At 38.8% G+C, this 144,179-nt stretch overlaps 1 protein-coding gene across 1 annotated transcript; it reads left to right on the forward strand.

Annotated features, from left to right (window-relative positions):
- The first annotated feature begins 33,229 nt into the window (after positions 1–33,229).
- LOC131479806 (PRELI domain containing protein 3B-like) lies at positions 33,230–121,256 on the forward strand. Its single transcript, XM_058661253.1, has 2 exons — positions 33,230–33,944; positions 121,242–121,256. Exon 1 carries the CDS (start codon positions 33,277–33,279, stop codon positions 33,715–33,717), a length of 441 nt encoding a protein of 146 aa, XP_058517236.1. The 5' UTR covers positions 33,230–33,276; the 3' UTR covers positions 33,718–33,944; positions 121,242–121,256.
- Positions 121,257–144,179: the final 22,923 nt, after the last annotated feature.

The raw sequence follows: 144,179 nt of genomic DNA on the forward strand, positions 1-144,179 counted from the left end.
GTATTAAAAAAGTTTTATGGACAGGTGTAGTGGATTGTGATGCCAGCATCCCATATCAGAGTGCCAAGTTCAAGTCCTGCCTCCTCTATTTCTAATCCAGTTTCTTAATAATAAGCCTGGAAAGCCAGTAGTACACTGCTGGATGGGAAGTAGTTCATCCGGGACACAAACCAGAGCCCATATTGGATGCCAGGGCTGCAAGACAAGGAATTAGCCTGTTGAGCCACTGTGCTTTCCCCAGGAGGAAAACTTAATTTCAATACAGTCTATATTTGTAGGCTTATATTTCACTGCTAATCATAATCTTCAGTTATCAGGGAGGAGGAGGATCCCAGTTCCACTGGATTTAACACAGAATGAAAGTGACAATCACATTCCAAAGTAAACTTCATTCCTGTATACTATTTGTTATTCTGCATTAGCCGCTGTGTGTCAGAGACATGAAATTTGTGTTTTTGAGACTTGTCTATTAAGCAATCTGATTTCCACTTGTATTTATTTGTTGTAAAAGACAGATCCCATTCCTTCTTTATATCCAGATAGTATTGCACATGTATTGCATTTTCTTCATCCAGTCATCAGTTGAAGAACCTCTGGGTGGACTTAACATCTTAGTGTAAAATGCGCATCAGTAGACTCAGATGTACAACTAATTCTCCAATACGCTGATTTCATTCTGTTTGGGTAAATTCCCAAGAGTGGGATGGCTGGATTATGCAATAGATCTATTTTCAGTTCTTGAGGAACAACTCATGTTACTGAGCACACCTACTCCATAATATTTCTCGATTTTATCTTTCAGGATCCTTGTTTTTCTTATTCTTCTTTTTCTTATTCTTAATTTTTTCATGATAAAGTTACATAGGCTCAGAAATTTCCCCTTCCACACTCGCCCATCTTTTCCCCTTCCTCAGACTTTTTCTCCTACATTGCAGCGATAACTTAGTCCATCAACAGCAATCGCAAGTCCATCATTCTCCTACTGCAGCGTATTCTGACATTGTAAATATAGATAACAGAATGAAGTCCAGTATTCTAGTCTTGAGATGTATTTAATAGTTTCACTGAGAGTCCATTTTTTTTTGCAGAAGTATGAATGTTTACTGAAATGGATGTCCACTTCATGGTATACTTGCCTTCTTTATACAGTATATATATATATATATAAAATTTCACATAAAGATTGCTTAAATCAGAGAGAACATATAATGTGTGTCCTCTTGAGATTGGCTTATTTTACTGAGCATAATGGTGTCTACTTGAGATCATTTTGTTGTAAATGGTAATATTTTTCCCTTTTTAATGGCTAAGTGGTATTCCATAGAGTAGATGTGCCAAGGTTTCTTTATCCACTCTTCTTTGGATGGATATCTAGATTGTTTTCATATTTTCGCTACTTTAGACTGTGCTGTTATATAGTATTACATATCACTGCTTAATCATAATCAGATGTCATTTCCTAGGATGTGTTACCAGAAGTGGGATATCTGGATCATACTATATATAATGCTACAGAAATCAGTATGGACAGTGTTAGGAGAACTGAAAATTGTTTTGTTATAAGGCTCCTTATTCTTCAGAAGCTCCTGAATCTCTTTTCCTTACTGAAAATAAGGCACTACCAGCGGTACCAGCATCCCTTCTAGGTGCTTATTCAAGCCCTGGCTGCTATACTTCTGCTCCAGCTCCCTTCTAATGGTCTGGGAAAGCAGCAGAGCATGTCCTAATACCTTGAGCCCTTGTACTCATGCTGGATACCTGGTTTTGGAAGCCTGTGCCAATGTAGCTATTTGGGCATGAACAAGTAGATGGAAAATTTCTCAAGTACGTGGAAGATTCTGTGTGTGTGTGTGTGTGTGTGTGTGTGTGTGTGTCTGAATGTCCCACTGTTCACTGGTTCTGTAGCTCTGCCTTATCTATAAAAATAAACACTTGTTCTTAAAGAGAATAACCTTCCATCTTCCCACAAGAAAAATCGCCAACACATTTTAAAATCCAGGTCAGATAAAGCTCAGCCTTAGCAATATCCCCAGACAAGATTTGAGTAACTAGGTATTTTTCTCTGCTGTTTCTCTATTTCATCAACCCCTGTTCCTTCAATCTTGTTTAGTAATATACTATTTAGTTATTTTGTCTTTGGCAAATCATGCTGCCTGAGGAAGGCATCTAAATCTTACTTATCGTTGTATCATTTTAGTCCTTCTTAGCTCTCTCTATATGACTATCACTCTAACTAATGCATTGAAGCAAATGAATAAACGTGTGAACAACTTCTGACATTTTTTGCTTTTATAGAACCTTGAACCATAAAGCAATCCATGTAGTCTCTATTTTTTTCCCTTAGAACATGGACATACGTAATTGTCTGCTATGGTAGATAAAATAAAGTCAGCGAACCATAAAGCATGTTCTCTATTTCAAATGTTGCTCTATGCTAGCTTCTTACTAACTAGGAGATTAGATTTTCCCACCTTTGTCATGTCCTCTTCTTTCCTCTCAACCTTGCTCTGCTTCTTTGTTGGATTCCTTCTCAGTTGAGTCTGTTTACAAAGGCTAATGGAACAAAAATCATACACTGGGTGGGTGACACAAATTTATTTCCCTTCAGTTTGGAAATCTAGTAGGCAAATGGAGATGTGAGGGTGTGTGTGTTGTGTTACATGTGTGTTATGTTATGTCATGGTGGTTAGAGCTGCTACCTGTGACACCAGCATCCCAAATGGTTGTGGTTTTCAATCCCAGATGTTCAACTTAAGATCCCTGCTAATGGCCTCAGAAAAACAGCAAAGGGTGAACCAAGCGTGTGAGACACTTCCATCCAGATGAAGATCCAGAGGCTGTTCCTCTTTTCTATCTGCTGGGCTTGGAGTTACCAAGCAGTGGCTGTGATTCCATCTAGGGAGTAAACCAATGGATGGAAGATTCTGTGTGTGTGTGTCTTACTGTTTTCCAGTGTCTCTTTCAAATAAATACAATGAATAAATTGTGTTTGTTTTTTTGTTTGTTAATAATATATGCAGGGTTGATTTCTCTGAGGCCTCTTTCCTTGAATTCAAGGTGGCCATCTTCTTTCTGTGTCTTCCTCCAGCCTTTGTTTTGTATTGATAGTGATTGTGGTGTCTTTGTGCATCAAACTAATTCTCCTAAGAAACATCCATACCAAACTAAAGCCCACTTCACCAGCCACATATAAAATTTATTGTAGGTTTTTCAGTCAAAAAAATGTATCTTAGGTTGACTTTTGATAAATTTCATCTTTCTTAAAGATCTATTTTTATTTTATTGTAAAGGCAGATTTACAGGGAGAAGGCGAAACAGAAAGATCTTCCACTTGTTGGTTCACTTCCCAAGTGACCACATGGACGGAGCTGAGCCAATATGAGTCCAGGAGCCTAGAAATTCTTCTGAGTCTCTGACAACGGTGCAAGTTCCCAAGGCTTTTGGCAATCGTCTACTGCCTTCCAAGGTGCCCAGGCAAGGAGCTGGATGTGAAGTGGAACAAGCAGGATACAAACTGTCATCCACAGGGAAACCTGGCACATGTAAAGTATGGATTTAGCCAGTAGGCCATAGTGCCAGGCTCAGATACTTGATAAACATTTAAAGCGTCATTTGTGATACCTGCACTCTGAATTGTGGTGTGTCTGACTGCAAGCCTGGTTCCTCTCTCAGTTCCAGGATACTGTTGATGCATACTCCAAGATTCAGGGGTGATGATTAATTGGTTGATTCTCTACCACACACATGGGCTTAGCTTGGCTTAGCCCTCACTGCCATGGGTATTGGAAGAGTGAACCAGAAGATGAAACATATTTCTCAGTTTCTATCCGTGTCTTTGTTCTTCAAATACAGAAATAAAATACATAAAATAAATTTATTTCTTTCCCTAAGGCCCTTTTTCCAAATATAGTAACATTCCGAAGTACTTAGAGTTAGTATGTCAGCATGTTGATTTCAGGGAGAAATAATTCCATCCACAACACCAGCCAGTATTGACTACAAAGGTTCTTTTTAAGTCTTTCGATGGCATTGTATTGTCAGCAGAATAATATACTCTATCCTTTCCGACAATAACCCTGGCTATTTTACAATGTCAAACACGACTTTCTTTGAGACTTTTTTCTATCTCAAAATCCATGTCCCCACTGCCTCATGATGTTCTTTCAAGTCATTAGCCCTTATTACCAACTTTTCTCATGTTAGTAATTTTCTTCTTCCTTTCCATTTACACTGAAGTTTATCCCCCTCACTTCCTATGTAAGTTCTGTTTGCAAAAATTTTAATTCACATTACATGTATATGTTAATTAATCTCAATGTGCTTTTTTCTTCTCTCATCTCTTTGTTCAGCACTTGATTTATAGATCCTAATGACCCACAACTGCCTGCTATTACATGGAATATTTAAAATAAAATCTGTTATTTACCATTGAACTAGCTATTTTGCTTTCTCATTTGCATGCATGAGACATCCACTACATATGTCATTTAAAAATTTATTTATTTGATAGTCACAGTTATACAGATAAAAAAAGACAGAAATCCTCCATCCATAGATTCCTTCTTCAAATCACAACAGCTCAGGATATGCCAGGCTGAAGGCAGGAGCCAGCAACTTCTTCAGCGTCTTCCACATGAGCACAAGCCCAGAAACTTGGGCCATCTTCTGCTATTTTCAGAGGCGCATTAACAGGGCACTGGGTTGGATGCCATATAGTTGATACTGCAGATTGTGGCTAAACCTGCTATGCCGCAGCACTGGCCACCGCTAATGGAACAGCTTAGAGATGAATGGACAATGAATCTGGAATATCTGGATGACCTAAAGAGAGAAGGAAGCTTGTTGTAATGGCCCGCAAAGCAAACTGTAATGGCTACACTGTTAAAGTCCTATTGATGAATGTCAATGACACGTGAGACAGCAAAGGAATGCTGTTCAAAGATAAAGCAACCATACAGGATTACATGCTAATACAAAAACAGAGAAGACACACTTCACTCTGCAAATAAATATAAGCAAGAATCAGAAAGAAATGAGAGAAACAAAAGATTACTGTTACCACGCCCCAGTTACAACCAAGATTCACACAAGTCTGCTGACATTACTTAGAAAACACTTTGGTGAAAACAAACACCTACAAAGACTCAACTCACTTGTATCTACTTCGCCCAAATATTTACTAGGCACAAACAGAAATAATGATTTTATTTGCAGAAAACAGAAACGTCAAAATTTTGCAAAGTAATTGAGGTTGACTTCACCAGTAGTATCTATCACGTATTCACTGGCAAGAGTCAGAGAATGGCATATCATCGCTATAGTACCAACAACATGTAACTCCAGTGTAATTATATGTGTCAGGGAAGAGGAGATCAAGATATAATGCAAGTTGTTTTCCATTATTATTTGAGAAGCAAAGCAAAGAGGCAGATGGAGAGTCAGAGAAAGCCACAGATATTCCTTCTTCTGATTCACTCCCCAAATGGACCCAACAGTCTTGGATGGAGAGACCAGCAGCTATGAGCGCCATCTAGGCGTCCACATGGGTTACAGGGATCCAAATACTTGCACTGTTGTCTGCTGTTTTCCAAGGAATTGTAACAGAAGTGGAGCCACCCGGTCTCAAATCAGCACTGTATTATGGGATTCTGGCATCACATGCTCATTACACGAAAGTGTTAACCCCTATAAACTACAACATCGTTTTCTTTAGTGCCTCATTCTCAATTTTGTAAGGTTTTAATGTAAGGGAAAGTTGGGAGAAATTAAAGAGAGATTTCTTTGCACTTCTTTATAATCCTTCCTCAAGTATATAGTCATCGCAAAAATTAAAAGTTAAGATGTTTAAGCCCAGGTTAATGGTATTTTAACTCTCAATGTAAAACAGGATGTTGCAAAGAGTATATAATGAGGTGAGAATCCATTGATTATTTGTTAATTGTACTAAGCATGAAGTAAATTTCCAAACAATCTCAAAAGTCATTTTTGAGGAGCAGTCATTGTGGCAAAATGTGTTAACCAGAAGTTGTGATCAGTATGTCTTATCAGAAAACTTGTTTGCACTGCATCCGTTCTACTTCCATCCCAGTGTTCTGCTAATGTGCTCGTAACGGCAGCAGAATACAGCTCCAGTGCTGAGGTCACTACCGTCTTTGTGGGAGTTTCGGGCTCCTAGCTCAGTCTAGCCTAACACTGGCTGTTGCAGCCATTTGGGCAGTAAACCAGCAGATTAAAAAATCTCTATGACTTAATTCTCCAAACACTCCCGCTTCTCAGTCTGTCACTTTTTCTAATTAAAATAAATAAATAACTAAAATCTTTTTCTAGTCTGGGATAAAAACAGCAAAAATAGTGGCTAAATGATAACACAAAAAAGGCTATTTTTAAAACACCTTGTTTTAGTAATATGATCAACCAATCACAGAAAAGATATTGCAAATTCTTGTTTTTCAATGGATTCAGTACCTATAATACAGGGCACCTTTTAAATTATTCACATTACAATGAAGGACATGGGGTCCAGCGTGGTGGCCTAGTGGTTAAAGCCCTCATCTCACATGCGCCAGGATCCTGTATGGGTGCTGCTTCATGTCCTGGCAGCCCCACCTCCCATCCAGCTCTCTGCTTGGGGCCTGGGAAGGCAGTCAGTGATGGCCCAAAGCTTTGGAACCCTAAACCCACTTGGGAGACCCAGAGAAAGTTCCTGTCTCCTGGCTTCAAATCGGCTCAGCTCTGACCATTGCGGCCACTTGGGGAGTGAATCATCAGAGGGAAGATTTTCCTCTCTGTATATCCAACTTTCCAATAAAAATAAAATAAATCTTTTTTTTTAATGAATGACATAGACGTGGAGAGTAACTCATTTTTAAGAGTCTAATTAAAATGTGCTGTGAACTACAACTGGATTTGTACTGTGACCGGAGGCATTTGAGTTCGCTGTAATGGTTAGAATGGGAATTTTCTCATACCTGTGTCCTATCTATAAAAGAGAAAATAGTTGTAGAAACAAGTGGCATACTGTTGTAGACATATTAACATAGCTCCGCGGAAGTGTATTTTATGTGGGTGTCGCCCTATTAAAATGGTGTTTTAGGATTTACCAAGATTACTATTAAATTACATCATGGGATAAAATAATTAGGAATGAAACTCTGAAACTTTTAACTATTCAGAATATTCGCCTAGAGCAAAGCAATTGCTTCAGTTGGGTTAATGGAAGAGTATGATGAGAGAAAACAGCCAGCACCTGAACAGAATGGGAAGTAACCCTTGTTCTTGGCTTTTGCATGTTTCAAAACTAGTTCATGTTTTTCCAGACTGCTCCACTACACAGAATCCATCAGAATTTTGCCGACATTTTCCTGAACATACTAAGTGCTACCCATGAAGTTATGCCATAGAATCTCATATAAAGGGAGCTAATATGGATCTAAAGTATTGGAAGGTTGGAAGGACAGTTTGCAGAAATGCAGACTTGGTATCCGTGAATGGAGAAAAGATAACTCTGGTCTCACATTTGAAGCTGTAGCATTGTAATCCATTATCCCAGTTCTCTTGAAAGTTAATTACGCTGGTTGGACTAACCAGATGGGTCCTTTATCTTCTCAACCATTCTCCTCTCCAAATTGGTGCTGGATCACCAGAACTGGCCATCTATGAAAAGGTAGAATGGCTTTTTGGGCAAGATTTATGTGTTGTTTTGCTCTTCCAGTGAGATCTCCATTTAAACCCTTGGGATTCTTGCTGTATTTCTAAAACAAACATGAATGTTTTCACTTCAGGTTTAAGAACAGCATAGAGGGCATTTTTGGTTTTAGCTTCAAGTTTAAGCACAGGATCAAGGGAATTTTGGGGCTTCTCACCAGCCTCTAGGTTATCATTATATGTATCATTTCGAGGGGAACATTTTTCTCACATCTTACTTCCAGAACAGAACACGACTCTAGAGCAAAAGTCTGTATTATGACTTGCTGATACTTAATTTTGTCATAGTAGGCATGCCGGCTGATTTTTGCGTGCACAAAAAGATAATTTTAAGACATAAGTATGTGCTCACTAGCAAAATGAGCCTTAAATTTAAGAATTTTATCATCATGATATTCTACTTGTTATTTGGCAGTACAACATACATGGCTGCGGTAAGTCACAGTTGGATAATATTTTAATATCCAAAATCTAGTAGACAATCAGCATAATATGCCTTTGAGATCCTTTTTTTTTTTTTTAATTTACGTTGGGGATGTAACAGAACATAGAGCTTTGCATAGTACCCCAAAGAAGACAACTGATAAATATTTCCCATGGAGGCTATGGAAAATGCAGCATCTATACATATTGAATTAATGATGCCAGAAAAATAAAAATTATTATTACTGTTATCATTATACTTAAAGGCCATAATTGAGACTCCTATGCCCAGGAGTCCTAGGCATGGCCTTGGTTATGATGTTACCAAAATTCTCTGATGGGGTGCTCGATGGGCATTAGGTCTGTGTGTGAGGAGACCAGGGCCCCTTCCTGGGAGAACTGAGGTGATGGTACCCCCAGTCAAGCAGACCATGGGACCTGCACCTCCCACTGTTTCTGACCCTGCCCTCTTGCATGGCAGCAGCCTGGAGCAGAATGATGCACTTACCAGTGTTCAGGAAGAACTATACTATTATAATGGTATAGGGGATATCAGTAGGGGAGTGGAAATTTGGGGGGAAAGGGAGGAAGGGAAATTCCACAGTCTATGTAACTGTATCATAAAATAATAAAATAAAAAATGAAGGATTATTATATACTATGTACCTTAATATCAGATCCTCAAAATATATCCCAATTTCACTTGTCTAAATTTCTTTTTTTTATTTATTATTTTTAATTCATTAATTACATTGTATTATGTGACACAGTTTCATAGGTACTTGGGTTCTCCCCACCCCTCCCCAAACCCTCCCACCATGGTGGATTCCTCCACCTTGTTGCATAACCACAGCTCAAGTTCAGTTGAGATTCCCCCATTGCAAGCATATACCAAACATAGAGTCCAGCATCTTATTGTCCAGTCAAGTTCAACGACTTCTTAGGTATACCCTCTCTGGTCTGAAGACAGAGCCAGCAGAGTATCATCCGGATCAATTGAAAGCTCCAACATACCATCAGCAAAAATTTACATCATTATGGAATTAATTGACATAGTAATGAGTAACCAATATGTTAAAAGTAAATGCGAGTTCCTAGCCACCTTCTGTGACCACCTCACTTACATTTCAATTTTAGTTTATACACAGCATATAACATTCATAACATAACATGTTATACATAACATCATATCATCTTAAATTAAGGCAAACATGTGGTATTTAACCTTTTGGGATTGGCTCATTTCCCTTAGCATTATGGTTTCCAGTTTGGCCCGTTTGGCCACAAAGAACTGCATTTTGTTTTTTTTTTAATAGCTGAGTAGTATTCCATGGAGTAGATGAACCATAGCTTTCTTATCCAATCCTCTGTTGATGGGCATTTTGGTTGCTTCCATGTTTTTGCAATTACTGATTGTGCTGCTATGAACATAGGAGTGCATGTTGGTTTCTCATAAAATAATTGTTCTGGATATATTCCTAGGAGTGCTATTGCTGGATCATATAGTATGTTGATTTTGAGTTGTTTGAATATTCTCCATACTGATTTCCATAGAGGCTGTACCAGCCTGCAGCCCCACCAGCAGTGGAGTAGGGTTCCCTTTTCCCCGCAACCTCGCCAACAAGTGTTGTTGGTGCTTTTATTCATGTGGGCCAGTCTTACTGGCGTTAGGTGGTACCTCATTGATGTTTTAATTTGGATTTCCCTTATTGCCAGGGAACTTGAGCATTTTTTCATATGTTTATTTGCCATTTGGGTTTGTTCCTTTGTGAAGTGTTTGCCCATTTCCCGTGCCCATTTCTTGAGTGGCTTGTTTGTTTTGACATTTTGGTTGTTTTGTAGCTCTTTGTATATTCTGGAGATTAGCCCTCTATCACCTAAGTCATGCGCAAAGATCTTCTCCCATTCTGTGGGTTGCCTTTTTACTTTGTTGATTGTTTCTCTAGCTGTACAGAAGCTTCTTAGTTTGATGAGGTCCCAATTGTTTATTTTGGTCTTGATTTCTACTGCTTTTGGAGTGTTTTTTAGGAAGTGAGGGCCTACCCCTAAGTGTTGCAGTGTGTTTCCAACATTTTCTTCCCAAAGTTTGAAGGTTTCTGGATGTAGGTTTAGATCTGTTATCCATTTAGATCTGATCTTAGTGTATGGTGAGAGATGTGGATCTATCTTTTTGTTTCTGCAGGCTATTAACCAGTTGTCCCAACAGCATTTATTGAACAGACCTTCCCATTTGCCTGGATTGTCGTTTGTCTTTTTGTCAAAGATTATTTGGCTGTATTTGTGTGGGTTCCCTTCTGGTGTTTCTATTCTGCTCCACTGATCTTCCTCTCTATCTTTGTGCCAGTACCAGGCTGTTTTGATAACCACTGCCCTATAGTATGTCCAGAGGTCCGGAACTGTGATTCCCCCTGCTAACTTCCTGTTCTTCAGGATGGTTCTAGCTATCCGTGGTTTTTTGTGTTTCCAGATGAACCTTTGGATCATTGTTTCCAGTTCCATGAAGAATGTTTTGGGCAATTTGATTGGGATTGCGTTGAATGTATATATTGCTTTTGGCAGTATAGACATTTTAATGATATTGATTTTACCTATCCAGGAGCATGGGATGTTACTCCATCTTTTGAGGTCTTGTTCAATTTTTTTTTTTTAAGTAGTTTGTAGTTTTCTTCAAATAAGTCTCACTTGTCTAAATTTCTTTATGCATTTGTTCATCCTTATAGTCTGCAGATGAATACTTTATTCAACCTTGAAAACTGACCAAAATCCTGGTTGAGAGATATTTACATTTAAGTGAAATAAGTAATAATCCTCAAGAATGATCCCCTGTTGTCATTTCAGTTTTGGAAAGGATTCAGTTTACCATCAGATTTGGAAAACAACAACATACATAGCTGACATTCTATAGCTAAAATTATAATAAATAAAGGGAAATAGGATTATCTTTTAATTGCATATTTTTAAATAGGAAAATCACAGTGTTTCATTTTTAAATCATTAGAGGTCTTATTATGAAGAGTTTGAGGAGTTTGAAAATTTAATTCTGATTGAAAATAAAACATCTTTATCTACTTTTTACAAACATCTCTTTTATTTGCTGTCTCGGTGACCTAACAAAATGACTCTAAAGGGTAGACTGCTGTATCTCTAATCATGAGTTCTGAAAGTCACTAGTCAAAGATGGATTGCATGTCTACTCTTTTGAAGTGCTGCGGCATTTTAGACACAGAGGAAGCATGCTACTATATTTGAGGTACACACTTTCAGGTAAAATGTTAAATGATATTTTGTATGAGTAGTTTGACTTTCAAGAGGTCATTATAGCGATATGCAAAGTAAATAGCCAATGTTAGAAAGATCGAACAGATTTTCAAGTCTACATTTCAAAACTTGGACAACACTGAAACATAAAAGTAATGTAAGATGTAAGTAGAATGCCCTTTAATAAGCAAAGGTCACCCGAACGATTAAATCTGAGTCAGACAGGAGATGACTGACATCATTATTCCTGACTCTCGTGTACAACTCCTAAGTAGGAAGATGACACATTGATTGAGGAAATTGTTATTCAGGGAGATAATACATTATTCATTCTGACTGCAGATTTATCATTCCCAACAGTTAGAAATTAAGTCACTGACTTTTTAAGTAGTAGTTCTATCAAAGTGGAACAGAATGTGCAATTAAATAAACGAAGTAAAATATAATCTACATTTAATTACAAAGACCTCTCAAAGATTCAATATTTATCTGAATAATATGGTTAATTATATGATATGGTTAATTAGAGAAATGCATTCGTTTTTCCTTGTATATTATGTCTAAGCATTAGTAAATACTAAATGATATATTTTCCCTCTTTGGAACATCATATGTGAAGGGTAGAAAGTATAAAGTAACAACATGTTGTTTTTCCCAGCACAAAAGCATCATGGAGAGGTTATAAACACTGTGACAAAATTGCCCTTTATTGAAACTAGAAAGGAAAACAAATGATCAGTCAAAGCCACAGTGAAGTGATAGTTTATAAACCAGTGCCAGATGTCCTGATGGAGGTGGCTTCATCTGCATTCATTTGAAAGTGAGAACACTGGAAATACCCTAGGATAAAAACCAGCCAGGGCACAGTTATTATCAACCTGTAAACATTTCAGCTAATAAATCTGAACAGTCACTGCAAATGAGTGACACTAAGTCATTACACAGTCGGAATCTAAACATCATATACTTTGTTTTTAGCATTTGTCTAACAGTCATTTCTTCCACTTACAGAAAGGTCATCTAGCTTTCATCATAGTATCACCCACTCTCTTCAGAGCTCACTATTAGGAAAGAAGGATGGTAACAGTCAAAAAAGTTCAGAAAATGTCCCAAATAACTGTTAGCCATGAAAGCAGTTCCCTTTATTTTATACACACATTTGACCAGATGCACATAGTTCAGAAAAAAAAAGTTTCAGAAATTCAAAATCTGGTATGCAAGTGGATGTGTTCTTGATTGAAATAGCTCTCTTGCTGTCCCCGATGCGTGGGGACACCCTCACCTCCCATCAATTTCCTCTGGTTCTTTTGCCCTCTTCTTTACTTGAAGTATGACAGACATTGAGTTAAACCTTTGAATTTTGACATTATTAACTCGCTTCTTTCAACACAGCAATCCCAAAACGCACATTTCCAATACAATGTGCATTTTCAATTCTCACTGGGGAGTACTTGTGCTCACTGACAGAAAGTAAACTTATTTAATGCAGCTCTGTCCATCCAACACAGGTCTGTAAGATGGAATTCAAAGGAGTATCGACACCTGCTGTGTGATCACTGCTGGCAGCACACGGCCCACACGACATGCATCAGCTTTATTGCTGGCTTCACTCACCAAGTCAAGACTCAGCTACAGAATCGGGACTTCTTGCAAACAGAGGTGTTCAGGTAAAAAATGAGACAGAATATATGACATGGCAAACATATTTAGAAGGCTAGATAAATGAAGCCCCAGCGGTAGCAAGCTTTATTATCCATGTGTCATCTTGTTTATAAATGCAGATTCCAACTTGCATTATTTATGAGTCAAATTGGATATCATTCATTCTTCATAGGTGGATATGTTAGAATGGTAAAAAAAAAATTAGAGTTCTTTACACATTTTCCACGCTTCAAGTTTTTGAATTCTGCTGGAGGCAAACAGAGCTCACTTTTTTTCCCACTCCTGGTGAGCTCCTGTTAATCCTCTGCTCTGCTCTGGGACAGGGAAATATTTTCTTTCACTTTTGTGTCGATTCCAGTTACAAACCACAGTATATTTCTTACATTGACCATTACTCTTCAGGATTTTAAATGTCCAGTCTAACACAAAAGTTGAAATGTCATTCATTCTTCAGTTGATAGTTAACCCGTAGCAAGGAACCCTGAACAGAAGAAAACTTAAGACCTGAGGCTTTGGTGAAAGTTTTGTTGTCTATTTCTCTTCATCATTTGATATTCAGGATCATCCATAAATGAAAGATTAAGTATTAAGAGAAAGGATAATTCTTTACATCTAGAAGGTGTTTTTTAAAGACCTGTTTTAGGGCCCCGCATGGTAGCCTAGTAGCTAAAGTCCTTAGCTTGCACATGCCAGGGTCCCATATGGGAGATGATTTGTGTCCCAGCTGCTCCACTTCCCACCCAGCTCCCTGTTTGTGGCCTGGGGAAGCAACTGGGGATGGCCCAAAGCCTTGGATTCTGCACCCACATGGGAGACCCGGAGGAAGCACCTGACTTCTAGTTTCAGATTAACTCAGCACCAGCCAGTTGTGGCCATATGGGAAATCAGCCAACAGATGCAAGATCTTTCTCTCTGTCTCTCCTTCTATCTGTAAAATCTGACTTTCCAATAAATATGAGTAAATCTTAAAAACAAAAATAAAGAACTTGTTTCATTGTGAAAGTCTTTGTAGAAAACTTGAAAATCCTCTCTTTTTCAGGGATTGTGGTAAGGGAGTTTCAAAATACCTCCTGTAAATATGAATGCAATTATTTCCTTGTATTGATTCCCTTGTAGCCTCTTAATACATGCCTTAGTTTTGTCCTTTTGGGAACACTTCCTCCCTCCAGATGAAACCAGCAGATAGTTGGTGGAAAAACATTAAGAAAGGTCGGGGCAGTTATGTTGTATGACACCTGCTTTAATCTGAAAAGACATATAAACTCAAGCCACTGTGTGTGTGTGTGTGTGTGTGCGTGTGTGTGTGTAATTGCCTTTGTGCCAAAATACCTGATAGACACTGGAGGTGAATGCAACTTTCTGTTACTTCAAGAAACTCCAAAGAATCTCCCACTTTTACTCAAAGGAGAACTAAGAATAATAGGACCTGGCACAGTAGCCTAATGGCTGTAGTCCTAACCTTGAATATGCAGAATCCCTATGGACAGCTGTTCATGTCCCAGCTGCTCGAGTTCCATTCCATCTCCCTGCCTGCGGTCTGGGAAAGCTGTTGGTAACGGCCCAAACCCTTGGGACCCTGTACCTGCATGGGAGACCCAGAAGAAGCTCCTGGCTCCTTGCTTCAGACCAACTTAGCTCCAACCATTGTCGCACTTGGGGAGTGAACCAGAGGATACAAGATCTTTTTTTCTCCTACTCTGTAAATCTGATTCTCCAATAAAAGTTAAAAATATATCTTAAAAAATCAGTTATGCTCATGCAAAATTTAGACTATATCTTCTGCGTGATAAAGAAAGGTAGTGGGTGGTTTATCAACAGATTTGAAAATGACTAGCTTACCAAATCCCTCCATTTGGGTATCTAGCTATACCTCTCTTTAGATTACTGGTGTGGTTCTTCAGTATTCCCCCTGTTCGGACTTGACACAAAACTAAGCTAAATCCCACATCCAGCATAAATTACCTTCTGTAAGTCAGGGTTATTGCTTTGGCATGGTCCTGTTAACTGGATCTGTTGTTTTGCTTAAATTCACTTCAAATATTTAAACCCCATCCTGGTGCAGTAGCCTAGTGGCTAAAGTCCTTGTCCTGGATCCCAAATGGGCACCAGTTCTAATCCCGGTGGCCCTGCTTTCCATTCAGCTTTCTGCTTGAGGCCTGGGAAAGGAGTTGAGCAAAGCCCAAAGCTTTAGGACCCTGCACCCACGTAGGAGACACGAAGAGGCTCCTGGCTTCAAATCAACTCAGCTTTGGCCGTTGCAGCCACTTGGGGAGTGAATCAGTGGACGGAAGATCTTCTCTGTCTCTCCTCCTCTCTGTATACCTGACTTTCCAATTAAAAATAAATCTTAAAAACATGTAAACCAATAATTCAAATGTCCCTTAATTAATTTTTTTCGCTCTAGGCTTCCATCTAATACTCTTTATCAAACTTATAAATTTTCTTGGATGTGTACATTGCATTTAAAAAATGTTAAAATGTTTTTTTGATAAAACATTTTGTCCCCCTATATCTATTGTAAGGACTACCTAGATTTCATTTACTCATGTGGCTAATCACAGATATTCATAATGAACATGCAATCCGTTAAGAATGCTGTCAGTGGTGAAGAAAGAGAAAATATCAGTGAAGGTGACTTGTGTCCTCTTTTTCCTGTGCTTGAAAGCGAGTTGACAGATGACAGCATGGGAAGCTGATTCATTTCTTAAATATGAAATCAGCTATCCAGATAGTTTTCATTTCACAATCCCCTCCCCAGCTCATTGGATTCTGCCCTCAGAACTTGACCAAAGTTGCCCAAAGAGGCTTGTAGAGCTTTGACCATAATGTCATTATTCAGAAACGAATAAATGGCTCCAGGTCTTAGGCTTCTTTTCATTGAGAAAGAAAAAAAAATTATAATCTGTCCAATGCTCAATTAGCGTTACTGTATGCCACATTCAATGGTGTAACTGCAAAAGAATTTGTCAAACCAAAGTTTAAACACGTAGCTACTTATTCAATATAGAGCTGTATTAGCAAACAGGAAGGGAGGGAGAACACTTAGGTAGGTTTATATTTGTTAATACCATTCATGAATTTCTACAATAAGTTTAAATTCATTTTGATGGATTTTATGTCAATGTTATCAATTTTATAAGTGCTTTTTAAATAATACTAACCTGCACTTGTCTTTTATTACATAGTCCTATCCTGATTTGAATATAAAGATAGACGTCTACTAAGCAATTTTGGGAAGTGCCTCTGCCTTTGTAAACTTTGAAGGGCTTTACACAGTCATAAAATGACTCATTTTAATGTTTTCTTGAGTTTAATATGTGTTACATGCAAAGCAGGAACACAATGCTTTCATATCTTAAGGAGCTTGCTTCTTTAAAAGCTTTTGTGGGGATAAGGCTGTCTAGTTCAATCACTCCCTGCAGTGCTGACAAGCCATATGCAAGCTAAGTTGAGCCCCAGCTGCTCCAAGCACAATCGGCCTCACTGATAATGTACCTGAGAAAGCAACAAAGCCACTTTCATAAGAAAACCTTCCTGACATAGCAGACCCCTGGCTTTGGCCTGGCTGGCCCAGTGTCAGCTGTCACAGCCATTTGTGGGAGGAATCAGCAGACAGAAGATCTCAGAAATGGATCTCTCTCCCTTCTCTTTTCTCTCTCTCTTTCTCTCCATCAAACAGGTAAATAAAAGTTTTTTAAAAATTTTGTGTGTGGTGCCCTAAAGGCAATGATAAACACACTTAGCCTGCTTTCTTAATATACCTGCTATGAGTTTATGGTCCCTCAAAATTCATATGGTGAATATTTAATACAAGAAACCTCATACATTAATAGTATTTTGAGCTGAGGAATTTGATAATTAGTAAGAAATCGATTTAGTCATGAAGATGGACTCCCATATAGAATTATTAGCTTTTTTAAAAAAGTGGAATAGAGGCCTGAAATTCCTGCTCCAATTTGCTTACCCTGTGATGATTGCTGCCACGGGCAACAGCATTAAAATGTTCATCAGAGACCTGATGCAGTAGCCTAGTTGCTAAAGTCCTTATCTTGCATGCTCCCGGATCCCATATATTCACTGATTCATGTCCTGGAGGCCTTGCTTCCCATCCAGCTCCCTGCTTGTGGCTTGGGAAACAGTAGAGGATGGCCTAAAGCCTTGGAAACCTGTATTTGCATGGGAGACCTGGAAGAAGCTCTGGGCTGCAGACTTCAGATTGGCTCAACTCCAAATGTTGTAGCCACTTGGGAAGTGACTCAATGGATGGAAGATCCTCCTTTCTGTCTCTCTTCCTTTATGTATATTTGACCTTTCAATATAGAGAAATAAATGAATAAACAAACAAATTTGAAAATTCTCACCAATGGCAACACCTTCATCTTGGAACTTTTGAAACTCCAACATTTCAAAATAAACTTTTAAAAAATACATTTTATTTATAAATTATCCGATCTGTGCTATTTTATTGTGACAATATGAAACACACTAAGATAATACTACAAAATATGCATTGGTGTTTCAGAAAACTTGTTTTCTATCATAATTAGAAGGATAAATTATGACACAAGAATTTTAATTTCATATTATGAAAAAGAGAAATATTTCACACTTCTCTGGTTTACAATGCTCACCAAACGCTATATAAAAAAAAAATCATCCACAGGAAATTAAATGATGAGCTGTGTATGAACTTGTCAAGTGCAGGTGATTCTTGCCTTGTGCTTGCTTGACTTCGCCATTTTTAGCTACATGATGATACTAGGTAATATATATTCATAGGATCCATAAATTAAATTTTAATTTTTTGTTTATTCCCATGTTAGTGATATTCATTATAATCTTCTGTTTATGGGAGGCAGTGACAGTAGCCACAACTCTTACTCAACTTTGTTAATCTTTGATTTCTGTAGGTTACATGCAAAATAAACATGCTACTGGATAGCAAGCGGAGCAGCCAGGACTCAAATTAATGTCCATTTGGAATGCTTGTGCTGCAGGCAGAGCCTTAACCTACATGCAACCATGCTAGCTTCATTCATAACTATTTGTAAAAATAATGAGAATGCGGGTCTGGCGTGGTGACCTAGCAACTAATGTCCTCACCTTGAATGCGCCAGGATCCCATATGGTCACCGGTTCTAATCCCTGCAGCTCCACTTCCCATCCAGCTCCCTGCTTGTGGACTGGGAAAGCAGTTGAAGATGGCCCAAGGCCTTAGGACCCTGCACTCATGTTGGAGACCTGGAAGAAGCTCCAGGATCCTGGCTTCGGATCAGTTCACCTCCGACCTTTGTGGCACTTGGGGAGTGAATCATTGGGTGGAAGATGTTCCTCTCTGTCTGTCCTCCTCTCTGTATATCTGACTTTGCAATAAAAATATATAAATCTTAAAAAAGGAATGAGAACGCAATAACATAAATATTACACATTATAGACATTTTCATATAAAATCATGTGTATATACATATATGCATGTATTTATATATATGATTCATTCATTTTAAATGAATTGATTCACATGATTGTGTGATTGGTCAAGTCAATATTGTATAGAATGACCTGGAAATATGAAAATTTAGGTGAATAATGCATTCTAGTTTCTGAACTGCAGTTAAAAGCGGATATGCAGGGATATGCAGGGGCTTTTCATCAGAGTTCAGGAAGAACTATGTCTTCCAGAATTATAGTATTGTTCTGAATGTTTTGATCTGATTTCAGTAATCCACCTGAATCTTGTATAGTAAGGTTACTTACTCAAACTCTACAGCTTCAAATAGTGATCATGCATTTAAAAATATCCCCAAAGCAACATCCGCACTGGTATTTTATCATAGAGCATTCCAATCAAGTTGACACAGAGAATTAATCATCACAATATGTGAAAAACTGTCTTAGGGAAAATGTTCTCACTTGCTAAGTTAAGATACAGATTTGCAAAATGTTAACTGTTGATATATACCATTTTAAAACATTACAAAAGTACTACAGTTCACGTAATTTTCATCTGGCTTTACAAAATAAAAACTATAATTTCCAATAGTATAATGATAGAAAACTAATATTAATGCTGTAACAGTAAATAAAAATAGCATATTCTGTATTGCCTCTTGGCTATTCAAGCTTTAATTAATTGTCTCTGAAGAACAAAATAAAAATGCTGATCCCATTAACGTAATAGGAAAATTGTTGATAATTGTGTTGTATTTATTATCATGCATTTGCTGTGACCCTGTGAATCTATTGTATTAACAAAGTCCTAGGCAAAGAAAGCTAATATTTTTAAAAGGATAGTGTGTGAATCCATGTATCACTTTTGGAGGAAATCAATATTTCTAAATCAATATCATCTGGAAAATAAGCGGAAACACACCAAATGTTATAGCAAAAATGTTAAATTGGGAGACATATTGAAAAGTAAACGGGGAAAAGAAGGCAAAGCTGCAGGAAGGAAGTGCAAAATGTGGAGGACAGTGTCTACCTACGGTGCGGTTTGCCCTTTACACATCCCTGCTACAACACACCATAGTCTGCATCTGTTCCTTCTTCTGAGGCTGATTGATGGTGATAGCAGTTCAATTTGTCCTCCTACAATCGCGGAAAAGCCATCACAGTACTCCATATTTAGCTTCAATCAAGTTGATTTGATATGGCAAATTATTAATTTTCTTACTTCTTGTGTGTGTGTGTGTGTGTGCGTGCCTGGAGTATTCTTGGTGTCCCTGACTGGATATTCTACATCCATTTGTTTCCAGCTTTCTGGGAAAGCATACTAACTCACAACCAGGAAAATATAAACTCATGTTTTATTTGCTTTAGTCAAGCCAGCATATTTATTTACTTTTCTCCTCCAGTACAATTGCTTGGCCCCCAAGTTTATAACATAAGAGATTTGGGCAGAGGATTTGCACAGTGACATCATCGTCGATGAGCCATATGTTATCTCTTCCCAAGTAAAAACATTATCGTGCAAGATACAGATGGAGTATGTTGTGCCTTCCAAGTATGGTTTTATATTTGTCTGTCAAGTTCATCTGGTGGTTAGATTCTGAAGGAAGAGCTTCTGGTATTCTTATGTGGTGCTGTGCAGCCATTGCAGATTTACAGTGTGTCGAAATGGGTGCAACTGACTTCTTTGTTTTGGTTCCACAATAATAACAGTGTAAGTAAAGCAAGCCTTTCCAAATGTTAATACAGTGATAACATGCCATGTGAAGTTATTCCCGTCATGTTCTTGTATCTTTATATTTTCTAGAGGATTGAAATTACATTGCAAAGTCTTCAGAGATGTGATTTTCTTAATTTAAAAGTAGCCACTATCTGAGATTTCAGAATGAGTACTAAGAATTACATGACAAACAACTGAAAGTAAGTCTTACTCTGACTGAAAGAATGCTTGGAAGAACATTTAGAATTTCCTCAAAATTTTAAAAGCTGTAATGAAATTTTATCTCACTGCAATTAGAATGCTATCATCTAAATATTAAAAAGAATAAATGGTGGTGAATATGTGGGGAAAACCATACCCTAATACACTTTCAGTGGAAATGTAAGTTAGTATAACCATTATTAAGAAAAATATGGAGATGTCTCAGAGATCAGAAAATAGATCTCACTTATTACCCAGCATCCCACCCTTGGGATTTTATCCACATGAAATGTAATTAGCATGCAAAAAGTTATTTATGCACCCATGTTTATTGCACATCAATTCACAATAAGTAAGGTATGGAATCAAGCCAGATGCCCATCAATGGATGACTGAGCAAAGACAATGCAGTATATTTTTTGAAAAATGACATATATGCAATATCACTCAGCAATAAAAAAGAACGAGATCACATCTTTTGTAAAAAAAATGAATGAAAATGGAAACCATTATGCTTAGCCAAGTAAGCCATTCTCAAATACCATAAATAATTTCTATTGTCTGGTATGTGGCGACTAGTATAGAGCACACAAAAACGTGTAGGAATGAAACAGTAAAATTGGGGTAAGATTGCAGTGTTTAGCCCACATTTTTACCCAAGTGGAAATGTGATCTTGTGGTCTTTTCACATTTTACTTGTTGAATTTTAGGATTAGCGACAGATTAAACCTGTAATATGCAATGATTTGTAATTAAGTCTGTGCAAATACTATTGAAGAGAAGGAGGGGAAGGAGGGATTTTGTGGGGAAGAAGAACAAGAAAAGTGAGATTATCTTCTTGAAACAGTCTACGGAATGCATAAATATGCACAAAATACGTTTCTTTAAATTATTAAAAACAAGAGCAACAATTTTAGTGTAGACATCATTTTGCTGCAATAACACAAATTACTGTGATAAATAAAAAAGATACAGAAAATAAAATGCATCACATTGTGTTAAGGTTACATAGAAGAAGTACAATGTTAACAAAACTACAAACAGTAAACACAGTTACTGTAAATTTCTGATTCTGAAATAGGTGTTTGTTAAATTGTTTCTCATGCTGCTTTGGTTACTTTGAATTGTTATGACATTTGGATGATACAAGACATTTCACAAGAACATGCACCTTTTCTATTAAAATGTCAAATTTATCCCCCAAAACAACATTGTTTGCAACTTCTAAATTTAGATAATAAAGCACATAACATTAAAACATTTATAAGAGATTTATGGAATTCCCCTAAGGTTCTTTTCATTTATTAACTTAATAATCTCATATTCACTGCCAATTTCTCTGTTAAACCAGAGCTAACATTTTTAATGATCTAGAGTTATTTTCATAACCAGCAGTTTATTTACACATAGTATTAGAATGTGTGGGCTGCTATGATTTGAACATGTCCCACAAAGCTCATGAATTGTATACAAGGCTGGAGTAAACTGGTTCTGAAAGTGAATTCGGCTTTCTCTTGGTCTTTTTCTCTTGGATTCTCTCCTGCCTTTCCACCTTCTGTGTTAGGATAACTCAGCCTGAGGTCTTCCATCAGATAGAACTTAAAACTTCTCAGCCTTCATATATAGTTTTTCATTTTAATTTGTTCATTTATAACATTCAATCACACACAGCAATAATGGATTGATCCAATTCATGCACATTAATCAAATATATACAAACAAAAGGTAGACTTGGCTGTTTATTTATTTATTTTTAAAGATTTGCTTATTTTTATTGGAAAGGCATATCCACAGAGAGAAAGAGAAATAGATCTTCGTTCTCTGGTTCACTGCCCAAAAGGCCTGAGCTGAGGATATCTGAAGCCAGGAACCTCTTTTGGGTCTCCCCTGTGGGTGCAGGGTCACAGGGCTTTAGGGCATCCTTTGCTGCTTTCAAGACATAAGCAAAGAGCTGGGTGGGAAGTGGAGCAACTGGGGTATGAACCGTCCCCATATGGAATCCTAGAGTGTGCAAAATGAGGATTTAGCCCCTGTGCTATTGTGCCAGGCCAAAATTTCGCTTCTTAAAAATTGTAGTCACTGTTTTGTTCTAAATACACAAATACTGATTAATATTTTTTTCACTTTAATAAGAATAACTATGGTGGAGTGAGAAGTAGACAAACATACTTTATAGATCCATTTACACTCATGCAGTGCATGGCTACATTCTAGATGGTAGTGTCTCCTACAATGCATTCTTGAAATCTTTCCCACTGTCCCTTCCATGCTGCTGGAGTGTCCACTGCAGAGAAAAAAATCTGATGTCACTGTTCTTAGCAAACCCTTTCATGATCCTTGACGTTCAGAGCAAAAGCTGAAGTTCCTATTATCATACACATATGTTCAGATTTCTGCTGAAATACATAGCTTTAATTATCAAAGAGTTTGCTTTCATCTTTGAACTTTGGAACGCTTGTCATTTACTGACCACTCATCCAGTAATATGCTGACACTCATGCCTGTAATATACTTTAGAATGCTAATGGAAAATAAAATCAAAAATTTATTTCTGGTGTAGCAGGTTTTTTAAATGATTTGTAATGTTTTCATACTTTGCGGTTTTGATGACATTTCTGAAGATCTCTCAAATTAACCTGTTAACAAAGGTTCACATGCCCCTTTCTCAAGAAAGCTTTCTCTGACTACCAGATTAGTTTTGTCTTCTGAATTAAGAGCCATGGATTTTTATCTCCAGTCATGTATTATAGTTGTAACTTTATTTAATCTTTATATTGTTGTGTGAATTGTATGTGCTAGGATGTATCTCTCATGCACCAACCATAATGATTCTCACATCTGACAATCATAATAAAAATGAACAGCATCAGCTTGCAGAGTGAACATGAGGCTTCAAGATTCAGGGCTACCTATTTGGTATGAAATCAGGAATTACTTCCAAGACTGCTTGATTAACCTCTAAGCTAGGTAATATGTGATGCCCCACCCCCTCCGAACACTAATTGGTTGTGATGTCTTTAAATGCTTGTCAGGGATAAAGTCATTTTTGCCTATACTGGTCAGTTTAAACTCAAATGGAAGTGCAAATAAAGATTTCAAATCTAAATGTGCTCACTCTGTATGGTATTAGAAGGTCCATATAAAGTTTCAATTATTACATCTTCTTTAAATATTTACAGTTTACTGAATGCCAGATAGCAAGCAATAAGATAACCCTTGTTGTTAGTTAAAAAGTCTTTAAATTGTACATTTTGAATAATAGTTTTAAAAAGCTTGTTCTGTTATATACACAGGGTCTCAAACTTGAGTAAAGCATGCTGTTGCAACTTACATTTATTTCCTACGAGGTTTTGTACTTAAGCCATTGATGTAGGAGGCTCTCTTGATGACTGATGCAGAGAAAGTGTGTAATACACTGTAGCCTCCCAAGGACCTTTGATGTGTGTGTTGTTTGAGCTACCGCTGAAGTAGAAGTGTATTTTGCAGAGCTTGCAAATTGGATATTCCAGGATAATTGGTGTGCTTATCCCTTCTGGAGCAGAATATGATCTTTTTAAAAGTCGTATTGTTACCATTTCTCCCATATCATTACAGTAGTATAGTCCTTTAGTAACACTTACAAGTTGAATGCATTGCTCTTTAAGCACATCATGGCCTACAGCTATAAGCACCGAGAGAAAGTCTAGTTATCTTGTAGTCAAGATATATCACTGTTTGGGCACCTTCCTTTCACTTTGGAGCAGAGAAGCACATGTGATATCCCTTAGAATACTGTAACAAGATTGCTGGCTCAATATTCTCTATTACAAAATGGATTCAATTTAATTGGTAAATAACTGAATGTTTTTGTGTTGTACAACATGGTACATTGACTCGTGTGCTTACATTATGTGTAATTTCAATTCTCAATCCCTAGATAGTACTATTTTCAGAAATGATGTCATAAAGGAAAAATGGCATGTAAGAAAAACACATTTTGATGTTAGTTTCAATCACAATGTATCTGTAATCAATACTAGTAATACGTCTAATTGCATTAAATTTTTCTGCTATGTGGGCCCAGCATGGTAGCCTAGCAGCAAAACCTTCACCTTGGATGTGCCAGTATCCCTTATAAGTACCGGTTCTAATCCTGACAGTCCCACTTCCCATACATCTCCCTGCTTGTGGCCTGGGACCAAACCCTTGGGATCCTGCACCTGCGTGGGAGACCCAGAAGCAGCTCCTGGCTCCTGGCTTCAGATTGGCTCAGCTCTGCCATTTGCAGCCGCTTGGGGAGTGAACCAGCTGATGGAAGATCTTCCTCTCTATTTCTCCTGCTCTGTATGTATCTACCTTTCCAATTAAAAATAAATAAATCTTTAAAATAAATAAATAGATTTTTTGAGATGTGCACAGCACTATACAGTATTTGAGTTAAAAATAAAAGACAAGCATATGTTTGGTGTCTAAGCATTTTACACATGCAAATACCTTTAGTAGAAAAAAATATGAGTATTTCTAAACAAAAATTTGTGTATTTGTATCTTTTTTTTTTAATGCAGAGAAGAAGAGAGACAGAGAGGAGTATCTTCTATTCATTGATCTATTCCCCATGTGGCCTCAACAGACAGAGCTGAGCCAATCCAAAGTCAGGATCCAGGAGCCTCTTCCAGGTCTCCCATGCAGGTGCAGGGTCCCAAGGCTTTGGACCATCCTCAACTACTTTCGCAGACCACAAGCAGGGAGCTGGATGGGGAGCTGGGCCTTGGGAATTAGAACCAGCACCCATGTGGGATCCTGGCATGTGCAAGGTGAGGACTTTAGGCACTAAGCTACTGCATTAGGCCCATGTAGTTGTATTCTTAAGGTGAGAAACCTATATTCAAATATGACTTGAATTACTTTTAGGAGAATAACAAGCTGAATTGATATTTCAGTATCTTATCAAAACTGCAGTTTTTCAGAAACTGATGAATTGGCTGACCTGTTGACCTTATTGTGACGTAAATTAGCCCAGAATTAAATGGGATTAAGGGCAATGATTTTAAAATGCTTACATAATGTGTGGGTTGGTGAGTCAAAGAATGCCACTTAAATATGGATATCTGCTTCATAATGCGTCCTAGAAAGAAACATTCAATGGCTAATGATTTCTCATTCACTTACCAATTTCCTGAAAATACTCCAATCTAGGCTCAGATGGCACTCTTGACCACAGGATATGTAGGATATGCCCATAAAAATCCACAAATGCTTAATGACCTTTAACTCCCAAGCAGCAGAGTGACATAATGCCACTTCTTCCATATAATATTGGCTCAAACTGTGACAAAGCCTTCCCAAACTGAAAGGAGGACCTAAATCCATTCCGAGATGAGAGTCCTCTAAAATTTATGCCTTAAACATATGTAATTTATGACTTTTATTTTAAAAAGGCTCTGATTAATAATTTCTGAAAGTGCCACTTATATTACAATTAGTCTTCTAGGATAATTATTTTCAAATTATGGTTCGAAAATACTTTTGAGTCTCAACTTCTCTGATTCTGATGTAACTCTTCGATAATGCACCTGGGCAAGAGAAGATTCTATGCTTTTGTGTCTTTGCCCATCTTCTGGGAGAAATGGATGATGTATTCTGCAATAAGGTCTGCTGCAGCCCAGACACAGTTTTCGCATCCACTTGAGCAATAAAGCAGAAGAACAATCTGTATATTTCCCTTTCTCTCTGTCTTACTCCATGATGTGTGTGTGTGTGTGTGTGTGTGTGCGTGTGTGTCTTTTTTCTGTTACTTGCTATGCCTTTGAAATACGCATTTGGGATATATGCTGGTGTTAAATTTTGGAGTCTTTTAATTTCAATATCCTCAGTATCGGTTCTACACAGTTTGGAGAATTTATTTAGACTACTTTGCTCTTTGGTTTCTTTACATTAGAGACTGACTAAATGCAAACACTCAAGTTTGAAACAAATAATTGTGACGGTGTAACTAAGAGCATCTAGCATAGTGTTGTGTGTTGAGGCATGACCACTAGGCTGCAGTGGTACCACTAACTTCACAAAATGAATTCCATTAATTACCACAGGTAATTGCCCAAATTGAAATAACAGATACCTAATCCGTAATCAAAGTTATATTTAGATGAAGATGACTGTGATATCCAATATCAACCAACTCTAGACATTGTGTCTTCAGAAAAGATGCCACGCAAAGAGCCGTGTGAAAAAAGTCAGGTTTCTCACCATTAGTGTCAGACTTGCAGTTAAATGAGCTATTGACTGACATTTATTCTATTTGCATCAATGACAAAGTATTTTCCTGTAATATTTACATTATTACAAAATCTTCATTCTACATAAATGATTGATATTCACATGGTGAGCACAACCAGTGTTCATCAGCTAGCCTGAGCACTATGCAAACCAGGTGGGTGCCACTGGGGAACTTACACAAACGGATTAATGTGTTATCCTGCGTTGCTGTAGGGAGATGACTAAGGACCTAAATTTCTGAAATAGTGACTCATACCTACAGTAGTGAAATGCATTACACTATTTTTGGCATCTCTAGAGTCTTTAACATCATTTGGAAAGGAAAAGAATAAAAAGCTTCCTACTAGGTGACTTATAAAACTCTTCAAATATTTAGTGATCATATGCAATGCTTAAACTATTTAAGGCACTTTTCAAGGAGCCATATGAAGCACTTTAAATTCTTACCTCTTCTAATTTTTCAAGTACTTGCAAGATTTCCTTTTTAACAAGCAAGGCTGTTTTTGATTTATGGAGTGCCAAAAAGATACCTTAAAAAATCTACCTGAAACCTGAATCATAAAGGTCTGAAAGACAGTTTTGTAAAAAAAAAAAATCAAATGAAAGTTGAAAACACAAATTCTCATGGGATAATATTTTATATGCCATGTTGTGCCTAGAGCTCATTTTTTACAGCTGTTTTATGAGTCTTTAAAATAGGGATTTATAATGGAAAGAGTGACACAATCTTAATTACAACATGATGTATCATGTATTATAATGAGCAAATATATTTTCTCAAACTTATGTGGATTTTAATCTTTGCTGAAAGCTTGATTGTGCTTTCATTATAATTATAATTATCAATCATACATAGATTCCAATGTACAATGCTGCATTTCTCAATAACTCTAACTACCCCTTTCACTTTCCTTTTCCCAGTTTTGAAAGTGAAGGAACAGCAAAGATTTGGAAAAATTAGTGTTCAGCTACAAATTAGTAATAATGTGTTAACATAACAAAATTCAACAATAATAACATAACAACCAATGTTATAATGAGCCTAGCAAGTAAAATAGAATGATACCACTTTTACAATTGCTCCATTTGGATTATTGGACTACTCTCTTCAGAAGTATCAGAAAGAATTTTGGTTGATTAACTTAACATGTGATTTTTTTTTTTTTTTTTTTTTTTTTTTTTTTTTTTTTTTTTACTTTTGAGAGTTTACCCTTTGAAAGCTGGCTGGGCAAATGTTCTGCAGAGTATTTGTTTTCAGTTTTATTATGCTCCTGAATACTATAGGAGAACCACTACTACATCATTTTTTATATCAATTTTATCATTTTAGACACATCACACTATATGGCATTCAGCTTATTAAACAATAAGAACTGCCACTTGTCATCTAGCAGAGTTTGCTTCGGTGAGAACACGAGATCCAATGTCCCATTGTTTCCAAGTCCTGATGAATACTATCCTGACATTCCAAGTCCTGACCTCAAGTGTGTGCAGCTGAGGATCTCTGGCCTTTAAAACAGCAGAGAAGCCTCCCCTCTCAGTTACAATTACAGGTTCAAAAAAATTGTATCAAAGATCTCAATCCACAATTTCAAGCATTTTAATTTCTAGGGGGAAAGTGTATAAGACACTTGTGTTGGCAAAAAACTTCTCAGAAATGATTCCAGAAATGCAAGCAATAAAGGTAAAAAAAAAAAAAAAAATCAAAGGAGATTATATCAAGCTAAGAAACTTCTGCACCATAAACGAAACACTCAGCAACGTGATGAGACAGCTAACAGAGTAGAAAGAGATATTTACAAACTACACAGTGGTTGAAGAAACCATACCCAGAAACTAGGCAGTTCAAGAAACTCAAGGCCTCTCCAGTGGCTTTCTAACCTAATCATCTATCTGCAGCTTCAATGTCTCAGGCAGGTGTCAGTGCCTGTCCTGGTGGCTCCATTCCTGATCCAGTTCTCTGCTTACAGCATGGGAAAATAGTGAAGGATGGCTCAGGTTCTTTGGATCCTGCACCAGTGTGAGAAATACGGAAGGTTGACTCAGCTCCTGCCATTGAGGCCATTTAGGGAGTAAACCAGTGCATGGATAATCTCTCTGCCTCACCTTTCCCTGAGTAACTCTGGCTTTCAAACAGACAAAAATAAATATTAAACAAATTAAAATAAACTCAATAATAAAGCAATTCAATTAAACAATAAGCATAGATTATGAATAATCAATTTTCAAAGTTTAAAATACAAAGGACACTAGACACATGAAAAACTGCTCAGGATACAAGATATCAAGGAATGCAAGAAAACCCCACAATGAAATTTCAAATCACTCCAGTTAGAATGATCATTATTCTAAAAAAACAAAACAAAGCAAAATAAAACAAACAAACAAACAAAATGCTGGTATAGATGTGGAGTAAAGGTACCCTAATCCATTGTTATTGAAAATGTAACTGTGGAAGTCAGTGTCAAAATTTCTCAGGAATCTCAAAATAGGTAACACATATGACCCAGCCTTTCATTCCTGGCATTTACCACCCCCTCCCAAAAAATGAAATCAGTGTATTAGAAAGCCATCTGTGAAACCATGTTTATGGCTGTTCAGTTCATGGCAGGTAAGATGTGAATTCAACAATACAAATGTCTATAAACTGACAACCAGCTAAAGAAAATGTGATATTTATGAACAAAATGGATGCAACTAGGACATATCAACAAATCAAATTATTGGTTTGACCTAATTCAGAGTTGTTTAATTATTAAAAGAAAAATCACAAATATACTATAAACTTAGATTCAATAGCTGTGATTTGGATTTTTTTCATGGTGTTGTAGTTTTGCCACCTCCATCATTCATATATTGTGATGAACAACAACCTTTTAAAATATATTATCTTAACTGCCTACTCTGTGTCACTGTGAGAGATTATAGGAATAAAAAGGAATAAAAAATTAGGCAAATTCTCTTACATTAAGTGCTCAGGGAGCTTATAAGGTGGTATGGCAGCTAAACCTGTGAGCCCAGCATCCTCTGTGCAGCATCTAGCTGCTGGCTAGTGCACCTGTAACAGCAACAGGGAATGGCTCAAGTGTTTGCATCCATGGTTTCCAACCCTGCTCATTGCAGCCATTTTGGGAGTGAACTAACGGATATAGAATCTCTCTCTCTATATATATATATATATTTCTCTGTAACTCTTTCAAATGAATACCAAAAATTTGTTATATTTTAAATTTTGATTTTAATATGTTTCTACAAGATTCTGTGTGTTTTATACATACAATTCTGAGAATATAATCATATTTCTTTCCTCCCACCCTCTCAGATAGCTATGGGAGGTGATAAATGTTTAATAATTAATTTCATTATAGTAATACTTTTGCAGCACATACCTACAGCTATGCTAAAATAGATAAATGGTAAATCTTATTTTATATGTGAGGGTCTTCAAAAGGTTTTAGAGAATGTATATTATTTTCATTTTTTATTTTTGTAGCAAAGAAAATTTCTAATAGCTTAATGTAACATTTCTGCACAGGTTGTAGTTTGAAGTACAAATAAAGACAAACATTTGAAAATAGCTATTCACCCCTACTGTCAAAGAAACACATATTTAGCCAAAATGAAACCAAGAATAAATATATGCATGATGAAGCTAAGGTAGGCAAATGCTGAAATCATTCACTTTACAAGACTGTTAAAAGGATAATGCCTAAAAGAAACCAGCAATTTAGAAATGAATGCTTAGTTTTAAGAAGGAGTTAGACAGTGTTGAAGAAATTTGCAGCAGCACCCTAGTTGTATTGATTTACACAATGAGAAAGCCAGCCTTGTGTGTTTCCTGGTTGAAGAGGACCACTGATCAAGAGCTGCAGCAACATCTAATCCCACACCTCCCCATTGAGTCATTTTTACACATTTATTGATGAAAAACTAAAGTGCATAAACTTTCTACTGCATGTATGTTAAGATTCATGCAGTAGATTAACCATAGACAAGTACAAAATTTCCCATGGAAATTGTAAAGATGGGTGTCAGTATGCTAAAGAATTCTAGTAAGGAGATGACACATGGTTTTATTAGTATGATCCTGATGATAATGGGCAATCAAAACTGGTTACTGAGATGGAAGAGCCCAATTACAGTGGACTGACCAGGAGAGAAGGGTTTGATGCATTTCAAGATATTTTGCTTCTTGATTTTCTGTAAAGACAGAAAATAATAGCACTCATTATAGTGTGTTTTTAAAATTTCAGAAGTTTTTTTTTTTCTTCAGCAAAACAATGCTCCAGTTTGCTCATCTTATCAGATCAGGGTGTTTTCAGATGTGAAAGTACAAAATAATTAAGCATCCACTTCATTCCATTGTCATTATTTGTCTCCTGAGGTTTTCTTTCTTTTCTGTTTGTTATTCTGTTTTTGTTTTTAGATGATGTTTATATAGTCAATCAAGGTAGGAAGGATCTAGGGTTAGGAAGAAGTGAGTGTGTGATCATTGTTTCCAAGCTTTCTGTATCTTCTTCCCATTCCAGGGGAGGAAGGGAGCGATAAGGGGATAGGCCATACCCAACCTCACCACCATCCCAGTACCCAAGGATGGGGAAAGGCCAGCCGATTTTAACCCAGGGTCATAATAACACATGTTCCAAAGGTTCTGCCCAGGTGGAAGTGATAGTTTGGAAATGCTGTCGATCTCGCTGATTTATGGATGAAGAATTCTCTCCAATGCCCATTGGCTGGCACCATATACTTTATAGTCCCCAGTCATTCAGGTAATTGTTCTCATCATTTGGCAGGGGTAGTTGTCCATATGTTCTGTTCTCCATTCTCTGCTATGATACCTGATGTCCTCTACATGCCTCAATGAGCTACCATGTCCTCCATGTGCACCGTGGTCTGCTGTCCAGTACTCCATCCTCTATACTGAGGAAAATCAGTTTCCCTAGGTGGGCTCCTGGTCCTGATTCAGGCCACCAGGACCACGCCAGACCCCTGACCCCAAGAGTTCACAGATCCAGCAACCACCTTGCAGGTGGGTCCATGACCCAGGGCCTTGCAAACCAGGACCTTCCAGGCCTCCAACCCTCAGGGCTCATGGACCAGGCCCCCACCAGGTAGGTGGGCTTGGTGACCTTGATAAGTGGACCCAAACCCCTCTGGTGACCCCACCCCTGGGGCTCACAGATCCAGCACCCTCTGCACAGGTGGGTCTAAAGACCTGGGCCAGGAGACTCAGGCCCCCACTGCACCCCTTCACCCCTGGTGGTCAAGGACCAGCTAAGTGGCCCCCAGGACCTGGGCCAAATTCATTAAGATAGTAATTTTCCATAATTTTCAAATGTTCTTAGAGATGGAATAAATGGCTAATCTTATAAGTCACAAAACAGTTCTGAGGTTAATTATTTTGAAAGATAATTTATATATGCATATCTTTTTACATTTTCATTGATGTTTTTAAAATCATATATATATATACTCACATACATACATGCATATACACACATACACATATATATGAGCTGAAAATGCACTGATATTAAAACTTGCTGTAATAATATCTTATGTTATCATATAATATTAAGTAAAGAGCATTTATGATTTTCCATTAACTCCTATGTACTGAATTGTATATAGAATTATATTAGATGACAGAGAGAAATTGGCTGGCACAGACACTTGACTGACAGTTGGCGTAGAATTTATTTGAGAGTTTAAGGGAACTATCAACCAAATTGTTCTTATGTAATTTTTCCATATAATTGAAATGTCTTAGAGTATGGTAGTTGGTTTTCAAAAGCTAGCATTGGAAAAGATAGAGCTTATTGGAACAATTTTTCTATTAATGCTTGGACCAGGATATTAGCATAGTATTACTTCAATATTCTATGAAGATAATTTTCCAAGTTCAAGGAGAAAGAACACAGCACTCTTCCATTCAATGGTTTTTGATTTTTCAGTAGCATGAACTATACATTCTTTGTTGCCAGTGCTCCCAGAATACTTTCTGCTGTAGTCACTAGTGTTATTAATGTTTACACAGCCTCCAATCGATTCTGCACTAACACATCTGATATCATCTCACTGTGCAACTTTCACTTCCCATCCTGGACCATCTTGGAACTACTATGTCAAAGGTTGATGAAAGGAAGAAAAGGAAGGGCCACTCAACATAGTGAAGCAGAGTTAGCACGTAGCTGCATGACTCTTACTGATACCAAATGGGAGTCAATGGATGAATGCAGTTCTCCTTGACCCTGGCCATCATGCAGATGTCTATGTCATGTGTATGTATCATAAGTCTCATAGAATGCCAAAGAAGACTTCTAAAACCTCAAAGCGTCAGGAATAGTGATCACAATGGGCATCTGAAATCAAGAAAGAATGTGAAGACGATGTATCTAGATAAGAGATGCAATGCCATTGACTGCATTGTGTCCCCTCAAAATCCATACATCTATGCACGAACTCCTAATATGACTGCATTTGATACAAAGCAACAAGATTAAAACCAGCTACTCATTATAAAATATGTGAAGACGTATAAGAATTAAAGAAATAGGCCTCCCGGTCCCGGAGCGGAGCCCGGACATCGCGCGCAGGCCGCCGGCACCATGAAGATCTGGACCTCGGAACACGTCTTCAACCATCCATGGGAAACCGTTACGACGGCTGCAATGCAGAAATACCCAAATCCAATGAACCCAAGCGTGGTGGGCGTGGACGTGCTGGACAGACACGTGGACCCCGCCGGGACGCTGCACAGCCACAGAATGCTCAGCACCGAGTGGGGCCTGCCTTCCATTGTGAAATCTATTTCATTTACAAATATGGTTTCAGTTGATGAAAGACTTCTATACAAACCGCACCCTCAGGACCCGGGCAGAACTGTTCTTACTCAAGAAGCCATCATCACGGTGAAGGGCGTCAGCCTTAGCAGTTACCTGGAAGGACTGATGGCCACTACCATATCTTCCAATGCCAGTAAGGGCCGAGAAGCCATGGAGTGGGTAATCCGTAAATTAAATGCTGAGCTCGAAGAACTGGCAGCGTAGGCGAGAGGGAGCTTACGGGCCCCATGGCAGCGGCCGCCTTTGCAGAGAAATGACACCGAGGCCACGTGCTCCTGCAGGCCCCAGCTCTCCAGGCCCATGTATTTATTTGTTATTTAAATAGTACAACTATATTTTAGGTAGAATTTTTTAATGAGCTGGAGTCCGACTATGTGACTTTTGATCAAATTAACAGATGCAGGGCTTCTAAGCCAGGGGATCACATGAGTGTGGAGGTTCTGAGCAGACGGAGCTCCCGCGTCGGCGCTGCCTGGCTTCGGACCAAGCCCGAAGGAGCAGAACGCCTCTCAGCGCACACGCGGGCGCTGTCCCAGGGGAGGCGTGCAGGTCGGAGGATGTTAGCTTGTATAACCAGTGTTTGATTTGGTACTTTAATGGTATTTTTGGAGTGACATTGAGCACTGCAAGGATATATGACTCCAATAAGACAATTTTGTTACCTTAAAGAGTACTGCGTTGATTTGCCAAAGTTTTGTAACTTAGTAAAGGTGCACCCCTCAAAAAAAAAAAAAAAAGAATTAAAGAAATAATTGTTCACAAAGGAAGCAAAACTTTGAAATTTGGAAAATCCTCAGCCTATTTGTTTTGCACACACACACACAGACACACACACACACACCACAGAAAGAGAAAGAGAATTTCCTTGTGCTAGTTCACTTCCCAGAGAGCTGCAACAGCCAGTGCAAGGCCAGGCAGAAACCATGAGCATCTTCCAATTCTTCCACATAGGTGGCAAGAGACCAAGTGCTTGGGACCTCTGTTGATTTCCTCAGGAGCGTAGCAATGAGCTGTATAGGAAGCGGAGCAACTGGGGCTGAAACCAACAGCCACATGGCATGCTGATAACAAAGGCAATAACTTTATGCATTAATCCACAACTATTGGCCCCTTGATGCAATTTTATCAATAGGGGCATTGCCAGTTTCAATTAAAAGGGATGAAGAAAGCAGAAGGAAATTAAACAATGATGTTGAATATCTCGGGCTTCATACATTTGATTTTGAATGTGAATATTAACTCTTATTCAAGTAAAGGAAGAACAGATGCTTATTCAGGCCAAAACCAACAGTGAATGCCACTCCTGTCTCAGACACAGGGAGCAAGAATGTTGTCATCCTTGTTTTCATGAGCTGAAGTGCAGGGTTATACTACAGAACTCGAAGAAGGGTATTGCCAGCCCAGTGGGCATAGAAGGTGTATTATTAACTGTAAAGATTATGATTCTAGTGCTCTAAAGATTTAAGGTACGTGTCCATACAGTGTAGGATGGTTGAGATTGTTGGAGTTAATAAAATGTCTTCTGTATGTAACAGGTACGGGAATTTGGATAGCAGGCGAAATGCTAAGGACTGAAAAATACCCCTCAAGTCATTTATAAGTTGGAGCTGTCACCTCAGAGTGACTGCGTTTGGAGTACAGAGATTGTTAAGAATAAAATACAAGTTATAAGAGTAGTGTTCTGGCATGAAAGTATTGTTATCTTTATAAGAAAATACAGTAGAGAGTTTCTCTCTTTCTCTAGCTTGTGAACAGTCAACTACAAGGCAGAATATCCATACCAGTAAGCTATTGGTCTTCATCTGTACAGCCACTAAATTGAGAGAATATAAATTACTGATCTTTATTTTCTCTTTCTCCAGACTTTAGTCTCTCTCTCTTGTCTCTCTCTCTCCTTCTGTCTCTTTCTCCTTCCCTCTCTCCTTCTCTCTGTTTCTCTCTCTCTCCTTCCCTCCTTCTCACTTTTGTTTTGTTTTCTTCTCTGTAACTCGACTTTAAGATAAATAAATCTTGAAATGATGTGCGTGTATATGTACATGTGTGATACATTGCAACAGATTTAGATCTCCACGGGTTTCTCCTGTTGCCTTTCCCTTCTTCTTTCTTTCTTTTTTTTTTTTCACTTTGATTTGTCCTTTCAACTGCATTGTGTTAGGAAGGAAAGAGCATAGATTTGTCTAAGACTGTCTTTTTACATCGTAATAAAACCCAAGTTTCTAGATATTTATAACCTTTTCTTAAGATGAAATAAATGTGAAATCAGGTAGAAACATCACTTAAGTTAAAATACATATAGTCTGTTACTAATATCTTGTTTTAAATAATTGAAGTTTACTTGCAATCTTGTAAACTTGATATGGAAATCAAGAATTTTGTTTGCACTAATTCTGAAAGATCAATTGATTATTGGGCAATTCAGCAATAAGATCAGTATGAGACATTTTTAACTCACTATGATGCTAGTTTCTTTTATCAGCATGTTCTGATATAATGCCAAACACAAAATTTCTTAAACATCAACAATATATTTACTGGAAATCATGAGGTGAATTATTTTCATAATCAATCAGTATTTGCTGCTTTTGTTTACTAAATATTTGATGTCGATATTAACATGCTTGATATATGACACTAAGCAGTTTTACTAAGTATGATTGCTATTTGTGTGTATATAAACACCAAAATAATTACTTGAATTTATGAGTTTGGACTCCTTTTGTGAAAATGTTTATTTGTGCTTCCAATTTTAGCACTATTGCTTTAATTTCATGCCAAATCTTGAAACCCAATGTTGCAACTTGCAGTCAGTACTTTGTTTATTGGAGAGTACAGCTTTCAATTCCCAGTGCTATCTTTTCTGCATTCTCTTTCATTTTAATTCTCACAACTGTTTATGATTCCAGCCAATCTCTAATCGACTCTCTTTTTCCAGTTGATGTTCATTTTACAATATCACAAATTTTCTTGAGATTCAGACACACTTTGCCAAGTGGAAAAAAGTTGAAAGAGCTTCAGAAGTAAATAGAGCCCTTGTTCTCTCAGTACTTGTCAGGGCTAATAGTTACCTGATTAGCATATTTAGATTTTCACATCTTAAAATATGTGAAATCTAAACAAATTATATGTTGGAATGGGAATGGGTTAATTACTCCAAAAGCAGTACAATGACAGGGATTCAAACCTTACTTTCACAATAATCCTCTGAAGAAGGAAAGCAGAAGCTGAAGTAAGTTGCTATAACCACCTTGGGTTGAAAGGTCAATTTAGAATGATAGTAAACTGTGTTCTCTGAATGTGTGCAGTCTTACTTTGGAAATGATTAAATATCAGCATTTCTTCTTCATATCACATCTATGTGCTTATTTTGGGGGCAAACATCTGAGTTTCATGCCAGATTCCCTTTGGGACATTATTGGATCAGGATGATACACTCTTTTAAAGAAGAAACGTACAGTTAGTGTACTTGGGACCTGGCATATATCCAGATTCCACACGCATTTGCTCAGAGTGTGGGCAAAGGATGGCTTTTTGGATGGCTAGGAGCACAGCGTTCAGCACACCAGGCTGCTAATGACTGTGTTGGTGGTTCTGAATGGAGCTGGTATTCACTGGCATGAAAGGATTCCAGAATTTAAGTAGGTTTGATTCATGGACAGCAGACGAAAAGAACACAATTTTCTGTACTTCTTGGAGGATGATCTTCAACTATATACTTGAAGAGTCTGGAAGTGATAGTAAATGACAAAATTATGTTGTGAGAGATAGACTGGTCCTCACACATACGTCGTATTACTCTAGTTGATTTTATGTGGTATTGCTGCACGGCTTGGAAATTAAACCCTTAGGGTTTGTTGACGGAATATCAATGACCACTTTATATTTTTTGCTTAACCTATCTCTCTTTACCTTCTCCTAAAGCCAAAATATGTTCTCGTAGGGATTCTGCTTCTTAACTAGAAACAAAAGTGGCACTGATAGTGAATCAAACACAAAATGATTGCCTCTATGTCAACTTTTGAATGAAAAGCCCACAGTGTCCTCTTAATTGATTGTTCAGCTATAGTCTCTTTAATATTCTTTATACTAATGATTTGTGTTGCTTTATATATTTTGTGCTATTTTATATTTTGGAGAACTCAATATCAGGTCATGATGGGACAAATACTTAACCTCTAAGAACTCATTGAATTACTTAGCACAAAGCATTATAATACTTCAATTTCTACAATCTTAAGCTCCTATTGTCTGTGACAATGAGACTCTGGTATCAATGTCATGGTATTTGTCTGGACTCTCTTCTAAGGCCTTCTCATTTATGGTACCAGATTTTCTTTATGCTAGCAATCAATTATTGTTTTCTATTGGTCTTTATAAATCACTATCCTATTTTAATTATTTAAGGTATTTCAAGTCAGCTGTTGTTTGCTTTCTCAATGCTTATCTCTTTCTTTCTGAGACATTTATACATTAAAATGATAATTTATTCTCAAATTGATTTTGTATATTTCTAATTTCTAACTGTATTTATTACAGAGACACCAAGAGAGAAAAAAAGTGAGAAACATATATGTGGTTTACTTCCTGAATTTCCTAAACAGGTAGGATAGTTCAGGGCCAAACCAAAACCAAGAACCAAAAACTTCATTCAGGTCTCCCTTGTATGGAACAGAAACTTATTTTGTGACACAACCTCATGTTTCCCAGACTCCACCTTTGTAGTAAGCTGGAATCCAAAGCTGGAGTGATGGGGGGGGGGCATTCCAAGCTAGTCTAAGAGAGGATAGTTATCAAACCCACGTCTTAACTGTTTGGCTGAATGTTCACTCCAAATCCAGATCTTTTAACCACCATATGTACAAGAAGTTGTTGCAGCCCGTGAAAAATTGGTATTGGCAAATTTTACTTAATTCATAATGTCATAATGCCTGGTATGTTCTACCTACCCCATATATTCTATAAACAGAGTATACACAAAAGGGAAACATGTATAATTAACAGAGTATTTTGAGATTAGATCTTCAACTATACATTTTACAATCTCATAAGGTAATTCCGAATCAGAGTATTATTTGAGATTTTCCAGTGTAAAGAATATAAGCAGTAAAGTTACATAAATGCAGTTAAAAATGGCTTGCACAAAATGGAAACATAAAATATTTTCCATTGTTATTCACTTCTAAGTAAAGTTAGTAGCATTCCTTCTACTTCTGAATTCATTAAAGACTGAGTATTTCAGATCAGAATAAACTTTGTTTATAGTTTGCAACACTTTTAATCTCTAAAAGTTTCTGAAAGTAATTAAAACCTCACAGGATAAAATATTTTCCACAGGAGAAGTATTGAGAAAGTTAATACTTCCAACAATATTAAGAAATATGTTCAAAAGTGCATTATGGACAGCCACACAGAACACTGTAACACAGTTAACTAATTAATATAAACAACAAAATATTCTTGAAATTATCCTCATTAAGTTTTTATATTACATACTAATGAAAGAATTAAATACTAGCAAAATTCAACTTAGTACCACATGAAATAAAGCAAGGCAGAGAGGCAGAGTTGGAACTGAAATCTGTGAAACAAAATTTAATTTGCAATGAGTCATGAGCTTCAGACACAGGAAAATAGACCAATAAATTAATTTAATTCTTTTACTATGAAATGTGGATAATATATGAAAAAAACTTTTATAATATAAAAACATAAATATTTCTTTCAAGCTTTAACTACTTACAGTTGCAAAGCAGAAAAACACATTAGCACACTGCATATGAATTTTCAGCAGTGGACCATTTATATTTGTATTATAGGAAAATAAATTGACCTAAATGAAAGGAAATTACACTCCTCAGCAATACACAAATAGGGACAGCAGGAAGCCAAATGAACTATGGTCAGCTTCAGGGTCACTTTTTCCAAAACAATGCAATGAGTCTTAATCAAGGACAAACATGGGAGGTATAAAAACTACATCACACACTATTCATGAAAGCAAGCAACCCTGTTACTTCCCAGGACCTTGGAACCACCTGGGTGGGGCCAAAGGAAACAAGGCAACAGGTTTCAGGAGAATCTGTCTAAACTATGTCTCCTGGTTTACTTTTCGCAGGATTCTACATTTCTTGGAAGAGTTTGAAGGCTGTCAAATGCAAACAACGGATATGTTTTGAAATCTAGGGATGTTGAAAATTACCAAGGGATATAAAGATCAGATAGGATGGTGTAGTAAAAAAAGTGAAATCCAACTTAATGAATTACGCAAAAATGATTTGCATGATTCTAAGGAGAGTACTTCCTTTTCCCACGTTTTATCATTCATTGCTTCATCAAGTGGGGTGGGGGAGGCTTCCTCTAACCATCACGTCAAATCTCCTTGATGTCATACTTAAGCTCCACTCCCTTCTTTTTGATAAGATTAGGTTCTGCATAACTGCCAACCCACCTTCTTTTTTTCTCATTATCAAATGTCATTCTTTTTTCCACCACACATTCAATTCTTAGCCTAGTTCTCTGTGTAAATTAAGTCTATTTAGTTTTTCTTCAGAGTAAGATTTTTCAAAAATGTTCTCTTTAGTGTCAAGTGAAAATATATTAACATCTAGACCAACAGGCCACTACATTATAAACATCTAAGAGAAATACATTTTTATCGTAAAATTACATTAAATTAGTGTTAATCAGCTCTAATCATTAAAAACCAAAAAACCTGTAGTAAGTATATATTATTTCTATATGCAAAATTTCTTTCAAAAATCTTCGAAATTAAGAATAAAATGAATAGTTACACTATTATGTTAAAACATATATATTCAATTGATTTACTTTCTCTTACCATTCAATTTTAACCATCAGAATAAAATGGCAAGCAATGAACATGTTACTTGCGATACTTTTTCTTTTGGATTTCTAAATTAGCTATTTAAGAAATTAACTTTAAAAAATTACATTTTGTATCATTTTGGTGGTAATTTTCCCTACCAAAAAAAATGTACTATATATTTACATGCATGCAATAGCAAGAAAGTTTCAGCTAAACCTGTTAAATATGAAGCCCTGAAGTCACCTTACATTTAAGAAAATATTTTTATTTTTATTTTAAAGGTAGAGTTACAGAAAGGAGAGACACAAAGAGAGGTATCTTCCATCTACCGTTTCATTCCCCAAATGGTTGCCCTACCCAGAGCTGAGTTGATCAAAATCAGAGACCAACAGCTTCTTCTGGATCTCCCATGTGTATGTAGTGTCTCAAGCACTTGGACCATTCTCTGGTATTTTCCATGTCACAAGCAGGGAGTTGGATCAAAAGTGAAGCAGCAGGGATTTAAGTTGGTGCCTAATTGGATGCTGGCTGACAGACATACTTGGCCTGTTACGCCATGGAGTGGGCTCCTAGTTACCTATTATTTTAATTATGCACATTTAAGTTACATAATGATATCAAATCTTGTTATCTTTATCCTTTTTACATAAAACTGTGTTATTGTCATTATATATCAAGCATTAACAGTTTAATATTCACTTTATTGTTTATGCTCAAAATAAAAGTCAAAGTTGATAAGCGAACAAAAATCAAAATATATGACATTGGTGGATAGGTGGCTGACACATGATAGTGCTGACTGGGCACCTGCATGTCATGTCAGTGTGCTTCATTTCAAACCCAAACTCTGCTCTCCAGTTCAGTTCTGTACTACTACGAAGCTTATGTGATGTCCACAATGGCTCAACTAACTCGCTGCTGCCACCGACGTGGGGGACTTGGTTCCTGCTTTTGACCTGACCCAGACCTGCTGCTGCTGTTGGAGGCATTTCCTGACCATGACCGCTCGCTCTCTACCTCTATGCTGTCTGTATCTGTGTTTCTCGCTGCCATTTAAATGAAATGTTTTAAATATTGTTTAAAAAAAAAATGACAAAACAAAGTGGCAGCAATAGGCAATATGATCTGTGTATCATTTTTATTGTTTAGAGGAACATTGAGCCTGTGACTATCAAATAATTCAAATATAAGCTATCCCCAAAATGTAAAAGAAAAAGAAAGAGAAGAGAAAGGAAGGAAGAAAACGGAGAAGGAAGTATAATTGTTTTCCTGGAACAGTATTTATGAAATTTATAAAATTTGTTTTCTAGAGACTCGCAAGATGGCCGACATAGGAGGAAGACTGTGAGAGAGCTCACAGACAGAGAGGGCTAGAACGCGACAAAAGAGAAAGTGGAGCAGCATAGAACTACAGGGAGAAGAACGTGAAGTTCCCTGGACAGTGTGGAACCAAAAAAATCCACACAACTCGGAAGAGCAACCAGGGAAAAAAAAACAAAAGAAAGAGCAGGGGAGACGACTTTCCGCTCCTGACCTGCTGAGTCACCTCTGAGTGCAGACACTGAAAGCCGCCGACAGATCCGGAGACCGACCCGCAGACGCAGTGGCCGTGAGGACCAGCGGTGATTGGGACCCGCTGGCATCTGCTCACCCTGGTCACCAGGACCCTGAATCACCTGGACCCGCCGGCATCCGCCCACCCTGGTCGCCAAGCCCCGCCGGGACCTGCCCCAGCCGCAGCCTCCAGGTTCCAGCCGCCTGCACCCGCCGAGACCAGCAACAGACACAGCAGTCGCTGGGAGACGCACCTGCGGCGAGAATTCCGACCAGAGGAAGAGGCAGACTGCAAGAACCTGAGGTTTGAGAGAGTTGGGTGGGGACAATAGTGGGTTGGAGGCTTCGGGAGTTGGCCCCCCAGGGGCATGCACAGAGCCTGAACACAATTGGTGCTCGTCTCCCCGCCCCTCCCCCACCCCCAGACTCCTGCGTCTAGAGACACAGGGCGAATGCCTTGAAATTGCCAAAACTGTGTCTGGGAGAAAGGCAAAAGGCACATTGGATATTCCCCTGTGCCTTTGCGGTCTGGCACTCAGCTGGGCGGTGCTATACCACAGGAACCCAAGCACGCCATCTGGGCTGGGCAGTCCCGTGCTAGCGCTGGGGCGGTCGGTCCCCTGCAAGCGCTGGGGTGGGCGGGCCTGCACAGGAGGCGCTTCCAGAGAACACCTGGAACACCCCACGCCCTATAGTCCAGTGCTCCGAGCCCTGTGATCCCGCGCACAGGGGGTGCGCACAGAGAGTGCCTTCACTCCCCCATGCCCTGTGGTAGCATACCTGTAGGGGACGAGCTGAGAGTGCGCTTTGAATCCGCTGGGCCCTGGAAGTGTCGCCCTGAGGTCCAGTGTTCTGGAGACGCACCAAAAGTGCCTTGAAAATTCCCACACCCTGCTACTCCACGTCTGCAGACTCCGATCTCTAGAGGAGAGTGCTTGGAGACCCCTCAGCACACTGGTGCCTAGGTCTCTCAAAAAAGAAACACTAACACAATGGGAAGAAATACCAGAAAAGGTAATGATCCAGATGAGAGTGCCAACACCCTACCAATAAAGGATCGAAAGCCAATGTCTATTTCGGAGATGCGAGATGAAGACATAGAAGATCTACCAGACAAGGAATTCAAAATAATAATGTTAAAATATGTCAGAGACAATGAGAAGAATTGGGAGGACTTCAAGGAATTCAAGAACCACATAGCCTCAGAAATACAACAAATGAAAAGTAAAATCCTTGACTTAGAGCACAAAATTGAGAGCCTAACCAACAGAACAAATACAGCAGAAGAGAGGATCTCTGAAACAGAAGACACACAAAACGAACATACCCAGTTCATGAAACAGCTGGAGACAAGTCTGAACAAAGCCAATAAGACCATACAAGAAATGAAAGACAACCTCAGAAAATCAAATATTAGGATTATTGGCCTTCCTGAAGGAGCGGAAAAAGAGTCAGGAATGCAAATGGTGCTCTACGAAATTATACAGGAAAACTTTCAAAACACTTGGAACATGAACCCAGCCCAAATCCAGGACGGTCAGAGGACTCCCAGCAGATATGACCCAAAGCGATCTTCACCCAGACATATGGTGCTCAAGTTCCACTCCAACAAAGACAAAGAAAGAATCCTAAGACAAGTACGAAGCAGAGAAAAGATCACATACCGGGGAAAACCAATCAGGATCACTGCTGACTTCTCTGAAGAGACTTTACAAGCAAGAAGAGAATGGACAAAGATCTTCCAAATCCTGAATCAGAACAACTGTCAACCAAGAATATTGTACCCAGCAAAGATCTCATTCGTATTTGAGAACGAAATCAAATACTTCCACAGCAAAGAGAAATTAGAAGAATATGCCAGCACAAAACCAGCTCTACAAAATCTCCTTAGAAATGCACTAAATCCAGAAAAAAAGGAGGTGAATCATAAGCAAAGATGGCAAACAGGAAGATCTCCCCACTAAAGTCCACACAAGGAAGGGCAATTACACAGATATCAACACCCACAAAAACAAGTATGGCAGGGCAAAATCACAACCTCTCAATTTTAACTCTTAACACAAATGGCCTGAACTCACCAATCAAAAGGCATAGATTAACAGAATGGATTATCAAACAGCACCCAACTATCTGTTGCCTACAAGAGACACATCTAACCAGAAGAGATTCGAAGAAGCTGAAAGTGAAAGGTTGGAAACAAATATTTCATGCCAATGGACGAGAAAAAAAGGCTGGCATAGCTGTCTTAATTTCAGATGATGTGGACTTCAATCTGACACACATCAAAAAGGACAGGGAAGGACATTATATATTGGTGAAGGGACTGATCCATCAGGAAGTAATTACCATTGTGAACATATATGCACCAAATTCAAACGCACCTAGCTATGTGAAGCAATTACTCACGGACTTAAGGGGAGACATAGATATGCACACAATAATAGTGGGTGATCTTAACACCCCACTAACAACTATAGACAGATCAACAAAACAAAAACTCAACAAAGAAACAACAGAGCTCATACAAACAATAGAACAACTGGACTTGGTTGACATCTATAGAATTTTTTACCCAAAGGCCACAGATTATACATTTTTTTCAGCAGTGCATGGCACCTTCTCCAGGATCGACCACATGATAGGACACAAAGCAAACCTAAATAACTTCAAAAAGATAGGAATCATACCATGTACCCTCTCAGACCACCACGGAATGAAGCTGGAAATCAGCAATTCAAAATGTCCCAGGAAATACAGAAACTCTTGGAGGCTGAACAATATGCTATTAAACGAACAATGGATCAGAGAAGAAATTAAAGGTGAGATCAAAAAATTTATGGAAACCAATGAAAACTCTGACACAACATTCCAAAATTTGTGGGACACTGCCAAAGCAGTGCTACGGGGTAAACTCATCGCAATTGGAGCTCATGTCAAGGCCCAAGAGAGGCGCCAAATACAGGAACTAAACACACACCTCCAGGAATTGGAAAAACAACAGCAGAAGAGCCCCACACACAATAGGAAACAAGAAATCATCAAAACAAGGGAGGAAATCAACCAGATAGAAATAAAAAAAACCATACACAAAATCAATGAATCAAAAAGCTGGTTTTTTGAGAAGATAAACAAGATAGACACCCCACTGGCCCGACTGACAAGGAAAAAACAAGAGAAGGCAAGAATTACCAGCATCAAAGATGAAAAAGGCAACATAACAACAGACACCGCATCCATTAAGGCCATAATTAGAAATTACTACAAAGCACTGTACTCCAACAAATCAGAAGATCACCAAGAAATGGAAAAGTTCTTAGATTTCTACCACCTGCCAAAACTTAGCCCAGAGGCAACAAACGACCTGAACAAACCCATAACTGAAGTAGAGATTGAATCAGTGATTAAAGACCTCCCAACAAAGAAAAGCCCAGGCCCAGACGGCTTCACTCCAGAATTCTACAAAACATTCCGAACAGAACTGACCCCAATCCTCTACAAACTCTTCAAAACAATAGAAGAAGAGGCAACCCTTCCAAACTCATTCTATGAAGCCAACATTACCTTAATCCCAAAACCAGACAGAGAACTAACAGAGAAGGAAAACTACAGACCTATCTCTTTGATGAACATTGATGCTAAGATTCTCAACAAAACCCTAGCCAACAGAATTCAAAAACACATCAGACAGATCGTTCATCCAGATCAAGTAGGATTCATCCCTGGAATGCAGGGATGGTTCAACATTCGCAAATCCATAAATGTGATACACCACATCCAAAAACTGAAAAACAAGAATCACATGATAGTATCAATAGATGCAGAAAAAGCTTTCGACAAAATCCAACACCACTTCCTACTAAAAACCCTAACCAAGGTAGGCATAGATGGAAAAATCCACAACATAATTAAAGCCATATATGAAAAACCCAACGCCAGCATCATACTGAATGGAGAAAAACTGGAACCCTTCCCACTGAGATCTGGAACAAGACAGGGATGTCCACTTTCTCCACTACTATTCAACATAGTCCTAGAGGTACTCGCTGAGGCCATAAGACAAGAAAAAGAAATCAGAGGAATCCAAATGGGAAACGAAGAAGTTAAACTCTCACTATATGCAGATGATATGATTCTTTATGTAGAAGAGCCAAGAGACTCAATACAGAGACTGCTAGAACTTGTACGAGAGTTTGGTAGAGTGGCAGGGTACAAAATTAATGAACAAAAATCAACAGCCATAGTGTATGCGAATAGCCCCAAGATGGAAAAAGACTTAAGCAGCCAGATACCATTCAAAATAACAGAGAAAAGTATGAAATATCTGGGAATAAATCTAACCAAAAATGTAGGAGACTTATTTGAAGAAAACTACAAACTACTTAAAAAAGAAATTGAACAAGACCTCAAAAGATGGAGTAACATCCCATGCTCCTGGATAGGTAAAATCAATATCATTAAAATGTCTATACTGCCAAAAGCAATATATACATTCAACGCAATCCCAATCAAATTGCCCAAAACATTCTTCATGGAACTGGAAACAATGATCCAAAGGTTCATCTGGAAGCACAAAAAACCACGGATAGCTAGAACCATCCTGAAGAACAGAAAGTTAGCAGGGGGAATCACAGTTCCGGACCTCTGGACATACTATAGGGCAGTGGTTATCAAAACAGCGTGGTACTGGCACAAAGATGGAGAGGAAGATCAATGGAGCAAAATAGAAACACCAGAAGGAAACCCACACAGATACAGCCAAATAATCTTTGACAAAGAGACAAACGACAACCCAGGCAAATGGGAAGGTCTGTTCAATAAATGCTGTTGGGACAACTGGTTGATAGCCTGCAGAAACAAAAAAATAGATCCACATCTCTCACCATACACTAAGATCAGATCTAAATGGATAACAGATCTAAACCTACATCCAGAAACCTTCAAACTTTGGGAAGAAAATGTTGGAAACACACTGGAACACTTAGGGGTAGGCCCTCACTTCCTAAAAAAGACTCCAAATGCAGTAGAAATCGAGACCAAAATAAACAATTGGGACCTCATCAAACTAAGAAGCTTCTGTACAGCTAGAGAAACAATCAACAAAGTAAAAAGGCAACCCACAGAATGGGAGAAGATCTTCGCACACGACATAGGTGATAGAGGGCTGATCTCCAGAATATACAAAGAGCTACAAAACAACCAAAATGTCAAAACAAACAAGCCACTCAAGAAATGGGCACGGGAAATGGGCAAACACTTCACAAAGGAACAAACCCAAATGGCAAATAAACATATGAAAAAATGCTCAAGTTCCCTGGCAATAAGGGAAATCCAAATTAAAACATCAATGAGGTACCACCTAACACCAGTAAGACTGGCCCACATGAATAAAAGCACCAACAACACTTGTTGGCGAGGTTGCGGGGAAAAGGGAACCCTACTCCATTGCTGGTGGGGCTGCAGGCTGGTACAGCCTCTATGGAAATCAGTATGGAGAATATTCAAACAACTCAAATTCAACATACCGTATGATCCAGCAATAGCACTCCTAGGAATATATCCAGAACACTTGTTTTATGAGAAACCAACATGCACTCCTATGCTCATAGCAGCACAATCAGTAATTGCAAAAACATGGAAGCAACCAAAATACCCATCAACAGAGGATTGGATAAGAAAGCTATGGTTCATCTACTCCATGGAATACTACTCAGCTATTAAAAAAAACAAAATGCAGTTCTTTGTGGCCAAATGGGCCAAACTGGAAACCATAATGCTAAGGGAAATGAGCCAATCCCAAAAGGTTAAATACCACATGTTTGCCTTAATTTAAGATGATATGATGTTATGTATAACATGTTATGTTTTGAATGTTATATGTTGTGTATAAACTAAAATTGAACTGTAGGTGAGGTGGTCACAGAAGGTGACTGGGAACTCGCATTTACTTTTAACATGTTGGTTACTCATTACTATGTCAATTAATTCCATAATGATGTAAATTTTTGCTGATGGTATGTTGGAGCTTTTAATTGACTGGGATGATGCTCTGCTGGCTCTGTCTTCAGACCAGAGAGGGTATACCTAAGAAGCCGTTGGACTTGACTGGACAATAAGATGCTGGACTCTATGTTTGGTATATGCTTGCAATGGGGGAATCTCAACTGAACTTGAGCTGTGGTTATGCAACAAGGTGGAGGAATCCACCATGGTGGGAGGGTTTGGGGAGGGGTGGGGAGAACCCAAGTATCTATGTAATTGTGTCACATAATACAATGTAATTACTGAAGTTAAATAATAAATATAAAAAAAAAATCGATCCCTGTGATATCTTGAGCAGAGAGCTCAGGCATGCCATGTTATACTTCTTACCTACAGGGCATGTTACACTATAGTTAATAAAGGAGTATTGTTTTAAGCTCTCAAAAAAAAAATTTGTTTTCTATATATTAACAAATAAAAATTAATTAGAAAAAAATTTAATTAAATTTCAATAAATAAAAAATAAATAAGAAGAAAATAACTCACGCTAGCATATATTTTAGGTTGTATTAAAATCAATCAACTTTCAAGAACTTTCAAGATCAGTAAGATTTTGTGATGCTCAACATTAATGCAATATGCACATGAACTGTCCAAAGCAACAGTATGACGTATTTTGAAAATGATTTTCTTACATTATCATAATGAATATAGAGTTATTAGAGTCAGTACTGGTAGGAACATGTGTTAATAATTCTGCATAGCTATTTGTTGAAAGATAGCAAGTGTCAAGGTGAGCTTCCTGCTGCAGCACATTAAGTGAATTCAAGAAGCCTGATTTTATTAGAATGCCTATTTGAGTATCAGCCCCTTCAGTTTTGATACAGGTTTCTATTAATGCAGGCCGGACACAATATAAATTGGATCAAGTACTAGGTTTCTGCTACTCATGTGGGAGACTTGGGCTATGTTCCAGGTGCCTGGTTTAGTTCTGGACTATACATGGCTATTGCAACCATTTGGTGAGTGAATTAGTAGTCAGAGCATCTCAGTGTCTATTTCTCTCTCTCCCTTTTAAGTAAATAAAAATGAATAAACAGTTAAAAAGCAATATGCTTTTATCAAAGACAAACAATGAGATTTCTGGTTTTAAAATACATATTTATACTCATTAATGTGCCATTATCTTGTGTCTAAATGCCTGCTTTGAAATTAATGCTATCATTTTATTATGTGGCCTTCATGAACTGACTAGATACTATATCCCAGATCTAAAACAAGATAATTCCAACAAAAAGGTTTTTTTTAATTTAATTAGGCATAACTGGAAGTATCTGAAAAGTATAGCTCCTTTTCTGGATGTGACAGCCTGTCCAAACATCATCTATGGGGCAGAGATTTGTGAAAGTCACCTGTATATGACTCCTTGAAACTCCTGCAGGACATATAGCTGTTACAGTACAATTTATTCTTTAAAGGATCCAATTTGAAACCCTAATAATAAAATGTAAGCAGACAGTAGATGTTCAGAAATCTCAAGGCCTGAGAAATGAAGCACTTGTAAATAAACTGGAAAAGAATTTGAGGGCATCCAGTAGAACGTATGAACACATGTGGCAAAGAGCATCAACCCTGGTTTTCTGCCAATCTTACCAAAGACTGGTGTTATCGACAGTTATAAAGAACTACTGTACAAAGCGCAGAATCACCGTTTATGTATTCTAAGGTTTTGATGTTAGTAGGACATTACCATGGTAATTCAGGAAACATTACTCCCTTTTATTAAAAAAATATTTTTGATGATGTTTACATAGTTGGTCAGGGTAGAAAGGATTGAGGGCTAGAGGAAAGTGGGAGACCATTGTGTGCAAATTTTCTTCTTTTTCCTGTATCTGGGGGAAGGAGGCAGTTAAGAGGAGAATGCACAACCAGCCTTCTAATTGCCCCAGTACCAGGGATGGTGGATAACCACCTGATATCAACACGGAATCCTTGATGTGGAGCATGCTCCGAGGATTCTACTTCAGAGGTTTCAACAGTTCTGAAATGCTGTCTATCTCGCTGATCCAAGGATGAGGAAATCCTTCCAATGTCCATTGGCTGACATAGTTGACTTTAGAATCTCCATTTGCCCAGATTTTTGCTATCATTGCTTGGTTGTGGTAGTTTTCCAATTTGCTCTGTCCTCTTTCCTCTACTATGGGACCAGATGTCCTCTGCAGGCCATATCCTCCATTTGCACCTTGGAATGTCCTCCACTGCTCCGTCTTTTCCACTGAGGAGGTGCAGGTCTCACACATGCACGCTACGGTCAGATCACTAATCCTAGAAGTGGGCCTTGATGTCTTTATATGCCCCAACCTGTGTCATCCCAAACAGCCCTTGCCACCTTACACACCAACCATCCGTAAGTGTACTGCAGGCAGCCAGTGGACTTCACCGAGCACCACTGGCCCCCCAGGCCTCCTGATCCAGGCCTTGCCAGGCTGCTTATCTCAAGGGCTCACAGACCCAACACCCACTGCACAGGTGGGCCTAAGGACCCAGGCTCAGCAACCTGGGCCCCACTCAGCCCTCTGCCCCTGAGGCTCACAATCCGATATCCACTGCACAGACAGAGCTAAGAACCCAGGCCCCATCAGACATCCTGCCTGCCCCTGGAGACATTGACCCAGCACCACCTCATATAGCTTTAGGAAAAAGAAAATAAAAAAACTCTAGGTAAATATATTGACACACTGGTATTGTTCAGATTTGCGCATTTCCAGGCCCAGGATGCCCACCAGCTCTTACCTGCTTTTCTCCAGCAGTATAACATGTGTCTAGGCACAATGCAACCCAGGTTGTTACCTACAACTGGGGAGGAAACATTCCTCTTAACCAAGCTGGTTATGCACTGTACAACTGCAAAATACATGGTTCAAATAATAGCTTATATTAGTTGTTTTCTTGTAAATGTGTAAAGAACAGTTTACATAGATGTATGTGGCAGCTCTCACTATTTTGATTAATGAATTAATTAATTTGTGATACAGTTTCAAAGGCTCTGGTATTTCTCCTTCCTCCCCACCACTGATTTCCCTAATTTTATTACAATAATAAATTCCTTCAGAAAATGGTCATAAACCCATTGTTCTCATGTCCAGCATCCTATCATTAAGACATACTCAACAGTTGCATTGGAAGTCCATTTTCGATTTGGAACTAGAGATTCACACTGCATTGTATTTTCACATCTCAGTATGAATATCTGTTATATGGTTCCTCTAGGTGACTATATGTACATGAATGTTTATCTATGTGTCTACTGATGTCGTACTTTGCATTAAGGTTTCCTTATATCAGAGAGAATATATGATATTTGTCCTTTTGGGACTGAATTATTTCACTGAGCATGATGGTTCCCCAGTTGGGACCATTTGGTTACAAATGGGAAAAATGTATTCTTTTTACTGGCTGAGTATCAGTCTAGGAAGTAGATGTACCACAGTATATTTATCCACTCCTGTTTTGACAGGCATCTGGTTTGTTCCATACCTCTGTGATTGTAGATTGTGCTACTGTAAATATAGGATTACAGATCCCTTTCTCATGTGCAAATTTCATCCCCTTTGAATATGTTCCCAGAAATGAGATAGCTGGCTGATAGAGCAGGCAGACTTTTATTTCTCTTAAACTCTTAATACTGACTTTCATAGTGACTGTACTAGTCTGCATGCCCACCAGCAGTGAAGAGGAGTACCTTTCTTCCCACATACATGCCAGTAGACATTGTTAGTAAAGTTCTGAATGTCGATCAATTTCACTGGAGTTTGGTGGAACCTCAGTGTTGTTTTCATTGGTATTTCCCTGATGGCTAGGGAGCCTAAGCATTTTTACAAATATCAATTAGCCATTTGAATCTGTTCTGTTGGAAAATGTCTTCATTTCCTTTCCCCATTTCTTTACAGGGTTGTTTGCTGTGCTCTTTTTGAGTTTCTGAAGCTCTTTATAAATCCTGGATATCAGTACTCCATTTGTTGTGTAGTTTGCCAAGATTTCCTCTCATTACACTGGTTGCTTCTTTACTTTGATTTTTATTCATGATAACTTCAGCTATTTGTGATCTCTTATGTTTCCAGATGAATTTTGTATCATGTTTTCAGAGAATATTGTGGGGATTTTGATTGGGGTGGCATTGAATCTGTGTATTATTTTTGGGAATATGGGCTTTTTGTTGCTGTTGATCCTGCCAATCCAGGAAGAACCTCAGTATCAAAATCCCAACCATTTGTTCACGGCTCTTTGCTACTAAGAAACTGTGTGAACTTGCAGTCCAAATGGCCTAAGTGACCTTTAGCACCAATGGACCCCAATTCTTATGAATCAAGGCCCACCTCTCTGGTTATCTCACAGGTGGCTCAAGTAATTAAATGGGTACTTACTTTAGTTGCTAGAAGCATTGGCTGTCCAGCTGAGATAGGTAGGGAATGTGTGGTATTTCCCCTCACCTTGCAAGCTATTTTGAATTGCCCCTTTTCAAGCTATTGTGGACTGCCCCTATAAAAACCCTATGCATGTGCTATTCAGGGCCACACTCTGGTAAGGGCTGTTGGTCCCAGCCAGCTGGCTGGCCCCTTGGTCAGCCAGCTGCGTGCTGTCAACCAAAAACCCAGGCTTGGAGATGCCAAGCTTGAATAAACCATCCTTGTACAGTTGGATCAACTTCAGATTCCTAGTGATTTCTGGGGATCAAAAAATCTGGGCACAACAGTGGTAAATTTCTCCATCTTTTAATGACTTATTTTTTTAATATTTTATAATTCTTATCATAGAGGACTTTAGCTTTTTTAAAGAGGTCTCACTAATTACTCCTGAAACAGCGGATCTATCTCTAAAAAACTTTTTTTCTATTCAAGAATTTTGGAGTTGTGATGCTACTCTCTTTATTTTAACTGTCCATTAATTAATAATTTCTAAATAAGGCTTGCTGGATTTAATAATCTAAGTGGAGCTGGCACTGTGCTGTAGTAGGCTAAGCTTCAGCCTGTGGCACCAGCATCCCCTGTGGACACTAAGGTAAGCCTTGTCTGTTCCATGTTTTATGCAGAACCCTGCTAATGGCCTAGAAAAGAAACAGAAGTTGCCTCAGTGCTTGATTCCCTGCTGCCATGTGAGAGACACACATGGCTCTGGCCTCAGAGCAGCCTGTGTGGCCATTTGGGGAGATAACCATTGGATGAAAGATCTCTCTCTGTCAGTAACTTTATCTTCAAATAAAAGCTTAAAAAATTTTAAAAGTACAATGTAATTAATAACAAGGATTGTGATATGATTTCCATTGTTAGGTGCTCCTGAAGCTGTGATTCAGAATGACGCTATGCAGTTGACATACACCACCCCAATTACTGGAATTTGTTGTTGCGTATTTATTGTACGTTTTGACAAACATTTGATCATATGAGTGTTCCAGTTTTCCTTTTGCAATGTATGTATGTATGTATGTATGCATTTTTCAGAATGCAATATATTCTGGCCATCATCTCAAAACATTAGAGAATATTGGATTGCTTTACTGCTATTTTTTATACAAAATTACTGCCATCTACTACAGATTGCGAGGAGGTAGTAGAATGAACAATTAGGAACCAAGTAGTGGCAGCAAGAGTTTATATGACCATGTGGGGCTGTTATTCAGCAATGTTCAAGGCACATGCAATTGTTTAGCATTCTGAATCTGGATGGATTCCATGGGGAAATAGCTGCAGATCCATACCAGGAAATAAAGAAATTAAGACTTAATGTATCAGATAATAAGCTATAGTAATGAAAATGAATTAACTGTATACACATATGTGTGTCGAAATTGATTATAAGAGGAAAATAATGTCAATCAAGGGAGTAAATTGCATGACTAACTTTACAAAGTTTTCAATATATAAACAAGAAACGATGAAGTGCTATTCCTTTTTCATGAATATGCATGCACACACGCATGCACACTCACACATACATTCACAGCATAAATGTTCTTTAAAATGGCATTTTAAATATCTAAGCGATTCCAAAACTAGAATTGAGAAATGAAATTTATACAACATACCCAAAGAAATGTATGGTATTTTGATGCATATTCAATATAGCCTATGAATATATGTATATCTAATGAACACTTCAATTTATATTATGGAGTCATTGGTTTCAGACAAGGAAGGTAGATTTTCTTGGCTTCTTATCAAAAAGACAGACAGTACTTTTCCTTTAGGAAAGAAAGAAAAAAAAACTTACGTTTTCCTTTTACTGTGAAAACAACATTTAAAGAAAGGTAAATGGGGTAGAGTTGTATACTAATTTAAAAATGACATCCATCATTAACATCAAAATCCAGCCTCACATACCAGCTTAAGTTATTTCCTCTATTCAAATAATTAAATAACAGCACGTATTCTTTTGCAAAATATTGCAATGCAAGAGGATGCCAAAAATGTTTTTTATTCAAACAGATAATGAAACATACCTGACTCACCTTTAAAATTCATTGAAAAGGTTTTCATATATATTCATTTACAAAGGTTTTTAAGTTTGCATGTTAAATATGAAAGTATGAATAATTTGAATGTATGCAAAATTGGTTTAAATAATATAATTTAGTTGTTCCCTTTGTAGTCTCACTTACTTTCTTTGATTGGAAAGAATCGAAACATTTGTCTTCTTCCAATATGTGTACTACACTCAGCCATTGTGTAGTAATCATGGCAGTTAAACACAGTCACCTTCTCTCTCCCAGCAAGTTATGTGTGAACTCACCAGAATAATTAAAGCAGAGTGACTTCCAAGAAAATGGGGATAGGCATTTAGGTTGAACATTTTTTAAAAATGTCATGAATATGACTACCAGTGTATCTTCACAGAGATGAGCTTGAAGTAGGAATTTACAAGCATGCTCCTGAGGCAGGCAGGAAATTTGAAACATTTCAATGTTATAAACTAGAATGCCTGCAAAGTAACTGTACATTTTTCTGTTGAGTCTCATATAAACCAAATTAAATTTGTCTGGTAATTTTTTTAAAGGAATGTCATCCAATTCTAAGCTGGCACTCATGTGACTACTAAATATGTCATTATAGAATGTATAGATGGTTTTTCAATAAATTCCAGGAAACTGGGCCTGGAGTGATAGCAGTTAAGGTCCTTGCCTTGAACGCACTGGGATCCCATATGGGCGCTGGTTCTAATCCCGGTGGCCCAGCTTCCCATCAGCTCCCTGCTTGTGACCTGGGAAAGCAGACGGCCCAGAGCACTGGGACTCTGCAACTGCTTGGGAGACCCAGAAAGAAGCTCCTAGCTCCTGGCTTCAGATTGGTGCAGCACCAGCCATTGCGCTGACTTGGGGAGTGAATCATCGGACGGAGATCATCCTTTCTGTCTCTCCTCCTCTCTGTACATCTGCCTTTCCAATAAAAATAAATAACAAAAAAATAAATTCCAGGAAATGCAATACCATACATATCTGCTCAAAAAGTGTGCTTCACTCAAAAAGTCTGTCTTCCAAAATATTTGTAAACTCTACTTCAATGACAAAGTCTATCAGAGTTAAATGTGAATGAACTTGTGAATGTGATTCTTCATTGGCAGGTTGAGCCCAGCTGTGGGTGAATAAGAACCAGGTGGTTCGGAAAACAGCTGATTCAAAAAAGGTACATGAGCATAATAACTGATTGGAATTCACATGTGGGGACCAGCTAAGGCTTTTGCACCAACTTTATGTCCTTGTACTCTCTGCTCTTTCTAAATCACAGTTCATCATTCAACTGAGATTTCCACTTCAGTTTCATAAATAATAAAACTTCTTTTAAGAGTGCAAAGTTTTAAAGTGTATTTTCAATCTGGGTATATCATATGAACGGAAACTTTATTTTGACTAATGCCAATGAAGTTAACATGTAAACATTTGGATGATACTTCTTTGCTAACTAGGTTCTCTTAAAAATGTTATTTATCTGGGGCAACACTGTGATGAAAAAGGTTAAGCCACCAACTGTGATGACACCATCCCAGATTCTGGCTTAAATGTCAGTGCTCCATTTCCAATGAATCTTCTTGTTAAAATGCCTAGGAAAGCAGCAAAAGTTATCTCAAGCTCTTGAATCACTGTACATATGATCGGGATGGAATACCTGGATCTTGGCTTCAGCCTGGTCAGCTCTGGAGGTTGAGGCCATTTGGGGAGAAAACCAGCAGTGAAATGTTTCTTTCCCTCTTTCTGTAACTCTTCCAAGTAAATCTTTCAAAGTGAAAGAGAGAGAGAGAGAGAAAATCTTTCATCCATTGTTGGACACCCTAAATATCTACAGCAGCTGGAATTAGGGTCTCCTCTGAAAAGACCCAAGCACCTGAGCCATACCTGTTGCTTCCCTAGTATGTATCTGCAGGAAACTGGATTGAAAATGAAATAGCTGGATATGACCAGGCACTCCTATGCAATAACTGAGGATCTCAAAAGGTGACTTAACTTCTGAGCCACGTGTCCACACTTCTGTTGAAACTAAGTCCACCTGATTTCTCACCCATGTAATGAACTGTAGGTGCTGTATCCCTTTTCCACAAGTCACTAAATCACTTACTGTTGCTTAATTTCAATTTAACAGAGAGAAAGAAGATGTATTATGATTTCAGGAAACATCTGGTTGCCATGTGAGGTTGCATTTGAGGAGCCAACATCAGAAGGAGAACACATTATAAAGACACAAGAACTCCCAGCAACAGCAGCTCTTCAGTTAATCACCTGCTGAATCATCAAGAAGTTTCCAAGACTTGCCCTTTTCTCTGCCATTTGCCTGTAAATGCTCTTAGAAAACTTGAATTGCCAAGTTCCTACTAAATCAGAAAATCTTAGGATAAGATAAATACACAACATAACTTCAAAAACTTCATAACAGATTCACTTTATTTTATAATTTGATTTCCCATAAATACTCGGGAATGAAGTCATGCATTTAGCAGGGTCTTTTCACAATTATAACGTTTGCTCAAGTTTGAAAAGCTACTGTTGTGAGAAATTCATGCTTGCTAAAGCACTCAGAAGTACTTGGAGTACCTTTTGAATCCCGTCTTAGGCTATATAGCACTCTGTGTCAGGGAATATCCAAACTATTTCAGATACTTCCCTGTCCTCTCTGTGTTACGCTGCATCTACTGTAGAATATATTCAGAAAAAAAGTTAGCCTATTTATGATTAATTCTATAATGAAATGCCTTGTAAATCCTTGTATAGTCCATCCTTGGCATGTATTTCATTTCCAATCCCAAGCCTCCTGAACTCTGATCTCCTTAGAAATTAATAGTGAAGCCAATACTTGGATATTTTATACTCTCAATGTCACATTAATATGTCAACCTAATACCGCTCCAGTTTCTACATTCTGTTTTCCCACCTTTCTCTCTTCACATAAAGGGTCATGACAAACAAGCATACTCACTCCATTGTATCAACAGGGAAAAACCACATTTCTCATTTTCTGTAGATCAATAGGCAAGAACCTGCCAGTCTCTGCATTACAATTACTCCAGAACTTGCTGGTAATTCAGATTTACATTCTTTTTTTTTTTTTAAGATTTATTCATTTTTTTTATTATAGCCAGATATACATAGAGGAGGACAGACAGAGAGGAAGATCTTCTGTCCAATGATTCACTCCCCAAGTGAGCCGCAACGGGCCGATGCGCGCCGATCCACAGCCGGGAACCTGGAACCTCTTCCGGGTCTCCCACACGGGTGCAGTGTCCCAATGCATTGGGCCATCCTCAACTGCTTTCCCAGGCCACAAGCAGGGAGCTGGATGGGAAGTGGAGTTGCCGGGATTAGAACCGGCGCCCATATGGGTTCCCGGGGCGTTCAAGGCAAGGACTTTAGCCGCTAGGCCATGCCGCCAGGCCCCGGAATTTACATTCTTTAAGAAAAGAGTGCCTGATGTATTTTTAATGATGTTGTAAGTAACAGATGATCTTAATTGTCTCTTTGTCTATCCTAAATTTATCTATTCTCACCATGTTGCTTTAATGGAGCGTGATTGACAGATAAGAATAATACGTATTGAAGTTGTACAAAATGATATTTTGAAATACATACATGGTGAAATAATTATCTCACTAAACTGACGTATCTGTCACTGCCCATATCACCATTTGCATGTGTGTGTGTGTTCAGTTAATATATACTATTGAGTCACAGGTGACCAAGACATAGTTCTGGAGGAACCAGCTGAGGTGCAGAGTCTCACATTGGAATGCATGTGCTTGAAGCTTGGTTTTGACTCCTGACTCCAGGTTCTTGTTAAAAGGTGTTTGGAGGCAGTGCTAATCCAAAAAACTCAATAAAGAGATTATTGGAATCCATAGGAGAGTTTGGCAGGGTAACAGAATACAGAATTAATGAATATAAATCGATGGCTCTAGTATACATTGCGTATATGCATTGGTTGGACTTTGTCAGTTGTCTGCTAAAAGGCATAACCTAAGTTGAGATGTGGGGAAATGATGGAAGGACTGTCCTCCGTCAAACTTTATGCTGAGGTATGAATTTCAGTGACCAATAAGAATCAGCATGGTTATCTGAAAAAGGCAAACTCCATAAAATGCAGCCACATGATGGTATCCAAAAAACTTAGAAGCGCACTTGAGTTAATAGTGGATTAAAATACTCAAAAAGAACAGGTGGCTTTGGAAGGAAACATGCAACATGATATTTTTGATTATGTAAAAAGATAGTACTATTTTAACTGACAAATGTGATTTTAGGTGATTAGATATAATTTCTGTTTATTAATTATTTATGAGCATAAACATGAATATATTTATGGATTATGCTTGTGTATCTATACAATGCACCTGGTGTGGAGACCTATATACTTTATACACCACATGTATATGTATAAGTATGAATAGTTATGTAGATAGAGGGAGTATATACATTGTATAAAATATATACATATACATATGCATATATATATGACTAAATAGATACACTAACCCTTAATGCAATAGTGTTTGGAGGTAGGGATTTTGGTGAATCTTTTATATCATGAAGCATCCACCATCACAAAGACTTTAATATTGTTTCTTTTTTTTAAATTTTGTTTTATGACATAGTTTCATAGGCTCGGGGATTCCCTCAAGCCCTGCAAAAAGTCCTCCCCCCATATTGAATTTCTCCATAGCGTTAACAGTAGTATAGTTTATATCCAGTCATGATTCCTTCATTGTGGGCATGGACCATGCTGAGAGTGCAGCATCTTATTGTGCAGACAAATTCAACAGTTTCATTGGGAGACCATTCCTGGTCAGAAAGCAGAGCTGGCAGAATATCATTCCCTCCAATGAAAAGCCACTACACAACTTCAACAACCATTTACCATTAAGCTAAGGAAAATAAGCCAATCCCATAAGGTTAGATACCACATGTTTGCCTTAATTTAAAATGAAACAATGTCAATCTGAAAAATAGTAAGTGATTTGATTTCAAAAAGATATTATGTTACTGATGTAGAGGTATGTGATTTAGGACTATTAAAATGATTTATTTCCTCAATAAGTGGAAAATTGAAAGAACTGTTTCCTCAATAAGTGGAAAGTTGAAATAATTTGTTCCTTACAACTTGAGGCATTTGTGAATATCTATTTGTCCTCATTCTTAATAATGATGGTTTCTTTGTTTTCATCATTGATCACCCTATGACTGAAAATGAAATACATATTCTACAGAATGCTGGAATTATTGCAACACTGATTATTTGTACATTTTCATATGATTTTCTGCTACTCCCACTGCTATTTAATGCTTTGTGCTTTCTTCAAATCTACAGCAGCATTTGCATGTAATGATTCCAAGAGTTGTTTATACAGAAAATACATTAATTTTTTACTTGTAGACAGTGCAAAATCAATTTTTGATTTCTGTGCTCTTCTTTGATTTGGCATGTCGTAACAGACAGAAGACTTGCTGTACACTGGAATCGGTTGCATTTATAATCCCTTTCTCAGTTCAGTGTTTGGTATTGAATTAAGCAAAATCTACATCACATATGGTTTCAGTTTATATGTTAAAAACTTTATGCGAATTGGAATTGGAATTGTCTTCTCCTCTCATCACCCTATTTGTTAAACAGTCTGCTTTTTTTCATTTTTGAAATACCATTTTGGCAATCTCTGAATTCCCAAAGATGCAGCTGTCCTTTTCTAAGTCTTACTTTAATTATTTCATGTTACATGGTTTGTGCCTAAATGACACACGTTGTTAGTCATTGTGATTGATTCTGATAAGATAATGGCTTCCTTAACAAATACAATTTTAAGAAATATTTAAAGAACAAGTCTGTACAAAGTACCAAATCAGAGATTTACTCACATTTGCCTGCCGAACATCGATTATTGTGTAGGAAAAAAAAAAAGGGAGAGAGAGAAGTAACAGCAGTTTTTAAATTGAACCTCTGTTCATTTCAAACGTCTGCATTTTTAAATGCTTTTTTCCCATTAAAAAATGTTTGTCATTCTTTTTCCTTATTAAAAATCTACTAACCCCTGGGAAATATCAGCTTTTCTTATGTAGGCAACAGAAGCAGCCACTAGAGGAAGTGAGAGCTTGTCTTACCTGGCAGCAACACAGGAATGAGCTTGTAAGAGGAAATCACTGCCAAGGTTTATTTCTACCTACGATAGTGTCTGAACTTTCGAGGAAATAGACTCCGAGGTCAAGATTTATTTTGATTGTTAAAGAATTACTTATTTTTATTGGAAAGACAGATTTATAGACCGAAGGAGACAGAAAGATCGTCCATCCACTGGTCCATTCCCCAAATGGTCACAATGGCTAAAACTAAGCTGATTCAGACTCAGGAGATGATTCTTAGTCTCCCATGGGGCTGCCGGATCCTGAGGTTTTGGGCTGATTTCCTAGGTCACAAGCAAGGAATAGCATCAGAAGTGAAGCAGCAGGGACATGAACCAGTGTCCGTAGGGGATACTGCACTTGTGGGTAGAAGATTAGCCAACTGAGCCATCATGCTGGGCTCTGAATTAATAGTTTAGTGACTACATCTGAGAATATAAACGTATGCTTTAAGATAAATACTTTTGATTGAAGGCAGTTAGAAAGTCACTGGGTGGGCTTTTCCCTTTGTTTCTCCCGTGACTCCAGATACAGGGAAAAAAATGATGATACTAGTGTGGAAACAATGGTATTACTCACTTTCCTGTAACCCTTGACCCTTTGTACCCTAAGCAACTAAGATTTTTTTAATATTTTATTATTATTATTATTATTATTATTATCATTTTATGATACAGTTCTATAGGCTCCTGGCATTTCCCTAATCAACTTCCCAATTCCCTCCCCCCACCTAGTTCCTCTATATCATTACTAAAATATAGTTCTTCATACACAGTCATATGTCCGTCATTGCAGGCATGGACAATGGCAGAGAGTCCAGAATCCTACTGTAAAGATAGAGTAACCAGTTTCATTGTAAGTCCATCTTTGTCTGACAGCAGAAATGCATGCTACATTGTATCCTCACATCTGGATATGTTAGTCTCCATTTCACAGCTACTGTACATCCCCTTAAATGAAAAGTCATAATGCAAAATCAACAATAAAAAGAAAAATAGAAATTTACAACACTATGAAGTTAAATGACATGTCACTAGATATGACAGTCTCCATTACACAGCTGCTAGACATCCCCTTAAATGAAGAGCCACAAAACAAAATCAGCATCAGGGAGAAAAAAGAAATTAACACCATGAAGTCAAATAACATGCTACAAAATGCCTAACGTGTAGCTGATGAGATGAAAATCAAGAACCTTCTTGAAGAAAATGATGCTTCTGTATGATCTACAAGTCCTTCAATGATTTAATCAGAAGGAAGTGTTTTGAAGAGATGAAACTAACAGAAAACAACAAAATCCATGCAATATAGTTTCCGCTAACTTTTGTTGGTGAAGTGTGTCTCTTCTAAACAATAAATATTGTTTTGTTTTTTAATCCAGTCTACTACTAATCTATGACATTTGGTTGAGCTTAAGCCATTTACATTCAGACTTTAACATGTATGGATGGTACTTTGGTCCTGTCATTTTAGGAATGGGTTGTTCATTGGTTTAGTCTCTGTTGTCATTTTAGTGGGATGATCTTTCCATTTGCCTTTGGTTTTGTTGGGTGCTATTCCTCTTCTATGTCAAGAGAACATCTTGAAGCATCATTTGTAGGGCAGGTTTGGAAGAGGCAAATTCTTTTAACTTTTCTTTACTGTGGGAGAGAAAGCTTTGCTGGATATGTTATCCTAGGCCAACAATTTTTTTTTTTTCTTTTAGAATCTGGACTATGTCAATCCATTCTCTTCTTGCCTGTAGAGTTTCCTGTGAGAGATCTCCTGTGAGTTTAATAGGCTTTCTTTTATATGTCAATTGATTTTTTTCGCATGCACATTTAAGAATCTTTTCCTTATGTTCAATTGAAGATAGCTTAATGACCATGTGTCTTGGTAAAAATCGCTTTTGATCAAGACTGTTGGGAGTTCTGTGTCCCTCCTGGATCTTGTTTCCCAATTCTTTCTCTAGATTAGGGAAATTTTCCTTTATTTCATTAAATACATTTGCAAACTCAGCTTCACTTTCTGCACCTTCTGGGACTCCCATAACTCTTATATTAGGTCTCTTAATAGTGTCTTTCAATTCTTGAATAGATTTTTTGGCCTGATCCAGCTCTGCTTCCAGCTTTTTGTTTGCTTCCCCCTGGTGACAGGAAATATCTTCCAATTCTGAGATTCTTTCTTCTGCTTGCTTCATTTATTTTGGAGACTCTCCTTTGTACTTTTAATTTGCTCTACTGTGTTCTTAATTTCTGATATACCAGCCTTGATTTGCTTTGCTGCTTCCTTGCATTCTTTGGACTCTTGTATGAGCTTCTCATTTTTGATCAGAAGCTTTAAATGAGTTTTATGAATTCTGTATGCCCCATTTTCTCGATGTCTTCCACAGTTAACTCTGAGGTTGGCATAGGGTTTTGCTCCTTTGCAGGGGAGTTTTTGGTAATATTCATTGTGTCTTTGTCTCTTCTTTTGCTCTTGGTCATTGCACTTCTGGTTAGCAGAGTTTTCTCCTTGGGGCAGGTTTCTAAGCTGTGTCACCCACATGTCTACAGTTTGATTTTACTTATTGCAGTTGTTACACAACTTTTTGCTTGCAGCCACTTGTGCCACAACCTCCAGTGAGTTACAGGTCTGGTTCTTATGTCAGATTTCCACCGTGGTCTCCACAGCCCCAGCTCCTGGCTACCACTCTCCACCTCCTGTGATACCGTGCTGAGGCTGCACCGTTTTCTCTGCAATCTTTCTCCCACTTCCGTTTGGTCCCAGGATTAGAGAGACACCAGGTGTCCTATATAATTAGGTTGTTGGTGGCATTGATCTTGTTGGAACCTGTTGGACATCATGTCTGGGTGCCATACGGACCTATTTTGTCCCATGCAATGCCACAGTCAGTATTATTTTCCTGTGGGACCAGTGCAATCTACAGAACTCAGTGAGTTCTTGAGAGATCAGCACATGAGCAGTTCACTGTTGTCCCCTGCAGTCCTAAAGCTATTGCCACAGTGCACAAAATGGAGCCTGATGTACCACTACTTCAGTTATTTTTCTGCTGGCCATCAGCTTTGAGGTCTACCCAGACCTTTCTTGGGTGGAACCAGTAGAATGCCACATTGCTGCAGTTCACTGAGTCAGAAATGAGTTCACACCCAGCTCAGCGTATGCTCAGTCTTTTCCCTTGCCTTTGCCTCCTTACGCAAAATGGCGCCCGATTCGACTCTAGGGGGTTGACTGGGCTGTGAAATCCACGCTGTTCTTGCACTGCCTATCTGTGATCTGCTGCTCTGTCTCGGCTCCTGGCCAAATCAAACGCACCAGCAGGACAGACAGTTCTTTGTCTGGCTTTACCTCCCAAGCTCGCAGTGAAAGTCCCTTCCCACCTGGTTGCTGGTGGAGTTCCAGTTGCTGGTGGAGTTCAGATTGCTGTTCGCTGAATGCCGCTGGAGAATCAGTCACTGCAACACCACACCATTGTGTTTTCTGCTTTCCCGTGTCTGTCAGTCTCTAGGTACCCCTCTGCTGTTGTTCTGCCCTCTCCTATTTCCTTGAATATGTCCTCTCTGCTTCCTCCTAATTAAATGTTTTCCATCCATTTAAACCTGTCCTTATCCTATTCTGCCATCTTAATTCTCCTCCTCAACTAAGTAAGATTAATAAAAAAAAAAAGTCACTGCAATATCTAAAAGGAACAAAAATCCTAGTAGCTCAAAGTATCATTGACTTTGAATTATTTTCTTAGTAATAAGTGACTCCAAGAGCAAGGAGGGCATGCACCTGCATGAAAGACCCAAAAGAAGCTCCTGGCTCTTGGTTTCAGGCTGGCTCAGCTCTAGCCATTGTAGTCACTTGCAGAGTAAACAAGCAGCTGGAAGATCTTTCTTTCTGTCTCTCCTCTCTCTAAATTTGTTTTCCAATAAAAGTCAATAAGTCTTCAAATAAATTTTTCAGTCCTAAAAGCATTGAAATGTATCAGGACATACAGATTTCAATATGCAATAAACTAACATAAACTGAAGAAATATTGGGTTTTGCGATTCATTTTCACTTTTGCCATGATGGGGATCAAATTCATTTTAAAATGGAGTGACTAGGAATAACAGTGCTATTCATCAATAAACAATTAACTGTTGCCCCTTCCATATGTTAGTTAATACGTTCGATATCTACAGCATCACAGAATAATGTGTAAAATATGCATTAATTTGTTAAACACTCATAATAACTGTGTGTTGTGCTGGGCACTTTGATCCACTGTGTGTACATAATCTGTGTTCTATATAAGCACTAAGTATATCGAACATGCCGTTTCAATCGCCTGACACATCTCACGATCAAGTACCTTATCTTCTCTAACTCTTTATCTTTTCAGAGACAATGTCAATGCATCTTTCCATAAGATGATGAGGTCAAATGCCCTGTTACAAAGCAGCACTCTCACTCTGAAGCATTGCAGCTACTATTGTGATTGCCTGCATGGCTTCTACAGCATTCACTAGCTTCTAAGTCCCAAATGAGTTTCACCATTCAAACTATTTATTAAGCACTTTGGGGGAATTAGGAACCTAAAAACTGAAGAAATAATATAGGATAAAATGGCAAAACAAGCATTTTTATCTCTAACAGAATGTAAATTGATAACATTGTTCTTTGCAACATGGGGTTTATATGGATACCTATCTCTTAGAATCATTAACAATAAGTACATTCTTGGGCCATGATCCAAAATCTAGGTCAAAAATCGGCATTTTTTTTGGAATGCCTCATGTGGTCAGCGTTACTCAATAATGGAAAGATTGTTTGATTTAGGGCTGTCTGCGAGTGCTTGGCACAAAGTGAGTTGTGAGTTACGAGCTGAGTGATTGAATGAGTGGCTGACAGCCCCAAGTTGTTTACATAACCCCAACTCCCCAGAGAAGCAGAGCAGATTCTACAGAAGCACATACAGCAACATGATTGACTCTTGAGCAAGAGTAAAAAGCATTCACAGAGGTCTGTGATGTATTCAATAGATGATAGGAATGTTGGGAAGCAAAAACCAAAAAAGCTAAGAGAACATTCCCAAGATCAGAAAATCATAGATAAGATCATAGGAGAAAGAGCACAAAATACAAACTACTGAGTGCTGTGTGTTGCTAAATATCATGTGTACACAGGGTTAGCTATGGTGCCAACATGAAATTAAAAATGCAATAATTCAAAGTTATGCATGAATCTTCAAATAATATTATAGCTTTAACACAGTTCCTACATACTACTAAGGACTTAATAAGTTATATTGTGCAGTATTTTGAGAATAGAAGAAGCAGATTTTTTCTGTTTAGTTAAAAAAAATACTGTATTCTTATATTATTTTACAGTTCAGATCTTGCTGATTAGCCAAAATCAATCTTTTCCTAACATTAACTTTTTAATTAGCATAGCTAGAATAAAGACTTAAATGCCCATATCTACTGCTCAAATTATTGGCTTTGAAATCAGTCAATAATTTGAGAAGTATATATAGGCATTCAAAGAAGTTTTGCCTTTCAACATCTCTTTCTCTGAAATATTTTTTAGAGTTTATTTATTTTTGTGGAAAGGCAGATTTACAGAGAGAAGGAAACTAGCTTGACAATTACATTATTCTTTAATCGAAAAAGTAGGATGAAATGCATGTTTCCAATGCCAATGTAAAGAGAAACAACTTCAGGCATTTAAGACATTGAATTCAGTATAAATAATCTGAAAGAGTAAAAACATATATATAAGAAAATGTATTTTAGGTTGAGAGTGTTTTCCTGGGCCCAGTGTGATAGCCTAGTGGCTAAAGTCCTCACCTTGCATGCACGAGGATCTCATATGGGCACCAGTTCATGTCCTGGCAGCCCCATTTCTCATTCAGCAACCTGCTTGTGCCATGGCAAAACAGTCAAGGATGGTCCAATGCCTTGGGACCCTGAACCCATATGGGAGACCCAGAGGAAGCTCCTGGCTCCTGGCTTTAGGTTAGCTCAGCCCCGGCCATTGGGCCCACTTGGGGAGTGAATCAGCAGATGGAAGAACTTCCTCTCTGTCTCTCTCCTCTCTGTATATCTGATTTTCTGACAATAAATAAATATGTTGTTTTCCTTTCAAATAGCATGAGCTAAAATGAAACCGTGCTTCCTTCTAGCTGTTTCTTTATGGAAACATTTTTTTCCACTTTCCATTGCTTTCTCATGACACTGTCAATGAATACCCAGGATCACAAATTTGGTATTTAAAGGTGATGATCTGTATTAGCATTTTTGGACTCACTAGTCAGCAAAGTGACTGCAAGTAAGTTCATTGAAATCTCCATGCTTTACTTCCTTCTTCTTTCTAAAGGAAAAAGATTCATATTTGCATTAAGATACCTAATATCTCTAAAGCACTTCTTATATAATTCATCTGATTCTCCAAGTTCACCTCACTCCAGGAACCTTGGCCACAGAGTCCATGCCCCCACACTTGACAGCTCAGAATCTTGCACCTTTCCACTCAACCCTCCTGTGTCATAGTTCCCTACGTGTAGTCTAAGGCTTGTTCTATAAGAACCTCTCTCATCTTCTATCCCAGAGCCTCGATGGTGTGACTGAGGCTTCAGGGAGCACAGAATCAGGTTAGCTTCTGCACAGAAACAATCCAGAAGTGCTGCAATGCATTGTGGGGGATTCCCTGCATTACCTTGGAAGTGGTTTCTTCTTTTCCCTAAGTGGTAACTCCAGGATTGCACGTTGTTACTAAATCCAGAATATGTTACTGAAAAGTGGATGACCCTCACGTGGTTGACTGAAAGAGCAGATAAATCAAAAACAAGGTTATTTATCCCTGTGCCTGCAACTCAATTCAGTTGCACTCTCCCTCAACCCCCTTCCTTGCAAGGACCGTTCTGGTGAAGTATTAGAGCATGTGTATTTTTGGAACATCTACTTTCTACAGATCCCATGTAGATCTACATGAATTAGCTCAAGCACAGCCTTATTACAACAGCTCAACAATCACATTATAGAAGGGTTACTCCCTCTTTCTAAGACATTCCCAATATTTAATACATTTTATAATTTAATATGATTGCACATACACACAACACATTCTTAGACTATTTTCTTTGGTAAGATCCCTCCAAAAATATAGTATTTTTGAGAGCCTGGCACTCAAAGATCACTTCCATAAGTTCTATTGGGAGCATTCCATTTGAAGTTACAATAGTCCAGTCAAACTTTGTAATCAACTTCCTTTGGCATTTCTATCTTTCTGCAATGGATATCATCTTTTACGTTAAAATATAATGTTTGTTTTTTATTTTATTGTAGTCATTTATCACAATTATAGAAACTTGGTAAAGTCAAGCTTAAGGTGTGTTGTTCTTTTTCACTTTTTTTTTCTTATGCATGCTTGCAATTAAAACATTACATGGCAAGCACTGGGCCTTCTATTGAGTGAATGAAAACTACTCAATTTCAGATTATGAACTATAAGTGTTGCTTAAGGTTTCTGCTTAATCAGAGAAACTGTGAGTAGGGTTAGTGTAAATTCCTTGGGAAGAGTCAAATTCTCAAATACAGAGAAAGTTTGGTGGGGGAGAGAATCCAAACCTATACAAAATTGCACCACATAATTCAAAATTCAAAATAAAAATACATTAAAAAAAAGAAAACATATTCCCATTTAGGATTCTTTTGGGAACCACAAATATTCTTGATGTACGCATTTGTTCTACTTCTGTCCTTTAAAAGTTTGCACCATACAGTACATCTTAAAAAATAAAATGTATTTTAAAATTTCTTTAAAATAAGAAAGATACATTCAAGTTCTTTTTTTTTTTTTTTGAGGGAGACAGTTCTCAAATACAATTCAAGAAACACTGCAGTTGACAAAGTGGAGTAAGTTAAAAGTAAGATTTATTTATTTTAAAGCATTGACATAAAGGATAGTGAAATAATTTAGAACCAGTGAAAATTGAAAAGTTACATCCCATCATCCTTACACACATTTGGAATAAAGAAAGAAGCAATGAGTGCTTATTTTAGGATCTATCAAACTTGCATTTCAACAAACCTTTACTGAGTTCATATGGTTTTCAAAGAATGTGGCTAAATACAGGATAGTGTTACTATGAAAAAACACAACCTGATATTCATGTGAAAGGGACTTGTAACAAGATAGGCTAAAGACAAACACAAAAGTGACATCATACAAGGTTGTGCAAGATAAGTGGCCTAAGATAAGTTCGGACAAAGTGCAGTGGGTCTGAACATCTCAAAAGATTGTGCTGAAAGGGAGGATGAGAAAGCCTTTATGGATGAAGTGGTGTTTGAGACATGCCTTGGAATGACAGTAGTAGATGAATATGAGATGGGAGGAATTAGTAGCTTACGTGAGCAAATAAAAACAGAACAGGGTACAAAGTCAGTATTGAGGTTTAAGTGTAGGGAGTAGAATTGCTTGTCTGCTGACTGAGTTGTAAATTTAAAAACAAGGTAATTTGGAATATTTGAGGCAGACCTGACTGAGGACAACTGGCTCATAATAATGAATCTGTTCGGATTGTTTCTAAGTGCAGGAAGTTCAGCCAATTCACACTCAGGGCAATTATTCTTAGCGCTGAGAATGTTCTGACCATGTAATTCAGTTGAGAAGGGCAGGCATTTGGCCTAACAGTTCAGATGCTTTTTAAGTCACTCACATCCCATGTTGGCTTACCTAAATTTGCATCCAAACCATTCTCAGTTCTAGCTTTTGCTAATCCAGAGCCTGGGAGGCAACAGCTGACTGCTCAAGTGGTTGAGCCCCTGCCACACTAATGGGAGTTGTGGACTGAATTCCTAGATGCTGGTCTCACTGTGACTCAGAACCAGCTCTTGGGATGATTTATGAATTGAAGCACAAAACAGGAGCTCTCTTTACAAGTCTCTATGTCTCTTAAACAAGCTAATTACATTCAAGATGTTAAAAATAAGGGTATTGGAGATAATGGAGGAGAAATACCTATTAGTTTTTCCACCTCACTGGAAAGATACAATAAAAATTGTGTTGAGAACAGTTGTGAAATAAAGAACAAAATTAATTTAAGAGAATCTCAAGAAGATAAACCCATTTATCAACCTGATGGACTATAAAGCATGGGAAAGACTTTCTGGTTGGAGGAATATATTACTTTATAATTAATTACATCAATAGGTGTCTATCAATTGTGTGCGTTTGTTTGCAAGCCTATTGAACATATCCTAGATGAGGTAAATAACCTAAATGATGTTGGAAAATAGTTTCTTAACTACTTTTGTTTTGAGTACTACGGTAGAAATCAGGCATATACATACATATTATGGATGAGACTGGACATAATTCAATGATTAACATGATGTTGATTAGAAACTAAAATGGTCACTTTATTGTAGCAAAACTCAAATCTTGAAAATACTTATTTGCTAGCATATCATGATTATTTATCATGTATCATAAACTGTACTAAACTTTTTTTTAAAAGATTTATTCATTTTTTTATTACAGTCAGATATACACAGAGGAGGACAGACAGAGAGGAAGATCTTCTGTCCGATGATTCACTCCCCAAGTGAGCCGCAACAGGCCGGTGCGCGCCGATCCACAGCCGGGAACCTGGAACCTCTTCCGGGTCTCCCACGTGGGTGCAGTGTCCCAATGCATTGGGCCGTCCTCAACTGCTTTCCCAGGCCACAAGCAGGGAGCTGGATGGGAAGTGGAGCTGCCGGGACTAGAACCGGCGCCCATATGGGTTCCCGGGGCGTTCAAGGCAAGGACTTTAGCCGCTAGGCCATGCCGCCGGGCCCTGTACTAGACTTTATAAAAATTGACTCTTTGAAACCTGCTAGTAAGCCTGTGAGAGGCAAGTTAAAATCTTCGTTTTATAGATGAGAACAGAAAATAAAATGTATTAAATTGTTAAACTCACAGAATATTAAGAAAGAGGGATAAAAAATAAGTAAATCTGAAGTCTGCAACTGACCAGCAGGTTCTTCTAAGTAATCGGTCTTTAGTAAGAAGAGCTGTAAGCCACAATGCGCTCACAGAATACTGCTAGAGGAATGCAGCAATTCAAAGGCACTGGGAAGTTTTGTTTGCAAAAAAAGAAGTTTAAGTATTTTCTGTCTTGTCTTTGGAAAGCAGACAAATTGGTTAAAGAAGAGTAGATTTGGGTGCAATTTAAAGAGTTTTCTAACAGCGAGAATGGTTTACAGGTGAAATTAGCCATAACTTGACCCAACACCCAATACCAAATTTGAACATTATTGAGGAAGAAAAATTATGTAAGGCTCAAACTTCCTAGCACCAACAGAATTGGGACATTTTTTCTCAATGCTATAATTATGCTCTTATTAATATGCTATTCAACCACACATACTAGCAAGCACAGTCATGATCATATAAATAAACCAGAAGAAATTGTAGAGCTCTTTTTATAAGACTTTAATTTATATGTAATACAAAAAACAATTAGCTATAGTACTATTTCAATTGTGTGTGTTTGTTTGAAATTTGTGCTATATAGTCTAAATGATGTGCCATTCTTTGTTAACTATCTTATGATTTACTAAGTATATTACACTCATCGCTAATCTGTGCTATTTATATGCTATAATATATAATAAAGTGAATATTCACGTTCTGCTCATTTGTTTACTTATAATTGCTGTGTTCCTGATAACTATATTGTTAAAGTTCAACATCATCCTATCAACATATTTTAAATGATTGATGATCAAGCCACAAAGTTTGACAGTTTCAGCATGATATTAGCCCAGTTCACAGTAGAACTGCACACTAAAAATCAGGGAACCATATTGAAGCAGTCATTGAACAGAGAGGGCTGAAAAAAAAGGTGTCCTTTTCCAAATTGAATGCCAGATGACTTGTTCTATTTTCAGGAAAAACGCAGAAATGGTCAAGAAGTCACTACTATTTTGAGCGATTATTTACAAAATTCTAAATATTTCATGACATTCTATTAACCTTAGGACTAAATATAGTTTACCATTTAGTCTCAGACATACATAGCTTTATATGGAAAACACAGAGTGGCAGTAACATCTTTGCAAGTTCATGTGCATTCGTATTTATATGCATGCTCATATGGAATGAACAAAATTTGCCCAAAAAGTGAGGTTACATATAGAACACAATTTTCTCTTTTTCAATGGGCCATACACAGATGTAAAGTATGTACCAAATAACAGTGAAAGGGGTGGGTTCGTATTGTTCCGATTTTCAAATGCATCAGAAGTGAGGATATAAACCTTAGAAAAAAGGTCCTTTGAAGTAATAAATTATGGGATTTTTCTTTATAATGATATTGTTAATAACAGTAGAGAGAATTTGCTAAAGTCAAAATTTATACCTGCCTCATAGAATGCCAAGATTATAAATGCACCCATAGCTTCTGGATTGGATACTCTTTTAAATCAAAATATGAATGATGAGACTATACTTTATACTGCTACTGTGTTTAATTTTTGGGGTGTTAGCTCCATTAGTTGAACATGAATATTCTATAATTTTATCATCAGCATACTGTAGAAAAATGCTAAAAAATGCTTCATGTTTTAAAATTTTATCTTTCAGCTTTGAAAACAAACATTTGTTTCTGCTAAGAGTTAACAGAGTAAATGGTATGTAACATATAGATAGATGGATGGTTAGATGGATGGTTAGATGGATGGATAGATAGATAAATAGATAGATAGATAGATAGATAGATAGCATATCAGACACAAATATGCTATTGGTGGTGATGTGAACCAGTATAACCATTATGGGATATAGTGTAGAAAATCATTAAAAACACGAAGAGTTCTACCATATGATTGTCACTCTAGTCATGGGAATTTACCTGAAGGAAATGAAACCATCTTATAAAAAATCTGTATTCTATGTTTATGGCAGCATAGCTCACAATAACTAAGATATAGAATCAATAAAGATGTCCATTGATGGATGATTAGATAGTTATTATGATATGATACTACTCAGCCATAAACACAAATGCAACCCTGTCTTTCTCAACAAATAGATACAATTGGAAATCATGAAGCTTAACGAAAGATGCTAGTTCCCCCAAAAATAAATATTATCTTTTCCATGAGTTTCAGTAGGTAACACACAGAGTATAATAAAAGGAATGGATAGCAGATTTTATTTTTATTTTATTTTTGTTTTGGAGTCTTATATTCTTGTGCAACAGTTCATTTCTACTTGCTACTTATTGAATTATTTATTTAAGAGCTAAGGTTGTGATTAAAAAGTAAATTGAAATTGTGCCACTGTAAAAATTGAAAAAAAAATTAAAAAGATAACGGTGTGAGGGGCTATGGAACACTTCAAATTGTGTATGTGAAGTATAAGCTACAATTTTTTATGAAAGTATTTTATGTCTTCTAGAACAGCTTGATATGGTTGGTTCAAAGTTAAGCTGTAGACCTCAGTAACAACATTAACCTTATAATATGTGTTATGTCTTGATGATCAGTCTTTTCTAGTACTATTATCTTCTTTGTAGTCATACTTTTAGTTTGTTCTTACTACACATTTATTGAGATTCCTGTTTGTAATCACAATAGTTGAGAGTTATCTTGTTCTAGTAAACATGGACAAATGTGCATATATCAATAAAAATGACTGAACCTTAAAACTCATGCTTACAGTGAAATACAGAGAATTTCTTTTACAAATAAGGTCAAAAGTAATGGTACCAAATTGTCCAAACAATGATGTCCTAAAAGCAACAGTGATTTTTGTGGGTTTAAAATGATGAATCAGCATGACAAAGTAATGAACAACCTCTTGAAACATAATCCGTGCCGTGATATAATTCATCCTCTAATCAGTCTTACTTCCAAATTTGAGTGATAAAAATCTTAAACCAGCTTAGGTGGGTTCTTACCTGAAGATGACAGAGACTCCTAAATTTACCAACTTGGACATAAAAGAAGGGTGTGGTCTTATGTCTGAAACTGTAGTCCTCTTCTTATCCTATTATCTAGGATTTACTCTGACTTATTTATCTGGTTTTCTGTAATCTGCATGCATCAAGTTTTATGTCTGCTAAAACAGTTATAATTTTATCTTTGATGTCAAATCATGGACATCATGTAAAATCTTTACATCTACACACAGAGCCACATACACACACACACACAGGGTTGATTTTCACTCACCACATGCAAGCAGAAATCATCACGATGTGTTTTGTAAGGTACCAATGATGATGATTCTTTAATTTTATATTTGATAAAAATTACTGAAGTTAATCAAGACTTTATTTTTAATTTCTCAAGATAATTTTTTGAAATATCAGGAGTGGCATAGTGCTCCTTCCATAAACGCTAAGTTATAGTAAGATGGGAAAGATTGTATTGTGTAAAAGTCAGCACACTTGTGTCCTCTTTTGAAAGATAGTTTGACCCAGTAGGAAGCAGCATACTATAATGTGAGTGGAATAGTCCTGTAAATAGACATTTACTGCCTACTTCTGAACATGGGACCTCCTGTCTTCTAAAATTACAGAATGGATGTATTTTCAAAAATTACATTCTTCTGTTTTTGTTATTGTGACATCTGTAACAGCATTTGGCAGGAGATTTTAATCACAGTTATGGACATGCTCAGTAAATGGATGACTATCGAGATGTGCATTGCCATCGAAAACTATATTTATTTCATTCTCATGAACTATGATTTCAAATTTAATGAACTCATCTTTTGTTCTTAAAGAGAGGAAAGGCAAATCTTTCATTTCCCAGATTAGCAACCAGCAGGACCTGGCTTTCATAATGGCTCCAAGCATGAGTGTCTTTAACAGAAAGTCAAGTCAAGTATCGAACTGTTTTCCAAAAAGACTGGAACAGCAGTTTCTTTTCCACTGTTTAAAGTATGCTCCTGCAAAAGAAGGGAACATCATGTCCAAAGCACGAACTTCTTCAGTGAAAATGTGGAGGGATCGTTTTTTCCCCTGGTGACAATATCCAGATCTGAATGACGTCACCAAAGGGGTGTGTCCTTTGCCATTGGCCAAATTGGAGTCCTCCAACTCTCACAGCCTGGATACTGAACAGAAAAATCACTTCTGGGGAATATCTGAACACACATCTAAGTCTTTAAAGGTACAGTTATTAACCAATAAACAGGAATATTTATTTTTTTCTGCAAATGAGTTGCAAAATTATAAAAAAAAAAAAAGCCAAACGCTTTAATTATTATTTTGTAAGGTCACAACATAATTTTAAAATTTTATTTTATGGCTACCAGTCTGTTTTAATGAAAACTTGCATAAGCATTCAGTATGAAAAGTCCACTAAAACATGCAATTAATGAGCATATGTGCACACTTGCACAGTTTGGAATCACATTACCAACTCAGCAGAGTAGATGGATAGAGCAGTTGCTGAACTGCCCAGAGCCCTCTGACTGCTTGGCCCCTGGGGATGGTAGAAGCCAGTTACAATACTCATGTGCTTCTTCGGGGAACTGTCTCAGTTGATGGTTGTTTCCTGGACATTAAACCAGTCAGTTGAACCAGAAGGCTTCAATGACTGACTGACATGACTGGCCCTCAAAGCTGCTCTTTGAAAAATGCCACTGGGATTTACACTTCACCTCAGTATCAGAGAAGATTGGGCACAGCTTGCAAACAAGGCCAGCTCACTGAATTTTCAGCTCCCTTAGGAGCGTAAAAGCATAAAGCTACCTGAAAGGTAATAGTGCTCGGGCCCGGCACAATAGTGTAGTGGTTAAATCCTCCCTTGAACGCGCCTGGATCCCATATGGGTGCCGGTTCTAGTCCCGGCAGTCCTGCTTCCCATCCAGCCCCCTGCCCTGTGGCCTGGGAAAGCAGTCGGGGACTGCCCAAAGTCTTAGGACCCTGCACCTGCGCAGGAGATCCAGAAGAAACTCCTGGCTCCTGGTTTTGGATCAGCACAGCAATGGCTGTTGTGGTCACTTGGGGAATGAGACATTGGACGGAAGATCCTCCTCTCTGTCTCCCCTCCTCTCTGTGTATCTGACTTTCCAATGATAATAATAATAATAATAATTATACTCATTTAACATGTGATTTATGAGCTGCGTTATGATTCAAATACTTTTAGGTGCTCAGGACAACAATACAACAAGCAGAAATTAGGGCTCACATCAAAGAACTTAAATTCTAGTGATTAAAATCATTAAAAAAACTCTCAAAGGCAGATAAAAATTAGTATCAACTATGATGTTGCATGAAGTAAACCGAAAAGGCCTAAGTTGACAGGAAGAATACTGAGCAATATGAGTGAAATATGGAAGATGGGTGTGACTGAAGTCCTATGGATATTGTTGACGTGAACTGTGAAATGACGCAGGTGCAGCGTGGGAAAAGAGGAGAGACAGAGAGCGAAAGGAAAAAGGAGGGGCTATGCTAGCACACACTGCTGAATGAATCCAATGACACAGAACAAAATGAAACCCACAAAAGAGGATTTCAAGCACTCAAATGACTAACATGTGGACTGTTGGCCACAGTCTATGACATTATGATGGGAAATTATTAGTGAATACAAGAAATTGATGTAGTCTTTATACATGTGCCTATATTTAAATATGTGCATATATATGCATATTATATATAATATAGCTATGTACGTGTTTGATTAGCTCTATAAATTTCCATTTTGTAAAATATGCATTATCCCTTGTTCTATGTATTTCTGTGAAATCTGATAGGAGCAACAATTTTCTGATAGCATTGCTAAATTTGAAATTCTGCCACCTACCTTGGAAAAAATCAAGTAATTTACTCTTCAAATAACTACTGCTTGAGACTTAATTGCATCGTACTTTTGTTTCGTTTTTTTCTATTTTAATTTTTACTATTTTGTTTTTTAATATATTCATTTATTTTGATGATTTTTACACAGTTAATTAGAGTGGTAAGGGTCAAGGGCTACAGGAAGGTGGGCAAAACCACTATTTCCACATTCTCTTTTTTTCTTTCCTGTATCTGAGGGAAGGATGTTGTCAGGGGTGAAGCCACACCCAGCCTCCCAAATGCCTCTGCACCTTGGAATGGAGGGCAGCCACCTGTCACCACCCCAGGGTCCCCGGTGTGGGACATGCTCCGAGGTTCCTGCTCAAGAAGCTTCAATAGTTCAACAGTTCCAAATTACTGCTGAACTTGTCACCCCAAGCACGATGAAATCCCTCCGGGATCCACTAGTTGACACAGTCCACCCTAGAATTTTTATTTTCCCAGATATTCACTGCCAACACTTGGTTGGGGAAGTCGGGCAATTTGTTCCATCCTCCATCCTCTGTTAGGGTACCTGGTGTCCTTTGTAAGCTCCAAATAGACTGCCATATCCTCCATGTGCATCTGAATATGCTTTTCACTGCTCTAAGCCACTGAGGGGGCCCAGCTCTGATACATACACTCCATGGACAGACTATGGAACCTGCAATTCTCTCCATGGTTGGAGTTCTGAGAGCATCAGTTCAGTTGAGGAAATTCCCAAACATCATACTTTGAATGTATACACTTTGGGTAGTAAAGGTTAGTCCCATTATGAGTAAGGAAACCTCTTGACTTTATACCGAATAAAGGTTAGTTATATCCCCAGGACATATTCTATAGTTTAGTCTCATATACTCAATACAGGATCTAACGGGTCATTGACTTTCATAGTGAGGAAACAGACGATAGTTGATTAATTAATTAATCTTAATAATATAGTTAATAAATAAATAAATAATGGTTTTATTAGATAATAGGGGAAGAGTTGTATGCTACAGAATTTCAGACGAACTTCCAAGTTTATGCTATATGCTTCAAAACTAGTTCTTATTGAAATCTAATTCAGTCTAGTTGATATTTCATAAATAATTCCTCATGGTAAATTTGCATGTTTCTTACTCTCAAAGACAGACAATGCTATTTTTTTCATTTTGAGAAATGTATTAAATAAGATTTCTTTTCACATTAACTGATATTTTAATTTATGAATAATCTAAAATTTATTTTATCATTTTCTATGATATATTTTTATAGATATAGGGGTTCCCCATTTATCCTCCCTTTTCTCCCCCAATATTTTCCCCTCCCACTATTCCCCCTCCCAATATTATTACAATAGTATGGCCCTTTAGTAATGGGTACAACATTCACATTCTGCTATTTGTGTTTCTCATGCCATTGTAGGTGTAGACAAACATAGTCAAATGGGAATCATATTGACATGACATAATTGGCACTTTTACTTGGCATCCTCCTTTTATTTAGGAGGGAAGATGCCTATTTTAATGTACCTTCCTATCTCGATATGAATGTCTCTATTATATTGCTCCTCTAAATGACTATATGTACATGCATGTGTACCAATATATCTATTGCTCTTGTATTTTGCATGAAGATTGTCTTAAATCAAAGGAAGCATATATAGCACATGTCCTTTTGAGACTGGCATATTTTGCTTACTTTGTCTGTGCTTGGGGCCCTTCTTTTTTAGTAAATGGTATTCCATGGAGTAAATATACCACAGTCTCTTTATCCATTTCTCTTTTGGCAGGCAGCTGGGCTGTTTCCACATCTTCACCTGCGTTGTGCTGCTATATTTATAGAATGGCAGGTTACTTTCTCATATGCGGAATTCACTTCATTTGAACATATTTCCAGGAACTCAGCAAGGAAACAATAGAGTTTACCCAGACAATATAATAAACTAATGTAATAGATTTATGCAGAACCTTTTGTCCTACAGATGCAGAATCATATTCTTCATTAGTAAAAGAATCTTTCTGGACGCAGCAGTAGTCTAGCAGCTAAAGTCCTCGCCTTGAGCACGCCTGGATCCCATATGGGTGCTGTTTCTAAACCCAGTGGCTCCACTTCCCATCCAGCTCCCTGCTTGTGGCCTGGGAAAGCAGTCAAGGATGGTCCAAAGACTTGGGAGCCTGCACCTGTGTGGGAAGACGCTCTGGGCTCCTGACTTCAGAATGGCTCAGCTCCAGCCGTTGCAGCCACTTGGGGAGTGAATCATTGGACAGAAGATCTTCCTCTCTTTCTCTCCTCGTCTCTGGATATTTGACTTTGCAATGAAAATAAATAAATCTTTCAAAAAAGCATCCTTTTCCAGGGTTGATCACATCATAGGCCATACAAATCATATCACACATCTTCTCACACCATCGTGGAGTGAAACTAGAGACGAGTAAAACAGTAAAATAAAATATTACTCCAAAAGTAGGCAAATACTTTGAAACTGAACAATATGCTGCTAGCATCATAGAAGGAATCAAAGAAGGAACAAAAATGACTTGAAATAAATGTTTCAACATAACATGTAAAAACTGTATAACACAATTGAAGCATATTAAGAGGAAAGCTCATTTCAGTCACTGTCTCCATCAGTAAACAAAATGAGCTGATTATATGTCTGAAGGAGCTGGAAAAACAACAGCAAAATAATCCTAAGATTAAAAGAAAAAGTAATTGAAATAAGAGAAGAAATAATCCAAATAGGGTCCAAAAGAACAATACTGAAGATCAATAAATCAAAGAGCTCTGTTTTTGAAAAATTCCACAAACTAGGTACCCTACCTATCCCACTAATTAGAGAAGAAAAAGAAGAAGAAGACGACGACAGCAAGTATCAACAGAATCAGAGATGAAAAAAGAAAAAAAAGAAAAGCAACAACAGATTTCTTGGGCACACATAGAAAAATTAGGAATTATTAATACCTTAAAATATTTGTATTATCTTCCATGATTTGGAGGAATTGGTGGCTTCAGTTTATTTAAGAATTTTAACTTTCATTTCAATAAAGATTTAAAACAGCTGTAATGTGCATCTTCCATTACATAGCACTGTTTCGAATTTGGGCTCATAAAAATGAGATGAGTCAACCTTAATAATGAATTCACTCATTTAAAATATTACTCATTGTTCATCATACTATTCTTCTCACCACCCCAAAGGCAACTCAGAGGAAAATGACTGTTCAGTAGCTATGTATTTAAAGTATATAAGAAACTATATTTAATCTAGTCATTTCTTCCATTCCAACTGTTGAGATACTAGGATGGTTAATTTTAGGTGACAACTTGACTGGCTTAAGTGATGCCTCGGAGGCTGATAAAATGTTATTTCTGGGTGTGTCTATGATGAGTTTTTCAGAATAGAATGGTGTGAGTCAGGTGAAAAGACTCACTTCAATGCGGGTGATTCCATTCAGCTTTTTTTTTTTTTTACAAGATATATATATATACCAAAAAGATTGAGAAAAGGAAAAAAGAAACTTCTCTCTTTCTGTCTTTCTCCTTCTAATTGACTTTCAGCTATTAAGTCTTGACTGAAAATGACACCATCTACCTCTTGGTTCATGACCTACTACTTTGAGTCATGTTGCCAAATTTCCTGGTTCCCTAGATAGCTAACAGTCCCTCAGAGAACTAAAGCTACCAATCAAGGGGAGTTATTTCATCCACAAAATGCTTCTTTCTTTCTCTCTTTCTTCTATCTACTGGTCCATTGATGTGTCTCTCTGGTTAATTTTGACAGACAGAGAGCTTTATACTAGAAATGGAAGTACTGCAAATGGCCTAATGTTCTTTTAGTTCTACATCTCATGCAAGATGTTTGGAGATACTTCCTATAGTGGTTCTTTCTTAACCCTCACCCACAGGGAACATGTTTCAAGACCTTTGGTAGATACCTAAAACACCAAGAAATGCTGAACTTCATGTGTGCTGATTTTTCCTAAGCTTACATATCTGTGCTAAAGTTTAGTATGTGCACTAGGAAGATAAAACATAAACAACATCATTTACTAATACATTTGAATTTGTATGGCATTATCAAAGTAAAATATAACATGTGTTCTTCTCTGTCTTAAGATATTATATTACACCATATTCATATTTCTTATAATGATGAACTGAGATGATAAAGGCCCACATGATGAGGTGAAGTAGGGAAACTTGATACAACATTAGGTTACTATGTAAATCTTACTTGATTGCACGCATTGAAACACTGCAACAGTTGAGCTGACAAACATGAAAGCTACCACATGAATAAAGGGTGTGTAGTTGATACAGCATGGACATGCTGGACAAAGTGATGATTCACTTCCCAGACAGGAAGGAGTGGGACGGCCGGAGTTTTCCTCATGCTACTCTTAATTATGCACAATTTTAAACCTATTTAATGTTTATTTCCAGAACTTTATGTTTAATATTTTCAAAATATGATTGATAGGGAGTTTGCATTAATATTTTTGGACTATGATTGACAGTGGGTAGCTGAAACCATATTCAGTTAAAACATAGAATTGACTTAATCACTAAGTTAAACCACATTAAATTGAAACCATAGTAAGTTGAATAAAAATGTATTTGCCCATTTCCATTTGTTTACACTTTGTTCCTAGCCACTGCAAAAACTGATTTCACACTTTATCAATCATAACTTTCTAAAGGATAATTCTATCAACCTGTAGTTGAATAGATAACAAATTTCAGATTTGAGAACTAGTATAGCAAATGACAAAAATCTATAAATCCTATCAAATGCTCATATCGTGTATTTTTAAATCTATAGCTACACCTCTGTCTTTTGAGAGTCCTGAAATATTGTAATGCATTATCTGTCTTGGTTTTGTTTATTTATTAATCTAAGACACATCACCTTGAAGTGCTATATTAAATCAGGAAATATTGACTGACGAAGTCTTTGGGATATTTCTTCAGAAGTTGAATGAGTTCTGATATCATAGATCATTAGATTAAATGCCAGAAGAGAAAGGGATCCTTTTAAAGCACACCAGCTGTTCAGCAAAATGAGCAATTTCTGGTCACCTTGAATCGTAAACACATGATGACTTAATAAAAGAAATGTGAGCAAGAATGAGATGTCTGTGGGTGGCACAGTAAGGTGATACATTGAAGATGATAAGTTTCATATTGGCAGGCTACAATGAAACTGTATGATCAACCTGATGAACCCTTGATCCAACAGGAACCATGTAGGCTGAGCAGGCTGCTAATCTGTGCACACTGATAGAATAGGCAAAACATGAACCTCTGTCTGATGAAGTCATAAATATGTGAGTCCTTTGTTATTGTTGCAGGGAACAGAGGTCTATGTTGCTTAAAAAACAGTTTGTGATTAGGTCAATTCTATGGGATAGTTGCATGCAGAAATAGATAATGCACAAGTTAAGTACATAATTCATGTGCATATATGAAGTATATATTTGTGAATATTAGCATCAAGTACATACAGGTACACATCTTCTTATGGCCAAATGTATTTACAAATAACACTAACATGAGTACGCCGAGGGGGGAGGCCTCCGTGACTGGACATGTCCGGGGCCCACCCACCACCCTCATTGGGTGGTGAACGGGATTGGGGAGGGGCGCAACCTTGGGCCTGCAGGATTAAACCTCCGGCTGCCAGAGGCGAGCCGAGGGCTGCGGCAGAGGACGTCTAGCTCGGATCCCGAACCCAGTCCGCAATGGGCCATTTGGCGCCAGGCTGTGCCTGCTGGCCGCCCGGCCGTGTAGCTCTGGGGTATTGGATGTCTGAATCGCTGCTGAGATAGCTCTAGAGTGACCCCACTGTTTCTGGGATCTGAGTCAATCCTAAAGATTCCCAATGCCAGTAACTCTTCCTTTGAAGAACTTCCAATCCCTTAATAATGCTGAGCTTTGAACACCTATCAAGTAAAAGATAAGCTTCGGCTTGTCTAGCAGGCTGGCACCTAATGGTCCTCGGAGCAACCACGTGCAGGTGCGTGATTTACAGATAGGAACGGTCCCAATCTGGGATGCCAGAGCTGGGATGAGGTTCCCACCATGGGGTTTATGTGCTGGAATGGGGACTGCATTCTATCTAGGAAACAGTTGTAGTCACCCGAGGCACTAGTGTGGGCTGGGATTGGGTGCACCAGGCCGGTTCAGATCCCAGCACCATCTGGTGTTATGGAGAACCAGGGTAGATGTGGGACTGACTAGGCTGGGTCTCAATCCCCTTCTGAGCCATGTGTGAGCTGTATGTGGGTATTGACGAGCCATGGCTGGGCTGAAACATCCAACAACAAGAGTCAGAATGGGGTGAAAGCCAGCCAGGAAAAGCCACTGTTCCTGCTAGGACAGGAGGTGACCTGAGTAGGGTTGGCTCAAGAACCCCCTGGCAAGCGCAAAATCTGTCATTGGGAAGGGTTCTGATGGAGGAGCCTGGGCAACTCCTCTGGCAGGACACAGTCCCTGCAGGTAAGTGCAATAAGCATGATTGGAAACAGCCCAGAATAGGCCATGGAAAGTTTCCCACTGGCATGCATTCGGCATGGGTCAGGAGCAGACCAGGCTGAATCAGTTCATGTCATCCTCTGGCAAATCCGATCACCAGAACAGAGTGTGGAATGGGCCGGGTTTGGTTGTGACAAAACCAGTACACATTATGGAATGCCAGGGCGTGGTTGCCTGTACTGGATATGAATGCAGCACCCATCCAGCACACGTGAGATCCAGGAAGGGAGGGGCAGAGCTGGCGGGGGGGTTAAGGGGCTGGTCCCCTCGCTGGACAGCCACTCCCACTGGAGAGCGTGGGCTGGGATAGAGACAGACACGACTTAGCAAGGCTACAACACCTGTGCGCTGCATGTGGACTAGATCAGGGCCACAGCATCAACTGGCAGAAGCTGGCACTGGGGACTAATTCTGTCGAGTCAAATCACAGGACCACCTAAAGAGTGCATAAACCGGGACAGAGAAACCTGGGAGGGAAAACGTGGGTTTCCCCTTCTTGGGTCACTATTCCTGTGGGAGGGCATGAAAACTAGGACGGGGGCTGGGATGGCTAGATAGAGAGGCACTCAACAATATCTGTGAGGGCTGGATGGTTGAGTTGGTTAGATAGAACTAAGCTTTAATACCCATTGACAAGTGCCAGAGCCAAATGGGATGAGGGACAGATTGGTCTTCTGCTACACATACTGGCAAACCAGGGTAGGGGGCGGTCTGGTGGGGGTTATTGTGGGTCGCCCCAACTAGGCTGCAGCTCCCACTGGTTGATGTAAGGGCCGAACCAGACTGGACTGCAACACCCATTGGTTCCAGTGCAACTCGGGACTGAAAACAGAACCAACACAGCAATTGCAACCACCAGCTGATCAGGGTGATGGACTGTGCCGGGCCCTGTGCTTGCTAGAACATACAAGAAACTAATCTGGGAATACCTCAAAGTATCCTTGGAGATCTCCCCACTTGAACTGCTGGACTCAGAATTCTAACCAAGAAAAGACAGAAGATAGAATAGGACAATCATTCATCTCAGCTACATGTTGGCAGCGAAATATGGGACAAATGGAGACTTCATGATGGACCATATCAATCAGTGGACCACCTCATCGAGCGAAACTGGCAGTGACTCATAACTGGAATACTATTAACACCACTTGAGCACATATCTCAGAACATGCCCCACATTCGGGACTTGGGGTGGGCGGGAAACCGGGTGGGGCTTCTCCCTCAGTGTCCCACTCTACCTCAGATACAAGATGGAAACAATATTGACATAATGGCATTGCCCACCTCCCTATCCCCCTGAACGTTTTTTTTTCTTTTTCTTGTTTTTCCTTCAACTATAGTTAACTATGTAAAGATTGTCAACAACAATACAATAAAATGGATTAAAAAAAAATAACACTAACATATTAAGTAAACTGAAATATTGTCACAATTTAATAGATGCATTAATATTATTTTCAATATGTGAGACTAAATAGCATGAAAATTTTAGTTAGAGGATTCTACCTTCTATCAACCAGTGAGTTAAGTGCCTAAGGTATTTATAAATATATTACTAAATTATCTTTATATCATTAGTTAGAGGTCTGATATATGATTATAGGTCTAGAGAGAGAAATCATTTGGCTTTCCTGGTAGCTTTCAGTAAAGATGCATTTTCCTCAAGGGATGTTTCAATTTTAAAATGTTCAGTTTAACTTTCAAGTGTCATTACTCACTGAAATGGATTGTGTTCCATGGAACCTTTAATTTTTACGGCATCTGGGGAGAATAAATGGCTACTATAAAAATATCAAACCTGCCACCTGTCATCTGATCATTTTAATAGCATTCCCTAGACATTTGACTGTTACTCAGCTGAATTTTTTAGCTACACTTAGTTGCTTTGTTTCACGTTATGTGTGTTATATATATTTAAAGCTAACATTTTAAGGAGAATTTATAAAATGATTTACATTACAGTCTATAAGGCATAAGGACTGAGGGAGTAACACTTTACAGTATTTATAGAACATGTGAAAAACATATACATGGTAAACATTGCAAATGTGCTTAAGCCTGACATTCCTTAAAGAAGCATACCAGGAAAAGAGTGATTCAGAGATAGAGTCTGGCACCTTTAGGATGACTCAATCGGAAGATCAATAAGAGAGATAGATAGAAAGAGAGAGAGCCTAGTGCAAACAATCGGCTTAAATTTGGTGTGATTTGTGGATAGCTTATGTGGTAATGGGAGTTAGCTAAGTAAGCCCAAAATTCAGAGCCTAGTGCAGTAGCCTAGTGGCTAAACTCCTCACCTTAAATGTCCCAGAATCCCATATGGGCACCAGTTCCAATCCCAGCAGCCGCAATTCCCATCCCACTCCCTGCTTGTGGCCTGGGAAAGCAGTCGAGGATAGCCCAAAGCCTTGGGACCCTGTACCTGTATGAGAGCCATTGTGGCTGTTTGGGAAGTGAATCAGTGGACAGACGATCTTCCTCTCTGTCTCTCCTCCTCTGTCTATATATCTGACTTTGCAAACAATGGTCAGAGTACTCGGTTCAAGTCCAAGGTCGGCTCCTACCTTCAGGATCCGGGTAATGCAGACCTGGAGAGAAAGTGGGCATTGTTCAAATAGTTGGCTTTTTGCAAACAATAATTAGTTCCTGACATTTGGAGGGTGAAAAACAACCGGTATGAGTGCACACCCTCTCTCAAATAAATACTTTTCTAAAACTTACAAAAATATTTAATGTTGATACTCTGATGTAGAATATGGACATCTGAGCTGTCAGAACAAATGCCAAATGTCAATTACTTTATTTTTAATAAAAATTAAGATATTTTAATTTATTGCTGGAAACCCATCATTTAAATAGCAATGCACAGGTAAGTTGACCATTGTTTGCACATGTGAAATACCTTCTTGGCAAAGAAAGAAGGCAATTGGGTAGTTTTTTTTTTTTAAAGATTTATTTATTTTATTACAAAGTCAGATATACACAGAGGAGGAGAGACAGAGAGGAAGATCTTCCGTCCAATGATTCACTCCCCAAGTGAGCCGCAACAGGCTGGTGCGCGCCGATCCGATGCTGGGAACCAGGAACCTCTTCCAGGTCTCCCACGCGGGTGCAGGGTCCCAAGGCTTTGGGCCATCCTCAACTGCTTTCCCAGGCCACAAGCAGGGAGCTGGATGGGAATTGCGGCTGCTGGGATTAGAACTGGCTCCCATATGGGATCCCGGCGCGTTCAAGGCGAGGACTTTAGCCTCTAGGCCACGCCGCCGGGCCCAATTGGGTAGTTTTATACTTAGGATCAATCGACATTAAAAGGTTTAGAAAAGTTTCGCAAGATTACAATGTGTAGATTTCATCATTATTTACTTCTGGTTGAATGTATACAAATCAGCATTCAACAGAATTTTGGGCTAGTTACTATAATAAATGATGTTAATTTTTGTCACACTGTAAAATGTGCTCTAACTCACAGTGATGTGAATAGGTGGGAAGTCATTGGTAAGAAGCTATAGACATACATGCACCCTACGCCAAATGCTCTTCCTTGGCACAGGAGGAACTAGCCAAACCATGCATGTTACTCCACGCTTCACATGCGTCTTCGCCATTGCATATCTCAGCTTCACTTCCATCATTCCTAAGAACTGATTGGCATTGTCCTAAAGATGACATGTGGGCACTGTATCCTCACAAAAAAATGCCTTAATAATGTCTAGCTTTGAAAAAAAAGTGGGGGACATATTAAGAGATATATTCCCACTCGGCACAAATTCTATCTACTCTATCCTGTTGCAGCATGACCCTAATTTCAGTAGGACATCATCCCCTTCTTTCTCAGAAAAGAGGTTGCTGGTAGGCAAGTCTGAATCTTTGCTATCACTTTAAATACATCTTCCTTTCCTGTATACTTTTATATTTCTTAGAATTGTTTTCCTATATGAATACAAGAAATTAAACAAGCCCAGATGAGGTACCAACTGCCAAAAACAATAGTACAGTTTTTAATACATTTTATCACTTTTAAAATGGATCTCTTCAAGAGCACATTTTCATTCATTTTGACAATCAGTTTTTTCCCACTCACGGAAAAAAAATAATCACAAATAAAAAACTTTTGTAGAATTAGATTATATGGTCCCTTGCCAATCCGTTTGATTTGTCCCTGTATCTCCAACATTGCTTTGAATTTACTTCATCAATTTCAAAAGATTACTCTGCAGGATATCTTTTTTTTCTCTGTATGTCAAGACATGTGGATTTCCGAGGTTAAATTTATAATTTTTTATTGTTTTTCTTTCATCTGTCTGCCTCATTCCTGCTAGGAAAGGCTTAGGAGTGTTACAGAGTATGGAAAAGGAGTAGTGAGCATTCAAACAGATACTGTTTTATAGACTCTTTAATTCGGCAATTGTGTTCTGTCCTTGAAATCCATCCAACTGGAAAAGATTTTCCTTTTCGGAATCAGAACCCTGACATGCAGATCACTGGTAAGCACATAATTGTAGGATCTTCCTATTTCAGCAGAGGAAGGAAACCGCTCAGCCAGATGGACGTCAATGGGGCCGGGACTACTGCTGAATAGATGCTCACCTTAACGAGGCAGGAAAATGTGCTGGTTGCTAAGCTACTGATAGGCATTGCCCTTCCTCTGCTTAATAGCCAGTCACTGGGTCAAGGCACAAATGATGACGTTAAAGCTGGCTTTTCTTTGCAAGTTGAATGGCTCCATAGGAAGTATCTAAATGTTTCCTCTAAATGAGCTGTTACCTCTTACTACTGCCTGACCTTCACTGCTGATGTGAAGGGTGGGAGCACAAGCAATGCCTCATGTGACTAGAGCCTGAGGGAGGCAAGGGATGGAAGATTTACCAAGCAATGACATCAGCAAATGTTAGTAACATACAGACACCCACAAAGATGCACAGAAGTAATAAAGTTTCAATGTTTAAAGTAGCTTATAATAACAATGAAGGGGTGCATCTCTTGCAAACATTCCCTAGAAGCTGAGAAGAATGAGCTAGAAGTCTCTCTTTTTCTCCTCCTGTTTTGGAACACCTGTTGGAGGTAGGCAGGTGGGCACTGTACTAGGGCACTGGCTGTGCCTGAATTGTTCAGTTATTTTCAACCTGAAGCTGAATGCAGACGAGGGACCCCAACTTGGTGTTATCATTGGGAATACATGGCTATTTGAGGAAAGGATTATTATTAAAAAACAGGGGCTATTAAATTCACTGGGAACTCAATAGAGTTACACTTTTCAACTATCTGAGGGGAAAAGTGCATTTGCTCTACTCTTTTAAATAAAGATGTGTCATTTAATAGTTACTACTATTTTATTCGCATTGACAGAGACAGTGTCATTTCCTAAAAGTTTTCTATTTTGGAAAAGTTACTCAAAATGGCCACCATAATAACTTCTTAAATTCCTGAGAAGAGTGACAAAGAGTTATGGGCTGGACTCAGAGCAGGTAGAGCTGCATTGTCTTCATATTCTTTTCTGTGTGTAGTTCAAATATTTCTTGGATGTACTTCAAATGTGGCATACGTCTCAAGGTGTCATCTGGGACACCGTGGATTGAGGTTTCAGATGACATTAAAGTTGGGTTGATGAAAAGAACTTTAGAAGTTCTCAGCAAGCTAAATAAACACCAATGGAGCTACTCAGTAAAAACACACATACACAGGAAGAATTGAAAAAAATAAGACGCAACAACAACGAGGTCCACCCTTACCAGTACCTGGTTTAGAGGCAGGCAGGCAGACTTTTTTTTTTTTTTTAAGACCTGAGGAGTGCTGCTTTAGGAAACCTCTCTGGATTCAGGTGTTGTCAACATTTTTGTGTGTTTGGACTTATGACAGAAAAAGAGTTGCTGGGAGCTAACTGTTAAGAACCTTTTGCTAATTTCTTTTTCCTCTAGGGGAATTCAGGTGCCCATTGCCTAAGGTTACATGTATATTGATTGGTCCTTACTCTCACAATTTGCTACATCACATTATGGAGAAATACCTATTGAACCAGCACATGTGCACACACACAGACACACACAATCAAGGTATTGATAAAAATTAAAGATTTGGTCATTTTCTTTATAAATAATAGCTGTATTCAATGATGGCTAATGGCTAACAAATGCGGCATACAAAGTTATATAATCTGAATTGTTAAGGAATGAATATTTTAAAGTCATACATGTCTGAAAAGCAGCACAAAAAAAAAAAAGAGGGAGAGAAAGATCTGTGGTAGATGGAGTGTCCATCTGCTGCCTCACACCCAAATGCCACACCAGCCACTTTTGTGCAATGACAAAGCTGAGAGGTTGATTGGCATTTCATCTGTGTCTTCCACATAGAAGGCAGAGACTCAAGTACTTGGGCCATCTAATACTGCCTTCCCAGGTACATTACAAAGAGGTTGGGTCAGAAGTGGAGCAGCAGGGACTCCAACTGACACTCTGATACAACATGCCAACCTTGCAAGAAAATCTTCAGTTGTTAAATAATCCTAATAAATACATAGTATTGGGAGGGTTAACATAAGTTTCAATTAGATATATGGTCAAGCGAGGCATCATTGAAGAGATGATATTTGAATAAGGATCAGAGGGAATTCTCTGATTCTGTCATTTGAATGTCTTGGTGAGAAATTACACCAGGAAGCTACCTGCTCAGGAAGGACATGTGGATCCCTGGAGTACAGGGAGCAGAGGGTCTGGTGGAGGAGAAAGACAAGACCGTAAAAACCTCTAAACAGCATAAGTGTTTTGGATTTTCTTTAATAGCCATGGATGACAAATGAAGGATTGTATTTCAGGATGTTAAACATTGCGATTTATATTTTAGGAGAAGCCTTGACTGAAAGTAACAGTCATAATGCATAGTTATATCTAGATTCTGAACCAACGTTTGAGATAGAGATCATAGGATTTCTACTAACTTGTCTATAAGGAGGACAAAAACATGAATAGGTCAAATTTGCCTACATTTGTTTTCATTTAAGCAGGAGGCTAAGCAGTAACTTTTCCTGATATGGGTAATTGTGATGGTTAATTTTGTATGTCAACCGAATTGGGCCTGAGATGCCCATATATTTGGCCATACAGTCTGTATGTGTTTGTGAGGGTGTTTTTAGGAGTCACGTTGGAATTAGTTAAAACAACTGATTCAGTAAAAGCTGTTCTCTCTTATGTGAAAAGACCTAATCCAGTCAACTGAAGACTTAAACAGAGTAAAACTACCAGAAGAGAAAGTATTTCTGTCTGACAAGCTTTGATCTGGGATACTAGAGAGTTTTGATCTTCAGACTCAAACTGGAAAATTGGCACTTCCTTTATCTGCAGCCAAGTGGCTATTACCTGGAATCTATACCATTGGCTTGCTCATTCTCTGTCCCTTGAAATCAGACTGAAGCTACTCCATCAGCTCTGATGTATCTCCAACTTGATGACTGCAAACCTTGAGACTTTTCAGTTTTCATATTAATACTACCAAATTCCTAATATCTATGTATGTGCATATGCATGCATGAACCAATCTAAGCATTATCTCCTTATCTATACCAATGATTCTGTATCTCTAGAAAACACTAACAGGAGAATATTGTCAAAATCAGAGGATTCTATTTCTTTGTTGTTTTCCTTTCCCTTTTTAATGATATTTTGAGAGCATTGGGTATATAGACTCTTACAGTTGTTTGAAAATGTAGAACTAGAAAAATACATGTGGAACTTATAGAATGTAGTGACTTCTTTGAAATGACAACCCCAGTAAAAATTCATTGACTCAGGCCCAGTGTAATGGCTAACCCTCACCTTGCAAGCACCAGGATCATCTACAGGCATCGGTTTGTGTCTCAGCTGCTCTACTACTCATCCAGCTCCCTGCTTGTGGAATAGGAAAGCAGTAGAAGACAGTCCAAAGTCTTTGAGCCCTACACCCAGTGAGAGATCTGGAGAAAGCTCCTGGCTGCTGGTTCCTGGCTTCATGTAGGCTATTTATTAATTTAAGCAGTGAACCAGCGGTTGGAAGATATTTCTCTCTGTGTCTCTTTCTCTCTGTGAATCTGCCTTTCCAATCAATATAGAATTCTTAAAAAAAACAAACAGTTGACTAGAAAAAAAAAGGACTGAAAAATTATCATTGCATTTGGCAACTTGGTATCATTTATGACCATGCAAAATAGTTGGAGAAAGTGGTAGTTGTTGGGTCCACTGTTGTGGCATAACACATCAATCTGCTGGCTGTGATGCTGGCACCCCTTATGGACACTAGTTTATGTCCCTGCTGCTCATTTATAGTGCAGCTTCCTGCTAACCACCTGGGAAATGCAAGCAAAGAAGATCCAAGTGTCGGGGCTCCTACCAGCCATCATGAGGTCTGGATGTAGCTCCTAACTCTTGACTTTCTACTAACTCAGTCCAGGACATTGCCATCCTCTAGATAATAACTTGGTAGATGGAAGATCTCCCAGTTTGTTTCTCTCCTCTCTTTGTAACTAGTATCTTCAAATAAATTACAAAGTCATTAAAATTTCAAAAAGTGGTACATGTGAAAAGTCCAAAGAGAGTAAGGAAGTCAAAGGATGAGAGAAAACATGAGAAGCCATGCCTCAATGAGGTAAAGACAAATGAATGACCAGTAAAAACAAACAAAAAAAAAAGAATAGGACACTTTCTTAAGTGAAACCTATGCTTTTAAAGACGGTACAGCATATGGTATCGTGTCTGTTAGCTACATGAATGACTTAGTAGAAAGGAAAAATGCTTGAATGGGGCAGGGAAGATGGAACAAAGGATAGTGAAGTTTCCATCCCTAAACATTTGAGAGAAGTTGTGTTTAGAGAGCAAGAGGCAGCAAAATCAGGGTGTGCTGAGAGAATTATGAGGCAAGAGCTGTATTTAGTTAAGCTATAAATTTCTATTACAGTTGCGTTCGGGTTGAGATACAGAAATTATTGACTCATCAGATTTACCCGGGTGCAAATATCTGGTTTTGGCAGTGTTTTATTTCAACTTGTATGCCAAGTACATCTTTGTTAAAATAGTGGTTCCTGCTATTTCTATCTGTAGACTAGTTGAGGTTATATTTTACTTGCCCAATGGATTAAGTGGTAAAAAGACCCAAATCAGCCAAAAGAGGTTGATACCTTCAGTGTTTACTTTCTAATGCTTCCCAAAATGACTTGCTTGACCATATCTACATTGCCGCTCAGGGAAAAAAAATCAAGTAATTTAATCACGAATTTTATTATCGATTTATTGTTTTTAAATTTTATGAAACTCTAGGACTATGGAGACCAAGAGTTTGAAAAATCTGCAGTCTCAATATCTATCTTTCAGGTAACTCTAAAACAGTCATATTCTTTTGTAATTCATAAAACAGTTCTTTGTCCCTGCTTTGATCCTTCAGGAAGCATGCTATAAAAATTAAGCTTCCCCTAAAAGGCATACTTTCCAATGCTCAGTTCGGATGTGGCCATGGAAATGGAAGAAAACAAAGGAAACGCCTATTAATGCAACAAAGTCTCACACCATGACTGACTTAAAACAATAGAAATTTATTTTTCACAATTGAATTGTGGAGCCTAGCATTCTGAAATCAAGTATGAGAAGTGTCATGCTCCCACTAAAGCCTGTAAGAGACTCCTGTTTGATTTCTCCCTCAATTCTGGTGCTTAACTGGGGTTCTTTGCTGTTTCTTGGGTTCTGGACACACTCTCATAGCCACCAGTCACCACCTGACATTCCCAACGTGACCTGCTGTGTACCTCTTCCTGACATGCTGAGTCTTGTCAGAATTTATCTGCTAGTATTTTCTCCATTTTATATTTTTCTTCACTATGCTGAGTATTTTCTTTCCTATGCAAGTTTTTTCAATGTTATCTGATACCATTTGATATTTTTAGTTTTACTATATATAATCTTTGTATCAAAAATAATTTGCCCAGAACATTGTCAGAATTGTTTCTCTAGTGTTTTCTTCTAGTACGTTTACCATTTAGGGTTTTACATCCAAGCCCTTGATTCGTTGTGTGTTGCTGATAGTATGTGATGACAGATGGGGTCTTAGTTTACCCCTACATGTGAACACCAACTCTTTCAGTATGGTTCACTTGAGAGATTTCCCTAGCCCTTGCTGTGATGTCTTTGTTGAAAATAATTTGGCTCTGAGTGCATGAATTCATTACAGATTTTTTTTCTTTTCCTTTTATGTGTTTATAGGCCAGTGTCATGATGTTTATGTTAAGTTAGATAAACCAGGAACAGAAAGACAAATACTGCATTATTTCATTTATATTTGCAAACAAAAAATACAAAAAAACAAGCAAAAAGGAGTACAGACTAGAACAGTAGTTGCCAGTACAAAGGAGGAGGTGGGGGTGCTGGCAGAGATTAAAGTGGCAGTTTCACAGGAGCAGTGAGTTCTGACTCACTGTCACCCAAGCGTGTTATAGGGAACAAGACTGTATGCCATAAGCCAGATTAGCTGGGATAGAAGTTTATCACTCATGTTCTCATCACAAGTAAATGATCAGCATTTAAGATGATGAATGGCTAACTTCAAGATCATCCAATAATCCTTACACAATATATAGATACACATAACAAACTTGTTCACCTTACATAAACAAAATAATCAACACAATAAAAACACCACTATGAATCCCACAAGAATGTACAACATCATTTCGAATCATCAATTAACAATTCTTTATGGATAGAAATTATGAAACAGAATTAATAAATAGAGTAGATGACATCATAAATTCATTATATACGTGACAGACTAAATGAAAAATGAGCTATCATCCTTTTAGCAGAAATAAAACAACACAATTCTGCTTTTACTTCTAATGTTTAACAAAACTATAAAGTATTACCCACTACACAAGAAAAGAGGTCTGTAACTCCGTAGGGGTCTTGGGGATCTCTGGCCAATAAATCAGACTACCCAAGCAAGTAGGCAAGGATGTGGTGTGGCACACTTAACAGTTGATCACTGGAGACAGATAGGATGGGTGTGTGTTCGTTTATTGGCAATCAAGCACAAGCTTAGGTAAGGTAGAGACGATGAATTTGGGGATAGCAACAGTAATTCTGTAGGGTATAGTGTGTGTGTGTGTAATATAATGTATTACAAGTCTACCCAATTAGCCTTAAGGTCATATTCGTTGTTGGGTGGCACTGTTTAGCCCACCCATATCCTGAAGTTGTCATTCTCTATATGAGCATGTAGAGAAAGGTGGCTCAATTGTCAGCAAGAACCCAAATATCAGAGGAGACAGAGGGCCAAAGAGGCACCCAGAGAGCCATTTCCCCCTGCCAACTACATGGACTGCAGCGGCCCAAACTCTCAAATCATTTTAGCAGCTTAGAGTGTTTAACACCCTTAAATTGACAAAAAAAAAAAAAGAGTCATGACCGAGGTACATTTGTTCTTACTACAATTACAAGTCATTTTAAATGTGTCTAACTTAGTCAATTTCAAAGTATATATAGGAAAATTCTTTAAGAAAATAATCAGTCAAAAGGAAAGTGTAAGACCAGACAAAAAATGTCAAGAAGCAATGGCATGCTAATAATATTGTCAATCCCTTTGTAACACAGAAGACTATCATTAAGAATTCAATCATCAATCCAAGAAACCTACATAAAGCAGCCACTCCGTACTTGACTTAGAGGCAGATCTGGATGACAGAAGGTCATATAGATCAGCAAAATGATTATCCAAGTCATAGTACTGACACAATGCAATAAATAGATTTTAGTGGTCATACTAGAGGATATAATAAATATTCACAAAATGCTTTATTATGTATTCTTCTATTTTTATGGAATTTATTTATTTTTATTGGAATGGTATATTTATAGAGAGTAGAGAGAGAAAGATCTTCTGTTGGTTGGCTCACTTACCAAGTGGCTGCAACAGCCGGAGCTAAGCCAACCCAAAGCCAAGAGCGAGGAGCTTCTTCTGGGTCTCCCACATGGGTGCAGAGTCCCAAGGATTTGGGCCATCCTCAGCTGCTTTCCCATACCACAAACAGGGAGCTGGATGGGAAGCGGAGCAGCCGGGACATGAACTGATGCCCATATTGGATCAAGGTGAGGACCTAGCCACTATACTACCATGCTAGGCCCAATATTCTCCTATTTTTCACCAAACATGTTAACTGACTTGAAAAAGAATGTTGCAGGGCTGGTATTTGACACAGAGAGTAAACTCCCCCTTACAAAACTGTCTTAATTCAAGTCCTATCTCTGCTCCGGATCCAGGAGTGTGCACATACTGAGTCCCAATTTTCAGCCTTAAACTTGCCTCAGTCCTGATTGTTGTGAACATTCCAGAAGGGATCCAGGCAATGAAAAATCTTGTTTCTGCCTCGCTGCATTTAAAATAAAACAAGAAAACAATTACAATGTAAATCAGATTATAACACACGACACTGGGCCAAGTCTCCAGCAGTTCCTTTTTCTGTAGAGTATATTTTCATGATGTGATCATTTGATCATTGATACAGAATTGAATTTGTTGAAGTAGAACAAGGAAGTGGATTTACTAGAGTAAAATAGAGGCTTTCAATCTGCCCTGAAGTTTTGTCCTGGAGTCCGAAGCCACATGTTAGTATTTCTTCCCTAAAGAAAGAATGGAAGGAAATGAGAAGCTAAAGCTTCAAGATGAGGTTATCACAACTACTACTGCTTGGAATCCTATGATAAAGTTACATATCCAGGCGAGAGGGAAATTTTAAGTGATGTTTTCTTAGAGTTATCAAGAGGTTGAGTTTAAGGTAAAAATAAATTAGCTAAAATAATCATGGATTGAAAAGGAGGTTATAACAATTGGAAAGTAGTTTAATATTATTTGAGTAAAGTTCAACACACAAGCATGTATAATTAGAGATAGAAGTGCAATGGATATATATTTTTTTGAAATACATATTAGGTGCAATAGCCTAGTGACTAAAATCCTCATCTTGCAGGCAGGCACTGGGATCCCATACGGGTGCCGGTTCGTATCTCTGCTGCTCCACTTTCATTCCAGCTCCCTGCCTGTGTTCTGGGATGGCAGTAGAGGAAAGCCCAAAGCCCTGAGACCCTTTGCCTGCATGGGAGACCCAGAAGAAGCTCCAGGCTCCTGGATCTGGCTTTGGATTAGCTCAATTCTGGCCATTGCAGCCATCTGGAGAGTGAAACAGTGGATGCAAGATCTTTCTCTCTGTAAACAAACAAAACAAAACAAAAATCCAAAAAACAAAAATATTGACTTCTCAATAAAAATAAATATTTTGAAAAAAAAACTTGATATTAAGAGCTTCAAGCTTTAGGGCAGACTTTTCCAGTTCCCTGCAGACCCTGAGAAGAAATGGAGACCGTTGAAATAAATTCCTGCTGCCTTTTTTGGGAAACCTATTTGAGTTCTTACCTCCTGTCTCCAGCCTTGTTTAGCTTCAGCTAGTGCAGGTATCTTGAGAGTAAAGCAAGAGATAGGAGTGCTATTTCTCTCATATTGTAAGTATTTCAAGCAGATACAGGCATTCAGTTATTGGAAATAATAATAATAAAGACAGGAACAAGTTTAAGACTCAAACTGCTTGCCTATTATGTTACCTTTATATCAGTCTTAGTGTGTTTGTTAGTCAATAATAACATATAACATAATACCACAAAATGGGTAAGTTAAGTTACAAAGAAAAGAAATACAAGTTGACTCTGTTTCTATCCAAGGATAAGAACTCACATCTCTTAACAACCTTCCTGCTGACACAGCCCTGAGTTGAAACATGGTATTACATGGTGAGAGACAGAAGATCATGTTTACAACAAAGCCAGTCTTGAGACTATCAACACATTAACCCATTAATTTTAAGTAACAATAAGCCCAGTATTGTTAGCAAAATCCTTATCCCTCTGCTTGAACCTTCCACTTCATTTCTCATAATGGAGGATTCATCTCAGTATGATTTCTCAAAGGGCAAACCACATTCACACCATTAACAGTAACTATATTCAAGGATGCTTGAAAAAGTCTGTGGAAAATGGTATTAAAAGATAAGTGAACTGGGCCTGGCACAGTAGCCTAGCAGTTAAAGCTTTCGCCTTGAGCAAGTAGGAATCCTGTGTGGGCACTGGTTCTAATCCCGGCATCCCTGCTTCCCATCCTGATCCCTGATTGTGGCCTGAGAAAGCAGTTAAGGACGGCCCAAAGCCTTGGGACCCTGCAGCCGCAAGGGAGACCTGAAAGAGACTCTGGGCTCCTGGCTTTGGAGTGGCTCAACTCTGACTGTTGCAGACACTTGGGGAATGAATCAGTGGATGGAGGATCTTCCTCTCTGTCTCTCCTCCTCTCTATATATCTGACTTTATGAAAGTAAAATAAATTTGAAAAAAAGATAAGTGAATCTTTGAGTACAAATGTGAAGACCCATGAATCATTTTCCACAGTATGCATGTCCATGCAACTTTTCATGGTCTCTCATATGTACTCTTTTCAGAACCACTTCTCCATGAGCATTCATTTCTTTACCATCATAAACTTCATAATTTTTTGTATTCTACACATTGGCAGAGTGCAGTATAATATATAAGTCTGTGTATACAATGCATATTGATTTTATCAAGGTGATTAGCTTTCCAGAAACACGTTTCAGCCTATACTAATTTTGAAAAGAAATATTATTAAAGACAAATGTTTTATCTTATAGTTTCATTTTTTAACTATTGACCAAGATGGGCTACAACACCTGTGGGCCTCATGTGCACTAGATCAGGGAAAATCCAAGCTGGGCTGATTGTTCCTACTGGTGCAAGCATAAATTAGAGTGGGTGAGGATTGGTTGTGCTTTGCTGCAGCATCAGCTGGCAGAAACTGGCCCTGGGGGCTAATTCTGTCAAGTTAAACTGCAGAACCACCTGGAGAGTGCATAATCTGGGAGTGGGAGTGGCCTAGGAAATAGTGGGCTCCTCCCTCTTGAGTCACCACTCCCACTGGATGGCAAGAAAACCAGGGCAGGGGCAGGGGTGGCTAGACAGAAAGGTATCCAATATTTTGTGTGTGGGCTGGATAGTGGAGCTGGTTAGGTTGAACTAGACTTCAATGCTCATTGACGTGTATGAGAGCTGAATGGGATGTGGGACAGAATGGACTAGTCTGCTGCACATACTGGCAAGCATGGGAACCAGGGTAGCGGACGGGTCTGGTGGGGGTTACTGTGGGTCACTCCAACTAAGCTTCAGCTCCCACTGGTTTATATGAGGGCTGAGTGTATGGTGGGTAGAATCAGGCTGGACTGCAACATCCATTGGTTCCAGTAGCAGACTGGAACCAGAAGGGCTGGAAACAGAACTGACCCAGCAATTGCAACCACCAGCTGATTGGGGTGATGGACTGTACTGGGCCTTGTACTTGCAAGTACACACAAGAACCTGGTCTGGGTTCACCTCTGACAAAATTTCTTTGGGGATCCCCACAATCGAACTGCTGGACTCAGAACCCTAACCATGAAGAGATAGAGGACAGAGCAAATCAATCAGCTACCCCAGCCATATGTTGGCAGTAAAAAACAGGGCAAACAGAGACTCTAAGATAGACTATGCCAATCAGTGGATTCTTCAGCAACCTCATTGTGCTTGGCATGGCGAGACTGGCAGCCATTCATAACCTTTGAACTATCACAACCACTTGAGCAAGACCCTCGAAGCATCCCCCACATCAGGGACCTGGGATGGGTAGGAGACTGGGTGGGGCATCTCCCTTTACCCCCCTCTTTACCCCAGATATAGGAAAAAAACAATGTGGAAATAATAGTCTTACCCACTTTCCTGTAGCCCTTGAACTTCTGTGCCCTAATTAACTATGTAAAGATTGTTAAAAAATAAAAAAATAGAAAAAATTATTGGCCAAGATGATGAAAGTAAGTCACATTATGATCTGCAGATTAGGAGTCAGCTCTGCAGTGTACTGGGTTGAGCAACTGCCTCAACTCATGGGATGTCTGAGACACAAGCAGCCCATGAGTTCCAGCTGCTCCATTTCTGATCCTGTTCTCTCCTCTCTCTACAGCTCTACCTTTCAAACAGCAAACCTTAAAAAAAGAAGAAACTGGACATGAGATCTTTTTCCAACAGAAAAGCAACATATATCACCTTTGAAAATACTCAAATTGATTGCTTCTGCCTCCTTTCCTTCCTTTTATCCATGCATGTTACAGCCAATGTCGCTAAGCAGCTACTTTGTGTCAAACTCTGAAGTTCTTGTAAAAGATAAATTTTTATTCTTATGAAGATTACAGAGCCATGGATGATACAGGGAGTAAGCAGTTAAATAAATAAAATAAATATGGAATGTGATGAGATCTAGGGCAGAGATTAAAGAGAATGGTAATATGTGTTTAATGGAAGAACACTGTGGAATTCAGAATCAGGTAGTTCTCCAAGAGAGGATGATATTTCAGTTGGGACATGAAAGGCATGAAGAAGCCAATCATTGATAGTGCCATGTGAAAAGCATTCCGAGCACAGAGAGAACGGAAGTTGGCAGAGCTCCTGAGGCATTCCAGGAAGGCAGACATGACTGAGGTAGCTGATCTGAGCAGCAAGAGAGCAAATGAGTTCACATATACAGAAAATCACTAGATGGTCACAGGCTTGAAGCTTATGCTGAGGAGTTTGAGATTTATTGAAAATATAATCATATGATGTTACCAACTGTTGCACTTCGGCATGTGTTTTAAAAATATCTTTATCTGAGAGAAAACAAGATGCAGACAGAGAAAAGACAAAAAGGCAAAGGGAGCTCTCTTTACTGGCTCATTCTTAAAATATAGACAAGTATCATCCAGCCAACCCAGTCAACAGACGCCAAATCCATGTCTCCTGTGATGCAGAGAAACCAAATCGCTAAAACCATTGTCATGCCTCCCATATACCTTCCTGCAGGTGTCAGTAGCAGCTAGAATCATGAGATGCTGTCAGGTAACCAACTCAGGAACAATGTGGGAAGCAGGTGTTCTCACCTGAATTCTAACCCAAAAGCCAAAAGCTCATCCCTTTCACTGAATTCTTGAAATGCTACTTCTCATAGTGTGTAGCTAGTGGATTTATGAAAGAGAGAAATTCAAATCATCTAAACCATTTGGGATGTTATTGTAGTAGTTTGGATCATAGATGTGAGTTGAGAAAGTAGCACATAGCTGATAGATGAGAAAAGTGTAATTTGGAGATATTTTGAATGCAATTGAATAAGCACATGGTCATGGATTGAATATGTGAAATCAGAAAAGGTTGGATGTAATTTTATGACTTGAATATCTGAACAGACTTTCATTAAAATCAGCATCATTCATTCATTCAAAACACAGCACATTTATAAAGGAAAATAAAATGTTGTCTTTTAGACATATTAAAGGTGAAAAATACATGAATTTATGTATTTTGTGCTAGTTTGGATGATGATTTGGGTTTGAAGAACTTCCATCAAAATCACTAAATTGCATTAGAAAAACTGGGTGATTTTTTTATGGGCCCGGTGGCGTGGCCTAGCGGTTAAAGGCCTTGCCTTGATCACGCCAGGATTCCATATGGGCACTGGTTCTAATCCTGGCAGCTCCACTTCCCATCCAGCTCCCTGCGTGTAGCCCGGGAAAGCAGTTGAGGACGGCCCAAAGCCTTGGGACCCTGCACCTGCGTGGGAGACCTGGAGGAAGTTCCTGGCTCCTGGCTTCGGATTGGCTTAGTACCGGTCATTGAGGTCACTTGGGGAGTGAATCATTGAATGGAAGATATTCCTCTCTGTCTCTCTTTCTCTCTGTATATCTGACTTCGTAATAAAAATAAATATATCATTAAAAAAAAAGTAGGGAGTTTTTAAGCGAAGGAGAAAATGGCCAAATTTTGCATACTAGGGCAGTTCTATTTTGGGTTCAATAATACAAGAGAATCTTAAAGCAAATAAGATGTAAGAGAAGCTGAAAGGCTTATTTTCCTTGAAAATCATATGCAAACGTTTGCAACAGACTGAAAGTTTGGGTCCCATCATGCTGACTCAATGGATAACTTCTTACCTTGCAAGTGCCAGGATGCCATATCGATGCTGGTTCACGTCATATGGGTACTCCACTTCCCATCCAGCTACATGCTTATGACCTGAGACAGCCGCAAAGACAGCCCAAAGTCTTGGGACCCAGTATTCATGTTGGAGACCCAGAAATTTCTGGCTTCTGGCTTCAGATCTGCTTATGTCCGACCGTTGAGGCCATTTGGGAAGTAAACCAGCAGATGGAAGATCTTTCTCTGTGTCTCTCCTTCTTTCTGTAAATCTGATCTACCTTCCCAACAAAAAAAAAAAAAAAAAAAAAAAAGGAAAGGAAAAAGTGATGGTTGCTGACAAATGCCTTTGATAAATGGGAATTCAGAGCTTGGAATTGATAAAAATGAAAGATTGAGTGCATTTTTGACATCAACATGTTCAATGGCAGACTGCGAATGAAACCTTGACTAGAGGCTCTAAATGCAATGAAAGTGGAGGTAGGCCCCAGATTGGTGCTTTAATAGGAAGCACCAATAGATTTGAAAGACTGGGATGAGACAGGAGAGGTAGAGAGATAGAGAGATACGGTGTGATTGGATTGCTTTGAGATGGTCTTAACTCTAGCTATGTTTATCATTCTTAGTTTTTAGGTAGGGGACACTGAAGAGTGTCTTTATGCCATTTGAAATGATCCAACATAATGAAAACACTGAAGCTCATGTTGTGGTACAGTCAAAACACCGCTTGCAACATCAACATCCCATATCACTGTGCTCTTGGGTCCCAAGCTGTTTGTCTAACAATGCAGCTTCCTGCTAATGAGCTTTGGGACTACATAGAAGATGGCCCAAGTACTGGGGTTCTTGTCATTCACTGAGAGACCTAGCAGTTCCAGGCTCCTGGCCTCCACGTAACCAGTCAAGGACATTGAGGAGTGAGCCAGCAGATGAAAAATCTTTTTTTTTTTTTTTTTGGTACCCTCATCTCTGTCATTCTGACTCTTCAATGAATAAAATAAATCTTAGAAAAAAAATCAAAACAAGAAAATCTTTATTAGGGAAGAGAGAAAAATATCATTGCAGGAATATAATTTTTGAATACTGAAAGTTGTGTGAATCAGGTTAACTAGTGAGGAAACAGTGGCTGTCTCCTCCAGGAGATGAACATGGGAACAGAAATCTATAAGCAATCAAATGGGCAACCATGCTCTTCAAACTGTGTATAGGGAAATAGGATGTATTCCTCCAAAAAAATCAATGAAGTAGTTGTGGAATGATGGAGAAAGCGGATATGCAGAGAGAGAAATTTGCTGACCCATGATTCTAATTTGTTCCTGATCAACAAATTCATTCCCGTTCCAGCGTGACACTGTATTCATTTATTTATCCCGGTATGACACCATTTCTATGCCATATTTATTTCATGGTTGTAGAAAATATAGTAAAAATTTTCTCTTGTGCAGCTGACACAGTTACAATTAATGCAAACAGGAATTATGTTTTTCCATTGTGTGGATTTCATTTTTGGTAAAATTTGCTTTCCACTTCTCCACAAACACTTCAGACCAGACATTTCTCATTCCCTCCTCAGGCTAGTCCTTCAGTGATGACAAGCAAAATTATTCCAGATTTCCTTCTTAGAGTGGTTACTTGGTAGTGTTGCCTACAGCTTGCCCAAATACTGATTTTCTCTTTTATTATTATTCAAATTGTCATTTGGTGCTTTGTGCAAATCGATTCACCTTCAAACATTCATTTCATTCGTTTGACTTGCTTACATTTTTAAAAGAGCATACTGAACTCATTGTAAATACTGACTGATGGCAACTACTGTTCATTGTGTCTATAGTCCTCAAAGTATACAATGAGCCTAAGAGTATTGTGTTTTCATTTCTAATCACATTAGTAGGTTTTCTTGGCCTTGAATCTATGAGAAATGGGGAAATTTTTGACCGCTCTAAAATTATTATTGCATTATTTTTATAACGAAGTTATTTGAATTTCTTCCACATGAGAATTCAAGAAGCTCTGTTCAGCATGGATGATGCAAACACATGGTGAAATTCCTATATCAGTCAGAACTCTCTAGAGAAATAGAAACAATGAGAGGCTATCTACTTTGGGAATTAGCTCATCTGATTATGAAGAACAAAAATTCTCAGTTTCCTGTTGAGAAGCTGGGAACTGAGCAAGTTAATGGTAAAATCTAGGCCAGGTTCAAAGGACTGGGGATCTGGAGAACCAGAGGTGTACCTCCCCATTGAAGGCTAAATTCCTGAAGAGTAGAAATGCTGCTAATATCAGTCCTACAGGCCAAAAATCTTATAAACAGGAGCTTGAATGTACAATAGTGAGCCAAAATGGATGCCCCACCACAAGGAGAGAAGACTACGCTCCTCTCTGCCTACTTACTTTTTTCAAGACAGACTTAAAGTGAACTGGATACCTGCCCACCTTAGTAGGGGCAACTATTCTTTACGTAATCAAATGCTAAGGCAAATAAATTATCTGTCATCTATACCCTGATTTGTACTGCTTTGCTTTAGGACTCAGCATTTTTTTTCTGCTTTTTTCACTCATATAAAGTGAGTTTTACTAGGCCTATATCTATAGGCTTAAACACACGAACCATACAATTAACTCGGAGGACCATTAAGAACCCTTTGTGTTTGCATGCAAAATCGCTGTGCTGCAGTGGGATAATCATAACTCATTTTACTGTCTTACCTATTTTACAAATCTTGAAGAACAGAGTACTCGGTCTATTAGACACCCCCATCTAAATCAGAGAATCTGGGTTCCACACCCAATTCCTGATCCTTACCCCAGCTTCTTGGTAATGTGCAACTGGGAGACACGTGCATCTGGTTTTCTGTCACTCACATACAATGTTTGAATTGAGTCCCTGGCTCTTAACTCTAGCCAGACTCAACCCCAGCTGTTGAGGTCATTTAGGAAGTTAGCGGTTATGTGGAAATTCTGTGGCTGTCCGTTTATCTCTCTTTTGATATATATAAGCAACTAATTTTTTAAAATTACACGATCCCATTTTGTAATTATCAGAAGCTTCTGGTAATTAGATGTTAGGGAGCAGTTTCTTCCTCCGGCACTGAAATCTCAGTACCAAGTTATATGCTACAATGAGCAACTCCTATCGCATCACAGGCATTTATCAACAAGTAGGCACAACAGTCTTGCATCATTTCTATACATGTGTTCAAACCTTGACGTTCTGGCAAATGTCTTGAATGAAAAGCTTACTATGAAGCTGTTGTAATATTTGTCTAACAACAGGATATACGTATCACGAGGCAATATATATCAAAGAATTGTAAGACACTTACAATCAAGTACTGCCAAGTAATAGTCACTTTGCATATGTTTGTGGAATAAATCCACAGACAAAATGAAACAAACTTGTGGAAGATATAAAACATCCCTTACAGAATTCAATAACAACTTTGAAAAAGATAAACTTCAGAGCAAATAGAACCTGCCTTTCTCCATGTGCTTTGGTTGAAATGATTCAACTCTGCACAGCATCATACATACCATGCACAAGAAGTGATTATTAAGTAGGAACTAGTGAGTGGGTAACACCAAAGGATGGGTTGGTGTTGTGGTTCCCACAGTGAAGCAGCCACCTGCGACACCAACATTCTGGATGTGTACCGGTTCAGGTAACTGGTGCTATACTGTTGAGGCAACACCCAGCTAATGTCTCTGGGGAAGCAGTGGAAGATAACCCGGACACTTGGGTCCCTCTCATTCACATGGTAAACTTGGATGAAATTCCTACTGCCTGCGTTTTGTCTGGTCCAGTCCCAGCCATCATGGCCATTTGGGGAGTTAACCAGTGGACGGAAGATCTCTCTCCCTCTGTTTATCATTCTACCATTGAAATAAATATTTTAAAAAAACTTAAATAAGTACATGAGGCACTGTGATAAACTTCAGTGTAGTTATACTAAATTTAGGTTGAATCAACTAATATTATTAAGACTGGGAAGTTATGAAATAAGAGTGATTATCACCGCAGAGGTACAACATTCAACTTAATTTGGGGACCAATATTCAGCATTTTATTCTGGGTCACTGAGGTTTATTTCATAAAATACTTCAATATTGAAACAGAATATTAAAGAAGAGTATATACACATATTTGTATATAAAAATTCAAAAGGAGAGATTGCCAAGGTATTGACTGGAATATGTACTTTGAAAACACCTGTATACTGAATTCAATATTTTTGAACAATAATAAACCTAGCGCCTTTTTTTTAAAAAAAAAGGATTTATTTATTTTTATTGCAAAGTCAGATATACAAAGAGGAGGAGAGACAGAAGGGAAGATCTTCCATCCAATGATGCACTCCCCAAGTGACCACAACAGCTAGAGCTGTGCAGATTCAAAGCCAGGATCCAGGAGCTTTCTCCAGGTCTCCCACATGGGTGCAGGGTCTTAAGGCTTTGGGCCATCCTCCACTGCTTTCCTATGCCACAAGCAGGGGGCTGGATGGGAAGTGGAGCTGCCGGGATTAGAACTGATGCCCATATGGGATCCAGGCGCATTCAAGGTGAGGACTTTAGCCCTACACTTAGCTTTTAATTCAGCTGTCCAGACACTTTAAAAATTGTTCTTAGGCCTGGCACGGTAGTCTAGCTGCTGAAATCCTCACCGTGCATGCAATAGGATTCCACATGGGTGCTGGTTCTTGTCCTGGCTGTCCCACTTCCCATCCAGCTTCTGGCTTGTGGAAAGCAGTGGAGGATGGCCCAAAGCCTTGGGATCCTGCACCCATGCGGGAGACCTGGAAGAAGCTCCTGGCTCCTGGCTTAAGATCAGGTCAGCTCCAGCTGTTGTGGCCACTTAAGGAGTGAATCAGTGGACGAAGATCTTCCTTTCTGTCTCTCCTCCTCTCTATATATCTGACTTTCCAATAAAGAAGAAATTATTCTTGTGTATTGAAGCTATCATATATAAGTTATACATACACACACATGTTTAATTCTAGCTTTGTATCTGACAACCAAAAGAAATTATAGAATCTTTTACCTTTTTGTTTTTAGTGATTGTAGTCCTGGCGATTATTCTTAGGAATATTTCCCTAGCATCTGTAATAAGTTGGACACATCTATGGTGTACTATTCCTTTTGCTTCATACCCAGGAAGAAGGAACTGCTTCATACACAGGATATTCAAAACAACCTAGAGCAGAGGTTACTTTACTTAGCCTCAACACCACTGATATTTGGGGATGTAAACATTTTCACTACGAGAACTTGATGTGGAAATAATAGGAGAGAAGAAAATGCAAAATAAAGAAAGAATATAAATTAATCAAATTTGTAGGCCACTGTTCTCTCACTGTAACTTTACCACTCACAGAAATAAGCACTTACCAAAAGCAAAGAACATGTTTTTTCTCTAGTTGTTAAAATACTGTCATTCAGTATAGAGAACGTAGCTTAAAATTATTCAAACAAGTACAATCATTGACAAAAATAATGAAAAATACATGCATTTTATGTAGCTCAGTAACAATTTTGATTTCCAAAGAGTAAGAAGTTATCTTCAGGTTTCCAGGAAGCTAACTTACCAACTTATTTTAAAAGGAAAGAGAATTAGGTTTAAACAGTTTCCTGTTCTACTGAAGTTGGAGCCAAAATTTACTGTATTTTGACAGAGCAGAGTAATAAATTTCAAATTTTTCCTATAGAAAGGCAAATGAAACAGACAATAGAAATAGATAGTATCTGAGATTATAATTTACACAAGTAATGTGATATAATAAATTTATATTACTTTAAATGTTCCAAAATAACACAAAATAAGACAAAGGTTTATAAGAAAAAATGGAAGTAGAATATATAAATGCATATAAATGAGGAAAAGTAAAGTGATTATGTGTAAGAAGCAGTCAGAGATCACAATATCTACAAGATCTACACTAATGGAAGGACTGGGGGAAAAAGGTCTTCATTACTTCCATAATTATTGATATTTGGGAAATAAAAGGAAATAGAAAAGTGTTTATTTAAAATAAACTTCAGTAAAGAAAATACTAGTTTAATATGATTTTTGAAACATGAATACAAGGAGTGATAAACAGACATCTAGATGACAGAGAGAAGAATGAAATTTAAAAATCCAGCTGTCCACAATAAGAAAGGACTGAAGCAGGTGATTGGGTCAGCAGTTAATAAGAGGCTTGCTTTGCCTGATATCAGAATTCCTGAGTTCAAGTTTCTACTTCTAATTCCATTTTCCTATTATTACACAACTTGGAAGGTGACAGGGGATGGTTCAAGTCTTTGGGTCCCTGCCATTTATGTTGATTAACAAAGAAGAATGCCATATTTACTTTGTTGTTTTGTAAATCTAAATTTCAGTATAATCTTTCTTTTAAAAGATGCATTTCATTGTTGTTAGAAAGCCAGATTTACAGAGAGAAAGAGAGAAAAATCTTCCATCTGCTGGTTCACTCCCCAAGTGGCCACAATGGCTGGAGCTGAGCCAATTCAAAGCCAGGAGCCAGAAGCCTCTTCTGAGTGTTCACTCCTATGTATGGTACCAAGACTTTAGGCAATCCTTGACTGCCTTCCATGCCACAAGGAAGTAGTTGAATGAGAAGTGAGCACCTAACACAAACTGGCACTCGTGTGGGATCCAGGCTCATGCAAGATGAGGATATAGCCACTGAGCTATCATGCAAGGCCCATTACCTAGAATCTTTTTACTTATTTATTTATTTATTTATTTATTATTGCAAAGTCAGATATACAAAGATCTTCCGTGAAATGATGCACTCCCCAAGTGGCCACAATGGCTAATGCTGTGCAGATCCAAAGCCAGGAGCCAGGAACTTCCTCCAAGTCTCCCACAGGGGTGCAGGGTCTTAAGGCTTTGGGCCATCCTCCACTGCTTTCCTAGGCCACAAGCAGGGAGCTGGATGGGAAGTGGAGCTGCCGGGATTAGAACCGGTGCCCATATGGGATCCAGGCGCGTGCAAGACGAGGACTTTAACCACTATGCTATCGTGCCAGGCCTCCAATTACCTAAAATCTTAATACAGTACTTTCATTATTGGAGTTTTAAATAATGCTATTTTGTATCAGGGAGGCAATGTTATTAATTTGAAATCTTGTTCTAGAAAATGTGGAAGTTTTATGATCTCAGAAAAACACTGCGCTAGAAGTACACTATTAATCTTAGAATATTCTCCATTGACTGTTGGTAAGGCAAAATCAAATTTAAAAACAAGATGACGCCTCCTAATTATATCACCATTCATCTCTGGTAGTGACTGAGAGAATAGATTAAATCAAAATTCCTAGTTGTCCAAAGAAGAACCTACTAAAGCTAAATAAACCTTTTATGTATTTATCAGGATCTAAACTCCACATTCTAGAAAGAGGGCAAAATATGTCCCAAGAGACACATTTTCAGAATCATAATCTAAGAAGCAGATGTGTAACTGACTTTCACCAAATGGTCTATTGGATTTTTAAGGATTAAATTGTTTAAGTAATTTTGTATTATTTTTTGTCAGAATAAATATTGGGAAAGAAATAATTTTCTCTTATCATCACATTATCCCTTCCTGCTTCTTTTGGGACTATTATGCTTCCTTTGTTTCTTTCTTTTTTTTTTTTTTTTTTTTACTTTTATTGCAAGGTACTGATCATTTTAAAGGAGCTCATATTTAGATATGGGAATCAGATGGCTTTTTAGCCAAAGAAGTGGCCTGGATAATAATCAATGCCATGTTTCAATCCAAAGCCCTTTCCTACTGTTTTTTCACCATGAGTTTGTGGAAATTCCATTTGGAAACCCTTTATGCGTAACTGAATTGCATTTTTAGTGCCGGGGATGACAAAGGTTAAATTAAAGCACCCAGCTGTTTCCCCCACGCTGGGCTGCAGGGCACAGGGTTCAACTTCCTTCCCTTACTGGTACCTTGCCTTTATTCTTATCTCTCTGATTCTTCTCCACCCCTGAATGACAGGCCTGGGTTGGTCTCTGTGACCTTAGGTGACTGTAATGTAGCAGAGTTTGATAAGACACAGGATGTGCAATGGTTCCTCTGAAACCATTGGACTAAACATACACCGCCCAAGTGCATATACCAGACCCACCCATAGATAAATACAAATGATATCTCAACAATTTCACAAATGCTTTAATAGGTAACTATAATGACGTATAAAATAAAATTGGAAAAAAAAAACAAGAAGAAAATCCCCATGATCAAATTTTCAGGGACATGTTAACGAATACCAGATAGGGGAAGGAATTTTGCAATCAACTTCAATTAATTAATTAGTTAATTAATTAGTTATATAGTACAGTTCCATGGACCCTGGTATTTCCCTCCCCCCTCAATCTCTATTCCCGCTGAATTCTGCTATGTTATTACAACAGTATAGTCCTTCCAAACAGTCATACTTCCACTATTTTGCTCTTTAATTATATCCTGACATTGTAGGTATGGACAATGACAGAGTCCAGCATTTTATTTTCAAGATATAGTTGACAGTTTCATTGGCAATCTAGCTTTAATCTGAAGTGGAGATCCATACTCTATTCTTTCTTCACATCTGATTCGATGATTTCTTTTATAGAGCTTCTCTAGATGAGTATATGTACATGCATTTTTACCTATAGAGCTATTGATCGCATATTTTGCTTGAGTGTTGCCTTATGTCAGAGAGAGAATATCATATTTGTCCTTTTGAGATTGGCTTATTTCCCTGATCTTAATGGTCTCCAGCAGGAAGCATTTTGTTGCAGATGGCAGAATTTCATTTTTGTAATGGCTGAATAGTATTCCATAGAGTAGATGTACTGTGGTTTCTTTTTCCAGTACTCTTGCAGTGGACAGCTGGGTTGTTTCAATGTGCTATTGTGGATTCTGATTATGTAAATGTAGGAGTACAAATCACTTTGTCTTGCTTCCAGTTCATGATACCACATCTGACAAAGATGGATGGAGGAAAGGAGATCAGGATAGAAAGATAAAGAGAAAGAATGGTTTTCAGACATTAAATGAGTGATGATTACCTGGCTATCCAGAGAAGCTCAACTACATGCTCGTATTCAAAGAAGAGACCATTTTCTGGATGGGATCAGAGATGAGTAAAGCTGAAAGCAGAAAAAAAAGGCAAATTCATGGTTTCAACATGTCCTTGTTGATGTTCAAGTATATGTAACCACCAGTAAAAACCTGCACCAAGACTCCGAGACATGTCAAGGAGTTAAATCACAGAACAAGGATATGAAAACCTGAGAATTATAGTCACCAGGAACTAAATCTAACCAACCGACCAATTCTTTCCAGCTTCTTTGGATAAGGAACTCACTATACTGACACCTGGTTTTACTTAGATCTTGTAGTAGTTAGGCCAATAATGTAGCATCAGTGAGTGACAAGGGGCAGAAGGATATGGAAGAAAAGACAGTTGAATACACACAACACTCCTTCCTGAGGATATCAAGCCAATAAACGGGGGGAAGTAGATTTGTATCAGATCCTGATCCTTGAGTTTTGACAGAAGATCAATTAGGCATATTTAAATTCCAAACCTAAATATTCAAATGAACAGATTTTTTTAAAAACATTACCTGGTGCCAGCACAGTGGTACAGTACTGCCAGGACCCACATGGGTGCTGAGTGTCCCAGTTGCTCTACTCTCAATCCAGTTCTCTAATTTTGGCATTCAGAAAACAATGGAAGATGGCCCAAGTCCTTGGGTCTCTACACCCACGAAAGAAGCTCCTGACTTTGGATCAGCTCAGCTCTGGACACTATGGCCAACTGGTGAGTGAACCAGCAGATGGAAGACCTTTTTTCTCTGTCTCCTCTCACTGTAAATTCTTCTTTTCAAATAAAAAATAAATAAACTTTTACAGACCTAGTGAGGTTGCCTACTGGCTAACGTCCTCACCTTGTACACTCTGGGATCCCATGTGGGTAGCAGTTCTAATCCCAGCAGCCCTGCTTCCCATCCAGCTCCCTGCTTGTGGCCTGGGGAAGCAGTTGAGGATGACCCAAAGCTTTAGCATCCTTGCTTCGAATCGACTCAGCTCCGGCCACTGTGGTCACTTGGGGAGTGAATCATCTTCCTCTTTGTCTCTCCTTTTTCTGTATATGTGACTTTTTAATAAAAATAAATAAATCCTGAAGATAAATAAATAAATAAATGTTTCAAAAAGAATGGAAAAACAACACACACAAAAAACGTTTGTTTAAAATTGTGTGTACTCCCCATCTCCCATTACTCACGATGGTAAATGGTAGGAGTAGGTATTCAATAAAGAAGAAATTTCTTCTTACTTTTAAAAGACTTTTAAAATGATGTAAAATGGTATCAAATAAGTGATATGATAGTGAATGTGAAGACTGTTGACACAAGGCACTGTTTCCCTTTGAAAGCATCAGGCACATGACTACCTATGTACTTTCTGGTACTTTCTCTGAGTAATCAGCTTGCATTCACCTAGGGAAATCTGGAAATACAGCGCAGGCAAGGAGCACTTCATCCTGGAAATCAAAGTTCTGGAAATGCACAATGGAAAAGGAGTCTTCTTGGAACTGCTTTTATTGTAAAGCCCTGATAAAGAAGTTTCCCAGCCACCCAACTGATCTTAGCGTGATTGGTTGAATTTAAGACAATCTGGCCTGGAACTGAACACAAGCAGAGATATGGTTTGGTCCCAGTGGAAATTTATTCTCAACATATTGTGAGTCCCGAATCAAACCCAAGCATGTGCCACGTTGTCCCCACAGCTCTGAGCTCACTGCTCAACACAGCTGGAATTTGTAGACTGGCAGAAAGTAGGGAAAAGGCAGCACACATGGGGCTATTTTCTAGTCTGGAGGAGGCCTGCGATTGCCAAGGGGAATGGCATGGCAAAGAGTTTGCTACTGACAGTCTCTGGATCCAGCTTTCACACCAGGCTCTGCCAAATGAAACTGGTTAAACTCAGAGAAATTACGGTTAAGATTGATTAAAGCAAATCAGGGCTGACTTTATAAGCAGATATTAAAAGGATTTTATGTGTGCTTCTTGGCTAGGAAAACATGAATCACAATAGCAAAAAAATCAAGTAAGAGTTTGACGAAATGAATTATTGGGAGGTGGACATGGCATCATGCACTCAACCTATTTAAGCAAAATAACCATAAAAAATTTCATCTCCTAATCACTTTTCCAAAGATGTGATTAAAAGTTATAACAAATGAGCACTACATTCCCACATTAAGGGACTAGAGGATATAATCTGATTGTGTCCCTGTTGGTGCCTCTGAATGGCTGAAGTATGTAAATGTCACACTGTCTCTGAAATGTATTGACTCTGTGGGATGTTAAATGTGAACATTCAGTTCTATTGCATTGGGTAACCAGAAAACATTTTGAGGCAAAGCTGATTCATTGTGCCCATTAGGTACTCAGACAACACTCTAGCCATTTCCAGTCTAGCTGAAAGTTGACCCTGAGAATTGGCATCAACACTGTTAGCAAGTCACAGCAGAGAAAGTGATCCAATCCCTCAGAAGTGTGTGCCCCACCAATTCCCTTAGGCTGAATGGCAAAGACAATTCATTCCTCTCCTCTCATCCCTCTCCAAGACAAAGGTCCTCCTCCTTATGAGAGACAGAAGATCTTCAGATGTGAAGAAATAAAACCTCCCTTACTTACCAACACTATTTCCAGCTTGTAAAACAATACACACAATGACGGGTGAACAACCAAGGGCACTAGGATCCCTATCGCAAAGCAAAATCACATGATCAGGAGGCCAACAGCAAGGTCCTGGCTCTTGGTCAGTTTCCAGAGAATATAATTCCATCAGTTACATCATAAAATGCTTGGGGAATTGTTTTTTCTTTTTTGAATAACCTGTTTTCAAGAATGTGCAGAATGCGCAAAATGTGCCTTTCACGAACATGCCACACATTACTTAAAATCAGAATAAAATGCTTTGGCTTCCAAGCAAAGATAAGGAGCTAGAATATAAAATATTTTAAAATTTCATTTGGAAGAGAGGAGTGAGTTCAGGTCCTCTGCTGTATACATGGTCACAATAATTATGAACACTATGTGATGTACTTGAAAAGAGATAGTTTGTATCCTACACCATAAAGAAAAGAAGTTTGTGAGGCAATCTACCGTGTCACTGAGCTTGACTAAACACTTATACAATATATACACACAGGAAAATATCATCTTGAACATCACAAATGAATATAAAAACAGTTTGTTTTTATTAAAACACATGAAGACTAATTGATTTAAAGTATAAAAAGGTTTATGTAGAAATCTACAAAAATGTTTGACGTGGACCTGGTGCAGTAGCCTAGTGGTTAAAGTCCTCCCCTTGCATGTTCCAGGATCCCATATGGGCACCGGTTCTAATCCCAGCAGCCCTGCTTCCTATCCAGCTCCCTGCTTGTGGCCTGGGAAAGCAGTCAAGGACTGCCCAAAGCCTTTGGACCCTGCACCCACATGGGAGCCCCAGAACAACCTCGTAACTCCTGGTTTTGTATTGGCCCAGCTCCAGCCGTTGAAGCCACTTGGGGAATGAATGACAGGACAGATCTTCCTCTCTGTCTCTCCTCTCTGGATATCTGACTTTGCAATAAAAATAAGTAAATCTTAAAAAAAAAAACTGTTTGGGGCTCGGCGGCGTGGCCTAGCGGCTAAAGTCCTCGCCTTGAACACCCCGGGATCCCATATGGGCACCAGTTCTAATCCCAGCAGCTCTACTTCCCATCCAGCTCCCTGCTTGTGGCCTGGGAAAGCAGTTGAGAACGGCCCAAAGCTTTCGGACCCTGCACCCATGTGGGAGACCAGGAAGAGGTTCCTGGCTCCTGGCTTCAGTTCGACGCAGCACCAGCCATTGTGCTCACTTGGGGAGTGAAACGTTGGATGGAAGATCTTTCTCTCTGTCTCTCCTCCTCTCTGTATATCTGAGTTTGTAATAAAAATGAATAAATATTCAAAAAATCTGTTTGACTCAATGCTTTTGCTTGGTTTGAGATTCCGTACCTGAACACTGAAGTCTTCAGCCTATCCCAAGCTTTATAGTGTATGTCATTTTTTCTCACATTTTTCTAAAACATATTTATTTCAAAGACACACAGACACATACACAGGGATCATCTTGAGTTGCTTTTCCCAGACCATTAGCAAGGACGGATCAGAAATGGAGCCTTTGGGATACCAACCTAGACCCACTCAGAATGCATGCATTACAGGCCATCTTTAACTGCTATTCCATAATACTGGTCCCAATTACTTTTGTTTGTAAGATCAGAAAGCTTCCATGAAAATCCTAAGTTTTACAATTTGGTGTTTGACACTCAAAATATTAAGCTTGCGAGATGTGGACAATGGCCTAGGTTGCATTGTACCTAGGGAAGTGTTACATTGTTGGAAGAAAACAGCTAATAGCTGGCTGCTATCCTGGGTCTGGTTAATGCTGAATATCTGTTAACCATACTAGTTTGCCAATATACTCATCTACTTTTCTAAAAGATATGTGGGGGCAGACACAAGTATGCCAACAGACAGGGTCTAGGGATCCACGCATGAGTGAGTGGGCACTGGATGGACAGATAGGGAACTAGGCTGGCACAGCTCAACAAATCACCAGAAGACAGGTCATGGGGGGGTGTGGATTGCTCAGGAAATTGAGTCTAGAGATGTATAGGAAAGAAGACTGATGATGGAGAACGTGGCGGTGAGGGATGACTTCTGGGGGACTTCCACTTGCAGATAAATGAAAGCTACTACACTTGTGGGTAAATGAAGGGGCTGAGACCAGGAAGTTAAGAGGAGGGAGACAACAGGACGTCTTGGGGCCAAACCAATACATGTACCCATGTGAGAAACCTGAGCTGGGATTGTTGGTGTCAACCACCACTTGTGATCAATATAACCATGCTAAATGCTGCATTTGGTGCAGAAACCACCTATTGGTGCACACAGAAACCATGGCTGGGAGGCCTATCTAGTGAGTGTTGGGCAGGGAGTAGACCATGCTAGGCTGGCATATGACACTATCCAGAACACAAAAGAACTGGGTCTGGGAACAGATTCTGTGCGGCATCATGGTCTTACCCTTGTGGGACTGCCATACCAGCTGGTTTCCTCGAGGGCTGGGCTGATGAAGGGCTGAGTAGTCATGACCATGGAACTCAACAACATTCATCGGTCCTGGGGTTGAGAACATGCCTGGCTTGTCCAGGCTGTAGTACCTACAGGCTTATCCAAAAATTTGGTGTGGGGTGGGGCAGGCCGCAAAATCCACCAGCACACACACAAAGATCGACGCTGGGTTGCTGACTGCTGGGTCAGGGCCTAGCACACACTGGCATATGTCAGATCTGTGTCTGGGATTGGGCCTCGTGAGGGAGCTTGGGGAACTCCCCTGGTGAGCCTTCATGCCCACTGTTGAGCATGTGAGTCAGGGCTGGGTGTTGGTCAGGTTGGGTAGGGCTGCTTCACATGTTGGCAGGTGAGTGGGTTGACTCTGTAGGGGCAGATTGGATAGGGTCAGGCCAATCATAGTTCACTGGCATGTGCAGGAGCCAGGTTGGGGTGAGGGCCATGCAGAACCAGGCTAGGCTGTCACACCTATTGGTTTACCTGAAAGCCAGGGATGGGGACAGGGACAGGCTGTGCAGGGCTAGGCTGTACCACCCACCAGCAAGAATTGGGACTGCGAGTGAGCCAGGCAGGCCTGGTAGCAGCATCCAACAGCAAAGGTCAAGCTGGGTGACAGTTTATGCTGGATTGGGTCAGAGCAATCAGTAGCATGCTCAAGAACTGTGGCTAGGAGCAAGCTTGGTTGGGGAGCTAACGGGATGGCCCTGCTGGACTGTGATCGCCACAACTGAGTGCAATACCTGGGATGGGGGTAAGGGAGGGAAACTAGCATGGGTGTGGACTGAATTTGGGATGCGCCAAAATGGGCTTAGCTTGAGGACCTGTTGGTACTGACAATAGCCAAGTGTAGGACAGGCTGGGCTAGGTCTCCACACCTGGTAAATCACATGAAAGCTGGGTAGGGGCTGGATCAGGTGTGGCTGGGTTGCACCCAATGGTAAGAGTCAGAATGGGCATGATTCAGTTGGACAACACTGCTGTTTCTGCCAAGACAAGATGTGGACCAAATTAGGTTGGGTGTGCCGAAGATCTACCACTGAGAGCTGACCTGATAGAGGATCTTGGGGACCCCCTCTGTCAAGATGCAGTCCCTGCAAATGAGTGCAAGAATCCAGGCTGGGAGCAGCCCAGACCAAGCCAGGTTACAGTGCCAGCCAGCACACACGTAGCCCAGGTCTGAGGGTAGACCAGCCAGAGGGCAGGCCAGGCTGGGCCAGTGTATGACACCCACTGGCAGATGTGTGGACTAAGACAAGGTGAAGGATGGGCTGGGTTGAGCCACATGTCAGCTGGTTTAAAATAGGGCTGGGACTTGGGGTTGGCTGGGATGGCCTATGCTGTCGCACCTGCTGATGAATACCAAGCTGAAGCAAGCCATGCCAGTTAGCACTGCAACTCCCATTAATATATGTAAGACCCAGGCTGGAGGGTGAGCCCAGAAGAGGAGCTGTTACAGGTTACAGTGCCAGCCAGCATACATGTAGCTCAGGTCTGGGGGCAGTTCAGTCTGGGGGCAGACCAGGCTGAGGAGGGTTACAGCACCCTTTGTCCTGTATGTGATCTGGGTTGGGGGAGAGCCAGGGTGGGCTAATTGACCATATCCACTGGTTCCTGCATGAGCAAGAGTTGAGCGCTGACTGGTTGGACTTCACCACAGTATAACCTGGCAAGTACTGGGACTGGGGCAAATCCTGTCAAGCTGGACTGAAGAACCACCTGACAAGTACAGGATCAGGTTCCTAGTGGGGAAATTATGGGCACCTCTCTGATGGGCTACAAATCCCACCGGTGAGTATGAGAACCAGGGCTGGGAACAAATCTGACTGGATAAAGGATGGCACCTACTGACATGCGTGTGAGATAGATAATGGGGCCAGTTGGATTGTGGTAGGTTTCATCACCCATTGATTTATACAAGAGCCCTATAGGATGTGGACAGACTAGACCAGTCTGCTGCACATACTGGCATTCACAGGTACCAGGGCTGGGGTTGGGCCTAGTGAGGGTTATTGGAGGCTATTTCGTCTAGGTTGAAGTTCCCATTGGTGTATATGAGGAATGAGTGTGTGGTGGTAGGGTTAGGCTGGGCCACAGCATCCATTGGTTTACATACAAGATGGGGCTGGGGACCAAACTGACCAGATGACTGCAACCACCATTGTGTGTGTAGGCTGATGTGGGTCATGGACTGAGCCAGACCCCACACTAGCGTGCACACAGAGGAGTCAAGCAAGGTTTCTTTGGGAAACTCGCCCAACTGGATCACTGGAATCAGAACTTTAACTACAATAAAATCCACAGGATTTATGATTGGACCATGGAGTGCATGTATCAGAATTGGGTCTCCTGAGTTGCTGAGGCTTGTGTGTGGACAGCATGCCCAGATGCTCATGGGGGATATTACAACCAGTTCATTGAGGCCTGCAGAGGATATTTACCACAATGGAGGGCCGAACAAATTAGACAGCTCTCCTGAACAAATATTGGAGATAATTGAGACTCTAAGGTGTACTAGGTCAGCCAATAGACCCTTGAAGGTTTCCTTGGTCTTGAGTAACAAAATCAACAGCATCTCAGTGCCATCAAAACCACCGAAGCCGTATACTCGGAACATGCTCCACATTGGGGACTCTGGGATAACGTCAGGTGGCTTTTCCCCATTTCTGGCTTCTGATGCAGTTGGGTTTTCGGAAGCAGCCTTCTCCCCTTCTCTCCCTGCTTTTCCCAGATACCAGAAGAGATACGGAGATTGGAGGCAGTTGTCTCATCCACTCCGCCCCATTTCTCAACCCTCCACACCCGAATCAGTGGTCACATTGACATGCATCCCTCTCAACTGTGCAAACAACATCAAAAAATAAATTGAATTTATTACTAAAAATATTTGCCTGAAAGCATACTCTCACTAAAATATTATTCAAAGTCTTCTGCAACATTTTCTGCTTTGTTTCTAGCTCGATTTTGTTGATGTTAAAGTTGTACTTCTGCATATGCACTTCCCTTTAACAGCATAAATATGACTGGATTTCTTTTAGAAAAAGCAAATTAACTTAAATATTTCACATTTGGGCATGTGACATCACACTTAGTATTGTCTACATGACATATTTCGATATGACCAACTTTAAATTTATCAAACACTAAGCGCCATTTTTTTCCTTAATTTATTCAGCAGCTAGGCTTGAGCCAGGCTGAAGCCTAGATCCAGCAACGTCATCCTGCTGTCCCTCATGGATAGCATTGTCCCAAAAGCTAAAACTATCTTCCTTTGCTTTCCTAGTCATGTTAACAAGGAGCAGGATTACAAGTGGAGTAGAGAAATTTTGAACCATTGGCCTCAGGTGGGAAGCCAGTTTCACATGTAATAGTTTATGCTTTTAGTATAAAGCCAATTCAGGGCTTATTATCGTGGTATAATAGATTAAGCCTCTGCCTGTGGTGCCAGCATCCCATATGAAAACTGGTTGGAGATATGGTTGCTCCATTTTGAGTTACCTCCCTGATTATGGCCTAGGAAAGCAATAGAAGAAGGCCTTATTCCTTGGGCCACTGCCAGGCCACTGCACCATATAGAAGACCCAGAAGAAAATCCAGCTCCCTGAATTCAGACTGTCCCTTCTTCAGGCGCTGTGGCCATCTGGGGAGTGAACCAGTGGATGAAAGATCTCTTTCTTCTTTCTGCATTAATCCGCCTTTCAAATAAAAATAAATAAATCTTAAAAACAAAAGTCAACTCATCCTGACATCATACAGGGCAAGAGTTTTAGCCTCATATGAAAGGATTTTTTTTCACCTCGTATGAAATTTAAAAAAAAAAAAAAGAAAATGGATAGGCTATCCTTGTTTGGAAATGAAAAGACAGCACAATATGCCCTAAGTAATGAGACATGCAAAAATCAATTTTCTGCGTTCTTCGTTCTCCCCGTCCCCTTTTTTTCTCTTGAAAGGCTGAGTTACAAAACAGTAAAGACAGGGAGACGGAGGGAGAGAGAGAGAGGCAGAGGGAGAGAGAGATAGGTTTTCTATTGCTGGTTCACTTGCCAAATGGCTGCAATGACTTGCTCAGAAGGGCAGGAGTTAGTAGCCAGAAGCCTCATCTCGGTCTTCCCTGTGGGTGAGGAGCCCAAGCACTTGGTAAATCCTTCAGGAGCTTTAACAGGGAGATGAACTGGAAGTCAAACAGCCAGTACTCGAATTGCCACCCGTAGGAGATGGCCAAACTGCAGACTGTAGTTTTACTGGCTATGCCAATAGCACTGGCCCCTAAAACTGAGCAGTCTAACAGTACTTGGCAAATCTCCAAGTACAATGAGACTACAAAAAGATAATTTGCTTATTTGCCCCTGTTTTCATTCTCATTTAAAGATAGAAATGTCTTTTATTTAAAGTTACATCATGGTGTTCAAAATGATGGACTTTTAAAAGACATGTATTAAATTGTTTTTCTCACAAGCCATTGAAATCACACAATTTTCAGGTCAGATTTTGAAGTTTTTATGAAGCAGGTATTTCCTAAACAATTTGCCTGAAATGAAGTCAAGCTTCAGATGATATCTTCCTAGGGATCCGTTTATTCTCTGATGAGACATCACACCTTAGTGATTTAGAGAGCTGAGTACAAGGGACTGCAAAGTGGAGAACTTTGGGCAGCAAACTAGAAATTACAGGCAACGTTTGGCAAATTTCTTGATGTAATGTTACAAATTTTAAGACATAAACTGATGATTCTTTTTCCTGGAATATTTTCACAGTTTATGCACATGTCAAGGAAAGTGTGGAGAAACAAAGAACAGAAGTTAAAAAATGGATGAAACCGGACTGGTTTCAAATAATATTTCATTTGTGTGAAAAGAAAAGAAATTCACAGAAACAGGAAGAGGGAGCCTTAGGAACATGAAAATGAAGCAAGAAGGGAGGCCAAGGATGACTCACAGAAAATAGAATGACGCTTCCAAAGTTCTTCCCAGCTACTATTCTGCTCTGACCTTCTCAAATGCATGCAGCAAAGCAACCTGTTTTCTCATTGCTTATCTCAGGGTATGATCCTTGTTTTCCAACTGCATGTAGCTGAATTCAAAGGACACCTCAGTCTTTTGACTTCGTTTCATGTTCTCTGTCCCAGCAAGCACACTGGGATGGTGGTGCTGCTGTTCCTGTCTCAGATGCGTGCTTCTCCAGCCCTCTACGTGTCCTACAGGCAGAATCTCTATGTTGCTTTGCCAGAGAACAATCCAGTCTTTGGCCAAGTTACAACATCTGGATACTGATCTCATGGCCCTTGGAAGATAAGCACAACATTAAAACTGTTCTGAATTCCCAACGTCTTCCCTAATAAGCATTTTGTAAAAGCATAATAGTCTCTTTGGGGACTGGAAAAATTATAGAAATGAGCACATTCAACCTGACTAAGGGTATAATTCTGGACTGAGAAAGAGAGGCAGGATTGCAAACATCATGGGGCTCTGATATCCCCGCTGAAAGTAAAGGAGTGACAGCAAGAATCAGCCATCGAAAGATGGAAACTTTTGGCACTCTGAACAATATTTATCTTGGCAAATTAGCAAATTTTAGTCAAATCACTGAAACAAGTCTATTTGGAAAACATGAAATGCTGGATTACAAAATTGTAACAGACCTAATTTACATGCAAACAAGAAAACATCTGCTTAGCAGAAATTCCTGCAATGTATCCTCAAGTTTAGAAAATGTGGCTATATGCAGTTGTAAGTTTTCCATTTAGAAGACAAATAACACACTGTTGTAGTCACTAGATGATTTAAATATCTAAGCTAATTTACTGGCTCAAACCAAATACACATCAGCAGAGTTTCTTTGCAAGGTCAGGTTAGCTATGAGAAAAGCGATCTGACACAAGTAGAAACATGTGCTTAATGCTTGAGTTTTCCCTAATTAAAATTTCAACCATTCAAATAACCTATTCAGGCCATATTTTAATGAAAACAGGTTGATTTGATACACATGGGTAGATAGCAACTTCTTCTTAACAACTATACTCTTTCTCATGTTGCTTTCAAATATTTTTAAAAATGATAGAAAATATGCAAAAAAATGTAGAAAATGCCACTACTCCTCAATATAGTTTCTCCAGTTTTCAACATTTTATGATTTTCCTGTTAACTCAAGCTATTTCTCTTGTTTCTCTTTGTCTCCTCTTTCTTCCTTTGTACTATACACACAGAGATAAACAGCCACCCACTGTAGGTATTTTAAAATGTAGTCTTAAGTTACTTGGTGGTTCTCATGATAAGTGAGCTTATTTATTTATTTATTTATTTTGAAGAGGATTGTAGAGAGCCTGAGAACTGGAACACGGTGGAAATGGCCATGGGCTTGGTTAGTAAGCCAGTTTCCCTTCATCTATGAGAAACCTACCAGTACTATGGAAAGCAATGATGGTCGCAATGACTTCACAACGCGAACCTTGGGATGCTGAACACATTGAGTTACATATCTCACATTCCCTTTCCTATATATTTCCACCTCACCTGGACCACAAAGGAGACAGCAGGGAAGGGAAACATGAATTCTGCTGTCACCCACAGAGGTTGTGTTTGATCTGTAGACTTACCTAGTTTGCATAAGGCCTCAAAGTCTAGGTTCTTTACGGATCTTTGTAACCAAGATCGCAGACAAGGCCTTACCTGATTCTCAGCTTTCACAAACTTCCCCTACTTCCTCCCACCTTCCCTTCCTAACATTTTGCAGCCCCTGATGCAGAGATGAAAATCTTACAAAGACTGTTTAACAAGCTCTCCAACATGGCAAGACCAAAACTAAATTCCTACAGAAATATAATTGTATAATAGTGATTCACAATATCTTACGATGCTTATATATGCATATATATTTCTGCTACCCTCTTTTCCTTATTTACTTAGAATGGAAATTGGCGTTATGGTGGTTCTAGAAGAACAGAAACTTAAGGATGTATTCTTAATTAATTATAAATGTTAAGACCTTATTCATGGAATATGATTACATGTAACTATTAATGACCTTTTTTCTAGGTGAAGAAGCAGTCCGTTTGGTGCAGTGGCAAACACTGACTTAAGATAAAAAACTCAAGTAAGTAGAGATAGCAAGGATCTCCATCCTTTCCCTTCTTTATTTTCTGCTACAGCAGTACCTGAGAATGGATAATTTATAAGAAAAGTATTTATTTATTTAAATTACAGAGGCTAGGGGGCCCCGGCACCATGGCCCAGCGGCTTTAGTCCTTGCCTTGAAAGTGCCAGGATCCCATCTGGGCACCCAGTAGTCCCACTTCCCATCCGGTTCTCTGCTTGTGGCCGGGGAAAGCAGTTGAAGACAGGACAAGGCCCTGAGACCCTGCACCCACGTGGGAGACCTGGAAGAGGATCTGGGCTCCTGGCTTCGGATCAACACAGCACCAGCTATTGTGGTCACTTGGGGAGTAAATCCTCGGACAGAAGATATTTCTCTCTGTCTCTCCTTCTCCCTGTATATATCTGACTTTGTAATAAAAATAAATAAATCTTAAAAAAATTAATTACAGTGGCTAGAAAATATAGGACGAAGTGTCTGTGTTAAACTAAGGTCTTTTTTGCTGTGCTATCTTATGTTGGAATATGGAAGGAAAGAAAGTATGTGTGTGAGAGAGAGAAACTATAAAGGACTGAATGTAACTTTTGGACTCCTAGAGTCAGTGATCAGTTCGTTAATCTGTTGATGAGGACAGGGTACTGCAGCCTAAGACCCTCTTAGCAGTCACTGCTCCCTTGGCCTGGGCGTTTGGCATCACGGTTGAGAGGCTACTTGGATTACCTCTATTCTTTTTTTTTTTTTAAAGATATATTTATTTTATTACAAAGTCACATATACAGAGAGGAGGAGAGGCAGAGAGGAAGATCTTCCGTCCAATGATTCACTCCCCAAGTGACCCGCAACGGGCCGGTGCTGCGCCAATCCAAAGCCAGGAACCTGGAACCTCTTCTGGGTCTCCCACGCGGGTGCAGGGTCCCAAGGCTTTGGGCCGTCCTCGACTGCTTTCCCAGGCCACAAGCAGGGAGCTGGATGGGAAGTGGAGCTGCTGGGATTATAACTGGCGCCCATATGGGATCGTGGTGTGTTCAAGGCAAGGACTTTAACTGCTAGGCCATGCCGCCGGGCCCGGATTGCCTCTATTGGGCCCCTCTGCTCTCACCCGGCTTCCTGGTAATGGGCACTCTCAGAAGCAGTAGGCAAGGACTTACGTTTTGGGATCCTTGTCACTGATGTGGGAGACCCAGATTCGGTTTAGATTTCTGACTGCAGCCTGGCATCGTAGGCTTTGGAGGGGGAACCAGTGGAAGGAAGATTGTGCCTTTCAAACAAAATGAAAAATAAATCAGTAAGAGATTTAAGTGATGTATTTATAGTGATGTATTAGAAAAACAGAGAATTTAGAAAAAGTATTTCTCAAAACTGTTACATTTAGGTTTAAAATTCTAATATGTGAGCTTTGGGGAGCACATTTAATTCACAGCACCTTGCTCTGGGGAATAAAGTATTCACTCCAATCACATATTGAGCCAATATTTGTAGTGTGACAGGGTTAATTGGTGTATTTGCTTGTTAGTGCCATAACAAATTGCAACCGAGGTACAAAAAAAATCTGCTTGATATGACTCCTAGGAGGCAAAAATGCCCAGCGAGATCAAATCAGTGACAGTAAGTTAGAAAACTAAAATTTCCCAAAATGATAATATCAAATATTCAGAAATATCAAAGAGCATAATAAACTTCTTCAAACAAAATCTTCAGTTTTCATACTGAAGATATCCCTATTTTGGACAACCACTCAGGAAATGGCAGAGTGGGCACATTTTATATATAAAATGGAACACATTCAGGCACAGACAGTTGATTAATGTGAAGAATCTTCTATATTCCTTTCATTGAATCTGTGGCTAGGAGTTAGTAATAACAAATGTTTATATTTGTCTATATAAATTGCTTATCTTCAAGACACCTGGTGTAAGGGGAATATATTACACTTAAAGTTTTAAATATTTTATTGTGAATTTGACATCATAAATTGTAATTATTACATAATAACTAAACTATATAAGGAGAAACTGTACAGGCATTATTTTACTCACTGTACATACATATGATTAAAAAGTATTATTTATGCAGAAACAGAAAAATTCAAAATAAAATGTACTCCATTTATGATATTGAAAAGCATTATTGTTTGTTATTTACTTATTAATAATGAATTGTTGATTTAAAATTGTTCCATAATATAATAGTGTAAATCAAATAATTTAATTATTTCTAACTTATCAGAGGATTGGCTAAATAGATGTGCTGATCTAACCAGGCTCTTCTGTTCCTTAGTGACCCTGCTCACCTGTCTGTAGTCACATGATTGAGCTGGCTAAATATGGGATAGCTAGAATAACAGAGTTCATCTGACAACAAGTCAACCTGGACTTTTTCTTAGGTCTAAGCCAAGTCCCAAGACTCCAAACAGAAACATGTAATCTCCCTAAGCCTAAACTCCTAACTGGGATACCATCATTTCGACTGTACTCCATGGCAGAAAGCAAACCTCATGGTCGGTTCAGTAGATAGAACGTCCCTACTGACAATAAAAGACGCAAAGTCAAATCAGCTATAGCCTGAACTCTGACACCGTGTAGCAATACTAAAAATTCTAGAAAGAAATCTATAAGTATGGAAAAAAAAAATATATATATATATATATTTTTTTTTTTTTTAAAGACAGAAAAAACATTCATTATCTCACGGTTTTTCTGGTCCAGGGGTTTTGGAGTCAATGAACTGAAGGGCCGAGATGTCACTTGGCTCGGCTGTCATCTCAAGACTTGAGTGAGGCAGGAAGGTCTCTGGCCAAGGTGGCTCACTCACATGGCTGCTGGCGGGAGGACTCACTTCCTCACATACAGCCTCTTTATTTCCTTCCGCTGGTGTACTTTCCAAATAGCCCCAATAATGGAGACTGTGCCAAACTGAGGTTAGGAACCTGGAACTCCATTTGGGTCTTTCACATGGGTGACAGGGTTCCATACACTTCGTTTTTTCAGTTAAATAAACAAGGAATTGGAACGGAAGTAGAGAATCTTGAACTCAGACCCGTGTTGATATGTGAGGCTGGCACTGTAGGTGGAAGCATGACTTGCAATTTCAGGACCTCAACTACTGGATTTTTTTTTAAAGGTTAAGAAACCAAAGCAAAAATCAGAAGGGCCCATATATAAACTTTTAGATGGAAGTCTGTTGATTGCCATGAGAAATCTTAGAAAACAGCGCTTATTTTGATGAAAGGACTCAGCAGGCAAACTATTGTTATGAAAGACTTATTAGTGACAATGATTTCTTGGCTGTTTTCCTCCTAGATTTTTCAGAATAAGCAGACATTATCATACTGTGTCTTTCTAGAAAGTAAATAAGAAAAAATGTTGTGAAAATCCAAGACAAGTTAAAAACAAAATAAACAAGCAAGCAAGAGCTTGTTGCTGTAGCCTTGACCTCTCTGCTGCTACTCTGGACCACCTCCATGTCTTGGCGACCTCTGCTTTGCATCATGCGTTGCCCCAGGATTGTGCTGGCTGTGCTGTGCTTCATCTGCTCCAATTCTTCAAAGAAATGCTTCAGGAATTGATCTCATTTGTGTAAAATTCCCGTTGTATGTTCTGTTCTTAGCTATTGCTAATCTGGGCACGAGAGCTGGTCAACTAAGAGCATAAAGTTTGATGCACATCAATCCTTTATTTTTTTTAAATCATAGCTGTATAAAATGAATTAAATGGGATGTCTATGGTGTTATTTATTATTTCTGCTGTTCATCATTAATCCTTCTTGATGAAAACATTGAACACATGTGAGTTTTTTCTTACATATTAATGCACATGATCTGCTATGTCAAGCCTCAATTTCCAAGTTTTGTTCTGCCTTAAAGTAAGCTATCCATGTGTAAAACTACTCATTTATTTGGCACATTGTTCCCATAAACTTTTTATAAAACATCATTGAACATACCATTCTGTCATTGAAGCATCATTTAAATTTGGTATTATTGGATCAATCTGAGCAGAAATCATGGTGCTCTGCTAGCATGTTTGTGGATTTGAGTGTGAATGTGATTTTTTTTCACATATTTGCTTGTTTATACTTTCACTTCTAATGCCTCCAGTTCCCCACTATTCATTTTGCTAAAGCTACACAGAAGTGGCTAACATTATGAGCTTCCATCAAACCATCAACACATTTCAAGTGCAACTCATCACAAAGTATTTTAAAAAGAAATAGCACCGGATATTGAGTTTGAAACTCACAATCTGAGAAAACACATTGGTACTGAAATGCCATTTTTTATTTGTTCGTAATTCCATGCTGCTGCATTTTTTCCACTCACAAGAACCTGGAAAATCCTGTGGCAAAACACTGGTTCAGAGGATTTAGACATCAAGAGTTTAAAACTGACCGCCTGAACAAGCCCTTTTGACCAGTGAACATGCATCATTGTAATGAATGATTTTTTAAAAAATCTATTACAATCATTGTAGCTTTTATCCCACTTTAATTTGAGTGTATTTTTTTTTACTGAAAATAAGATATATATATATATAAGATTATAAGACAATAATAAATTACAGAATTCAACACTACAGTAGGCATATAACTTCCCTTTAGCATAGTCTATGGTTTGATCAAACCTTACCCTCTATCTTTTTTTTTTAATATTCATTTATTCATTAATTACATTGCATTACATGACACAATTTCATAGGTACTGGGATTCCCCCCCTTCACCCCAAACTGTTCCCCCATCATGAATTCCTTCACCTTGATGCATAACCACAGCTCAAGTTCCGTTGAGATTCCCTAATTAAAAGTTTACACCATACAGAGTCCAGCATCCCCCTTGTCCAGTTCAAGTTCAACGGGCTTTTAGGGAGGCCCTTTCAGGTTTGTAGGCAGAGCCAGCAGAGCGTCACCTCAATCAATTAGAAGCTCCAACATATCATCAGCAACAGTCCAGGTATGATGAGGCTGGTGCAGAGTCCACTGATTGACATAGTCCGTCTTAGGGTTTCCCCTTGTCCAGTTTTCCGCTGGAAGCATAAGGCTGAGGTGGTTGATTCATCTACTCCATTTTCCATCTTTTTTTGGTTAATGCTTTGATTCCTCCATTTTGTTCAGGGGAATCCCCCTAAAAAAAAACTTTGAGGCATTCCCAGTCCAGGCTCCTACATGTACTACTAGTAAGCACAGTGCTCGCCACCGTCCATCACTCCGATCAGCTGATGGTTTTAACCCCTGGGTTGGTTCTCTTCTGAGCCCCGACCTCTATTGGAACCAATGAGTATCGCATCTCTCCCCGGCTCTGCCCATCACACTCTTGTCCCTCACCTAAACCAGTGGGAGGAGTGCTGGTCGGGTGTTGCATTCCCTACTAGCACAGGCCATTTCACCTTGGCATTTTGTGTTTTGTACTGTTTTTTTTTTTTTTTTTTTTAATCGCAACCAAACCCGGCCAGGCCCCCACACAGTTTCAGCACTTGGGCTTGCCAGTGGATGACGTGAACCGACTCAGCCTGGTCTGCCCCAACCCGAGCCAAGTGTATTCCAGTGGGTCACATTCCAAAGCCTCTTCTGGGTTATTTACCTCCATGCTTCCTGCGTTTATTTGTAGAGTCAGTGTCCTGTCAGAGGAACTGTTCAGGTTCCTCCCTCCGACTCCTTCATGGTGTCGGGCTTCATGCATTCCAGCAGGTCCTTCGGCCAGCTCCGCTCTTCAATCCATTCTGGTTCCTGCTGTTGAGAGTTTCAGCCCAGCCACGGCTCGTCCATACCCACGTATATCTCATATATGGCTCAGATGGGGTTGAGGCCTAGCCGAGCCTGTCCAACATCTATCCTGGTCCTCCGGAGCACCAAACTGTGCTGTGGTCTAATCCGGCATGGTGCGTCAAAGCTGAATTGATATTTGTGCCAAGGGATTACAACTGTGACCCAACCAGAACTCAGCCTTCCTCCAGTTCCTGTGCCCCTTAGTGGTAGGCTCCACACAGCCAAGGCCTCCCCCACGCTCTCCAACCAGGCCTGTTGCCAGCCAGTGTTAACTATGCCAGAGGTTGCTCTGGTCAGCCCAGAGCGCCCTATAGACTGTCATGCCTCCTGCATAGACTCCACCGGCCCTTCTAAACCGTCCAATGGGGTCAGAGTTTCAGGGGATTGGTCCACGCATGCCTCGTGGCAAGGACCTGCGCACCTGGGCCGCATGGCGGCCCGGGGCCAAGCTGCTTGGGCCCCCGCCTGGATCCTGCTAGCTCCTCCCCCACTCCAGCCCATGGCATGGCGCGCTCAGAGGCGTTCCCAATCCACTTCTCAGGGTCCTAGGACAACCTTCCCACCCCCAAAGGAGGCCATCAGACCAGGACCCCGGCAAATCGGAAAGCTGCCCGAGAGCCTCGCACCCCATGTACGCACGTACGTGGTGAGTGTATTATTTACTTAGATTTCCTGGTTGAATCATAAATGCAGTTAACTCTACAGATCTTGCCATATGAAAATACAGAAATGGAGAAAGAAGTGTCTGTCTGGTGAACTTCCTTAATGGTGCTTTTTAAATTTTTATTTCTCATGAAATAAACTTTCAAATGGTATATGTTAATGAAAAAAATTACTTCATGCCTCTCCCAAAGGCAATAATTATCATTGTATAACTCATTCCAGGTCTCCAATCCTAGATGATCAGAATGAGATGCTCTTCGATTTTTTATTTTATTCTGTAGTGAATAGATACTTTGCACATCCAATGCTAAGAACTTCCTTTTTCTAAAGTCTCACCTTCCATAGAAATATTTAATGACTTTTTGACTACAACTTTGATGTTCAGTTTCAAGAAATGATGCCACCAAATATTTCAGTTGGCAAAACTATTGCATTCAACCATTATTCAGTAACTGAATCTTCCCCAGGGCTTGCATTTTCTGTCAAATGCCCCAGGCTCCAGGCCATGTTTCCTTCTGGAAGGTGTTCAAAGTTTAGCGCTGGTGCCCTGTTAGTTATCCCTGCCCCATGCATTTTCCTTCAAGCCTCTGAGTACTCTGCTTATACAATATTGTCAATAACTGTACAATATGGGCTTGTGAACATTAACTGTTCTTCACATCACCTTTTAACCGAGCCACTCCTCTTCTCATACCATGAATACCATTGATATTTGTGTTGGAAAAAAACCGAGGCAGGGTGTGCATGTGTTTGTACAGGCAAAGAACATTGTGGGTGGGATAATGAAAACAAAATCCTCAGCAAAGCATACCTTGAGAAAAAGGTGGTTCCAAAGAGATGATGCATGGTAGAAATTAAAAGTGACCTCAGATGGAAATTTTGAGGATACTAAAAAAAACATAAATGCATTTTATCTGTCATCAGATATTGCCTGCCATGGTGACCTCTCATTCCTCATTTTTTAGGTTAATACCTTCCTATCATTTCAGAGTACTACCCGTATTTATGACATTTCATGTCAATTTTCTATGAGTCCACAAGTTTCATAAGAAGACTGGTGTTAATTATTCTCTTTCTGCCAATTTTATGACACTGACAACCTATTAGAGATGAAATCCATCAAACTGCCAAGTGCTTCAAGACTAGTTCTACAGCATTTCAGGTGAATAAGAAACATGTTCAAAGAAAATTGTATATGATGTCTTTGTTGATTTTAATCAAGTACCTCTTATCTCTATATTTAGAACCAAGTGGCAGATACAAAATTATGAAGGAAAACGAATGTAGTGGAAGTCAGGAATGTTATGAATGACAAAGCTCTGGCCCAGGAGTCCAGCTCTGGCACTTGTAGTCGGGTAACCCAAGCACATTGCTTCAGAGTAAATACGTCATTTTGCTTCAGTATACAATTATATAATAAAATCTATCTTGAAGGATTGTTGGTTTCAGGACAAATATAAAGCATTGCTTATTGTAAATCTAGCAAATGACCGAATCATCTTGAGCTGTTCATTGTATTTATTAACAGATTTCTATGTGAAAGACTAAAATGACAGTTGAGAATTACTTATAATCTCAGTGTGTATATATATGTATATATATACAAATGCATATATATATAGTATGCATTCTCTTCCACATTGAATTCTTGGACTATTTTTGATACTCACTTCTAACTGAACAACAGAGAAATGTTCATCTGTAATATTTCCTTCTTCTAAAAAAATTTAAAATTTTTTATTGGAAAGGCATATTTACAGAGAGAAGGAAAGACAGAGAGAAAGATCTTCCATCCACCTAGTCACTCCCCAAGTGGTCTCAGTAGCTGAAGCTAAGCTGATCCTAAACCAGGAGCCCAGAGCCTCTTCCTAATTTCCCTCACAATTGCAGGTGCCAAGGCTTTGGGCCATCCTTGACTGCCTTCCCAGGCTACAGATAGGGAGCTGTATGGGAAGTGGAGCAGCCAGGACAAGATCTGGCACCCATATGAGTTCCTGGATCAGGCAAGACAAGGTTTTAACCACTAGGCTATTGCCCCAGGTTTCTTCTACCTTTTCTTAAATCACTGCTCCTCCATAGCAAAATGTGTTCATGCTCCTTCTTAGTCAGATCCTACGCTTTCTTTTCCTATTTCATATTAACATTTCTTCACAATGTTCCTGAAAATACACCCTCTTCAAATCTGGGATTTTGTCTATAAAATGTACACTTTTGCCTAATTGTGAAACTGTGAGAACTAAACAGAAAGTTTTTATCATAACCTCTGCTTGAGAATAATTGCTTAGTCACTGACATAAATTAGAGCTATTACATTATCACCACCACCATCACCATAACCATTAATTTCTTTGTGGACTTTTCACTTGATCCATAGTAGAAACGGCCTCCCAAGTATTAGTTCTTGGTATTTTGGTTCTGGTTCACTCAATTCTTTTTTACATAAAGCACTCATTCACCTAAGTTGAGCTATTTTGCCTTAATGCTACTCAGATGTAAGCCTCCAGACCTTTCTACTTACTATGAGTTCAGTTCTGTGTTTCTGTCTGCATCCAAGATCTTTGCTGAAATAGAGTATCCTGTCATCAGCATAGACGAAGTAACTGGACACTGACCTAGTTTCCTTTCCAAACAGCAAATGGTTTCATTCGCTTGGTTTCTTCACCACGCCTCCCTATCCTGGCTGTCTCAACTCATTCCTCTGTTTCTCAAAAGACACAGAGAGCCTGCTTGCATTGGATTTGTTCCTCCATATTTTCTATCTACCTTTTTCTCTTTCAGAAACTCTAAACCTTATAATTAAATCAACGCAATTCCTTTCTTATTCCCTTATCTTGGTTTTTGTACTACACCAAGTCCCATATCTATGTGAAATTCTCTGCACCAATCATTTGAAGTTTTTTTTGGGGGGGGAGTATTTGTTTTATGTATTTTTTTGCACTTTTGTTTTAGAACGCACAAATCCCGCTTGCTGTCATCTGCATCACATTTAGGACTCTGTCCATAATTTTCATGTTAATGATGGCTAAACTTGTGTCTTAGCCAACCTTTTCTTCTCACAAACACTGTACATGAAAGCTTAGTTTAGGTCAACATGTATGCTACTGTATCTCCCCCAAACCAGATGAACAACTACTGTTTCTAGAACACTGGCTCATACTTTGCTTGCCATACCTGAAAGTCCTACCACAGACTCTCTTGGTCTGCCCATCTGTATTTCCTTCAAAATTCAACTGGAGCTCACAGATCCATCACCCACTGTACAGATGGGCCCTAGGACCCTGGCCAGGTGAATTAGGCCCCACTGGACCTTCCACCCTTGTAGATAATGGATCAAACACCAATTGCACAGGTGAACCCTAGGAACCAAACCAGACAACAAGGGCCTCACCAGATCCCCACCCCTCAAGCCCTGGGGCTCATGGATCCAGCATCCACCACACATGTCAGTCTAAGGACCCGGGCCAGAAGGTCCAGGCCTCACTGAGACCCTCTAACCATGGGGTGTTTGGAATGGTCACCCACCACAGAGGTGGACTTTAGGGAGGTAAATCCAGCCTCTACCATACAGGCTTGACAGAGACCTACCAGATCCTCCAGCCCTGGGGCTCAGAGTCACAGCACCACCCTCGACTGGCATGACTCATCTCTCCTTGGCATCCATTAGTGTGTGCTTCAGCCTAGTTCAATCCAGCTTGCCCCCAGGTCCAGCTTATGCTGGTTGGTGCTACAGCCTAGCCTTGCCCAGTCAGTTCTCCATCCCAGCTCCAGTCTGAACTATCTGGTGTTGTGGCCCATTCTACATCCCCTCCTTTTTCTTGGACCTAACAGTGGAATTTGTAAACTAGCCCACCACCAGACCTGAACCACATGTATGCCAGTGGATACTGTAACCTAGCTGGTTTGGGCTGCTCCTTGCCTTGGATCTTATGCTTACCTGGAGGAACTGCAACTTGAAAAGGAGTTCTCCAAGCTCCTCTATTCCGTCTGCTCCCAGTGGCAGATCATGCTAACACACTGGGTCCTTGGCTAAGATTGACTTTGTATATCTCTTGTCTTGGCAGGAATTGTGTCCTTACCCAATTGGCCCATACTCTTTTTTGGTTCCGTCACTGGGAGGAGCTTGGAGAACTCATGTCTTTCAGTGGGAGCCAAGACCTAGCCCAGCCTATTCTATACCCACACTAACTCTAAGGAGTACCAGTGGGTGCTGGTGTTTAGCCTAGTCTGGCACCCCCAAGACCCAGTCTGCACTTGAGCTAAGAGAGATTGCAGCCAGCCATGTCCAGCCCAGCCTAATGCCCCCGGGGTTCAAGCTCTCACTCTCACTCTCACCAGTAGGAATTCCAACCCAGGCAGGTTGTCCTCATAGCTCCCTAACCAGTACTATTCACAGCCACAGATCTTATTCGTGCCAACAAATTGATGTTCCACATCAGTGGGCCCACATACTCCCCCACAGAATCTACTCCAAAACTCATTTCACTCATGTGTTTGCCGACTTCATGGCTCAGCTTCACAGTACCCATTCACTGTTCGCTGGTGTGTTCCATGATCTAACCCTTTAAATATAGTGAGTGGTTTTGTCCATGGAAGTCCCTCAGAAGTCATTCCCCACCTGGACATGAGCCATTAGGTCCCTGCTTAGCCTCTCCTGTGCCATCCCCCAAACTCTCTGTAATGTCACACCCCAGCATTCCCAGAGTACACTACTGGGCAGCCCGCATTCCCCAGGCTGCAACCATGCAGCCTGGAGAGCAAAAGTCGTGAGCCTCCAGCCCAGACTCGCTTGAGACCCGTCCACCCAGAATGCCATTCTTTAAGATCATCTATCAGTAGATTTCTCTAAGACCCTCTAACATTTGTCATTCTGGGATGTGACTTTTCATTTTCCTCAGTTACAGATCTCCTGTAGCCCCTCAGTCTTAAAACAGGATTAATATCATTGTCTCGTAAAGATTTGTGGGGCTTCATGTGATATGCTTTTTCAGTTCTTCCTGACTAGCTTTGACTTTTTATTGTGTTAAGAACATATCAGATTCTTTCCTTCATCTGCATAGAAGATGCAGTCATTCTGTTACAAAAGAATCTAAAAGCCATATTTTATAACTTTAAAAATACTATAATCAATTATAATGTTATAATTTTATCACACAAAAATATAATACAACAAGAAACTCACTACTATTTTCAATAAAACAATTTCATGAAAAATGCTTGTTGAGTATCAGAGACTGGGCTAAGTAACAAGAACCTATTGTTAAAACTCTATAAAGGAGATACATACAATGTTTTTCCTCTATATAAATAATAGAAAAAAGTAATATTATACATGAACTAAAGGCATTAGCTATAATGCCACTTAATAATCGGTTTCTGTGTGTGTGTGTGTGTGTTTGTGTATCTGTGTAAAATGAACAGGAACAAGTCAGACAAGTGAGAAAAGAGTGAGACAGGTGTCCTGTACATATGATCAGGGTCTTGAAGGATGAAATTTTCCTCATTATTACTAGTTCTGAGTTATGGATGATTCAAGAATCACTTTACAAATCCTTCAGATATCAATTTTTTGTTTTATATTTGCAATACAGATTTCTTTGAAATGTTGTATGTCATGAGTCATGCAAATTAGAAAGATATAATTCTACTTCCATCACTTCAACAAGAGTCACTTCTACTGACCATACAATGATACCAAAACATATTCATATTCCACTTTTGAGTTCCTTTGTCAGCTTTTGAAATTGCGAAAATAAGAGAATCCATAATTATCACCTAACTTTGTGACTTCAATGGCATGGATGGGTAAATTTCAAGTAAAAAAAAATCTGCATGGATAAATACGAAACCTAAAATTCAGTCTCTAAATTATAGGCTTCTGATAAATCCATGCATGCTTGTTTATTCCTCACTCCAACTAACACCTCTTGTGGATGGGAGTTTTACTTCTTTGATTGTATGTTAGACAGAGTAGCTGTCTGAACCTGCTGAATGAAATGGAACTTTTAAATATCACGTATTTTGTGGGTCAGGACTATGTAGATGACGCAGACATATGCATGATATCCCTGCTACCGTCTTGATTGGACAAGGCAGGTGTTAATGTGAAATTTGGAAGCTGAGATCTCAGGAGCTAGCTGGTCTGCATTTGAACCTTCGTTTTCCTCTGATCAACTGGCTGATATTGTACAGAACAGCTGTGTGTTCAGTGCCACTTTTATATTTGCCTATTCAACAGTTCTTCCTGGTGAAAATGATAATCATAATAATTCTCTACACATAAACAATTTTGTGAATGCTTATTGTAAGTTTCTGTCCACCGTATTTACTACCCAGATTTTTCTGCCGTGGCTGTATAGATACATGAAGCAACAACTAGTTTTTCTGGGCTTTATCTGTCTACATTTGTTTTGATTTTTCTCCTGCCAATTCACTGTCACAGGTAGACCAAACTAAAAAAAACAAAAATCTCATATCCATCTTAGTGAAATTAGTCTAGGGCCTAGCACGATGGCTAAAGGGCTAAATACTCACCTTGCAAGAACTAGGTTCCAATATGGATGCTGGTTCATGTTCCCGCTACTCCACTTCCCATCCAGCTCTGTGCTTACGGAAAATCCAGCTTGGTGGCCATTTGGGGAAAGAAATATTGAATGAAAATTCTTTCTCTCTCCTCCTCCTGTAAATATGATCTGGCTTTCTAATCATCACCATCATCACCATCATCACCATCACCTATTCTTAGCTTCCATGGCTTATTTATTTATTCATTTATTCAATATGCAGAATGTTAACTTTTGTTTAAGATGAACTAATTTGTGTTAGTAGCTATTACTATTTGTCCATGATTCTGTACTTAGCTCTCCTTATTTCTCGCTTTTGTTGACTTGAATGAATTCTCTCAGTGAGCTTGTGTTGTCTTTTCTACCCTGGTTCATTCAGATCATAATAAATTTTCACAGAATAAATTTAGAAGCAGAAAGGAAGTCACACTTAGTCTTGCATAGCAAAGAACACGTCATGTTTTTACAGGTTAGAAACACTTTGGCATACACCAGATCATTTGCCAAAGGGAACATATAAAATTTTATGTTTTCTTTGGATGCTTCTAGATATGTATTTTGAAGGATTGACTTTTTTCATAGACATAAACTATGATGCACATGAAAAATCATATTTCCTTTGAAACAATAAACTTATAGACATTCGATTTTTTGTGTATGTGACTGAAATTCATTGACACTTTATTTCTCCAAGAAAAGCACTTTCATCAAAGAGGTTTTAACACAAATACTGTAGGACAGCAGTGTTTTCACGTAATGAGCCAATTCCATTCCTGTTTTGTAAGTTCAGATGTTTACAGTGTGGTAAGAATGTTAAACCGCAGCTCATAAAATGAAGGAGCTAACGGAAAGTCTCATTTGTAATTCTAAAGCAAGCCAACTGTTATTATTTGCATTTCCCAATTCCTAAATCGTAGCTCATCAGCACAGAATTCTGTACATTCAACACAATTTTGGTGAATGAATGTGGATCGTCTTCCCATTAATCAGAATTAAAAACAAGCTATACTTACAGTTTTTGTTTTAAAACCACAAATCTGATACAGGTTGCCTATAGTTGATTTTAATTTTTTAAATAATTTTACACTTTCTATTCTAGAAGAAAAACCACAGGTATCTGATAAGAGTAAAATTGTTGTTATCCTACAAAAAGTAACCTTGAAATATTAAATACTGACACATTAATGACACTTGGTCTAAGACACAGACCATGAGATTTCACTTTATATTTTATATATTTTTTAAAGATTTATTTATTTTATTAAAAATCAGATATACAGAGAGGAGGAGAGACAGAGAGGAAGATCTTCCGTCCGATGATTCACTCCCCAAGTGAACCGCAACAGCCAGTATTGCGCTGATCCGAAGCCAGGAACCAGGAACCTCTTCTGGATCTCCTACACAGGTGCAGGGTCCCAAAGCTTTGGGCCATCCTCGACTGTTTTCCCAGGCCACAAGCAGGGAGCTGGATGGGAAGTAGAGCTGCCGGGATTAGAACTGGCTCCCATATGGGATCCCGGGGTGTTCAAGGCGAGGACTTTAGCTGCTAGGCCACGGCGCTGGGCCCATATTTTATATTTTTGAGGGTTCTAGAATGTTTTAAGCTTTAACCTTGAGTATGTGCTACCTTAGAAATTGAAGTGAGGAAGAAATATTGCCACTCAAATTATAAATGCTATTCTCTTTCACATTTCTGAGTTGTGTGTGTTTAGGGGGCGATGTTCAACAGTTGAGAGTATTTGGAGCCCGTGTGAAGCTTGAAAAAATCACTCTTACTAAGAATAAATTTTAATCAAACCAAAATGTACTCAGAAGTAAGATCTTTAAGACTCCTGAATTGTGTTTAAATTTAAAGAGCTAAAATATATTTATTGTTGATTGTTTTGGGAGATGCATATATGATTCAGAATTCTGCTTAGAAGGCTAAATTGTTGTCAGCTAAAAACTAGGCTTTTTTTTTTATTCAATGCAGCAAAATATTCTGTTTGGTTAGTATAGGCTCATTATCTCATATCCAAATTGCATGGAAACTTTTGTGTTTCAGACATTCTAGCTTTTGAAACATACATCAAGAGATATTTTAGAGATGATCTCAAAGTCCAAATAAGAGATTTATTTGTTTCATCTGTATCTTAAACTCATACCCAGAAGGCAACTCTGTTAGTGGGTATTTCAACTTTTTTATGAAAAACAGAAATGAAAATATAACATTTTGCTTTAAAAATTTTGAAATCTATATTTATATGGGCTCTTTCAAATATCTATAAAATGCTTAATGTAAAAATTATACAAGGATTTCAAAATGTTTTTGAATTATAATAGAATTATCTTTTAGCTATACTTTTCACAAACTTAGAGATGCCTTTTTGCAATATTTGTGTTTTATTTCAACCTGTACATCAGATCAAGTGTAAAGGTTTTCACTGTAGCTCCCTTCAAGCACTCAAATTTTCAGTAGTGGAGCATTTCAGATTTGGGAAGCTCGGCTTGTCCATTGGCTAGTTATTGCTATAACACGCTGAGGATGAAAAATAATAATAATTTTTTAAAAAACCCAATGTTAGCTCCTAGTCATGTCTAAATACATAACTCTCCCAGAGTCTGCTTTCTGTTAAAATGGTGAGCAAACATTTCTTAAGACCCAAATTAGAACTGGGAATCTAGTATGGCCTATCAGAGCAGCGCAGCTCTCTAAGGAGGTGGTATGGAAGATAAGGGAGTAGATTGTGGAAGCTCATACGTGATCTGATTGATGCTGTAAATATCACCAAGGCATGATTAGAAAGATAAAGCACTATGGAAACACGATGAATGCTGTACATTAAAGACAGAGGGAACTTGTTTGGAAAATAGTCCATGAAAACACTCATAGTGTTGGGAGAATTGGGAAATGGAATAAATTGTGCTGGGACCAGACCTGAAGAAACATGAGCTAACAAGGAAAAGAAATACGTAAGGATGCTGTAGCAGTGGAATAGCACATTTAATATGTGAAAATACAAATCACATGAAACAGTCTTTGATGAAGAAACCATGTGCAGTGAGTGGATTCTGACTATATTGCAAAGTAAGAAGTTGCAGGACTGTATCTGAAAATATAGGCCTTGAGAGAATTGTAAAATTCTTGACTACAATTTGAAGCATTTGGGATTTATTTAGTGTAAATTATATAAAATATATGAGTTACATTATACTGTGTAGCTTTCACAAAATACAGCAACTAAAAAGAAATATTTCCTCACAGTATCTAATGTCATCGGAACAATAGCTGGGAGCCCTGAGTGTTCCGCAGAAGCAGAAGAACAGTAAATTCTCTTTGGGACTCAGGAGGGGAGCTTTCTCTTGTCCCTACTTAGTTCCAACTTTGGATCCCCACCCTCTCTTGCAATGACCATCAGGATTGCTCTGGAGCCCCAACCCAAACAAATAAACAAACAAATAAAAAATTAGAGTAGACAGATAGAGAACAACAAGGAAAGCTTAGAACCAGAGAGGAAACAGTCAGTGTGGACTCACACATACCTTACTAGGTAGAACACAAAGATTAGTTACTCCTCACTAAGGTATTGAAGATTTTTCTGCACATCCCTCCTAAAACTGTTCTGCACCTCAACTGTTGACATATGCCTTGTTAGAGTTATAAGCCAGTTTAGACTATCCTAAAATCTGCCAAGTTCAGCAAAATTATGCTTCAACACTATAAACTGCTAAATACTAAAATGAAAGACACAAGACAGCTGAATAGTACCCTATAGCCATTTTAAGATGTATAGCAGCCGGTTGTATATAAACTAAAATTGAAATGTCAAAAAAAACCCACAAATATTTGGTAACATCAGAAAGGACTGAACATCAGTGTAGTGATTCCAAATATTTCATTTCATAGCTAATATTTTTGGAGCAATAATAGTCGCTGGGCTCAGAAATACACGTTTTGTCTCCTGTGGGCCTAGTCATTATTCATCTGCAGTATTATTGGGCGTTTGGAGGCCTTTTTGGGGAATTTTCTATGAATATTATTGAGTTACATTCCATTGGGAAAACCAAGTGATAAAACTAACTCAGTGACAATTATCTCCATTTCTTGAACATCATGGTTTTGACGTGGTAAAGGAATGGAAACTGAAAAGAGAGTGTGTCTGTTTTGGGGCCCAGCATGGTAGCCTAGCTGCTAAAGCCTACCTTGAACAGGCTGGAATTCCTTATGGGTGCCAGTTCTAATCCTGGCAGCCCTGCTTCCCATCCAGCTCCCTGCTTGTGGTCTGGGAAAGCAGTAGAGGATGGTCCAAAGCCTTGGGACCTTGTAATCAAGTGGGCAACCCAGAAGCTCCTAGCTCCTGGCTTTGGACTGGTACAGCTCCAACCGTTGCGGCCACCTGGGGAGTGAATCATCAAACAGAAGATCGTTCTTTCTGTGTTTCTTCCTCTCTGTATATCTGTGTTTACAATAAAAATAAATAAATCTTTAAAAAAAATAAAGCGTGTCTGTTTTGGCAATTAACCAGAAGACTTTGGAGTAAGTGTATTAGCATAGTGGTTACAAACTGCACATTACATTTACGCAGTATGACTTCAAACTCATCACTGGGTGTCCAGATAACCAAAAACTGAAGGAAGTTAACGAAAAACAAGAAATCTATCAAATGGAAACACTGGTACAAATCGCAGGAAAGTTGCAAGAGGCAAATAGGAAATTTGCCTTCCTGAGAGAATTTGCATTCCTCTGTCTTCCATTGGCCAAGCAGAAAGCACTTCCAGTTTCAAACCAAATCTAATAGTTCATCACTCCAGGCCTCACATGCAAATCATGACATAAACTGAAGATAAATTCAATTAAAATTATTTCCTTAAAATATATACATACTATATTCATACTATGCATATATTATGTATGTACCATATATATGTACATGTACTATATATACTATATACATATACATATACCATACATATGCTATTGATACATACGCATACTATGATCATCCTTTGCTGAGTGATACACTGGACCAGAGTTGATGAGAGAACTAATTCAGTTTGGAGAGATAGTCATAATGTGAATTTAGCTCTGAACTATTTGTTGTTGATTTTGGGGAATGAGGGGCCACCAGAGGAGAAAGAGCACCGTCACTCACTCAGACAAGCACGGACAGAACACAGCATTCTAAGGGCTACACTCGGGAGCATGGATTTGACCTTCTAGTGAAGACACTTGCATCCCAGATTGAAGTGGCTGGTTCCATCTCGGTCTAGGTTTCCCAGGTACAGCTTCTGGCTCTCGCAGGCGCTGGAAGGCACCGCTGACAGCTCCGGTAACTGGACAGCTGCTCTCCACAGGGACAACCTGTCATGCATTCCAGACTCGGGACCTCAGCCCAACACAGTCTCAGATACTGTGATTGTGGAACACACTAGAAAATCAGGTTGCTTTGCCCAACGCCTCCAGAGCATCATTTAAAGTAAATAAATGGCATGCTTTTTGTGAGCATTATCCAGGATAAAAAGGAGGAATACATGAAAACATAAGGGTTACTAAGGACTTTGAGCCTTGCCATGGGCAAGTTCTTTCGTCAGATACTCTCTAATTCTTAGTTCAGGTACTTGTTTTTAGTGAGGAATTAAGACATTTATGCTATTCTCACAGTAGTTATTATTTATTTATTATCATGAGTATACCTCTTTTACTCACTTTGATATAAAACTACCAAGACTGGGCAGGAACATTTGTTGATAACATTACCCTTTCCTCGCCTATGTCCCTACACACCTGTAGACTTTGAAAGGACACATGGTGAGGTTGGTTGAAGTAAGAGCTGATGTTGAATTTGAGGCTTGTCATCTCTTCCAGAGAACGGAAGTGACCCAGTATAAAAGGACCAGGATTAGATTACTGTTCAGATTGGCACAGGGCTATGTGAAAAACAGGTGTAAGAAGAGCATCATATCTTGCACATCATTCTCCTTGAAGCCCACAGAAGAAAAATATAACCAAACCAAAGAAATGGCTATCTTAAAGGAACTTCAGGCAAAGCCAGGCTCCAGTTTTTCACTACAGAGAAGACAGAACATAACAGGAAATTCACCAATTCACCAACTGTATCTTTCTTTTCTTAGACTATGTGATGACTTGAATGGACCAAGCAAACAAGCAGATTTATTTCAATCAATGGGAACATAGTAAGGTATTCTGTACTTAACTAAACCCTTCTACTAATGCCAGATCCTGCGTCACCTGCTTTTCAAAGGATTTTCCTCATTTCCCTTCCTTTTACCCTCAGTTGCGTAAGTCCAACATGTATGTTGTTTATGTGAGTCACAGCTTGCGCTTTTGTGTCTGACATTAGTGATCATGATAATGAGTAGGAGGGTGGGGCATGTTCAATCAGCACTGCAAATAAGATGAGCAGTGTCTTGGTTCACATGTCTGAGGTTCTCGATTTCTATCTGCCTCATACACAAAACTAAGAGAAATATTATTAATACAAAGTATGTGAATCATGAAGAGAATCCGGTAAAGCACATTTTCTCACGCCCGGGATTCTGTGTGATTATACCTGGAAGTTCCAATCTCACTTTCAGGCCTACTTGTTCCCTTCCCAAGAGCTGTGTCAGGGATTTTAGCTTTTCCTCTTGAAATTTTATTGTTTTGAGAACCGTTATTCAAGTTAAGCAAAGGCAGGATACGTAAAAAAAATACGTGCTTTTAGAGATAATAACTGGAAATCATAGTCATTTTGTGTCATCAGTTCTGGAGTTTGATTTAGCAGCATGCTGCCACTTGGGATATGATAGAAAGTGTTACAGATAATAAATAGTCACTGCTAATAGCTGAAAAAGAATTTCTTAATAAAATATGGTTCAGAGTTATTCACTCTTAGTTGTTTATTAAAGTTTTAACAATGAATTAGATCATTGATGAAATCTATTGCACAGGTTTTGAAAATTGCAAAGGCATCTAATGAATACCTTTTAGCCAAATAAAAATTAAGCAATGCCGAGTACACTGATTCATTTTTCTTTTTCTGAAACCTATCGAAAGACTCCATCTTGCTAGCAGAAGAAAGCCAGAGGTCCAGGATGACTCGGTCCTTAAACTGCTGTGCCACTTTGAGGACACATTTACATGGAGAAATCCTAAATCTAAACTGAGAATAATCTCCAGCTCCTAAAACAGTCAAGGCTTCAATGCAAGGATGTGAGTTTGATAATTATTTTAGGAGATTAACAGTGCTGACAATGGCAGCTTCTGAAGGAAGTTGATAAGAGCCCAGCCCTTTTGAAAGCAAATCTTTCCATTACAACTTAAAAAAGCTATTTTGCTGATTAAAAATGACAATTTGCTCTATCGCTACCATCTTGTTCTCACATATACCATCAACCAGCATTTTGTTGATCTATGTGTGGATTCACCCAAAAAGTATCTGAGATGTCTTCCATTTCTGTACACCAATCGAGTTAACATTTCTTGTACATTTTCACCTTTTTCCTATGCTTTGTTTGTTATCTTATTTCCACCTATATTGAGATGCTCCTGCCTCTTTACATGATAAATAAGGTTAGTTGTTCTCTAAACTGACAATTTGATGGCATCTTATCAGAAAACAAGGAAATCAGAGAGAGATGAAATCTTTTTCCCAGCTTTATTGACCTACAATTGACAATAAAATAGTTGATATTTAAGATGGACAATTTAAAATGTGGCATTTCGATGTACACATTAATGTGACAATAGAAAAACCTACTACAATCAAGTGCTTTATACTCACTTTGCCTACCTACCTAGAATATATGTAAATGATGAGTATATGTAAGTGATAACATTTTTTATAATCAGTAAAAGTATCTTTAAGTAATTAGGGAAAATTCAGATAATTAATTCTTGAAAGATCCCCACTAGAAAAGCTGTTAAAGGTGCTGCTTTTGACATAATATCTCAGGGTGAGGAGTGATGAAAACAAAAAGCCATTAAATAAAACCTATAGATTATTATATTCACTCTGAGTTTAAAAGATTAAGGATTAATGAGATATAATGATAGAGTTGGTGGAATTCACATTTTATATAATCATAACGGTTCAACACAAAAGCAAGAAGATAAATGGCTTTACATGCAAATACGCAGTATGAATTTCTCTTGAAGTATTAAAACATATATTTGGTTGAGTGCCAAAAGTTAAACATATATGTTGTTACACTGGAGCAAGGTCTACAATAATGTGGAAAGACAAGTCGTCACTAAAAATACAATGAACAGATTACAACTGAATAAAAAGAAAGGTGACACAAAGAGGCATGAATAAATGGAAAACTGGAATTAATTACCAAAGGAATAGTATATTAGCATGTAAGCATTTTAATAATTATAATTAATGTTATTGGTTAAACATATTACTTCAAATGCAGATTGTTATAGCATATCATATCATATTCATTAAAATGATAATCAAAATATAGTGGTTTAGCTATCTATGCCAAGCAAGTAAGATATCAAAGTAAAGAAAATTAACTTCTCTCCATGCCAGGAACAGAGAAGTCAATTCAGGCTTCCAGTGGAGCGGGCAGGAATTCCTCTATTGGAGTTACCATCGGCTTTACCCCAAGGTGCACCAAGCAGTGATCTAGAACCAGAAGTGGACCTAGAACTTAGAATCAGGCACCGTAACATGTGATGCAGGCCTCAGCAGGGACATTGTAACTGCTAAGCCAAGGATCTGTCACTTACTTTTCAAAAGCAATATAAAAGTTTAGAAAAAATAAAGGATTAAATAATGAAACATGAGATCAACTCCAAAGCACAGTTAATAAAATGAAAAATAGACCATATCAAATTTAAAAGCATGTGAACAATTCAGTGATTTTTTAAAAGAGACTTTGAATAAATAACACCAAAAGACTTTTAAATGCAAGTATGTGAAAATAATAATCTCACACTAAAATAACCTTTATTTGATGTTTGGGGGGAGATCAACAATTTCTTACATAAAAGTAAGTAGATTCTGCTCCATTTTTCTATTATTTATTAATCAAATAAGCATGAATGTGTCACATATTGATGAAATTCCCTGTATCAGCTGATGGGCAATAGATGTTAGTGTATGTTAATGAACACTTTCTAGATAA

Source organism: Ochotona princeps, chromosome 3 (genome assembly GCF_030435755.1).
Source record: "Ochotona princeps isolate mOchPri1 chromosome 3, mOchPri1.hap1, whole genome shotgun sequence".
Taxonomy (NCBI): Eukaryota; Metazoa; Chordata; class Mammalia; order Lagomorpha; family Ochotonidae; genus Ochotona; species Ochotona princeps.

What these genes read in the sequence shown, in the direction of transcription:
- LOC131479806 (XM_058661253.1), top strand. Translation starts at nt 33,277, where the DNA reads ATGAAGATCTGGACCTCGGAACACGTCTTCAACCATCCATGGGAAACC.